The sequence below is a fragment of the Tachyglossus aculeatus genome, chromosome 11 (genome assembly GCF_015852505.1).
Source record: "Tachyglossus aculeatus isolate mTacAcu1 chromosome 11, mTacAcu1.pri, whole genome shotgun sequence".
Taxonomy (NCBI): domain Eukaryota; kingdom Metazoa; phylum Chordata; class Mammalia; order Monotremata; family Tachyglossidae; genus Tachyglossus; species Tachyglossus aculeatus.
In genome coordinates this window covers 29,797,001-29,933,849 of record NC_052076.1, presented here as the reverse complement: position 1 = coordinate 29,933,849, position 136,849 = coordinate 29,797,001, and the positions used below count along the sequence as shown (strand labels likewise).

Sequence of the window (136,849 nt, the reverse complement as noted above, 5' to 3'; positions counted from 1 at the left end):
GTCACACGGCTGACAGTTGGCGGAGCCGGGATTTGAACCCATGACCTCTGACTCCAAAGCCCGGGCTCTTTCCACTGAGCCACGCTGGGTAGGGAAGGGGTCTGCTAATTCGGCTGTATCGTCCTCTCCCTGGTGCTTCTTAGTACAGAGTTCTGCAGCTAGTAAGCGCTCAGTAAATACCGTCGATTGAGGGAAACAGAGTCCATTTTCCTGTTGGTTGTGATAAGGGTGGCAAAGGGCGTCTTTTCTTACCCCCAGAACTTGGGCCCTGGCAGCTGCCTAACGGCGGGGTGAGCGCCCTTCCTGAGCTCCTGCTGCCGCAGGGCACGACCCCCGCCCAGGGCCGGGGGCTGATCGAGGAGATCCCCACGGCGCCCCAGATCCCAGCCCACGAGCTGACGGTCGTCAAGGATCAGGACGGAAGGCCGCTCAGGATCGACGTCAAAGTGGAACTGGCCCAAGTCAGCTCGGCGTCCGAGTGCGACCTCAGCGTGTCCGAGGTGAGTCGGGCCGGCCGGGCCCCGCCACCCGCATCCCGCGGCCCAGGCGGGAGCCCCTCTTCGGACGCGCGTCTCTCCGCAGGACGACCTGGTGGTCGAGGTCCCGGACAGATACAGGCTGCAGCTGGACCTGCCCCAGCCCGTGGACAACGCCGCCGCCACGGCCACCTTCGTCCCGGGGAAAGCCACCTTGCTCGTCACCGTGCCCGTAGCTTAGGTAGGCGCTGCCCGCTGCCAGGGGGGCCCAGCTTGGGCGGGAGGGGGTTCGGTTCGTAAGCCCGAGCACGGCCGGAGAAATGACCACCCCCGGCCCCGTCTCCGTCTCCTCTTCCGTCGGCCAAGCCCCTTCCGTGGGCGATGGCTTAGAACGGTGGGGAAAACGAAGGGCCTTCCGAGGTTGCCCATCTCGCTGGGAACACCCCGGGCGAGTTAGAAACCGTCAGTCCTCGTGTCCTGCCGGGTGGCAGCAGCAGAGCTGGAGACCATGGGACCTCGGCCTCTGTGGGATAGTAGGAATGCCACCCTCTGCCCCGGGAAAGCAGGGCTGGAGGCGGAGGAAAGGACCTTTCCTGGAACTGCGCCAGACACATCCCAGAACCATCCTGAGCCACCCGCGCCAGCGGCGGTCCATTCCCCGGAGACCACAGGCCGCACGGAAAGTGGAGCCGGCGGGCCCGGGAACCACCGAGATTCCACGGCCGATAATACCGGCTCTGGCTCAGCTATCCCAACGTCGAGTCTGGAGACCTAAACAAATCAGAATGTAGCCTTGGGGAGCTTTAACCTTTGTCATCTTGCACCCCCCCCATTTAATCAGCTGCGCCCACAAACACACCCAACGCTCACATACCCATAAGATCAAAAACCGAACCGGACACACTGAAAATGGACAGCTGTCTTTAATCTTTAACAGGCCGATTCTAATCCAGAGGAGTGTCCCTACCTCCTTTTTTTTCAGCCCGGGGGTGGGAGGGGGAAGAGAACCATAAAGGGAGTATTCCTGGCCTGTCACCCAGGTGCAGACTAGATGAAAGCGGCCCCGTGGGCGGCTTGCTCTAGTCACACCGGTGAAAGGCCGGGGCAGGGCAGGGTGGAACTGGTCTCTTGCAGTAGCAACAGCAGAAACAAAAAAGCCAACTTAAATCTGCAAAACTTTCAGCCGCCTCTGCCCCTCTGCGATGGTCCCTTGTAACAGGCCGGAACCCCCCCGGGGTATGTGGGGGGCTTGGGGAGGAGGGAAGGGGATGACCTGTTTGACCTTGACAAGGTCAGACCGACTCAGTAACCTCGCCTTGGGGGGCTAGAAGAGGGCGGAGGGAGGGGCACCGGTTTCAGAGCTGTTAGTGGGCATCGCCTTCACTCCCAACTTGCCTTTGCGCAGGGTGTTTCCCAACAGGCCGAGGCCGGGGCGAGCGGGGCCGGGCCACGGAGGAAGAGGAGGCCGCGAGAAAGGACCCACCGCTCACGTTCATTTTCAAGTTGTGAACAATCCCGAAGATTTATTAAAATGCTGCCGTTCAACAGAAGGCCTGGAGTTGAGGCAGAACCCTTGGGAATTCATTCTACCATCCTGCAGGGGATGGGAGGGGCCCCGGGCAGATGCTTCCACAGCCCCCCTCCCCTCCACCATCCCCTCCTGCTGCCGGGCGGCCCAGTGACCAGTGTGTCACTGAGGTACCTGCTCAGCCCCGGGGGGGGGGCAGGGGGCGGTCAGTGCATTGTCCAAGTGGGGCCGGGAGTGCTTTTGGAGGGGCAATCTTGATCGTGAGAGCTTCCCCGTCTGCCTCTCTGCTTGTCTGGGGCCTCGGGAGCAGGGCTGGGCGGGGGCTCAGGGAGTCCGGGGGAGAGAGACAGGGAAAATACACAACTCCCAGGCAGGAGATGGAAGCCACACCTCGGGGGTGACCACTCAGATATGAACAAATGCCCGGCCCACCTCAGGCCAGCTGGACTCTGGATGGTGCCTAATAATAATAATTACTATCATTATAACTATTATTAGGTCTTCCCGCAGCCCGTGAGGCCTTGGTGCTCGCGGGAAGCTGGGAGAGCTTGTCTGTGGAACAAGTTTCCCGGACAAACCGGGGATGGGCCGGGTTGGGGGCAGGCGGAGGGTGCTACTTTGCCCACCCGGTTGAAACCGGTGGGGTGGCCGTGATCTAAGCTGAGCCCAATTCCAAAGCCAGGGTGGGATGGAGACGCTGCCCTTGCCCACCTTCCCTTGGCCAGCCTCCCGGTTTCCCGGGCGCCCACCCGTCCTCGCTCCCCCGCCGCCCCCACGGGTCTGGACAGCCGAAATAACACTGGTCTGGACAGCCAAAATAACAGGCGAGCTTTAAAATAAAAAAAGGGGCCCCCTCCGACAACTGAGACGAATAAATACCCGGCGCGGCCCCAAGGAGCCGCCGGCCCCCCCCCGACCCCCGGCTGGGGGGATCATAGCAGCATGGTGATGGGCTTCTCCAGAAACTTCCGGAACTCCGCCAGCCACTGGGCTCCCACGGCCCCGTCCACCACCCGATGGTCACAGCTCAGGGTGACGGACATCATGCTGGCCACGTCGAACCTGCAACGGGACCCAGCCCGTTAGGGGGTCCGGTCCCGCCCCTCATCGCCAGTGCCTCCGTCTCGAGCGCAGATCTGCCACCCGCCAGTCCCCGAGGAGCCCGGGCGGCTGGGGTTGGCACACGGGGGTGGGCCCGGGGGCTCCTTACCCCCTCTCGTTCTCTGCTGGCACCAGCCTGTCCTCGGACGCCCCGATCGCCAAGATGCAGGCCTGAGGCGGATTGATGATGGCGGAGAAGTTCTTTATCCCGAACATGCCTAAATTGGAGATGGTGAAGGTGCCGCCCTGCGCAGGGAGAGGTTGGGGAGGAGAGAGAGGCCCGGGGGGAGTGGGAGGGGTAGGGCATGAGGACAGAGACTGGGTCCTTCTGTCCAGCCTCCCAACCCCTAACAATAATAATAATAATGATGGCATTTATTAAGCGCTTACTATATGCAAAGCACTGTTCTAAGCGCTGGAGAGGTTACAAGGTGATCAGGTCGTCCCACGGGGGCTCACAGTCTTCAACCCCATTTTACAGATGAGGTAACTGAGGTCCAGAGAAGTGACTTGCCCAAAGTCACACAGCTGACAATTGGTGGAGTGGGGATTTGAACCCATGTCCTCTGACTCCAAATCAATCAATCAATCATATTTATTGAGCGCTTACTGTGTGCAGAGCACTGTACTAAGCGCTTGGGAAGTACAAGTTGGCAACATATAGAGACAGTCCCTACCCAACAGTGGGTTCACAGTCTAGAAGGGGGAGACAGAGAACAAAGCCAAACATACTAACAAAATAAAATAGACTAGATATGTACAAGTAAAATAGAGGAATAAATATGTACAAATATATATACATATATACAAAGCCCGTGCTCATTCCACTGAGCCATGCTGCTTCTCTGCTTCCCCTACTCAAATTACCAGGTGAAGCCGTACAAGCTGACCCTGAGAACGCAGGGTGGCTGCCTAATCCCAACCACCTTGTGGCCCATCTACTGCTGAATTCCTACCCCGTGCCCCATCAAATCCCCACCATCATCATCATCGATCGTATTTATTGAGCGCTTACTATGTGCAGAGCACTGTACTAAGCGCTTGGGAAGTACAAATTGGCAACATATAGAGACAGTCCCTACCCAACAGTGGGCTCACAGTCTAAAAGGGGTCCACAGCAACCCCATTAGCCCATGTTGCTAACCCCACCCCGCTAACCCCTGGCCCATCTACCCCATTACCGCCAGCTGCCCACGCCCCATCAGCCCCACTGACCAAGCCCTAACCCTCAGTGCCCGGGGGCCACATGCACAACTTGCTGTCCCCGGGGGGCTGTGGGGGGTACCTGGAACTCATGGGGCTGCAGCTTCCCCTCTCGAGCCTTGGCTGCCAACGAGACGACGTCGTTGGCGATGGATTCCAACCCTTTGATGTGTGCGTTGAACACTATGGGCGTGATGAGTCCCGCGGGGGTGCTCACGGCCACGCTCACGTCGACCACGTGGTTCCTGGAAGTCACGAGGGTGAGGGCGGACTGAGGGACGCACACAGGGCACAGGACGGTTCTTACCCCTCCTTGGCCCATGCCAGTCTCTTCCCGACCCCCTCTCTCACACACACTCACACCTCCTCTCAGTGTATTGAGCACTTAGACTGGTGTTTTGCACATAGTAAGTGCTTAACAAATGCCATCATTATTATAGTCACACCCTCTGCGTCAGCTACACCCACCAAGCAGCGTGGCTCAGTGGAAAGAGCCCGGGCTTGGGAGTCAGAGGTCTTGGGTTCTAATCCTGTCTGCTGTGTGACTCTGGGCAAGTCACAACTTCTCTGTGCCGGTTACCTCATCTGTAAAATGGGGATTAAGACTGGGAGCCCCCACGTGAGACAACCTGATCACCTTGTATTGACCCCAGAGCTTAGAAAAGTGCTTGGCACATAGTAAGCGCTTAGCAAATACCATCGTTATTATTGTCCACACACACACTTGCGGTCTCAGCCTCTCTCTCTCTATTTCCCTCTGAGAATGTTCCCCGTCCGCCCCCCAGTCAGACTCCATCTGCACCCCCAGGGAGAGGGAGGGCTCCTGCTTGGCAGGGGACCTTGTGCCACAGCTCTGTGGCAGTGCCCTGTGCCAGGGCTCCCCTCGGGGGTCGGCACTTACTGCCGGATGACGGTGTCCAGCCAAGAGGAATTTGCTTCGGGCACCTTCAGGCAGGCCAGGGCTGAGGCCTTGATGATGAAGTCGTTGACCGAAATCTTACTGCTCCCCGCCAGCATCTGGAGAGACACAGGCATGCGTGTCATTAGCTGCTTCAACCTCCCCCACAGCCTTGAAGCCCCTCAATCCCTGAACTAACTGGGAAGCAAAGCAGGGACACCCACAGGGAGGTGGAGACCCCGAGACCCCCAACTCTATCAGGAAGTCCACCCCTGCCCTCACCCAGCCCATTCATGGACGATTCCTTTCCAAGCTCCAGCTCAAATTCACGTTGGAGTCGCTTCTCCCGCCAGGAACAGAGCTCGGGGAGGCTCAGGCTGGGCCCGGGTCAGAGAGGAGGAGGGGACGGACACAATCTATCCCCCAGCTCGGGGTTAGAGCAATGGAGGAGAGATTGGGGGCAAGGATCAGCTACTGCGCTGTCCTCTTCTGGGTGGTCAGTACAGTGTTTTTTACACGGTATGAGCTCAGTAAGGGAGGCAGCTTGGCCTGGTAGAGAAAGCATGGTCCTGGGGGTCAAAAGGACCTAGGTTCCAATTCCGGCTTCACCACTAGTCTGCTCTGTGACCTTGGACAAGTCACTGCTCTGGGCCTCAGTTCCCTCATCTGCAAAATGGGAATTAAGACGGTGAGCCCCACGTGGGGCGTGGACTGGCCCCAACCTGATTTCTCTCTATCTACCCCAGCGCTCAGAACAGCGCCTGGCACATTGTAAGCACCTAAACGCCAAAAAAAAGTAAATAAATAAATACGCTGACTGCTCTCACTGTGCTCGCTGATGGCAGCGCCCGAGAGCTCCTGCCCTTCGAATGTGGCCGGCAGGGCCCGGCAAGTAGAGAACCCGCTCCGCCCACCCAACAGCGCCGACCCCCGTCACCTTGTTGAGCTCCTTCCGGACCAGCAAAACTTCTCCCATGTTCACGTCCACGGAGAGGTAGTAGTGAGGGATGGTCTGCTTGGACTGCATCAGCCGCTGAGCGATCACCTGCCGCCAGAGCCCGGGAACCCGTCTGACCCTCGGGCAGGGACCCCGGGACCCACATCCCCCCATCCCGCCTCCCAGATCGGGGGGCCCGAGTGCCCGATGGCAATGCAGGAGAGGAGGGGCTCCCCTCGCCCCCTACCCCGGCCCGGCCCGTGAGCCTCTGGCCAGGCCTGCCCTAATCCAGTCCCTCCCCTCCCCGCCTCCACCCCATCCACGGCTCCTCGACCCCACCAGGCAGTGACGGCCCTTACTCGGCGAATGTTGCTGACTGGGATGTCGGTGAAGACGCCGGCGGGCGCGGCCGCCACCTCGGGAGTCAGGCTGGGCACCGCCGCGGCCGGAGCCTGCGCCGAGGGAGGGAAGGAAGCCGTGACCCGGGTGGCAGGGAAAGGGGTGAGCTGCTGGCCGGCCACCCGGTCGGCCAGTGTGCCCACTCACGGACTCTCACCAGGCGGTCCCCGCCCCCAACTCACAGTCCAGGGTAGCGGGGTCCCCTGGATCGGGAATACACACTCCGTTAAGAGTTTCCACTGTGTCCCGATCCAGTGCATCCCACTTCCCGGCCTTCGCCCGGGAGGAGACGCCATCGTTTTCAATCCAAGGTCTGGACTTTCAATCCCCAGCTCTGGTGCTATCTCCACCCCCATCTTCCATCGCTCTGCCCTGGTCCGGCCTCTTGGGAAGACTGTGGTGGCCTCATGCTCAGCCCAAGGTGTTCCCCGGGCCCTCGGCATGGCAGGTCCACCTGAGAGACCGTGGGGCCCCCCGCCCCCACTGAGATGACGACGAGGGTGGAAACGCCAGCCCCATGTGCCCGCAGAAGCTAGCTGTACTCACGGGGGCGGCCCTGGAAGGCACGAATGAGTCGATGTCTTTCTTGGTGATCCTGCCATCCGGTCCAGTCCCTGGCGGCATGGGAGAGAGGGGGTCACTTGCAGTGCATCACCCAGATGGAAATGCCATCTTTGGGGGGGAAGGGCAGCTACGGCTGCAGCCTGGAAAAAAGGGCCTGCCCCATCCCACCCTGCTCCCACTGGCTGGGGGCCAGAGTCCCTCCCCTCCCATGGGAGCTCAGCCCTGGGTAGAGGGGCAGCGGGCACGCCGTCCAGGCGCTTACCTTTCACCTGGGCCAGGTCGATGCCCTTCTCGGTGGCCAGTTTCCTGGCCAGGGGGCTGACGTGGAGCCTCGCCTTTGAGCCAGCAGCGGCAGCGGGGCGGGCAGCCGGGGGTGCGGGGGAAGCGGGCTGCGGAGAAGCGGCGAAGGCTGCTGCCTGGAGAGGAGGCCCGGCAGAGAATCGGAGGCCTCGATAAAATGCCCAGTCGGATGGCGGCGGGCCCCAGTCTACCCCCGTCGAAAGCCCACATTGCCCCTCCGGGTGCTGGCAGCGGCCACGGCCACCTGCCGATCTCTTGTTGCCCCACAGGCCAAGCAGTTCGTTCGGCACTAGCCCCGAGGGGCCGGGAGCCCGAGGACGCAGGGCCGGGGTGGGAGGAAGCCCATCTTTTCCGAGGCCACTCAGCCCCCGTGGGTCGAACTCAGAGGGTCAAATTGGCCCCCTGGGCGGGACAAGACCAAACCTACGGTCTCAGACACCCCTCCCGAAGCCAAAGACTGCACGCACACCCCTGCCCCACCCAAGTGCCCAAGGGGGGTTGTACCGAAGCCAGGGTGGATGGTGCGGGCTGGGGTTTCATGTCTACCACCGCCGTCGGCTGGTAGTCCGCGAATGCAGGAATGTCCGCCTCCTTCTCCACGATGATACACAGCGGAGTGCCCAGGGGCACGTCCTTTGTGCCTTCTGCCACCAGGATCTTTGCCAGGTAACCTTCCTCCTGAACCTCAAAACCTCAAGCGGGAAGAGAGAGAACCTGTATATATGTATGTACATATTTTTTACTCTATTTATTTTATTTGTACATATCTATTCTATTTATTTTATTTTGTTAGTATGTTTGGTTTTGTTCTCTGTCTCCCCCTTTTAGACTGTGAGCCCACTGTTGGGTAGGGACTGTCTCTGTATGTTGCCAATTTGTACTTCCCAAGCGCTTAGCACAGTGCTCTGCACATAGTAAGCACTCAATAAATACGACTGATGATGATGATGATGAAGAGAACGGGGCAGGGTGGACAAGATGGGGGGAGGGACAGGAATTTCAGCAGCTGGGCCGTCAACGGAGCCAATCAACGAGACCCTCGACCGAGACGGCAGGTGCGGCAGGCACGGCAGAGCCACCGGGCTTGGGTTTCAGCTTCCCGGCCGGGGGCGGGCCCGGACTCCGGCCCCGGCCATCGGATACCCCGGGCCCCCCAGGGGCCTTTCGCCCCTGCCTGGCTTCCTTCAGTCCCCCACGCCAGTCGGGTTCAGGGTCCTGGATCGAGCCCAGCACCGGGCTGAAGCATCACAAACCTCAACGGTTTCAGGGAGTGGCCTCTGGCTGTCTTTTTTTTTTTTTTTAATGGTATTTGTTAAGCGCTTGCCATGTGCCAGGCACTGTACTAAGCGCCGGGGTCGATATGAGCTAATCAGGACGCATGTCCATGTCCCACGTGGGGCTCCTAGTCTTAATCCCCAGTTTGCAGATGAAGGAACTGAGGCACAGGGATGTGTCCTGTCCAAGGTCAAAGAGCAGACAAGGGGTGGAACCGGAACTAGAAACCAGGTCCTTCTGACTAGCCCGCTGTTGGGTAGGGACCGTCTCTATATGTTGCCAACTTGTACTTCCCAAGCGCTTAGTACAGTGCTCTGCACACAGTAAGCACTCAATAAATACGACTGAATGACTAGGCCAGATTGTGGCTGCCACAGCTTCTGACCCTGGTGTCGGCTGCAATAGCAGCAGCTGTGCCCTCTCTAAAGAAGAGCGATACAAATCCACCTCGTCCTCATCACTTTTCTTTTAACCATCATCATTACCACTGAGATACTAATAATAACAATAACAGTGATCGTGGCATTTGTTAAGAGCCTACTGTGTGCCGAGCACTGAGTAAACACTGTGGTACATGTATACATGACAATCAGCCTAGACACAGTCCCCGACCCACATGGGGAAGGGAGAATGAGCTTTGAATCCCATTTTACAGCTGCGGATACTGGGGCCCAGAGATGTGAAGCAACTTGGGTGATGTCACACAACAGGCTAGGTGGCAGAGCCAAGATGTGAGCCCACTGTTGGGTAGGGACTGTCTCTATATGTTGCCAATTTGGACTTCCCAAGCGCTTAGTACAGTGCTCTGCACACAGTAAGCGCTCAATAAATATGATTGATGATGATGATGAGACCTCCGGGCACACCCAGCTCCCAGGTCTGGGCTCAATCCACTAGGCCGTGCTGCTTCGTTAATGTGAGTCTGTATACTTATTTGACTGTTCAATTTTTCATTCGGCAATTTCATCCTTTTCATTCACTCAGTCGTATTTATTGAGCGCTTACTGTGTGCAGAGCCCTGTACTAAGCGCTTGGGAAGTCCAAGTTGGCACCATATAGAGACGGTCCCTACCCAACAATGGGCTCACAGTCGAGAAGGGGGAGACAGACAACAAAACATGTGGACAGGTGTCAAGTCATCAGAATAAATAGAAGTAAAGCTAGATGTACATCATTAGCAAAATAAATAGAATAGTAAATATGTACAAGGTATGTTTGCTTCTGATACAAGCAAACAGGTGTCAAGTCATCAGAATAAATAGAAGTAAAGCTAGATGTACATCATTAGCACTTAGTACAGTGCTCTGCACACAGTAAGCGCTCAATAAATACGATTGATGATGATTAGATAGAATAGATAGAATAAACAGAATAGTAAATATGTACAAGATATGTTTGCTTCTGATATGTCTGCTTCCGTTCTAATCTTGTTCTTCCTCCCACTCCCTCTGGGGTAAATCAGGTTTGTTTACCTTGTCTCCTCCGTCAGACAGTAAGCGCTTTAAACATTTATTTATATTAGTGGTACTCATTAAGCGCTCACTATGTGCCAGGCGCTGCACTAAGCACGGGGGTAGGTACAAAGTACTCAGGTTGGACACAGTCCCCGTCCCACACGGGGCTCACAGTCTTAATCTCCATTTAATGGATGGGGTCACTGAGGCACAGAGAAGTGAAACCACTCGCCCAAGGTCACGCAGCAGACTACTGGCAGAGCCAGGATTAGAACCCAGGTCCTTCCGACTCCCCAGCCCGGCTCTATCCACTAGGCCGCACTGCTTCTCTTGAGGGTAGGGAATGGGTGCCTGGCTTCGGTTGGACTTTCCCAAGTGCCCAGCACTCAGATGTTCAACAGACGTCGGCGACTGACCCATCGCCTGAGGTTTTTCCCTCCTCTCAGCAAAACGGAAGCCAAAGCCCAGGGAAACATAGGAGCTTTCCCCCTCCCTCCCGGGCTAGTAAGAGTGTCCCAATGGACTCGAGCAGCAGGAGGTCGGCAGAAGGCTGCCCGCGTCCTCCGGGCCTGGGTTCGGGACGCCTTCCCAGACTGAGCCCCTTCCTTCCTCTCCCCCTCGTCCCCCTCTCCATCCCATCTTACCTCCTTCCCTTCCCCACAGCACCTGTATATATGTATATATGTTTGTACATATTTATTACTCTATTTATTTATTTATTTTACTTGTACATATCTAGTCTATTTTATTTTGTTAGTATGTTTGGTTTTGTTCTCTGTCTCCCCCTTTTAGACTGTGAGCCCACTGCTGGGTAGGGACTGTCTTTATATGTTGCCAATTTGTACTTCCCAAGCGCTTAGTACAGTGCTCTGCACATAGTAAGCGCTCAATAAATACGATTGATGATGGGTCAAATCCGGGAGGGTGTACTCTTACCGATGGTGGCCTTGTCGGTCTCGATCTCGGCCAGCAGGTCCCCTTCGCTCAGCTTCTCGCCCACCTTCTTCTCCCACCTCTGCACGGTGCCCATGGTCATGGTGGGGGACAGGGCCGGGAGCTGGACCTGCCAAATTCACCAATCAATCAATCAATCGTATTTATTGAGCGCTTACTGTGTGCAGAGCACTGGACTAAGCGCTTGGGAAGGACAAGTTGGCACCAGTCTCGGGCCCGCCCTTCCGGCAGGCCCGCCTGTCCCTCTCACCTCCCCGGCAACCCCTGGGGAGGTAGGGGCTCCGCCAGGGACTCTCATGTGGGAGAAAGTGTCTCTTGCTGTTTGTTCTGTGCCCGCCATCCTCGTTTCCTCTTGCCCTTCAGCAGGGGGGATTTGGGGAACACCACCACCACTGTTCTTCACCCTGCCCACAGCCTTCAAGATTCTGTTCATGCCAATCAGGCCAAACCCACCTCTTGGCCTCCCCTCAGGCCCTGAATGCTACCACCACCTCTCCTGGGTCTTCCCCAGTCTGTCTGAGAATGGAGCGGCCTCGGGCCCCAACATTTCCAGCAAGACATCCCCCTTTTCCTCCAACAGGTTGCTCCTCTAAAGCCCACCAGAGAAGCCAGGGAAGCAGCACGGACGCCTCGGCCTTGCCCGCCCTGCTCGCTCCACCCTGGGCCGACGTGACAGTCGACATCTCTAAACTACCTCTAAACTGAGCTCATTATGGGGTGGGAATGTGCCTGTTGATTCTTTTGTACTGTGCTCCCTGCAGCGCTTAGTACAGTGCTCTGCACACAGTAAGCGCTCAATAAATACTACTGACTGAGAGATACTACCCGGAGGGTCCAGGTTGGTGCTGGATGAGACAAGGCCGGGTCCATCAGCTCCCCTGCCCGAACCCTGGGCCACAGCGAGCCCCACCCCGGCCTGGTGCCGGACTTTGGGAGCCGATCCGGCGCGGTCACAGATCCCTGGACAGGCGGGAGAGCCAGCAGGAGGAGCGGGACGGAATCGGGAAAGCTCCAGCTCCCGCTCACCGGGACGCCTCGGCAGTGGAGGAGCCTACTGACTGGGCTGACATGAGAGCAGAGCGGAGGGAGCGCTTAGAACAGTGTTGGACACACGGTAAGCGCTTCACAGACACTGTTAAAGAAAAAGGGGGTGGGGGAGTGGGCCTGCTGGAATACTGAACCCCAAAGGGCAGACCTCTCCGCCTGGGTCATGGGGCTCTACTTGTTTTGTTGTCTGTCTCTCCCCTTCTAGACTGTGAGCCTGTTGTGGGGCAGGGATCGTCTCTGTTGCTGAATTGTACTTTCAAGTGCTTAGTACAGTGCTCTGCACACAGTAAGCACTCGATAAATTCGACTGAATGAATGAATGAATTCCCGGGCCAGCAGCTGGGAGCTGGCCCACGGCTTCCTTGAGGGTCTTCCACCTCCCCAGCTAAACGAGTCAAGGCCCGCCACCCACCCCCCAACACCCCCACCCACCCCTTACGGTGTCTTCTCCTGTCGAGGCCTTCGGGGGATGAAGATGGTTTTACAAGAGAAATAAAAATACACCCCACAGTCTCCACATCCACAACACACCCCTAATGTATTTATGTGTATTAACCTCCGCCTCCCCCTCGGGACTGTGAGCTTGCTGTGTGCAGGAACTATATCTGCCAGCTCTGTTGTACCGGGCTCTCCCGAGCACTCAGTACAGTGCTCTGCGCAGAGGAAGCGCTCGATAAATACCAGTGACTGGCGAATCCACCCCACTGAAAGCCAGCTCTGCAGCCAGGGAACAAGGACCGTTCTGTTTTAGGACCGGACGGGACCCCCGACCTCCTCTCCCCACAGGTGCCAGCTGAGTCCCAGCAACAGGTGCTACTGCCGCTATTCCACAGGAAGACGGAGAAAGGGTGGGGGAGCCAACCAAGGTCACAGAAATCCCAGGAGTTCCTCCTTTCCCGCGCCATTCCTCAAACGGTCCCCCCGCCTCGGGGCGGTCCAGCCGGTCTGGGGGATCGGCTTCCGGATCATCCCTCCCCCAGCCCCGCCGCAAAGGGGACACCCCCGTCCCGGGGCACGGTGCCGGCCCTGGGCCCCAAGGGTAAACTCTTCATCATCAATCGTATTTATTGAGCGCTTACCGTGTGCAGAGCACTGTACTAAGCGCTTCGGGGGGCGAAGCTCCGCAGCTGGACCTTACCTGTAAATGAGGGGGGTAGGAGCTCCCTGGAGGCTGAGCGGAGGGTGCTGGGGCAGCTGCAGGGGGGGGAGGAGGGGCAGGAGGAGCCGCCGCTGCCGTCGGGGGCCCCGCCGAATCCAGGGTGTAGTTTTTAAAGGCTTCGATGTGCTCGGGCCTGAGGAACACAAAAAGTAGCCCGCACAGAGGGCTTCTCTGGGGCACTGGCACCCTACGCCTTCTTTTATGAATAATAGCAATAATGATAACGGTATCTGTTAAGCGCTCACTACGTGCCAAGCACTGGGGAAGATACGTGCTAATCAGGCTGAAATTTGTTAAGCGCTTACTATAATGATAATAATAATGCTGGTATTTGTTAAGCGCTTACTATTCTAAGCACTGCGGGGATACAAGGTGATCAGGTTGTCCCACGTGGGGCTCACAGTCTTAATCCCCCCCTTTCCAGATGAGGGAACTGAGGCCCAGAGAAGCGAAGTGACTCGCCCAAAGTCAACACAGCTGACAATTGGTGGAGCCGGGATTTGAACCCCTGACCTCGGACTCCAAAGCCCGGGCTCTTTCCACTGAGCCACGCTGCTTCTCTGGTGCTACTATTTGCAAGGCACTTGGGTAGATAAAAGCTAATCATCATCATCATCATCATCATCGATCGTATTTACTGAGCGCTTACTGTGTGCAGAGCACTGTACTAAGCGCTTGGGAAGTACAAGTTGGCAACATCTAGAGACAGTTGGACCCGGTCCCCTGTCCCACATGGGGGCCCAGGCTTAGTCCCCATTTTGCAGGTGAGGGAACTGCGGTCCAGAGACGCGAGGTGACTTGCCCAGGGTCACACAGCGGGCAAGTGGCGGAGGCGGGAATGGAAGGTTAGGTCCCTCTGCCTCCCGGGGCCCGTCATCATCATCATCATTCGTATTTATTGAGCGCTTACTGTGTGCAGAGCACTGTACTAAGCGCTTGGGAAGTACGAATTGGCAACATCTAGAGACAGTTGGACCCGGTCCCTTGTCCCACATGGGGGCCCAGGCTTCGTCCCCATTTTACAGGTGAGGGAACTGCGGTCCAGAGACGCGAGGTGACTTGCCCAGGGTCACACAGTGGGCAAGTGGCGGAGGCGGGAATGGAAGGTTAGGTCCCTCTGCCTCCCGGGGCCCGTCATCATCATCATCAATCGTATTTATTGAGCGCTTACTGTGTGCAGAGCACTGTACTAAGCGCTTGGGAAGTACGAATTGGCAACATCTAGAGACAGTTGGACCCGGTCCCTTGTCCCACATGGGGGCCCAGGCTTCGTCCCCATTTTGCAGGTGAGGGAACTGCGGTCCAGAGACGCGAGGTGACTTGCCCAGGGTCACACAGCTGGCAAGTGGCGGAGGCGGGAATGGGAGGTTAGGTCCCTCTGCCTCCCGGGGCCCGTCGCCGGGGAACTGACTTTTCCACGGTGATGCAGATGATGGCCCCGATGGGCACGTCCCTGGTTCCCTCGGCGACAAGGATCTTGGCTAGGTAACACTCCTCCAGGCTCTCAAACCCCACGGTGGCCTTGTCCGTCTCCACCTGGAAAGGTCATTCATTCGCTCATTCATTCATTCATTCATATCTGAATGAACAAGAGAAGCAGCATAGCTCAGCAGCAAGACCCCAGGCTTGGGAGTCACAGGTCCTGGGTTCTAATCCCGGCTCCGCCACTTGCGCTTAGTCCAGTGCTCTGCACACAGACAGCGCTCAATAAATACGACTGATGGATTGATTGTCGGCTGTGGGACTTTGGGTGAGTCGCTTCACTTCTCTGGGCCTCAGTTGCCTCATCTTAACGGAAAGAGCCCGGACTTGGGAGTCAGAGGTTGTGAGTTCTAATTCTGGCTCCGCCACTTGTCGGCTGTGGGACTTTGGGCGAGTCGCTTCACTTCTCTGGGCCTCAGTTACCTCATCTTAATGGAAAGAGCCCGCGTTTGGGAGTCAGAGGTCGTGAGTTCTAATCCCGGCTCCGCCACTTGTCAGCTGTGGGACTTTGGGCGAGTCACTTCACTTGGCCTCAGTTATCTCATCTTAATGGAAAGAGTCCGGGCTTGGGAGTCAGAGGTCGTGAGTTCTAATCTCGGCTCTGCCACTTGTCGGCTGTGGGACTTTGGGCAAGTCACTTCACTGGGCCTCAGTTATCTCATCTTAATGGAAAGATCCCAGGCTTGGGAGTCAGAGGTCGTGAGTTCCAATCCCGGCTCCGCCACTTGTCTGCTGTGTGGCTTTGGGCGAGTCACTTCACTTCTCTGGGCCTCAGTTACCTCACCATAATGGCAAGAGCCCGGGCTTGGGAGTCAGAGGTCGTGAGTTCTAATCCCGGCTCCGCCACTTGTCTGCTGTGTGACTTTGGGCGAGTCATTTCACTTCTCTGGGCCTCAGTTACCTCACCTTAATGGCAAGAGCCCGGGCTTGGGAGTCACAGGTCATGAGTTCTAATCCCGTCTCCGCCAATTATTGGCTGTGGGACTTTGGGTAAGTCACTTCACTTCTCTGGGCCTCAGTGACCTCATCAGGAAAATGGGGATGAAGACTGTGACCACCATGTGGGACAACCTGGTGACCTTGTATCTCCTCCAGCGCTTAGAACAGTGCTCGGCCGATAGTAAGCCCTTAACGAACACCATTATTCTTATCCATTCATTCAATCGTATTTATTGAGCGCTTACTGTGTGCAGCACACTGGATTAAGCATTTAGGAAGTCCAAGTCGGCAACATATAGAGATGGTCCCTACCCAACAACGGGCTCACAGCCTAGAAGGGGGAGACAGACAACAAAACAAAACATGTAGACAGGTGTCAAAACAATGGAGTGCTTGCTGTGTGCAGGGCACTGCGCTAAGCGTTTGGAAAGGACGATACGGCAATAAAGAGCAGCGGTGGCGAGCGGGGTTAAGGGGGCCACGACCCCCCCCCCACTCATTCATTCATTCAGTCGTATTTATTGAGCGCTTACTGTGTGCAGAGCAGTGGACTAAGCGCTTGGGAAGTCCAAGCTGGCAACATATAGAGACGGTCCCTACCCAACAACGGGCTTCCAGTCTAGAATTTATTGAGCACTGTACTGAGCACTTAGGAAGTGCAAGTCGGCAACATCTAGAGACGGTCCCTACCCAACAACGGGCTCCCAGTCTAGAATTTATTGAGCGCTTACTGTGTGAACAGCCCTGTACTAAGCGCTTAGGAAGTCGGCAACATCTAGAGACGGTCCCTACCCAACAACGGGCTCCCAGTCTAGAATTTATTGAGTGCTTACTGTGTGAACAGCCCTGTACTAAGCGCTTAGGAAGTCGGCAACATCTAGAGACGGTCCCTACCCAACAACAGGCTCCCGGTCTAGAATTGAGCGCTTACTGTGTGAACGGCACTGTACTAAGCGCTTAGGAAGTCGGCAACATCTAGAGATGGTCCCTACCCAACAATGGGCTCCCAGTTGTCTAGAAGCAGCGTGGCTCGGTGGAAAGAGCCCGGGCTTTGGAGTAAAAGGTCACGGGTTCAAATCCCAACTCCGCCACATATCTGCTATGTGACCTTGGGCAAGTCACTTAACTTCTCTGTGCCTCAGTTACCTCATCTGTAAAATGAGCCCCACAAAGGACCTGATCACCTTGTATCTCCCCAGCTCTTAGAACAGTGCTTTGCACATAGTAAGCGCTTAACAAATGCCATCATTATTATTATTATTATTTAGAAGGGGGGGGACACAGACACCAGAACAAAACATGGAGACGGGTATAGACAGGTCAGGCAAATCCCCCTGGTGAAGGGGAGTCCCCCGGCCGCCCCTCACCTCGGCAATGAGGTCGCCCTCGCGGATCTGCTCCCCTTCCTTCTTCTCCCAGCGGGCGATGGTGCCCGCCTGCATGGTGGGTGACAGCGAGGGCAGGGGCACCTGCAAGGGCCAGAGAGGGGAGGGAAGAAGGGGGGAGACTGAGGCAGGGGCCATTCATTCATTCATTCAATCGTATTTATTGAGTGCTTCCTGTGTGCACAGCACTGCACTGAGCGCTTGGGAAGTACAAGTTGGCAACATATAGAGACGGTCCCTACCCAACAGCGGGCGCACAGTCTAGAAGGGGGAGACAGACAACAAAACACATTAACAAAATAAAATAAATAGAATAAATATGTACAAATAAAATAGAGTAGGAAATACATACAAACGTATATACTGGTGCTGTAGGGAGGGGAAGGAGGTAAGGCGGAGGGGATGGGGAGGAGGGGGAGAGGGAGGAGGGGGCTCAGTCTGGGAGGGCCTCCTGGAGGAGGTGAGCTCTCAATGCACATCATTAATAAAATGAATAGAATGGTAAGTATGTATAAGTAAAATAGAGAGTAATAAATCTGTATAAACATATATACAGATGCTGTGGGGAGGGGAAGGAGGTAGGGCGGGGGATGGGGGGAGGAGAGGGAAAAGGGGGCTGAGTGTGGGAAGGCCTCCTGGAGGAGGTGAGCTCTCAGTCGGGCCTTGAAGGAAGGAAGAGAGCTAGCTTGGTGGATGTGGGGAGGGAGGGCATTCCAGGCCAGGGGGAGGACGTGGGCCAGGCGAGAAGGAGGCACAGGTAGGAGGTGAGTGATGGCAGAGGAGTGGAGGGTGCGGGCTGGGCTGGAGAAGGAGAGAAGGGAGGGGAGGTAGGAGGGGGCCAGGGGATGGATGGACAGCCTGGAAGCCCAGGGGGAGGAGTTTTTGCCTGATGTGTAGGAAGCAGCGTGGCTCAGTGGAAAGAGCCCGGGCTTTGGAGTCAGAGGTCATGGGTTCGAATCCCAACTCTGCCACGTCTGCTGTGTGACTTTGGGCATGTCACTTAACTTCTCTGAGCCTCAGTTAACTCATCTGTAAAATGGGGATTAGGACTTTGAGCCCCACGTGGGACAACCTGATCACCTTGTATCCCCCCCAGCGCTTAGAACAATGCTCTGCACATAGTAAGCGCTTAACAAATGCCATCACTATTATTGTGAGAAGCAGCATGGCTCAGTGGAAAGAAGAGCCCGGGCTTTGGAGTCAGACGTTATGGGTTCAAATCCCGGCTCTGCCGATTGTCAGCTGTGTGACTTTGGGCAAGTCACTTCACTGGGCCTCAATTACCTCATCTGTAAAATGGGGACTAGGGCTGTGAGCCCCACGAGGGACCACCTGATCACCTTGTATCCCCCCCAGCGCTTAGAACCATGCTTTGCACATAGCAATCGCTTAACAAATGCCATCATTATTATTGAGAGAAGCAACATGGCTCAGTGGAAAGAAGAGCCCGGGCTTTGGAGTCAGACGTCATGGGTTCAAATCCCGGCTCTGCCGATTGTCAGCTGTGTGACTTTGGGCAAGTCACTTCACTTCTCTGGGCCTCAGTTCCCTCATCTGTAAAATGGGGATGAAGACTGTGAGCCCCCTGTGGGACAACCTGATCACCTTGTATCCCCCCCCCAGCGCTTAGAACAGTGCTCTGCACATAGTAAGCGCTTAACAAATGCCATCACTATTATTGAGAGAAGCAGCCTGGCTCAGTGGAAAGAAGAGCCCGGGCTTTGGAGTCAGAGGTCATGGGTTCAAATCCAGGCTCGGCCGATTGTCAGCTGTGTGACTTTGGGCAAGTCACTTCACTGGGCCTCAGTTACCTCATCTGTAAAATGGGGAGTAGGCCTGTGAGCCTCGTGTGGGACCACCTGATGACCTTGTAACCTCCCCAGCGCTCGGAACAGTGTTTTGCACAGAGTAAGCGCTTAACAAATACCATCATCATTATTCATTCATTCCTTCATTTCATTCAATCGTCTTTATTGATCACTTACAGTGTGCAGAGCACTGGACTAAGCGCTTGGGAAGTCCAAGTTGGCAACATAGAGAGACGGTCCCTACCCAGCAGTGGGCTCACAGTCCAAAAGACAAATACCATTATTATTATGATTGATTGGAAGCCACGGGGGATTTTTGGGGTCCTCACCTTCTGGTGCGGGGGGAGGCTGTAGTGTCGCGGGGCGGGGGCGGGGGCGGGGGGGGGGCGGAGCAGCGGGGAGCGGGTCCTCGGTCCGGGCCCGGCCCCCGCCGCCCACGGGCCCGCGCCCCCCAGGGAGCGCGCGGGGACCATCCGGGCCGGACGCGGGAGCGCGCCTCCCCCCGGGCCCCCCCCCCGGGGCCCCCCCCCCGCCGGGCGCAGCCCCGCGGCCCCCGCCCGCCGCGCGCGCAGCCACAGGCGCCACATGGCGGCCGCCCCCCGACCCACGGCCCCGCCTGTCTCCTCGGTGACCTCCCCGGACCGGCCGCTCCGCCGCGTTGTCCCGCACGGCCGACAACCGCCGCCGCCGCGCACTGTCGCAAACGCGGCCGCGAAGCCCCGCCCCTCGCCGCCCCGTGTCCCCTCCCTGACCACGCGTTGCCCCGCACGGCCGCCAAGCGACGCCGCCGCCGCGCACTGTCACACCCGCCCCTCGCCGCCCCGGGCTCCCTCCCTGACCACGCCCCTCTCCTCCGTGACCACGCCTCTTCCCCCTCCCTGACCATGCCCCTCCCTGACCACGCGTTGCCTCGCAAGACCGCCAAGCGACGCCGCCGCACACTGTCGCAAACGCGGCCGCGAAGCCCCGCCCCTCGCCGCCCCGGGCTCCCTCCCTGGCCCCGCCCCTCTCCCCCATGACCACGCCCCTTTTCCCCTCCCTGACCACGCGTTGCCCCGCACGGCCGTCAAGCGACGCCGCCGCGCACTGTCGCAAACGCGGCGGCGAAGCCCCCGCCCCTCACCGCTCGCCCCGCCCCTCCGGGGGGCTCCCTCCCTGACCACGCCCACCCCACACATGGCCACGCCCTGTCCCGCCCTGACCACGCCCCTCTCCCTCCAAAGCCACGCCCATCGCCCGCGACCACACTCATTCATTCAGTCGCATTTATTGAGCGCTTACTATGTGCAGAGCACTGTACTAAGCGCTTGCGAAGTACAAGCTAGCTCTCTTCCTCCCTCCAAGGCCCTACTGAGAGCTCACCTCCTCCAGGAGGCCTTCCCACACTGAGCCCCCTCCTTCCTTTCCCCCTCCTTCCCCTCTCCATCCCCCCGGCCTTACCTCCTTCCCTTCCCCACAGCACCTGTATATATATATATATATATATATATTTGTACATATTTATTACTCTATTTATTTATTTTACTTGTACATATCTATTCTATTTATTTTATTTTGTTAATATGTTTGGTTTTGTTCTCTGTCTCCCCCTTCTAGACTGTGAGCCCACTGTTGGGTAGGGACCATCTCTAGATGTTGCCAACTTGGACTTCCCAAGCGCTTAGTACAGTGCTCTGCACACAGTAAGCACTCAATACATCCGATTAGTTGATTGATTGATACAAGTTGGCAACAGCTTGGCACTCCTCTCCTCTTCCCTGACCACGCCCCTTCCCCCTCAATCAATCAATCGATCATATTTCTTGAGCGCTTACTGTGTGCAGAGCACTGTACTAAGCTCTTGGGAAGTACAAGTTGGCAACATATAGAGACGGTCCCTTCTCCTCCCTGGCCACGTCTCCTCCATAACCACGCCCCTTCACACCTCCTTCCTGATCACACCCTTTCCCCTCCATAATAATAATAGTAATGTTGGTATTTGTTAAGCGCTTACTATGTGCACAGCACTGTTCTAAGCGCTGGGGTAGATACAGGGTAATCAGGTTGTCCCATGAGAGGCTCACGGTCTTCATCCCCATTTTACAGATGAGGGAACTGAGGGCCGGAGAAGTTAAGTGAGCTGCCCAAGGTCACACAGCAGACATGTGACGGAGGTGGGATTTGAACCCAAGACCTCTGACTCCAAAGCCCGTGCCCTTTCCACCGAGCCACGCTGCTTCTCATTGCTTCTCCATAACCACGCCCCATCTCCTCTTATAATAATAATAATGATGATGGTATTTGTTAAGCGCTTAGTATGTGCCAAGCACCTTTCTAAGCTCTGGGGGGATACAAGATGTTCAGGCTGTCCCACGTGGGGCTCACAGTCTTCATCCCCATTTTCCAGATGAGGGAGCTGAGGCCCAGAGAAGCGAAGTGTCTTGCCCAAAGTCACCCAGCTGACAAGTGGCGGGGCCGGGATTTGAACCCATGACCTCTGACTCCAAAGCCAGGACTCTTTCCACTGAGCCAAGCTGCTCTTCCCTGACCACTCCCCTTCTCCTCTATGACCCTGAATATGTCCCTGAATATGCCCCTCTCCTCGCTGATCATGCCCCCTCCTCCTCCTCCTTCCTCCCTCCTCCCTCCCCACCCCGCTCAGACCAGCGGGCCGCCTTTAAAGAGCCCGGATCTGGGTTAATTAATGATAATAATAATAATAATAGCTATGGTATTTGTTAAGCGCTTACCATGCACCAAGCACTATTCTAAGCACCGGGGTAAACAGTGTGGCTTAGTGGAAGGAGCCCAGGGCTTGGAAGTCAGAGGTCATGGGTTCTAATTGTTGTCCGCCAGCGAATTTGGCATGACTGCCCTTCCCAGACTGAGCCCCTTCCTTCCTCTCCCCCTCGTCCTCCTCTCCATCCCCCCACCTTACCTCCTTCCCTTCCCCACAGCACCTGTATATATGTATATATGTTTGTACATATTTATTACTCTATTTATTTATTTATTTATTTATTTAACTTGTACATATCTATTCTATTTATTTTATTTTGTTAGTATGTTTGGTTTTGTTCTCTTCCTCCCGCTTTTAGACTGTGAGCCCACTGTTGGGTAGGGACTGTCTCTATATGTTGCCAACTTGGACTTCCCAAGCTCTTAGTACAGTGCTCTGCACACAGTAAGCGCTCAATAAATACGATTGATGATGATGATGATGTTTGTACGTATTTATTACTTTATTTTATTTGTACATATTTATTCTATTTATTTTATTTTGTTAATATGTTTTGTTTTGTTGTCTGTCTCCCCCTTCTAGACTGTGAGCCCGCTGTTGGGTAGGGACCGTCTCTATAAGTTGCCAGCTTGTACTTCCCAAGCGCTTAGTACAGTGCTCTGCATACAGTAAGTGCTCAATAAATACGATTGAACTTCTCAAGCGCTTAGTAGTGCTCTGCACACAGTAAGTGCTCAATAAATACGATTGATTGATTGAATGAATGAATGAATGAATGTCCCCATCCTGTGCTGACCATTATCTCCTGATAACATCCTGATAACAGGGATTTTGATATTAACCAAACCATGACAAACAAAGGTTGTAATTTAACTCTGGAACTAGGAATGCCAAGGTTTCATGTGTGGCACTTATGCGGGAATCCTTTGTGTAGCTTGGATCGGGAACCAAATAAAAGGGGAAGAAGCGGCTGGGATCCGGGCTGCTTGCCCTCTTACCTCTCTCAGGAGGTGAACGGGCAGGTAGTCAACCTTCCTTCCAATCAATCAATCAATCAATCGTATTTATTGAGCGCTTACTGTGTGCAGAGCACTGTACTAAACGCTTGGGAAGTACAAGTGGGCAACATATAGAGACAGTCCCTACCCAACAGTGGGCTTACAGTCTAAAAGACTCACAGTCTTCCTTTCCTGTTCTATCTGAACTCATGCCTCCGAATCATTTTTCTTACCTGCATCACCACCTTGGGTTCTCGAACCCAGCAGCCGATTTACCCCACTTAACCTATTTTGCACCCTGCTTTTCTGTAACGCTAATCCCCGCAATGCCACTTGTCAGCTGTGTGACTTTGGGTTCATGATGATGATGATGATGATGGCATTTATTAAGCGCTTACTATGTGCAAAGCACTGTTCTAAGCGCTGGGGGGATACAAAGTGATGAGGTTGTCCCACGTGGGGCTCACAGTCTTCATCCCCATTTTCCAGATGAGGGAACCGAGGCCCAGAGAAGTGAAGTGACTTGCCCAAAGTCACACAGCTGACAAGTGGCGGAGCCAGGATTTGAACCCATGACCTCTGACTCCAAAGCCCGTGCTCTTTCCCACTGAGCCACGCTGCTTAGTTCATTCATTCAATCGTATTTATTGAGCGCTTACTGTGTGCTGAGCACTGTACTAAGTGCTTGGGAAGTACAAGTTGGCAACATATAGAGACGGTCCCTATCCAACAGCGGGCTCACAGTCTAGAAGGGGGAGACAGAGAATAAAACAAAACATATTAACAAAATAAAATAAATAGAATAAATATGTACAAGTAAAATGAATAAATACATACAAACATATATACATATATATACAGGTGCTGTGGGGAGGGGAAGGAGGTAAGGTGAGGGCGAGGAGGGGGAGAGGAAGGAGGGGGCTGCTCTCTGGGCCTCAGTGACCTCCTCTGGAAAATGGGGATCAAGACTGGGAGCCCCGCGTGGGACAACCTGATTACCTTGTATCTCCCCCCTGCGCTTACAACAGCGCTTGGCACTTAGTAAACGTTTAACAAATACTACCATCATTATTATTACAAGGTAAGCAGGTTGTCCCATGTGGAGCTCAGAGTATTAATCCCCATTTTACAGATGAGGTAACCGAGGCACAGAGTAGTTAAGTGGCTTGTCCAAGGTCACACAGCAGACAATTGGCGGAGCAGGGATTAGAACCCATGCCCTCTGACTCCCAAGCCCGTGCTCTATCCATTAAGCCACGCTGCTTCTCAGTTAACTAATGATGGCATGTGTTAAGCGCTTACTCTGTGCCGAGCACTGTTCTAAGCGCTGAGGTAGATACAAGGTCATCCGGTTGTCCTATGTGGGGCTCCCAGTCTCGATCCCCATTCTCCAGATGAGGGAACTGAGGCCCAGAGAAGTGTAGCGACTTGCCCAAAGTCACACAGCTGACAAGTGGCAGTGTGGGGATTAGAACCCACGACCGCTGACTCCCCCGGGCTCTTTCCACTAAGCCGCGGTTCGAATCCCAACGCCACCATTTGCCTGCTGGGAGACTTTGGGGAAGTCACTTCCCTTCTCTGGGCCTCGGTTATTTATTTTTTCATTGTGTCGTCGAGTCGTTTTCGATTCATAGCGACTCCGTGGATATACTTTCTCCAGAACGGCCTGTCCTCTGCCATAACCCGTAACCTTTCCAACGGTTCTTCCATTATGGTTATGGTCTCTATCCATCTTTCTGCTGATCTGCACGTTTCCACATTTTCCCTGGACCTTTTCTAGCACTAGTGTAGTGTAGTGCTGTGCTCCCCCTCGTCCCCCTCTCCATTCCCCCCATCTTACCTCCTTCCCTTCCCCACAGCACCTGTATATATGTATATATGTTTGTATATATTTTTTTACTCTATTTATTTATTTATTTATTTTATTAGTACATATCTATTCTATTTATTTTATTTTGTTAGTATGTTTGGTTTTTTTCTCTGTCTCCCCCTTTTAGACTGTGAGCCCACTGTTGGGTAAGGACTGTCTCTATATGTTGCCAATTTGTACTTCCCAAGCGCTTAGTACAGTGCTCTGCACATAGTAAGCGCTCAATAAATACGATTGATGATGATGATGATGATGATATATGTATATATGTTTGTACATATTTATTACTCTATTTATCTTACTTGTACATATCTATTCTATTTATTTTATTTTGCTTTATGATGATGATAATGATGATATATGTATATATGTTTGTACATATTTATTACTCTATCTTACTTGTACATATCTATTCTATTTATTTTATTTTATTTTACCTTGTTAGTATGTTTGGTTTTGTTCTCTGTCTCCCCCTCCTATCATCATCAATCGTATTTATTGAGCGCTTACTATGTGCAGAGCACTGGACTAAGCGCTTGGGAAGTACAAATTGGCAACATCTAGAGACAGTCCCTACGCAACAGTGGGCTCACAGTCTAAAAGGGGGAGACAGAGAACCAAACCAAACATACTAACAAAATAAAAGAAATAGAATAGATAGGTACAAATAAAATAAATAAATAGAGTAATAAATATGTACAAACATATATACATATATACAGGTGCTGTGGGGAAGGGAAGGAGGTAAGATGGCGGGGGACAGTCTTCTAGACTGTGAGCCCGCTGTTGGGTAGGGACTGTCTCTATGTGTTGCTGACTTGTACTTCCCAAGCGCTTAGTCCAGTGCTCTGCACACAGTAAGCCCTCAATACGATTGATTGATTGATAGTGTCTTCTCCAGAGAATCAGTCCTCCTGATTACTGTCCAAAATACGCTAATCTGCCACCTCACCCATAAAATGAGCCCCATAGGAGGTTCAGCCCCCCCCACCCCCCGACTGAAGCTCGTTGTGGGCAGGGAAATGTCACCGTTTATTGTTGTGTTGTACTTTTCAAGTGCTTACTACACGGCTGTACACGCAGTATGTGCTCAATAAATGTGATTGAATGAATGATTGACAGAAAGCGTGTCTGAGAGACTTTGGGCAAATCTCAGAGCAGCTGCTTGAGAAGCAGCGTGCCCTAATGGGTAGAGCACAGGCTTGGGAGTCAGAGGAACATTGGTTTTAATGGTTTAATGGTTTAATTGGTTTTTTGGTTTTGGCCCTGCTGAGAGCTCACCTCCTCCAGGAGGCCTTCCCAGACTGAGCCCCTTCCTTCCTCTCCCCCTCATCCCCCTCTCCATCCCCCCATCTTACCTCCTTCCCTTCCCCACAGCACCTGTATATATGTATATATGTTTGTACAGATTTATTACTCTATTTATTTATTTATTTATTTATTTTACTTGTACATATCTATCCTATTTATTTTATTTTGTTAGTATGTTTGGTTTTGTTCTCTGTCTCCCCCTTTTAGACTGTGAGCCCACTGTTGGGTAGGGACTGTCTCTATATGTTGCCAACTTGGACTTCCCAAGCGCTTAGTACAGTGCTCTGCACACAGTAAGCGCTCAATAAATACGATTGATGATGATGATGATGATATGTTTGTACATATTTATTACTCTATTTATTTTACTTGTACATATCTATCCTATTGATTTTATTTTGTTCGTATGTTTGGTTTTGTTCTCTGTCTCCCCCTTTTAGACTGTGAGCCCACTGTTGGGTAGGGACCATCTCTATATGTTGCCAACTTGTACTTCCCAAGAGCTTAGTACAGTGCTCTGCACATAGTAAGTGCTCAATAAATACGATTGATTGATTGATTGATTTAATCCTAGCTCCAGCACATCGCTGGTGTGTGACCTTGGGTAAGTCACTTCACTTCTCTGTGCCTCAGTTATCTCATCGGTACAATGGGGATTCAGCGTTTGCTCTCCCTCCCCCTTAGACTGGTGAGCCCTACGTGGGACAGAGGTTGTGTTGTTCTGATTCACTTGTACATACCTCAGCACTTAGGGTAGTACTTGACACCTTGAAAAGCTTTCCACATACCTATGATTATTTTATTACACGGTATTTGAGCTCTTACTATGTTCCAGGCACTATACTAAGCACTGGGGGAGACCCCAGCTCTGCTACTTGTCTGCTGTGTGACCTCAGGCAAGTCACTTCCCTTCTCTCCGCCTCAATTACCTCATCTGTAAAATAGGGATTGAGACTGTGGGCCCCATGTGGGACGGGCTGAGTTCCACCTAATCTGCTTAGTACAGTGCCTGGCACATAGTAAGCCCTTAATACCACAATTATTACTATTATACAATATAATCAGGTTGGACATGGTCCAAGTCCCACATGGGGCTCATTTTCCAGATGAGGTAACTGAGGCAGAGGAGCAAAGTGACTTGCCCAAGGTCACACAGCGGACAAGTGGCAGATCCAGGCTTAGATTCCAGGTCTTTCTGAATTCAATCAATCAATCAATCAATCGTATTTATTGAGCGCTGTGTGCAGAGAACTGTACTAAGCGCTTGGGAAGTACAAGTTGGCAACATATAGAGACAGTCCCTACCCAACAGTGGGCTCACCGTCTAGAAGAGGGAGACAGAGAACAAAACCAAACATATTAACAAAATAAAATAAATAGAATAGATATGTACAAGTAAAATAGAGTAATAAATGTGTACAAACATATATATATACACAGGTATTCGTGTATACAGAATTCCAGGCCTGTGCTCTAGCTACTAGGCCATGTTGCTTCTAGTACGTCTCACTGGTTGTTACTGTTATTATGGAGCTGTGCCTCAGTGCCGTGGATGAGTCTGTGCTACTCCCGCCATAGGTAAACTGATATTTCCGGCCCCAAATCCACCCCTATGACCATAAAACCCAGGCTAGAGTACAGTTGGGGGCCACTATGGTGTGGATAGTTGCAGGGAAAGGATGGCGTTTCAACGTCTGCTCCAGACCCACTGGTGGGTAGGGACCGTCTTTATATGTTGCCAACTTGGACTTCCCAAGCGCTTAGTACAGTGCTCTGCACACAGTAAGCGCTCAATAAATATGATTGAATGAATGACCCCACGCCCAGCAGCCTGGTCTTGGCTAAGTCCCCCGAGGGCCAGGAACCAGGCCTAATTCCCACCTGTCAGCTTTTGCGGAAATACAATTACCTCTACTCAGTCCTGAAGACTGCAGGCTTCTCCTGTAGATTGTTCCGTGTAGATGGGGATCGCACCTACCCACTCTACTGTACTATACTTTCCCAAGGGCTTAGTACAGCGCTTTGCACACAGTAAGCGCTCAATACCATTGACAGAGGTACTACCCGGAGAATCTAGGCCAGCGCTTCTGGATGCTGGATGAGAAAAAAAGGCCCGACGTAGGTTCCCGATTCCATTTTATTCAGGGTTACACAGGCAGAGGACCCCCATGATCTCATCAGGAATTCAATCGGAAGGCGGCCTCTGGCTTGGACAGAGCAGCCTCGGGCAGGAGGGTAGTGAACTTCCATTTCTGAAAAAATAAAACCTCACACGGTGGGGCAGCCAGCCCTTAAAAGGCCGCCCGCGCGGGCTGGCGCTGCCAGGGACAGGTGAACCGGAAGAATACTTGGTGAAACAACGTGGCACTGGGCTATGTGCTTCCTCGGGGCCAAAGTGGCCCCTGGCTCCTGGAGCAGAGTGGGGAGCTGTGATGGGGGCTGGACTCACCTCTAGAATCTAGGAGCCCCTGGGGCAGGGTAGTATCCTGTTGGAGGGAGTTTCCCGCTGACCCAGTGGCTCCTTAAAGCAATTTTTCTCATGGAGAAAATCTAGGGGAGGGGGGGCCCAGGGAGAGAGGGAGGGCAGCCAGTGTCCACTTTGACCCCCTAAACATGTCCCTGGCCAGAACCAGCTCCTTCTGGCCCAGGAACCCCATGACCCTGTGACCACCCAGCAACCCCCAAGGTAGTGTTGCCGCTTCCCTCTCCAGGCTTCTCCCACAGGGTCCACTAGACAGGCAGCCCCCACCCCAGAGGGGCGGGGTATGGGGCCTTACTAGACCGACTCTGAGGAAACTTCAAGCAACCTTCCTCCCACGCAGCTTGACTTTTCTGAACCCCCCGCCGCCCCCGGCTACCTGGGAGAGGTGCTCTAGGTACACTCAAGAGAGGGCGGAGGGAAACGCAGGCTTTTCCACTGACTTCCTGAACGGAGAAGGCCCAGTGCTACCTCCTCTAGCTTTCCCTGAGCAAAGAGCTGCCCCACTCACTTCTACCTGCCCCACTGTACATTTTGACAGCCGTCACTCCCACGCACCCCTTCTCTTCACACGCCAGGATTAGGGGATGGATGCTGGGAGCCACAGCATCTGGACCCCCACACACATAAGGCTAGATACGGGGAGGCGGCGTCCCACCACCCCTCACTTCAGCAATAAGGTCCCCCCCTGGCAGACCTGCTCCCCTTTCTTCTTCTACCAGCGGGTGATGGGGCCCGCCTGCATGGCCCTGCATGACCTTGGGACCCTGTGACCTCCCGGCGCCCCGCAAGTCAGTGATGCTGCATCCCTCTCCAGCTTCCCAGGGCCTCCCCCTCGGGGTCCAGCAGACAGGCGCCAAGAATCGGGCTGATTCCAGAGATAAAGCAGACGAGCGGGACCTTAGGTAGGTTTCTGAGCCCTCGTGTTTCCCGATGAAGTGGGGAGCGGCTCACCGGGAAGGCCCAGTGGCCCTGCCAGCTGGCAGGAGGGGTGGGGTTGAGGCCCCAGGACGGAGTGGCAATCGGGCAATGTGGTAACCAAACCTCGCGCACCTGAAACTCTTAGAAAAGTTGTCTGAATTCTCTAGAAAACGAGGCTGGTACGGAAGGGAGGAGAGAGGAAAGAACTCCCCGCCTGCCCGATTTTGGGGTTATAAAAATAGATGTGGACTGCAGCCAACGAAGCCAGCCCACACCCAGGGGAACGCGGTACAAAAGGGACAGACGACGATCAAACGGTAAAACGTCGGGCCCCGCTGCTGCCCGCGGTGGCACCGGATCGAGGCGGGCAGGTCTTCCGACTGGCAGTGGACGTTGGCAGTGGTGGCAGCCTGGGCTGGCAGGAGGGAAAGGTGCCCGGCGCCTGGCTGTGCGAGTCCAGTTCTCAGAGCCCGGCGGCTTGCCCAGCCCGGGTCCCGGCCTGCCGGGAGCGTGTGGCAGGAGGTAAGGGCGGGCCGGGATGTGCCGCCTCGGGCTGGGTCAGCGGCCTGGCCCTGTCCCGCCGGACAGGGAACCCCGGGAACCTGACGGCTGCTGGAGAAGCAAAGTCAAGGGAGGGTGGGGAGGGACCCCTCGCCGAGGCTTCTAGGAAGACTCACGGGACTAAGGAGCCACCCTAGCTCCTTCCTTATGCCAAGGCCACTGTCTGGGAGAGGAGAGTTGGCGGCCCCCGCCAGCAGCGAGCCATAGGGGCCTTGGGGAGCTGCACTCTGCTCCCCCGTCCGAAGGCGGGGGTGCAAGTCGGGGAGGAGAGGACAAGGGAGACCTGCCTTCCCTGGTCACTCAGCCCTACTGGGGGCCTCAGCACCGTGCCAGCTTGTCGCCAGCAGATAGACAAACCGTGGCCCTGCCAGGCGGTGCCAGGCAAGTCCCCGGCCCGGGCCGTGACTGTGTGCCAGCTGCTGGAGGGCAGGTGGAGGCGCCCAGGCCCAGGTCGCCGCCTTCAGAGAGGCCCCTTCAGGCGGCTGGAGCCGGACCCGCCGGGGCCTCGGGTCGGTCCTCGACGGCTAGGGGCGAGGGGAGGAGGCTTAGTTCTCTCCGTGGTCTTCTTCCACCCAAGCCACGATTTTCCCTTCCCAGCCGGGAATGAGGTCGTTGTCGTGAAAAACCTGGGTTGGGAGGGGTGGGCTGAGTTGTTGGGGGGCTGTGAGCGTCACCCCGGCAGCCCTTGTTGAAAGTATCGAGGGCGGGTGGGGAGACAGCCTCTGGGTGCTGAGGGAGAGAGGAAAGGCTGGGAGGGAGAAGAGGGTGAGGCGCTGGTTGGGGCCCAAGCCTGCAGGCTCACTGGCAAATCCAGACGCAGCAGTGATGACCGGCTAGCTGGCTGACCAGGCACCGGCCCCTCACGCTGACTCCGGCCCAGCTCCCCGACTGGGCCATTCCTGACCTGATTCTGGGCTGGCTGGTGGGGAGGGTGGGCAGGTTGGGAGATCCTCGAGGGTGGGCTCTAAGTGGGCAGGGATGTCGGGCCCAGGGACGCTCACCTCCTCCTTGACGGTGCCAAACTCAGGGTCCAAGGCCTTGAAGTGATAGCGGAGATTCCTGCCCCGGTCAATGGCCGTTCGGAAGTCCCGGAGGGTCACCTCCCCCAGCCTGCAGCCCGGGGAGGAAAGGGTGGGGTTCCAACCAGAGAGCGGATGGATGGGGGCGGACACATGGGCCCCTGTGCCCCAAATCCCACCGCAGCCGGAGCAGGACTGGCTCCTGCGGCTTCGGAACAACCCAAAGGCAACAATGTGACCCCTACGGGGGTAAGGGGGCTTCCGTTCCCTTGGCAAGGCGAGGATAACGATGAGGCCCAGAGGGGATTGGGTCAATCTATGGGGGAGGAGGCGGGCAGCTGTTGGCCATCCCCACGCGGTCGGCCCTGGCGCTGCCCACTGCTGTGGTCGCCCCGGCTGGACCCCTTCATTCTCGAACCTCCCTGAGCTTCAGTCCCGAAGCTCGCGCCCAGCGGGGTGGAGGGTGGGGTGGCGGGAGGGGGTCGGGGGTGAATGCTCCGGTCGCAAAGTTGCCTCCAGATTGGGTCCCACGGCTCCCCTCACCCCACTGCCCCACACCGCCAAAGGTATCCGGTCCCCCTTCCCCGCCTGGCAAGGGGAGTGTGAGTCATGTGTCACAGACACGTGACCGGCTCACCTCTTTGGTATGTTGACCGTGAAGGGCGTGAGTGAGTGGTCAGTGAAGTAGAGCACTTTGGTGCCGCTGCCGTTGGCCGGAGAGCTCAGCTCCGGGGGCAGGTCTGCGGACGGAGACCCCCCCGGGGGTCATCACCGACCTCGCGGTTCGCTCTCCGCCCGCCGTGGAGAGACAGAAAGTCAGCCCCCACCCCAGACAGGAACCCTGCCTCAAGGTCCCAATGGCCCACGGGGTCAGCAGTGGGAGTGACCCCTTTGGTGCCGCGAGGGGAAGGAGGCGAGGAGGACGGAAAAGCGGGACCCCCTATTGAGCTGCCACACGGAGCTGCAAGCCCAGAGAGCCGGGGTCCACCCACACCGTCAGCCGCCTCGGTGGGGCTGGGAGCAGGCCGAAGGGCTTGGCGGCTGTGGCGGGCGGCCGAGCGTGGTGGGCAAGGGGATCGCGAATAAGGCGGGCCCTGTGGGTGAGGCGGCCCCGGCGGGGCCGGATGGGACCCAAGGGGCACTCACCGGGACAGGGAGGCCGCGACTCCCGGGATTCGCCCGCTGCTCGCCCCGGTGACTTCCCGCGAACCTGGGGAGCGAGCCCGACGCCGTCAGCCTCTCCGAGCTGCCCTCCCCCGGTTGTGCAGTCGGCTCCTGTGGCCCCTGCGGGCCCGCCCTCCCCGCCCCCCCGCCTCCGGGACCGCGAGTCACCCGTCTCTCGGGGCGTATGGGCAGCATCTCGGCGAGGTGCAGCCGCTCGACGAGGCTGGAGATGCCCTGCTCCAGGCTGTCGATGGTGTGGTGCTGCGGGTCGTGGCCGCCGAAGCTGTCACGCAGGCTACGCAGGGCGTCGCGCACCAGCCGCAGGTCGCCACGCTGGCGCAGCGGGGGCGGGACCTGGGTGGGGCGGGGAGAAGCAGGGAGCCGGGCCTGAGAACGGGGTCAGACCCGCGGTCCCGGCCTGGATAGGGACGGAACGTGTCCACTACATTCTGTAGTGGGTATTCTCCCAGGAGTTTAGTACAGCATTCTGAACATAATTAGCACTCCAATACCACTGATTGATTGGTTGGTTGGGGACAGGGTGGGGGACAGAAGGGTAGCATCCTGGGGGGAACCCCACAGCACTTACGTACATACCTTCAAATAATATATTACAAATCACTCATTCATTCAATCGTATTTATTGAGCACTTACTGTGTTCAAAGCACTGTACTAAGCCCTTGGGAGAGTACACTATAACAATAAACAGGCACATTCCCTGCCCCCAGTTTATTTATATTAATGTCAGTCTCCACCTCTAGACTGTTGTGGGCAGGGAACGTGTGTGCCAACTCTGTTGTATTGGACTCTCCCAAGGGCTTAGTACACAGTGCTAAGTGCACACGGCAAGCACTCAATAAATACCGTTGATTTCTGGGGCTCAGGCCACCGGCCTCTGAGCCTGCACACGGGTAAGCACATGCGTGCGGTGCATATGTTCGCTAATGTCGGAGCCCAGGAAGGACTGGAGAACCCCAATCAATCAATCAATCAATCAATCGTATTTATTGAGTGCTTACTATGTGCAGAGCACTGTACTAAGCGCTTGGGAAGTACAAATTGGCAACATATAGAGACAGTCCCTAACCAACAGTGGGCTCCGTTCCCCACTCTGAGAAACGTCCCCCTGCACTTCCACCGTCCCCTGGCAGCTTGGTGTTGGGGTGAGGGATTAGGGGCCCTCCCCCCGGCACCCAAGACGCGGCCCAGACCGGCACCTACCCCATGGGCCGCCGCTGCAGTGGAGGGGGCGGGGAGACCGTTGCTCCGGAAACCGAGGTCGGGAGAGCGGGCGACCTGTGTGAGGAGGAGGCCGGTCCAGACGGGGATGGACAGGCGCAGCGGCAACTGCCCGTCCTCATCCCGGGAGGTCCGGCCTGAGGCTCGGTTTGGCCTGGTCCCTCCCTCGTGCCCCAAGGGGCGGCCCCCACCTCATCCGGGGCTCTCTTTATGCTCCGGGACAGGAGGGCGTCCTTGTGCTCCAATTCCCGCTTCAGCTCCACCTGCACGGTGGAAGGGCACAACTGGTCGGCGGAGGGGCTGCGGGGGGCCGCGGGAAGGTCCGCAGAGGGCCATCCGAGGGGGCGAGGGGGCCGAGGTCCCACCTGCTGGGTGTTGGCCTGGGCGAGCTTGCGCTGCAGGTGGTCCAGCCGGGCCTGGTGCTGCTGGAGGCAGCGATCCCGCTGACCCAAGTCTCTCTGCGACTCACAAAGGTGGACGGAGCCTCAGCCTCCGGGCCTGTGAGGAGGAGGAGGCGCTTCCCGACCAACCTCCCAACCTGCCCCGGCCCTCCCCCCAGCCACCTCCATGCCCCCACCTGACCAGGACAGGGCGACCCGGGGGGGCAGCTCCCCTTCCCCCAGCCACCTGGGCCCTCCTAAGCCAGGTCAGGCAATCACAGGTGACTGGAGAGGTTCCACACAATTCCTATCCCACCTGGGATATGTGTGGGTCTGTGTATTTGTGTATCTGTGCCAGGTGAGGCTGTGTAACAATAATCATGATCACAATAACTTAGATATTTGATATGCACTTACTCTGTGCCAGGCACTGTACTACGCATTGGAGCAGATAAAATATAAGCAGGTCGGACACAGTCCCTACCTCACAAGGACTCCCAGTCCAAGGGGGAAATGAGAACAAGTTTCTCATCGCCAATTTTTATAGATGAGGGGACTGAGGCTCGGAGAAGGGGAGTGACTTGCCCGGGGTCACACGGCAGGCAAATGGCAGAGCCGGAATTGGAACTTGGTTTTCCTGGCTCCCGGGCTGGTGCTTTCCACTGGGCCACACTGTTGCACAGTGTGTATCTATGCTGGGTGTGATGTATGTGAGTGCATGTGCGTGAGAGAGAGAGAGAGAGAGAGAGAGAGAGAGAGAAAGAAAAAGAGAGTACGATGGGGTGTGATAGTGTGTTTCCAGCACCCCACTGGGTCTCTCACAGGTGCAGGCTGCTTCTTCTAACATCCCAGTGCCCAGTGGGGAGCCAAGCTCAAAGCGACACTCGCTAAACCACACTGGATGGGCAGAAGGACCGTGCTGGGTCGGTCCAGTGAGCACGATTTCCTGACTGGAAGTGGCTATTTTGGGGGGTTGACTTGTTGAAAGCAGGGGCCGGATGGAGGGGGCAGAGGGAGGAGAGGGAGGGGGCTGAGGTCGGACAGGGGAGAGCAAGGAGGGGGCAGGAGGGACCGGGGCGGCCAGAACAGCTGGATGCCGGGTCTCCATGGCCCTGACTCTCACCTTGACCTCCCCCAAGAGCCGGTCCCTCTCGTCCACCTTCCTCTGTAGGTCCACCTGTGGGGAGGGAGTGGAGAGGGCAGGCTGGGCTGTTGATGTCTCCCTCTCCCCGACCCCGCTTCTCCCCATCTCTTCCGCCTCCATGGCCAGGCTGGCCCTGGGGACTGGCACCCACGCTGGGGACAGGGGGAACCCGGCTTATGCACACACGTGTGCTCTCTCTCTCTCTCTCTCTCTCTCTCACACACACACACACACACACACACGCACACACACACGCACTCACGTTCTGGTTTTGCAACTCATCCCTATCCATGCTGGTCCTGAGCAGCTCTTGCTTGAGCTGCAGAACTGAGGTGTCCTGCTGGGCCAGCCTCTGCTGCAAGGCATCCTAGGAAACAAATGTCAATAACTACCGCAGCAGAGCTAGCGACAGAGGCACGGCTCAGTGCATTGGGGGCCAAGAGGAAGGGACGGGGGGTGGAGGAGGCTGAGGAGGGTGGGGAAGGGGCACGGACCCCCTGAGACCAATTTGCCTTCCCTCCCACCTCAGGCCAGAGGGGTGGCTCCAGGCCACAGGATCCCTTGTCCCGTAAGGCCCAGCTGACACAGCATCCGCTGGCCCCCAGGAAGTGTCTCCACATCCTCAAGCCTGGAGCTGATGAAACGGCTCCTATCACACTGGCACGACTGAGTCACAGGCGCCAGGGATAAACCTTGTGTGAGCGGAGATTCTCCCCCGTCTGAGGTCCCCGTGACTTGAAGTCACCCAGCCAGCCAGTGGAGAAATACGCTCAGAATCCAGGGGTTCCCTATCCCCACCCTCACGGACACCCAAAGGGTCTCTGATGCCCAGGGCCTCGGGGAAGGGCTGGGGGGAGTCTCCTCTTTTTACCTTTATGCCTTGTAAAGTTCTGGCCTCCTGCTTGCACTTCAACAGCTCCTTCTGAAACCCAAAAACCCCCTGTCAGCCAGATGGGCAGTCAGGCACCCAGGGGAGGGGTAAGGGTGGGAGCAGGGGCATTCCCTGGCCGGTCCGAACCTCAGCCGGAAGATGTAGGATCAGAGAATTGCCGGCCGGGCTGCCAAAGGTCAACCTATCCCTCCCCCTGCCTCCAAGAAGGGCTGCACCCTCCTATTCAAATTGGGAGCCCCTTGTGGGACAAGGACTGGGTCCAACCCGATCTTTTTTTTTTAACCGTATTTAAGCTCCTACTATGTACCAAGTACTACACTAAGCGCTGCGGTAGATACGAACTGATCAGGTTGGACACAGTCCATGTCCCACGTGGGGGCTCACGGTCTTAATCTCCTTGTTACAGATGAGGTAACTGAGGCACAGAGAAGTGGCTTGCCCAGGGTCACACAGCAGACAACTTTGTATCTACTTCAGCGTTTGGTATAGTGTCTGGCGCAAAGTAAGCGTTTAACAAGTACCATGGCAATAATAATGATTAAGTTGAAGATAAGACTGTGAGCCCACTGTTGGGTAGGGACTGTCTCTATATGTTGCCAATTTGTACTTCCCAAGCGCTTAGTACAGTGCTCTGCACATAGTAAGCGCTCAATAAATACGATTGATGATGATGATAATAATAATAGTGATAACAACAACAAATGCCTGGTAGGACAGACAGGCTCTGCTGGTTCTTCGCTGCCCTCAGTCAGTGACCTGAGCTCTCCAGGGCCCCGTCACTTCTCCTGACCTGCTCCGGGTCAGCTGGCCGTCCAGTCCTCCCTACCGCCCCTGGGATTCAAGGGCACCCTAGCCTGGATGAACTGGCTTGGCCCGGAAGGGGCTACTTGGGGGATGGAGAAGGGAGCAAAGAACCAGAGACCAGGCCTGGTGCCAGCAGGGCCAGCTGCTCCAGAGCCCCTGGCTTTGTTCCCTGGACCGCAGGGAGATTCCACCTCTGAGCCAGCCACCGGCCCCAGCTCCCGGGCTTCCTAGGAGAGGCCGCGGGGCATCTCGGTGCAGGGATCGACCGGACTGGCCGGAGCGAGGACAGCCGGCGGCGCCAGGCTTCCTTCCTGCTGGCTGAGGGGCCGCACCCAGTGTGTCCAGGGGGCCGGAGGAGCTCCCTCCCTCCCTCCCCAGGTGGGTGCCTCCCCATATCGGCGGACACACCTTCAGTCCTTGATTTTCCTCCGTGCTGAGGTCCAGGCGGCTGCGGATGATGACCTGGAGGGACAGTGGACGGGCGGTTTTGCCCTGTGGCCAGGGCTGGGCCTCTAGACTGTCAGCTCGTTCATTCACTCATTACTCATATTTATTGAGCGCTTAATGGGTGCAGAGCACTGTACTAGGTACTTCGGAAAGTACAATACAACAGGGAACACGTACTCTCCCAAATGCTTAGTACAGTGCTCTGCACACGGTAAGTGCTCAATAAATAACATCGATTAATTGACTGGTTGGACCAAACGGGGGGCTGGGGCCAGGTGGAGGCGCAGAAATCCGCTCACCAGCTGCTCCTCGGGGTTAGCGCCATGGTCGGCGATGGCCAGCGACTTCTCCTGGTCGTCCTCTGGCAACGAGCCGTGGAGCAGCAGGGCCTGCCAGGGACAAAGGGGGGAAAGAGGCCCAGTTGGACAGGGGCCCAGGCTGCTGAGGCCATCGGGATCACCCAGACCCCTCCAGCAGTGACCCGGTCCCCCGGTATCCACTAGCCAGGGTAGAGTCTGGAAGCCCTTGAGGCGCCCTGGGATCAGCGGCTGAGGGAGACCGGGATGTTGCCTGCTCCTGGGGAGACGTTTTGGGAGTTGTGAGGAATGGGGCCGGGAGCACCCCCCAACCCCTCTTCATCATCATCATCATCAATCGTATTTATTGAGCGCTTACTATGTGCAGAGCACTGTACTAAGCGCTTGGGAAGTACAAATTGGCAACATATAGAGACAGTCCCTACCCAACATTGGGCTCACAGTCTTCCCATGCCCAAGGCTGGTTTTCCTGCCTGAGGGGACCTGGAGGAGAAAGCGAGGGCTAGATGGCAAGATCCTTGTTGGTAGAAGGCACGTCATCTTTGATTCTGCTCACCCAGGCACTTTGGTACAGTGCTCAGTATATACTATTAACTGATTAATTATAGTAACAATAATAGCAATAATAATTGGGGTATTTGTTAAGCACTTAAGCACTTACTCTGGGCTAAGCACTGAGTTAGATGCAAGACAATCAAGGAGGACAAAGAACCTGTCCCACATGGAGTCCACAGCCTGAAGGAGAGGGAGAACAGGCACTATATCCCCATTTGGTAGATGAGGAAATTGAGGCACAGCGAAATGAAGTGGCTTGCCCAAGGTCAGGTAGCAGATGAGTGGAGGAGTCGGGATTAGAATCTAGATCTCCTAACCCCCAGATCTGTGCTCTTTCCATTAGGCCACGCTGCTTCCAAACTGTAAGCTCGTTGTGGGCGGAGAATTTCTAGACTGTGAGCCCGTTGTTGGGAAGGGACTGTCTCTGTTGCCAAACTGTACTTTCCAAGTGCTTAGTACAGCTCGACTTCCGACTCCGCCACATGTCTGCTGTGTGATCTTGGGCAAGTCACTTAACTTCTCTGGCCTCAGTTACCTGTAAAATGGGGATTAAGACTGTGAGCCCTACGTGGGACAACCTGATCACCCTGTATCCTCCCCAGTGCTTAGAACAGTGCTTTGCACATAGTAAGCGCTTAACAAATGCCAATTATTATTATTATTAGTACTCTGCACACAGTAAACTCTCGATAAATACGATTGAATGAATGAATGCATCTGTTATATTGTTATATTGTCCTCACCCAATTGCTCAAAGTGCTCTGCACACAGTAAGCACTCAATGAACCCAGTTGACTGACTGATTAAGAAAGGAAACTGGGAGTTCCCTGCCCCGGCCCAGTTGAGATTCAGCCAATCGCTAGCTGGGCTCATAGCCAGGGACTTAGTGGATCTAACCCGGGGCTGGGCCGGGTAAGGTAAACTAAGGTAATGCTGACGGGGAGAGGTCAGCTCCGTGGCCACTGAGCTTGGCACATAGTAATAATAATAATAATAATAATAACTTCTCTGTGCCTGTTACCTCATCTGTAAAATGGGGATTAAGCCTGTGAGCCCCGTGTGGGACAACCTGATAACCCCGTATCTATCCCAGTGCTTAGAATAGTGCTTGACACATAGTAAGTGCTTAACTAATATAATTATCATCATTATTATTATTATTACAGTGCTTGGACACGTTTAGTAAACACTTAAATACCATAAAAAACTGGAGGGGAGGCTGAGATGAATATATTCTTCAGGTGTCCATCATTTGTCCTTTGGTTAATTTTAGCCCTTCAAGATTGGGATTAAAACAGGTTTGGGGGAACTGGGGAAACAGAAAGGCCAGAATGAGAAAGTCTCAGTGAAAATGCAGTTAGAGCTCATCTAACAGCAGGCATGAGCTGACACTTACTGAGCGCTTAGTATTTACTCAGAGTACAGCTCTGAGCACTGAGGTCGGGTGCAGGATCCAGGATTTGCAGTGACCCCCACTCTAAATAGCCTCAGTGGGCAGAAGGCCCCAGGGCTTGGGGCTTTCTGTCCCCACCTGAGGAGCTGGGAAGCTCTGGGGCGTCAAGAGCCTGCCTGGACTAACCTCCCTTTGCTGCCAGGCTGATGTGGCCTGGGGGATCTCAGCTCCCCACAGCCTTTGCCCTGGGCAGGAGGGGCTCTGGGGTCCTGAGGTTGGTGGCACACGGGTGGCCTCTGCCCAAGCCCCATACTCCATTTCCTTAAGTGACCTCCGTGCTGCGGGCTGGCAGAGCACCCTTGCCCGCCTGCCGCTCCCTAGGCCGGCCGGCTGCGAGTCGCCCCCACAATGGGGACTTTGTGCCGGTCCACGGACTCTTGGCCATTCACAGGCTGTCAGTTCCCGGAGAGCACAGAAAGGAAGACCAGGGGACAACTTCAGGGCCCTTGGAGCCCAGCTCGGGGACCCTCCTGGGCCAGGCCAACATACAAAAGCCAGGATGGGAGAAGGGGATGGGTCACATGGAGAGGATCAGAGAGAAGGAGGGGCTGAGCATGGGAAAAGCAGAATAATAATAATAATAATGGCATTTGTTAAGCGCTTACTATGTGCAGAGCACTGTTCCAAGCGCTGGGGAGGATACAAGGTGATCAGGTTGTCCCACAGGGGGCTCCCAGTCTTCATCCCCATTTTACAGATGAGATAACTGAGGCCCAGAGAAGTGACTTGCCCAAAGTCACACAGCTGACAGTCGGAGGAGCCGGGATTTGAACCCGTGACCTCTGACTCCAAAGCCCGGGCTCTTTCCACTGAGCCACGCTATGGGAACAGATGGAGGTGGGGTGGTTACCTGGCCTATGGCTAACATGGAGGCCTCTAAGTAGGGGCCCCCCTGAAACTGTGGGGGATCCGAGCTATGGTCCCCCAAAATCCCGTTTAGGGAGGAGTGAGGGAAGATGAGATGACAACATTGCACCTTGTTCCCACCAGAAGAAGGCAGTACTGTATAGGGCAGACACCAGAAGGAAGATGTGGGCACTGGGGAGGGGACCTCAGCCTGAAAAGTCCCTGGAAGAATTCCTGGCGTCAGTGGTTTCCTGGCATCTCCACTCTGTGCAGGTCTTGTGCCCTCCTCTCTCAATGCTGACCTCCCATACGGCCTCCCCGGAATGGGGGGAAGGAGGGACGCCCAGATGGATGGGGGAGGGCCCGGCAGGTGGGCCGGGGCGCCTTGAGAGGAAAAGCTACCTGTAGGCCGGAGATGAGAGATTTGGCCTCCTCCATCTCCTTCTCCAAGTGGTCCTGCTGCTCCAGCAGCTGCTCCTCCCACGTCCCCGAGCTCCCCACGTGCCAGTCCCGAGAAAATGGGGCGTCTGCCTCATCTGCAAAACGCAAACAGGGGTCACTGCCGGGGCTGGCAGAGGGGAGGGGCCGGGGCACTGGGAAGCCACCTCCTCCTCCTCCTCCTCTCCCCCACTTAGGCGCCAACTCTGCAGGGCAAACCAGGCCCTTCCCTGTGGGAGCAGTTGAGGGAAAAACCCCTTCCCTCTAGAGGAAGCGGCCCGGCCCAGGGCCCCCTCCCGGCTCCCCTGAACACCCAGAACTGGACCTCACAAGGTTTGTCCCGAGGAGCCTGGGGACCCTGTAGCCACCTTCTCCCAGAGAAAGTCTCAGCCCCCGCCCTTGAGGGGCACCTATCCCTAAGATGCCAGGGCCGGTTGCCCCCTGCACCGCCCAGGTTTGAATCAAGCACGTGAGTCTGCCCCTTTAGCCCGACGGCGGTGCCCTGGCCATGTCCCCACTACCTCCCCAGGTTCTTCTGAGGCCTTCTTGGGGCCCACTGAGGATCCTGGCTATGAGGGACGGTCCCAGAATCACTGTCCGGTTATTTGTTCATCCATCCATCCATCGATGGCAGGTACGGACGGATGACTGCGTCCCCCACCCCCTGCATTAAGTTAAGTTACCTGTCCTGTTCTCCGCTGCCTCACAGGGGACTATCACGAAGCTGGCTCGTTCCTCTGCCCGAGGGGAGGCTGACTCACTCTTCACACCATGGAGTGGACTGGAGGAGGTCAGGCTGCCGTGGAAGAGAGGTAATTACCATGCTGTGGGGAGACAAGACTCCTCTTTCCCAGGGAGTCTGAGGGAGGGGGCTGGCTGGAGCAGGGTGGTGGTGGCGGGGGTGTTGGGGGCTGTGGCCAGGAAGAGGGAATGGCTCATCCCTACTGAGGATCTGGGAGCCCCACTGGCTGGAGTCAGCCCCAGGCCATGGTCGGGTGGGAGCTGGGACACACCGCAGGAGACGTAGGGTAGGGGCAGGGACAGGTATCAACCTGGTTCTGGTCAGCCCTGATCTCTGCTGATGAAGGGGGCCGCTCGGGGGCCACAGATTGGGGAGAAGGGGGCCAAAAATTGAGGAGGAGGGGGTAGGAGATTGAGGAGAAGGGGGGCCAGAGGCTGGGGAGATGGGGCCCAGAATTTGAGAAGGGGCCAGAGAGCTCTCCCTCCTTCTGGAGAAACTGAGCAACAAGCCTGAGATGCCTGGGTGAGGGGCTGTCACCCCTGGGGCCTTCCTGGGGTCCACTGGTTGGGGTACCAGAGACCCCCCTCCCTCTCCCGGTGTTGCTGGAGCCTACAAACCCCAGCCCATCCTCCCCCACAGCTCCTTCCTCGGCTCTGCCTGCCCAGATGGGCACCTGGCCAGCCCAAGAAAATAACATCGGTGGTTCCTGGATTGAGAGAGTGGGGGCTGGGCAGGAGCAGCCCCAGGGCACGCACGGGGACAGGGGGTGAGTCCGAGGCGACCCAGGGGGGCCCGAGGGCAGTGCCGGGGCCAAGCCGTCCAGGCAGCCCTATACGCTGTGGACGCAGGCGTATCTAGGTCGGATAAACCGGCTCGATGCCCAACTGAACCACCCCTGGCCACGATCCCCAACGACCGGTCAAGAGTCAAGGGTCACGGTTCACCGCTGTCCCTTGTTTTCTTCCCCCAGGACTGGGAGGGGGTAAATTAGCCAGAGGTCTGCCCGGCCCCCCGAATTCCCTCCCGGCCCGGGATGGGGTCCGCCGCGAGAGGAAGATGGGGGAAGGGGCTCCGCGGGAGAGCTCTCCCCTCTTCCTCGCCCCCCTCAGCCGCGCCGGACCGACCGACGGAGCGACCGATCAGCCGGTCCTGCTCGGCTGTCGAGCCCCCCGGGGCCCCCTCCTCACCATTTGACCTGTCTGCCGCCCATGGTGTCCGGCAGGCCGGGGCCTCAGGGAGCCCGGGGGCAGGGGCGGGGGGTCCGGGGGGGCCCGGGCTGGGGGTCCGGGGGCCCGGCCCCGGTCGGGGCCCCGGCTCGCTGCGGCATCGCGCCGGATGGAGAGGCGGCTCGGACCCCCCGCAGCTGGGGGGGCGGGACCCCCACCCCCAGCCGTCACTCACAGGCGCGCCTGCGCACACACACACACACACACACACACTCCCGGGCCCGCCCCCTCGAATGGACAGGAGGAGGGGACAGGAGGAGGAGGAGGAGGAAGTAGGGCACGGCTGGCCCGCGGCCGGATGGCCAGACGACGGGCGAGGCGTCCCTAATAATAATAATAATAACGATGGTATTCGTTGAGGTTACAAGGTGATCAGGTTGTCCCACGGGGGGGGGGGGCTCACAGTTTTAATCCCCATTGGACAGGTGGGGTAACTGAGGCACAGAGAAGCAGCGTGGCTCAGTGGAAAGAGCCCGGGCTTCGGCGTCGGAGGTCATGGGTTCGAATCCCGGCTCCGCCACCTGTCTGCTGTGTGACCTTGGGCAAGTCACTTCACTTCTCTGAGCCTCAGTGACCTCATCTGGAAAATGGGGATTATGACTGTGAGCCCCACGTGGGACAACCTGATCACCTGTATCCCCCCCCCCCCAGCGCTTAGAACAGTGCTTTGCATATAGTAAGCGCTTAACAAATGCCATTATTATTATTATCTGCCCAAAGTCACACGGCTGACAGTTGGCACAGTCGGGATTTGAACCCATGACCCCTGAATCCAAAGCCCGGGCTCTTTCCACTGAGCCACGGTTTTTGTCCAAGCCGCTAGACCGGCCAGATGGCGATCCAAGGGCAGCCCCGGCCAGAGGCTGTCCACCCCCTTGCCCACCTCCCGTGCCTCAACCCGGCCCACTGGGCGACGACCCCCTGCCCTTGGGGCCCCGGGCTGGTCTTTTGTCAGGGCGGAATGGACAGTTCCTCTGAGGGGCATCACTTGGGTCAGGGGGGTTTGGGGGTCTCCTGGCTGACCCAGTGGGGGTGGGCAAGGCCCGTGGGGGACACCAGCAGGAGACTGACTGGGGCGAAGACAATCAGGGTGTCATAATAATAATAATAATAATAATAGTATTTGCTAAGCGCTTACTGTGTGCCAAGCACTGTTCTAAGCGTTGGGGTAGATACAAGGCAATCCAGCTGTCCCATGTGGGGCTCACATGCTTCATCCCCCTTTTCCAGATGAGGGAACTGAGGCCCAGAGAAGCGAAGTGACTCACCCGAAGTCACATAGCGGACAAGTGGCGGAGCCGGGATTGGAACCCATGACCTTTGACTCCGAAGCCCGGGCTCTTTTGGCTAAGCCACGCTGCTTCTCTGTCGTCGTGGACCACAGCAGAATGACCACTGGGTCCTGGGCTGGGGCAGGAAGCTGTTAAAGTGTGAGCCCGCTGTTGGGTAGGAACCGCTTCTATATGTTGCCGACTCGTACTTCCCAAGTGCTTAGTACAGTGCTCTGCACACCGTAAGCGCTCAATAAATACGACTGAATGAATGAATGAAATGTAAGCTCACTGTGGGCAGGGAATTGTTATACTGTACTCTCCCAAGTGCTTAGTACAGTGCTCTACACGATTGATTGGGAGAGGGGAGCCCAAAGGCCAAGGGGCGGGTGGGGAGAGATACTGGTGGTGCTGAGATGGGGTGCATGGCGGGATGGGGGGGTTCAGCTGTCAGCCAGGGCTGGGGAGGGACTGCGTTTACCTGGGGGTGCTTCCCTCGGGCGGGACCCCCTGCTGCCCCTCGTACTGCTGCACCAATGCCCGCACGCTCCAGCACGGGTTCTCGATCTCCTCATCCAGGCTACTGCTCCTGGGAAGGGGTGGGAGGAGTAAGGGTAATATTAATAATGATAATAATGATCGTGGTGTTTCGTAAGATCTGAGATAGATACAAGATAATAAGGTCAGACACAGTCCCGTGTGGGGCCCACAGCCTAAGGGGAAGGGAGAACGGGTATTTAAGCCCCATTCTGCAGTTGAGGCACAGCAAACTGAACATGCCCAAAGCCACATGAAAGGCAAGTAGGAGGAGTTGGAAATTTTTTTATGGTATTTGTTAGGCGTTTCTTATGTGCCAGGCACCTTACTAAGCGCTGGGGTTACAAGCTAATCGGGTGGGACATGGTTTCTGTCGCACATAGGGCTCACACTCTCAATCCCCATTTTAGATTGGGTAACTGAGGCACAACAGTGAAGCGGCTTTCCCAAGATCACACAGCTGACAAATGGCAGAGTCGGGATTGGAACCCAGGTCTCCTGGCTCCCAGGCCTGTGTTCATTCCACCAGACTATGCCAACCTTCTGGATTGACAGCCCCCATCCCCCAACCCAATTCCCCTTCCCCACCTCCCGTCCCCCCCTTCCCCCTCCGTTCTGACTTGAGCTGCCCCAGGGCCAAGGGCTAACAGGGAAAGGAGTCCCCACCAGGGCCCGGTCAGGTCGGTGACGACCCTTACCTCCGGCGGAAGCGGAAGACTTCTCGCCCGGACCGCGACACATCGTGACACACCTCGGCCAGGGCGGCGGCGGCAGTCTGGGCCACGGCGGCAGCGCAGGGGGGTCGATAGCCGGGCTGGGGGGCCGGACCGCGCACCGGCCCTTGGCCGGAGCTGGGCTTGAAGTGCGCCGCCAGGGCCAGGACCAGACGCATGATCGACTTGAGGTTCCCGTCCACGATGTCTGGGACAGAGCAGAGGACAGGCCGGGATAGGGGTGTGGGGCATTTGGGCTCCCCCAGCCCCAGCAGTGGCCAAGACAAAGAGTCAGGTGGGCTGGAGGAATGGCTCCCCAGATCCCCCTCTCCCCCGGCTCTGGGCAGCGAGACGGGGACAGGGAGAGGACTTTCAGGGAACCCTTGGTGGGGAAGGGGGTCCACCAGAGTGGGCAATGCAGAGGTCAAACTGGTCAGGGTCAACCGAGTCCAAGGGCTAGGGCCTCAAGGCACCCCCACACCAGCAAAGGAGCCCCAATTCCCCCAGCTCCACCCCCATGTTGGACTCAAGGTGGCCCCCGACTAAGCCGTCCTTTCCTCGTCTCCCTCTTCCTTCTGCGTCACCCTGACTTGCTCCCTTTCTTTATCCCCCCTCCCAGCCCCACAGCACTTATGTCCCTGTCATTTTATTTCTTTCTATTCCTGCCTGTCTGCCCCTCTAGTCTGTAAGCTCGTTGTGGGCAGGGAATGTGTCTTAGTACAGCGCTTAGTGTAGTGCCCTGCACACAGTAAGGGCTCATGTATGACGGACTGACTGAGCGGGGGCCTGGGCCAGAGCAGAGGCACCTGGGGAGACCCCCTCCCCAGCCCCAGCAGCCAAGGTCTGTCCCCACGGACCCCCGGAGGCCAGGCCAGACACCATCCTAAAGCCAGAACGATCCGTGCCCGGGCCCTGCCCTCCAGCTCCCCGCCGTCGGGGCTCGGAACACGCCTTCTTCAAGCCGCGAGATCTTGCGGCCGGACGTCTCCATCTGCCTTTATACCCCGCCCTATGCCCCCATAGCCGCCCCCGGCCAGGAGTCCCGCCGACCTTTGGCCGAGGTCTGGTGCATGCGGATCTTCCTGGAGGCCACAAATTGCAGCACCTTGTCCACATTGGCCCGCATCTCCTGCTGGCTGCTGGGGCTCGCCTGGATGCCACTCAGCTTCTCCCCGGCTGCGGGAAACACATCGCGGCTGGAGGCGGGGGTGGGGATGGGGGCGGGATCTGGGGGCCGGAGGGCAAGGGAGGGGGTTCTGGGGCGGGGTGTGATGGAGCAGTGGTCTTCCCCTCGGGCACCGACCCACAATCTCGACGAGACACGCCAGGACGACGCCATTGCGCAGGTCCTGCCGCAGGTCCTGCACGGGCCGCACCGCCGGCCTCTTCTTCAGCTGGCCGTTCACCCAGGCCACGTACGCCTGCAGCTGGTTCTGGAAAACGCCCAGAGGAGGGGTCAGCCAAATCTAGTCATTGAACCCTTACTCCGTGCGGGGCACTGTCCTAAGCGCTCGGGAGAGGACAATACAGCAATAAACGGATACGTTCCCAGCCCACGACGAACCTACGGTCTAGCGTCGGGGGAGGCTGGGAGGGCAGGAGTCCCCAAAGCTGGTATGGGCCCGGGGTCTACCGGGGTCTGGGTTCTTCCTGGTAGTGGTTGGGGGGGGCGGGAAAGCTCCTTAGTGGTCTTCCCTCCTCCCTCCCCCTTCCTATCGCCCTCAAGATCCCCTTCCTCCCTCTCAGACCAGACCCTCGCCCCGGCTGGCTGCCCGCCACGGTCTCTGTTAGTGATTCTCCCAGGCAGTGGATCTGATTTAGGCTCGGCACCCACTGGGCACAGGCTTTGTTCTTCATTAGCTCCTACTGACGACTCCTCCTCCTCCTCTTCTTCATAATCATTCAGTGTTTATTGAGCCCATAATGCATGGAGGACGCTGTACTGGCTGCCTACTGTGTGCAGACCGCTGTACTGGGCACCTACTGGGTGCAGAGTGCTGTGTGGAGAGTCCTGTACTAAGCACCTACTGGATGCAGAGTGCTGAACTGGGCATTTGGAATATAGAGCAGAAGCAGGAGACACAGACCCTGTCCCTGAAGAGCTTGCAATCCAATAGAGGAGAGGAGCAGACACAAACTGCCAACGCACAACAGATGAGAAGGAGTAAGCGTGCGGTGACACAATGCAAACTCTGAAGCGGTAGGCTAAGAGCATCCAGCTGGACAGTGTTCACAACATATTCAACCCATCACTAAATCCTGTCGGTTCATTCATTCACTCAATCGTATTTATTGAGCACTTACTGTGTGCAGAGCACTGTACTAAGCGTTTAGGAAGTATAAATTGGCAACAAATAGAGACGGTCCCTACCCAACAACAGGCTCTCAGTCTAGAAAGGGGGAGACAGACAACAAAACGAAACAAGCAGACAGTAAGAGAAGCAGCGTGGCTCAGTGGAAAGAGCTCGGGCTTGGGAGCCAGAGGTCATGGGTTCTAATCCCAGCTGTCCCGCTTGTCTGCTGTGTGACCTTGGGCAAGTCACTTAACTTCTCTGAGCCTCAGTTCCCTCATCTGTAAAATGGGGATTAAGACTGTGAGCCCCACGTGGGACAACCTGATCACCTCGTATGCCCCCAGCAGCTTAGAACAGTGCTTTGTGCATAGTAAGCGCTTAACAAATGCCATCGTTATTATTATAACCGTCAGAACAAATAGAATTATAGCTATATGGACATCATTAATAAAATAGAGTAGTAAATTTGTACAAGTAAAATAAAGTAATAAATATGTACAGATATATACAAGTGCTGTGGGGAGGGGAAGGGGGTGGGACAGAGGGAGGGAGGGAACCTTCACAACGTCGCTATAATCGGCCCTTTCCTCTCCATCCAAACTGCTACTAGGGTAATCCAAGTATTTCTCCTATCCCGCCTCGGTGACTGCATCAGCCGCCTTGCTGACCTCCCTGCTACTTGTCTCTCCCCACTCCAGTCCATGCCTCACTCCGCTGCCCAGATCATTTTTCTACAGAAACGTTCAGGCCGTGTTTCCCCACTCCTCAAGAACCTCCAGTGGTTGCCCATCCACTTCCGTATCAAACAGAAACTTCTCACCCTTGGCTTTAAAGTTCTCAATCACCTTGCCCCCTTCTACCTCACCTTGCTACTCTCCTAATAATAATAATAATAACAATGGCATTTATTAAGCGCTATGGGAAAAGCACTGTTCTAAGCGCCGGGGAGGTTACAAGGTGATCAGGTTGTCCCACTGGGGGCTCACAGTCTTAATCCCCATTTTACAGATAACTGAGGCGCAGAGAAGTGAAGTGTCTTGCCCAAAGTCACACAGCTGACAATTGGTGGAGCTGGGATTTGAATCCCTGATCTCTGATTTCAAAGCCCGTGCTCTTTCCACTGAGCCATGCTCTTACTACAACCTAGCCCCCACACACCTTGCTCCTCTAATGCCAACCTACTCACTTTACCTTGATCTCATCTATCTCACCACCGACTTCTCTGCCACACCTTGCCTCTGGCCTGAAACGCCCTCCCCTTTTATCCCACAGACAATTATCCTCCCCACCTTTGAAGCCTTATTGAAGACACAACTCCTCTAAGAGGCCTTTCCTGACTAAGCCCTCATTTCCTCGTTTCCCACCCTCTGTCACCCTGACTGGCTCCCTTTATTCACTCCACCCCCATCCACACGACACTTATGTACACATCCGTAATTTATTTATTTATCATAATGTCTGTCTCTCCCTCATTCATTCATTCAATCGTATTTATTGAGCACTTACTGTGTGCAGAGCACTGTACTAAGAGCTTGGGAAGTACAAGTTGGCAACATATAGACAACACAACAAGTTGACAACATATGGACAAGTGTACTAAGTGCTTGGGAAGTACAAGTTGGCAACGTATAGACAACACATTTTTAGACTGTGAGCCCACTGTTGGGTAGGGACTGTCTCTATATGTTGCCAGCTTGTACTTCCCAAGCGCTTAGCACAGTGCTCTGCACACAGTAAGCGCTCAATAAATACGATTGATGATGATGATGATATAGAGACGGTCCCTACCCAACAACGGGCTCACAGTCTAGAAGGGGGAGACAGACAACAAAACAAAACGTGTGGACAGGTGTCAAGTCATCAGAATAAATAGAAGTAAAGCTAGATGCACATCATCAGCAAAATAAATAGAAAAGTAAATATGTACAAGATATGTTTGCTTCCATTCTAATCTTGTTCTTCCTCCTGCTCCCTCTGGGAGTAAACCAGGTTTGTCTACCTTGTCCCCTCCGTCACACAGTAAGTGCTTTATACATTTATTTATACTAGTGGTACTCGTTAAGCTCTCACTGTGTGTCAGGAGCTGCATTAAGCATGGGGGTAGGTACAAAGTACTCAGATTGGACACAGTCCCTGTCCCACATGGGGCTCTAGACTGTAAGCTTGTTGTGGGCAGGGAATGTGTCTGTTATATTGTTGTGTTATCCTCTCCCAAGTGCTTAGTACAGTGCTCTGCGCATGTTGGGTAGGGACTGTCTCTACATGTTGCCGAACTGTATTTTCCAAGCATTTAATACGGTGCTCTGCACACAGTAAGCGCTCAATAAATATGACTGAATGAATGACTGGTAAGCGCTCCATAAATATGACGATTGACTGATTCGTGCTGTGGAGACTCGTGACTGGGCAGGGTGATACGGGGCCAGCTTTCTCTCCTTTGGATCTGAATGGGGTGGGGATTGGGCAGTCTAGGCAGAGTTTGACTGGGGAGAGACAGACAAGGAATGGCGAAGGCTGGGACAGGGGCTGGGCAGGCTGTGCCTGGCTCCTTTAGCATCATCATCATCATCAATCGTATTTATTGAGCGCTTACTATGTGCAGAGCACTGTACTAAGCGCTTGGGAAGTACAAATTGGCAACATATACAGTCCCTACCCAACAGTGGGCTCACAGTCTAAAAGGGGAAGACAGAGAACAAAACCAAACATACTAACAAAATAAAATAAATACCCGAGGCTGAGGGGCAGCACAGTGGATATCTGTGAAGAGCCCCCCAATACGGCCCCAGGGGACCCCTAATGGATCCAGTGACTGCCTCAAGGAAACCAGACACTCAGCAGAGTTCTCCAGAGCCCTCCGGGGAGGGACAGATGCCGTGTAAGGCACTCTGACCCCCAGGGTCACCTCTCTTGGTCCATCCCCAAGGAGGAGCGGAGGGATGGGAGTGGTGAGCGGGAAGAATTTCCTGCCTCCTGTTCGGTCCAGTGCCTGCAGCCCCTTGGGCTTGGTGGAGGTGACCAGGGGTCCCCCAGGGTCATGGTCCCACCTGCCGAGACACCTTGGCGCCCCACAGCTTCCTGGAGGCAGCGTGGGCTGTGTGTGGGGCCTTCTGGATGTAGTGAGGTTACCTGAATGTGCAGAAATGTGCTGGGTGTCGCAGTATTCACCATGTAGTTTCCTGTGTGCAATGCCCACTGTGGGCAGTTTACTATGTGAAGGGAACTGTTCCGTGTGCTGGGGTATATTCCTTGGGTGCGCGCAGGCTTAAGCTGTGTGCGGCAAGGGTAACATGAGCAGCTTACCATGAGCAATGAAGTTTACTGTGTGAATTGTTTGTTGTGTGTAGCAAAGTTGGCTGTGTACAGTTGATTGTGTGCAGCAGGATTTGCCGCGTGAAGTGTTGACTGTGTGCAGCGAAGTTGACCGTGTGCGGTTGATTGTGTACAGTGAAGTTTACTGTGTACAGCACAGTTTGCAGCGCAGGAGAAGCAGTACCTTCTTCATGATCGGAACCATGGTGTAATGGATAGCGCATGGGCCTAAGAGCTAGAAGGTCATGGGTTCTATTCCCAGCTCCGCCACTTGTCTACTGCTTGACCTTGGGCAAGTCACTTGACGTCTCTGTGCTTCAGTGACCTCGTCTGGAATATGGGGATTGAGACTGTGAGCCCCACATGGGACAGGGACTGTGTCCAACTCGATGGTTGTATCCACCCTAGAGCTTACTACGGTGCCTGACACATAGTAAACGCTTAAACACCATCATAATTATTATTATTATTATTACTACCGTGTGTAGCAATGCTGACTGTGACTGCGTGCAGCAAGATTTACCATGTGAAGTGTTTATTGCGTGCAGCAAAGCTGACAGTGTGCAGTTGACTGCATGGAGCGCGGTTAACCGTGTGAAGTGTTTCCTGTGGGCAGCAAAGTTGCCTGTGCGCAGCGAGCGAGGTTTACCGCGACGGGTTTGCTCTGACTAGCGATGTCCGCTGTGTGAAATGTTTTCTGCGTGCAGAGTCCGGCCCAGGAACTGAGCTCCATCCCCCTCACCGGTCTTGTGGATCAGCTGTCCAATCCAGGTCTGGATCCCAGGGCAATGAGTCAAGAAGCCAGGACTGAGCTCATGGGGAACCCCCGAGTCGGGGGGGCAGGGGAAAGAGAAGGGCCGGGGTGGCATCCGGTTGTCTGCGTCCACCTTCCTGTGTCTCCCCCCCCAAAGAAAGGCAGCCGCCGAGGGCGAGGCCACGGCGAGGCTGCTCGGGCTGTGGACCCCTCTGGGAAGTGGGACAGTTGAGCTCTTTGTGGGCAGGGATCGTCTATACCTGCTCTTTAGTGCTGTGCTTTCCCAAGTGCTCTGTTCATTCATTCAGGCGTATTTATCGAGTGCTTACTGTGTGCCAAGCACTGGACCGCTCTGCCCCGTCGTCCCCGCCCCAACGGAAGGCAGCGGCCGCCTGCCTGACAGCTTCCCTCCAGACCACCTGCTCTGCTGTTCTGGCCGCAGCCCCCCGGGCACGGAGCCAGCGAGGAGGAGTCTGCTGAGGCAGGCCGGCTGGGGAGGGGGAGGTCGGGCGGAGACCCTTTGTCCCCGCAGAAGCCTAAACCTGTTGTCTGGTTCATCGATGGCGGCGGCAGCAGCAGCAGTGTGGCCAGAGGGCAGAGCTGGGCCAGGGCTGGAAGACCCTCCCTGCTCCTCTCTATCTCCGAGAGAGGCCTGGGGATGGAAGGTGGGGGGGGGGGGGGGCCCAACTCAGTGTCCCCCTAATAACCACCAACGCCCCAGAACTGCTCCCTTTCCCCCTGCCCTGGCCTGCCTCTCACAGTCTGGGACTGCTTCCTAGAGGAAAGAGCTGGCCATGTTCATCAGGGTTGGACGGAGAGATTTAAGAGGCTGGTCAACCCATCAGATCAATCAATCATATTTACTGAGCACTTATTGTGGGCAGAGCACTGTACTAAGCCCTTGGAAAAGTAAGGTGTTTGTTGAGGGCCGGGAATGTGTCTGCTTATCGTTGCACTGTACTCTCCCAAGCGCTTAGTAAGTACTCAATAAATACGACTGAATGCATGAATACAGTACAACTGAGTTGGTAGGCACTTTCCCTGCCCACAGTGAGCTTAAAGTCTACAGGAGGAGTCTGTTCTACTCATTCCATTCATGCATTCATTCCATTCATTAGAGAAGCAGCGTGGCTCAGTGGAGAAGAGCACGGGCTTTGGAGTCAGAGGTCATGGGTTCGAATCCTCGCTCTGCCACATGTCTGCTGTGTGGCCTTGGGCAAGTCCCTTAACTTCTCTGAGCCTCAGTTACCTCATCTGTAAAATGGGGATTAAGACCGTGAGCCCCATGTGGGACAACTTGATCACCTTGTATCCACCCCTGGTGCTTAGAACAGTGCTTTGCACATAGTAAGCGCTTAACAAATGCCATCATTATTATTATTATTATTATTATTCATTCAATCATATTTATTGAGTGCTTACTGGGTACAGAGCACTGTACTAAGCACTTATAAATAATAATGCCAGTGTTTCTAGGTGCTGCTTTTATTACCAAAGCTCCTTACATTATTTAGTTATTTACTATCACCCCTCCCCCAGCCTCAGGGGCCCTTATGTCATCGCCATCTGCAATTTATTTTAATGTCTGTCTCCCCCTCTAGTCTGTTGAGCTCTTTGTGGGCAGGGATCGTCTATACCTACTCTTTTGTGCTGTGCTTTCCCAAGTGCTTAGTATGATGCTCTGTTCATTCATTGTCATATTTATTGAGCGCTTACTGTGTGCAAAGCACTGTACTAAGCGCTTGGGAAGTCCAAGTCGGCAACATATAGAGACGGTCCCTACCCAACAACGGGCTCACAGTCTGTGCACAGTAAGCGCTCGATAAATACAATTGATTGATTGATTGATTGAGACTTCAGGCCTCTCTCCATCCCATGGGCCTCCCCCATCCCCCCACCAACCACAGTTGGAGCCAGAGAACTTCCGACTTCCAATGCGACTGAGCTCACCTTGCCCCCTCCCACCTCACCTCCCTACTCTCCTACTATCAATCAATCAATCAATCGTATTTATTGAGCGCTTACTGTGTGCAGAGCACTGTACTAAGCGCTTGGGAAGCACAAGTCGGCAACATATAGAGACAGTCCCTACCCAACAGTGGGCTCACAGTCTAAAAGACTCCTACTACAACCCAGCCCACACACTTCACTCCTCTAACGCTAAATTTCTCACTGTACCTCGACCTCGTCTATCTCGCCGCCGACCTCTCGCTCACATCCTGCCTCTGGCCTGCAACACCCTCCTTCTTCGTAGCGGACTGATAGTTACTCTCTCCCTCCCTGCAAAGCCTTATTGAAGGCACATCTCCTCCAAGAGGACTTCCCTGATTAAGTCCTCTTATCCTTTTCTTCCACTCCCTTCTGCATCACTCTGCCTTGCTCCTTTTATTCATCCCCCCTTCCAGCCCCGCAGCAGTTATGTACGTAGCTGTCATTTTATTTATTTATACTATTGTCTGTCTTCCCTTCTAAACTATAAGCTTGCTGTGGGCAGAGAACGTGTTGTTATATTGTTTAGACTGTACTCTCCCAAGAGCTTAGTTCAGTGCTCTGCACACAGTAAGCGCTCAACAAATACGATTGACTACCCCTCTGTCCTCAGGGGACAAAATACCCTTGTGGCTGGTTACCAGGGGCCTGGAAAATTTTATAGGTCTGGGGTCTTTTTCCCAGCAGCGCCTCACAAGACAGGGATTGGGTCTGGTCTGATTGTCTTCCATCTACTCCAGGGCTTAGCAGAGCATTTGGCACACAGTAAGTGCTTAATAAAGACCCCAGTTATTATGATTATTATCAGGCCACTCCTTGACTGGGGCTAGGGGAGGTGGGCATGTTGGCTGATCAGCCCCTTGCCCTCCCCGGGGGGCAGGAGGGCTGTGTGGTTAAGACTGGCCCGAGGGAGGCCCAAACTGGAGAAACAGCCCAGGCTGACGGGGTGATGGCACAGCGTCCAGCGTTCTCAAGGTTGTCCTGGCGCGCCCCACGCACGTTGGTCAAGGCCGGCCGGCCTGCCTGCCCGCCTGCTGTTGGCTTTTCCCACGCTGGACACGGGGGAGAGAGGACAAATCTTATCTTCCTTGTCCCCCACCCCCGCTTCACCCATGGCACCGGCCACCAACGGGCCTGGGAGCAGATGGGAAGCCGGGCTGCCTGCCGCAGCCTTCGGGGAGGGGCCCTCTGGTCATCCTGGAAGGAAGGCCAGATCCTTTCGACCCCCTCCGTTCCAACACCCTCCACCCAGGGGGGCGGGGAGGGTTCTGCAGCCAGGCTGCACGGCCAAAGCCCGGAGGCTGGCTGATTCAACAGGCCCAAGATGGCCGGGATTATCTGCGTAATTCTCGCACTCGACGTCGCCCAATCCTGTCGGTTTTACCTGTACAACGGTCCTAGAATCCAGCCTTTCTTCTCGGTCCACCCTGATCCAAGCACTTATTCTATCCTGCTCAACTACCGCTTCAGCCTCCTCGCTGACCTCCCTGCCTCCTGTCTCTCTCCGCTCGGGTCCATACCTCACCCGGCTGCCCGGATCATTTTTCCGAAAAACCATTCGGTCCACAGCTCCTCTCGGCTCAAAAACCTCACCCACCCCGCAGCATCACACAAAAACTCCTCACCGCTGGCTTTAAGGCACTCAATCAGGTCACTCCCTCCTATATTATCTCACTGATCTCCTACTAAATCCAATCCTCACATTTCACTCCTCTAATGCCAATCTACTCTCTGTACCTCTATGTCATCTATCTCACCATGGACCCTTGCTCAAATCCTCCCTCAGGCCTGGAACTCCCTCCCCCTCCATATTTGATGACTAGCCCACTGCTCTCCCCACCTTCAAAGCCTTCCTAAGAAGCCTTCCCCTTCTAAGCCCTTATTTTCCCTCTCCTCCCTCCCTCCTGCATCGCTTATGCACTGGGATCTTTATCCCTTAAGCACTTGATATTCACCCCATCCTTAGTCCCACAGCGCTTATATACATTACCACACATTCCTCATCTGTAAAATGGACATTACATACGGGACAGGGACTGCTTCTGGTCCGATTACCGTATATCTACCCCAGCTCTTAGTAGATATAGCGGACGGTCCCAGATGCCCCCGGGCATCCCCGGGGCCGGAGAGTCTCATCCTCTCCTTCATGGCCTGCTACTCGCGGGCCACTGACCAGTGGGAACAGCAAACCGCCCCACAGAGGAGCTCATGCCCGACTAGCCTGACTGATTAGCAGCTCTGGTCGACTTGTCCAGAGTCGGGCTGGAAGGGACCTGAGGCTCTGCAGGCAGGAATCCTTAATTGGAAACAGGAATTAAGGGGTGGGGGGAGACAAGACCCGGGCGGAGGCCTGTCCCGCAGCAGTAGGGTGAGGGAAGGGGGTCTCAGAACGCCCTTTATTCATTCAATTCGTTCTGGGAGAGGGAAATCAGCGCGAAATCTCTCCCCTTCCCACACCGGTCCTGACTCTCGCGGAGCCCCCTCCCATCTGGGCTGGAATTTCGCAGCTCAGGGAGCCCCCTCCCCACAGCAACGTCCCTGAGGGCCGGGTCTGGGGTGGTTTGGAGGAAAGGGGCTTGAGACCCCGGGGGCTGGGGCGTGCACTGCCTTGGGGTGCACTGCCATCCCAAGCGCTTAGTCCAGTGCTCTGCACACAGTAAGCGCTCAACAAATACGACTGATTGATTGATTGATTGGGGTTGGAAGGAGCCGGTTTCCTCCCGCCCTTTGCCTCCTGCTGATGGCCCCCCCGGGCCGGGGGATCCCCGCCGGCGCCGGGGGCCCTGGCGGGCAGGGGTCGCCTCGTGGCGAGTTGAGCGGGGTCTGCAGGGCCCGGGTTCCCGCCGGGGGGGTCCGTCCGGGGGTTACCTCGGTGAAGCCCTCCTGTAGGCTGTCCGGGAAGCTCCCCCGGCTCAGGTAGGCCAGCATCGCTCCGGCTCCCCCAGCCCGGGCTGGCCCGGCCGCCGCCTCCTCCTCCTCCTCCTGCAGCCCTTCTCCCGGTGCTCCCGGTGCTCCCGGTGGGCTCAGAGACAAAGGCCGGGGCCTGGGTGGTCCGGCGGGGGGCCCCCGGCGCGCCGCCCTGCCCCTCCCCTCCCCGGGCCGGAGGCCGGGCCTGGGCGGGGCGAGCACTGGGCATGCCCACCGGACGGCCCCGCCGGACCCGCCGGCACCTGAGGGGGGGGGGGGGGGCACCGGCACGGGGACGGCCGCACGTTTCTATGGAAACAAGCCGGTTTAGGGCGGGAGGGAGGGCGGGGAGGAGGGAGGATGGAGGCGTGCGCGCGCACACACACTCTCTCTCTCTCACACACACACACTCACACATTCTCAACACTGTCACACACTCACACACCCATTCTCAACACTGTCACACACACTCTCTCTCTCTCTCACAGACACACACACACACACACACACACACACAGACACACACACACACCTTCTCTCACGCAGACTGAGGTCCAGACCAGCCCCCCGCTTCGGCCCTACAGACCTGTGGACCCACAACACGCGCACACATTCATTCACGGGTTCGAATCCCGACTCCGCCACATGTCTGCTGTGTGACCTTGGGCAAGTCACTTAACTCTCTGGGCTTCAGTTACCTCATCTGTAAAATGGGGACTGAGACTGGGAGCCCCATGTGGGACAACCTCATTACCTTGTATCCCCTCCGGCGCTTAGAACATTGCTTGGCACATAGTAAGCGGTTAACAAATGGTAGTAGTAGTGGTGGTGGTGGTAGTAGTAGTAGTAGTAGTGGTAGTAGTAGTAGTAGTGAGAATCGGGCTTAGAGGCTCCAGTTGGGTCCGGGGTTCGGGTCTGACTCAAGGCCAGGATCCCGCTCAAGCCCGTGGCAGAGGGGTCCAGTGGGGAGCCGGGGCCAGAAGGGCTGTGCGTTCCCCTGCCTGTATATATGTATATATGTTTGTACATATTTATTACTCTATTTATTTATTTATTTATTTATTTATTTTATTTGTACATATCTATTCTATTTATTTTATTTTGTTAGTATGTTTGGTTTTGTTCTCTGTCTCCCCCTTTTAGACTGTGAGCCCACTGTTGGGTAGGGACTGTCTCTATATGTTGCCAATTTGTACTTCCCAAGCGCTTAGTACAGTGCTCTGCACATAGTAAGCGCTCAATAAATACGATTGATGATGATGATGATGATGATGCCTGTCAGCCAAGCCCAGGGTCAGCCACTCAGTCTGTCCTTCAAGACACAGACAGTCCTCCTGAAGGTCGTCGTGGGCAGGGAATGTGCCTGTTTATTGTTACATTGTACTCTCTCAAGCGCTTAGCAGTGCTTTGCACACAGTTAAGTGCTTATTAACACTAATAATAATAACAGTATTTGTCAAGCACAGTACTAAGCAATGAATTAAATAATTTTAAAGTAATTTTAAATAATTAAATACGATTGACTGACTGACTGAATAAATGAATGAACGAAACGAACGAGACAAATTGCCAGCTGCCCTCTCTCCCCAGGGAGAGGCCGGGTCTGCTGGCTGGGAAACCGGCTGTTGGATCCTGATTCGGCGGGGCTGACGCGTTCACGTCTACCGACTGGGTTATTATATTTTCCAGGCCACAAATGAGCCGCCGGCCAGCCCGCCTGCCTGTTGGCCTGCAAGACTGCCAGGCTGCCAGGAGGTAGACTAGACTGTGCGCCTGCTGTTGGGTAGGGACCGCCTCTGTATGTTGCCAACTTGTACTTCCTAAGCGCTTAGTACAGTGTTCTGCACACAGTAAGCGCTCAATAAATACGATTGAATGAATGAATGAGGCCAGACTGCCGGGACCAGCGATATCTGCTGGATGACCTGGGACCCTGCACTCTGATCCTGCACTTGGGAGAGGATAATAATCCATCAATTAATCAATTGTATTTATTGAGCGCTTACTGTGTGCACAGCACTGTACTAAGCGCTTGGGAAGTACAAGCTGGCGACATATAGAGACAGTCCCTACCCAACAGTGGGCTCACTGGCGCATTGTAGCAGCAAGGAGTCCTCTCCCCCTCCCCCCCCGCCCTACATCCTCCCCTCCCCACAGCACCTGTATATATGCTTGTACAGATTTATTACTCTATTTTACTTGTACATATTTACGATTCTATTTATTTTATTTTGTTAATATGTTTTGTTGCCTGTCTCTCCCTTCTAGATTGTGAGCACGCTGTTGGGTAAGGACCGTCTCTATATGTTGCCAACTTGTACTTCCCAAGCGCTTAATACAGTGCTCTGCACACAGTAAGCGCTCAATAAATACGATTGAATGAATGAATGAGGCCAGACTGCCGGGACCAGCGACATCTGCTGGATGACCTGGGACCCTGCACTCTGATCCTGCACTTGGGAGAGGATAATACAACAATAGACTGGCGCATTGTAGGGCCCTTAGCTGCAAGGAGTCCTCTCAATCAATCAATCATATTTATTGAGCGCTTACTATGTGCAGAGCACTGTACTAAGCGCTTGAGAAGTACAAATTGGCAACATATAGAGACAGTCCCTACCCAACATTGGGCTCACAGTCCCCCTCCCCATCCTCCCCGCCCTACATCCTTCCCCTCCCCACAGCACCTGTATATATGCTTGTACAGATTTATTACTCTATTTTACTTGTACATATTTACGATTCTATTTATTTTATTTTGTTAATATGTTTTGTTGCCTGTCTCTCCCTTCTAGATTGTGAGCCCGCTGTTGGGTAAGGACCGTCTCTATATGTTGCCAACTTGTACTTCCCAAGCGCTTAATACAGTGCTCTGCACACAGTAAGTGCTCAATAAATACGATTTAATGAATGAATGAGGCCAGACTGCCGGGACCAGCGACATCTGCTGGATGACCTGGGACCCTGCACGCTGATCCTGCACTTGGGAGAGGATAATACAACAATAGACTGGCGCATTGTAGGGCCCTTAGCTGCAAGGAGTCCTCTCAATCAATCAATCATATTTACTGAGCGCTTACTATGTGCAGAGTACTGTACTAAGCGCTTGGGAAGTACAAATTGGCAACATATAGAGACAGTCCCTACCCAACATTGGGCTCACAGTCCCCCTCCCCATCCTCCCCGCCCTACATCCTTCCCCTCCCCACAGCACCTGTATATATGTTTGTGCAGATTTATTACTCTATTTTACTTGTACATATTTACGATTCTATTTATTTTGTTAATATGTTTTGTTTTGTTGCCTGTCTCCCCCTTCTAGACTGTGAGCCCGCTGTTGGGTAAGGACCGTCTCTATATGTTGCCAACTTGTACTTCCTAAGCGCTTAGTCCAGTGCTCTGCACACGGTAAGCGCTCAATAAATACCATTGAATGAATGAATGAATGAATGAATCCTGCCCGCAGCTGGGACCAGCGACATCTGCTGGGTGAGTTGGGTCCCTGCACTCCGATCCTGCCCTTCTCCGGGACTAGCGACATCTGCTGGGTGAGCTGGGGCCCTGCAGCCTGACCCTGTTCTCGGCCGGGCCCGCTCAGCGCCGCCTGGACTATGTAATAAACGCCTCAGGAATCTCTCTCGGAGACGCGGGGACTTTCCAGAAAACGATTTCCACCGAGGAATTCCCATTTTAGCTTCCTCCCTCCCCCCAAGAAGCCCATCTGCTCCCCTACATTGGAGATAAAACTTGGAACCAGGGAATTAGAGAAGCAGCCAGTGGAAAGAGCCCGGGCTTTGGAGTCACAGGTCAGGGGTTCGAATCCCGGCTCTGCCAATTGTCAGCTGTGTGACTTTGGTCAAGTCACTTCACTTCTCTGGGCCTCAGTTACCTCATCTGGAAAATGGGGGCTAAGACTGTGAGCCCCCCAGTGGGACAACCTGATCATCTTGTAACCTCCCCAGCGCTTAGAACAGTGCTTTGCACATAGTAAGTGCTTAATAAATGCCATTATTATTAATTAGCAGAGACCATGTCTACCATCCCTGTTATACTGTACTCTCCCAAGCACTTAGTCCAGTCCTCTACACACTGGAAAATGCTCAATAAACACCGCAGATTAATTGATTTCCCACAATTAGACTTAGCCTATACTTAACCACTGGGATCTATACAAGATAATCAGGTCGGCCCCTACCAGTCAATCAATCAATCGTATTTATTGAGCGCTTACTGTGTGCAGAGCACTGTACTAAGCGCTTGGGAAGTACAAGATGGCAACATATAGAGACAGTCCCTACCCAACAGTGGGCTCACAGTCTAAAAGACTACCCCCTATGAAGCCTCATATTAAGTATGAGAAGCAGTGTGGCTCAGTGGAAAGAGCACAGGCTTTGGCGTCAGAGGTCATGGGTTCAAGTCCCGACTCCGCCAACTGTCAGCTGTGTGACTTTGGGCAAGTCACTTAACTTCTCTGTGCCTCAGTTACCTCCTCTGTAAAATGGGGATTAAAACTGTGAGCCCCCCGTGGGACAACCTAATTACCTTGTAACCTCCCCAGCACTTAGAACAGTTCTGGCACATAGTATGTGCTTAACAAATATCATTATTATTATTATTATAAGTATAGTGTAAGGCACAGAGTGCTTAACAAATACCATTATTATATTATACCATACCACTATATTACCATTATACCATTATTATAATATTATACCATACCATTATATTACCATTATACCATTATTATAATAATGTTATACCATACCATTATATTACCATTACACCATTATTATAATAATATAATAATAATAATAAATGGACACTTTCTGTCTGTGGTTAAAGATATGGGACCTGAGGGGATGTTAGTGGGTGGGGAAACGAAGGAAGTAGCATGACCTAGTGGATGGAGCACAGGCCTGGGCTTCAGAAGGTCATGAGTTTTAATTCCGGCTCCACCATTTTTCTGTTGTGTGACCTTGGACAAGTCACTTTACTTCTCTGTGCCTCAGTTACCTCATCTGTAAAAGTGGGCATTGGGACTGTGAGCCCCACGTGGGACAGACCCCAAGACTGAACTCCTTATCTTCACTCCCAAACCCTGTCCTCTCCCTGACTTTCCCGTCACTGTAGACAGCACTATCATCCTTCCCATCTCACAAGCCCACAACCTTGGCGTCATCCTCGACTCCGCTCTCTCGTTCACCCCACACATCCAATCTGTCACCAAAACCTGCCGGTCTCACCTCCGCAACATTGCCAAGATCCGCTCTTTCCTCTCCATCCAAACCACAACCTTGCTGGTTCAATCTCTCACCCTATCCCAACAGGATTACTGCATCAGCCTCCTCTCTGATCTCCCATCCTCCTGTCTCTCCCCACTTCAGTCCGTACTTCACTCTGCTGCCTGGATTATCTTTGTACAGAAACACTCCGGGCATGTCACTCCCCTCCTCAAAGATCTCCAGTGGTTGCCTGTCAACCTTCGAATCAAGCAAAAACTCCTCACTCTCCGCTTCACCTCGCCCCCTCCTACCTCACCTCCCTTCACTCCTTCTCCAGCCCAGCCCACACCCTCCGCTCCTCTGACGCCACTAACCTCCTCACTGGGCCTCATTCTCACGTGTCCCACCATCGACCCCCGGCCCACGTCCTTCCCCTGGCCTGGAATGCCCTCCCTCCACACATCCGCCAAACTAGCTCTCTTCCTCCCTTCAAAGCCCTACTGAGAGCTCACCTCCTCCAGGAGGCCTTCCCAGACTGAGCCCCCTCTTTTTCCTCCCCGCCTTCCTCCCTACCTCCTTCCTCTCCCCCAGCACTTGTATATATTTCTACATATTTATTACTCTATGTTATTGATGATGTGTATATAGCTATAATTCTAATTCTGATAGTATTGACACCTGTCTACTTGTTTTGTTTTATTGTCTGTCTCCCCGTTCTAGACTGTGAGCCCATTGTTGGGTAGGGACCATCTCTATATGTTGCCGATTTGTACTTCCCAAACGCTTAGTACAGTGCTCTACACACAGTAAGTGCTCAATAAACACGATTGAATGAATGAATGAATGACTGACAGGGACTGTGTCCAGCTGATTTGCTTGTTTCCACCCCAGCGCTTAGCACAGTGCCTGGCCTATAGTAAGTGCTTAACAAATATTACTATTATCATGATCTGGAGGAGGAAGAATTCCTGGACCAAAGTGAAAGCAGGACCTCTCCCTGGTCCAGATCTGTCCAGTGCTGACCCCAGAGGCCCCACCTCTGCTGCTCCAGGGCTGGCCACACAAGCAGATCCCCCCATCTTACCTCCTTCCCTTCCCCACAGCACCTGTATATATGTATATATGTTTGTACATATTTATTACTCTATTTATTTATTTATTTTACTTGTACATATCTATTCTATTTATTTTATTAGTATGTTTGGTTTTGTCTCCCCCTTTTAGACTGTGAGCCCACTGTTGGGTAGGGACTGTCTCTATATGTTGCCAATTTGTACTTCCCAAGCGCTTAGTACAGTGCTCTGCACACAGTAAGCGCTCAATAAATATGATTGATGATGATGATGATGATGATGACTTACCAATGGTTGGCCTGGCCATGGAGGGCTACTGGGCCCCATGACCACAGGGGTGGCCATCCCCAGGGGACCAGACCCAGGAGGTCACTCTTGGGACCCAGAGCTGAAGGAGACCCAGGGCCTGTGGAGATAGGGGGAGGGGAGGAAGAAAAGAGGTAGGGGAGAAGAGAAGAGGGGAGGGAAAGGGAGAGATCCTTAGGAGAGAGACCAGGGACCCTTACCCTGCCACTGGAGTGGGGGATGGGAGTAGGACTGTTCCACCCCCCAGGCCTGCCAATTGATGGGCACAGGCCTCCACCAGTTGCCACCAGTCACAGAAGCAGTTCTGTGGCTCAGTGAAGGTCCCCAGGTGAATCAAGAAGCCACTCCAGGGCCCTGGCAGGCAGAGCTCCATCAGCTTCTCCCCCTCATTGGGCCTTCCAGTTTTAATTCAGGAAAGTGATTTCCATTGCCCCATAAATTGTAAGACCTTGCACCCTGCCCTTTCTCAGATATTGACCCACCAGTGCTCAGGGCTCGGTGGGGTATGGGACCACCATGACCCCTCCAGCCCCATCTGGGGGGAAAAGTTTCTGGGATGGCAGGGTGGGGCAGGGCCACTTCTTGAGATAGGCTAGGGTGACTTTACTAACTGGGTATGCTCAAGTCCATTTCACAAGGTCTTTGGGGGGGGGAGGGCAGGGCCCAGGTATGGGAATCAGAAAGGGAGCTGGGTTCTAGACCTGCTCCTGTTGTGTGACCTCAGGCAAGTGACTGAATGTGGGATTGTGTCTAAGGACTCCGCTGTATTGTGCTTTCCCAAGGGCTTAGTGCAGTGCTCTGCAACACAGTAAGCACTCAACAAATACCGCTGACTGACTGATTTACTCCTGACTGTAAAATGGGAATGATAATGCCTGGTGTCTCCCCTGCCTCCCCAGGGCAGCGGGAAGCAGTGTGGTCTACTGGAAAGAGCACAGATCTAGGAGACAGGTGCCCTGAGTCCTAATGCCGGCTCTGCCACTTGACTGCTATGTGATCTTGAGCAAGCCACTTAACTTCTCTGCGCCTCAGTTACCTTATGTATGAAAATGGGGATTCAATACATGTTCTCCCTCCTGCTTAGATTGTGAGTGTGGTGAGAGATCAGGGACTGCGTCTGACCTTTCTTATATCTTCCCCAATGCTTAGTGCAGCGCTTCATAGTAATGATAGTAATAACAGTATTTGTTATACGCTTACTATGTTCCAAGAACTGTTCTAAGCACTGGGGAGAATCCAAGGTAATCAGGTTGTCCCACTTGGGGCTCACAGTCTCAATCCCCATTTTACAGATGAGGGAACTGAGGCACAGAGAAGCGCCAAGTCACACAGCTGGCAAGTGGCGGAGCCGTGAATGGAACCCACGAACTCTGACTCCCAAGTCCGTGCTTTTTCCATTGAGCCACAATGCTCCTCTACATAGATACATAGAAAGCACTTAACAAATACCTCCATTAATGAAGTCCCTGGCCGGAAAATTGTGGGGTGCACTGAGGGGTGGCACAATGCACCCTGCTCTCAGCCCACAGAATGATATTCCCAGTCTGCTTTGCAATTTGGAGTTCACTGGGGCAGGGGACGGGGTGGGAAGTCAAAGGGGGGAGGGGTCTCCCCGGCCTGATGACTAAGACCCACCTTCTTCCCTGCCCACCCACCCAACCCCTCCCAAGTGAAGAGGGCCCGGTCTGCTCCCAGAACCCGCCTGGCAAAAGTAGCTATCAGGTGGTGGTGTGTGAAGCACTTCCTATGCGCTAGGCACTGTTCTAAGCGCTGAGGTGGAGCCTGGAGCTTAGGCTGGGCAGCACTGCCGGGCAAGAGGGTCGGGGCAGCCGCAGCCAGGATTGGTTTGAGAGCCCACAAGCTACCTGAGAAGCAGCGTGGCTTGGTGGAAAGAGCCCGGGCTGGGGAGTCGGAGATCATGGGTTCTAATCCCACACTGAGCCCCCTTTTTCCTCTCCCCCCCCCGACCTACCTCCTTCCCCTCCCCACAGCACCTGTATATATGTTTGTACAGATTAATTACTCTATTTATTTTACTTGGACATATTTACTATTCTATTTATTTTATTTTGTTAATATTTATTTATTAATAAATATTTATCTATTTATTTTACTTGGACATATCCATTCTATTTATTTTATTTTGTTAATATGTTTTGTTCTCTGTCTCCCCCTTCTAGACTGTGAGCCCACTGTTGGGTAGGGACCGTCTCTATATGTTGCCAACTTGGACTTCCCAAGCGCTTAGTCCAGTGCTCTGCACACAGTAAGCACTCAATAAATACGATTGATGGATTGAATATGTTTTGTTTTGTTGTCCGTCTCCCCCTTCTAGCCTGTGAGCCCGCTGTTGGGTAGGGACCGTCTCTAGATGTCGCCAACTTGTCCTTCCCAAGCGCTTAGTCCAGTGCTCTGCGCGCAGTAAGCGCTCAATAAATACGACTGAATGGATGAATGAATCCCGGCTCCGCCACTTGTCAGCTGTGTGACTTTGGGCAAGTCACTTTGCTTCTCTGAGCCTCAGTGACCTCATCTGGAAAATGGGGATGAAGACTGTGCGCCCCACATGGGATAACCAGATTACCTTGTGCCCCCCCCCCCCGCGCTCTTTCTGGAGGCATTCCAGAAGCAGCGTGCCTCAGTGGAAAGAGCCCGGGCTTTGGAGTCAGAGGTCAATGGTTTCGAATCCCGACTCCGCCACGTCTGCTGTGTGACCTTGGGCAAGTCACTTAACTTCTCTGAGCCTCAGTTACCTCATCTGCAAAATGGGGTTTAAGACTGTGAGCCCCAAGTGGGACAACCTGATTACCTTGGATCCTCCCCAGTGCTTAGAACAGTTCTTGGAACATAGTAAGCACATAACAAATACTGTTATTACTGTCATTACTATGAAGTGCTGCACTAAACATTGGGAAAGATATAAGATAGTCAGACAACTTGATCACCTGGCCCTACGTCCCCTCTCCATCCCCCCCATCTTACCTCCTTCCCTTCCCCACAGCATATGTATATATGTTTCTACATATTTATTACTCTACTTATTTGTGTATTTATTTTACTTGTACATATCTATTCTATCTATTCCTGGGGGACCTCTGAGGGGGGGGGGGCCCGCCCCCAGCCCCCCGCCCCACCAGGCCCGGGCTCCGGGGCCTCATTCCCCGGGGCCTCGTTCCCCGGGCCCCCGTTCCCCGGGCCCCGGCCCGGTCCCTGCGCCGTGCGCCGGCCCTCCCTCAGCCTCTCGGCCCCAAGCTCCTCGGGCCTCCTCAGCTCTCGTCAAGCCTCGGGCCTCCTCAGCTCTCGTCAAGCCTCGGCGCCGCCGCCGCCGCCGCGTTCCCGTTGCCATGGAGACGCCGAGACAGACTTCCGGTCCCGCCCCCTCCGGCCTCCAGCTCCGCCCCTGCCTCTTCACACCATGGCCACGCCCCCTTCTCCTCGCACTATGACCTCGCCCCCTCCCCCTATGCCCCCTTCCAATCACACTGTGACCACGCCCCCTTCTCCTCACACTGTGCCCCCCCTCACACTATGGCCACGCCCCTTCTCATCACACTATGGCCCCTCCCCCTCGCACCATGACCACGCCCCCTTCTCAACACACTATGGCCCCTCCCCCTCACACTATGACCACGCCCCCTTCTCCTCACACTATGGCCCCTCCCCCTCACACTATTACCACGCCCCCTCCTCACACTATAGCCACGCCCCTTCCCCCTCACACTTTGGCCCCGCCCCTTCTCCTCACACCGTGGCCCCGCCCCCTTCTCTTCACAGCGTGGCTCAGTGGAAAGAGCACGGGCTTGGGAGTCACGGGTCATGGGTTCGAATCCCCCCCCCACATGGCTGCTGTGCGACCTTGGGCAAGTCACTTCACTTCTCTGTGCCTCAGTTCCCTCATCTGTAAAATGGGGATTAAGACTGTGAGCCCCACATGGGACAACCTCATTTCCTTGTGTTCCCCCCAGCGCTTAGAACAGTGCTTTGCACATAGTAAGCGCTTAACAAATACCAACATTATTATTATTATTATTCACGTTATGGCCCCGCCCTTCTCCCCACACTATGACCCCGCCCCCTTTTCATTCGTTCATTCATTCGTATTGATTGAGCACTTACTGTGTGCAGAGCACTGCGCTAAGCACTTGGGAAGTACTAGTTGGCAACATATAGAGACGGTCCCTACCCCGCAGTGGGCCCTTCTCCTCACACCACGGCCCCGCCCCCTTCTCCTCACGCTATGGCCCCGCCCCCTTCTCCTCACACTTTGTACATATTTATTACTCTATTTATTTATTTATTTTACTTGCACATATCTATTCTATTTATTTTATTTTGTTAATATGTTGTGTTTTGTTGTCTGTCTCCCCCTTCTAGACTGTGAGCCCCCTGTTGGGTAGGGACCGTCTCTATATGTTGCCAACTTGTACTTCCCAAGCGCTTAGTACCGTGCTCTGCACACAGTAAGCGCTCAATAAATACGATTGATTGATTGATTGACTACGGTCCTGCCCCCATCCTGGCCCCGCGGCGTGGCTCAGTGGAAAGAGCCCGGGCTTTGGAGTCAGAGGTCGTGGGTTCTAATCCCGCCTCCGCCGCTTGTCAGCTGTGTGACTTTGGGCAAGTCACTTCATTTCTCTGAGCCTCAGTTACCTCATCTGTAAAATGGGGATTAAGACTGAGAGCCTCATGTGGGACAACCTGATCACCCTGTATCCCTCCGAGCGCTTAGAATAGTGCTTCGCACGCAGTGAGTGCTTAAAAGAAACATTATTATTATTAATTTCACACTACGGCCTTGCCCCCATCCTGGCCCCACCCCCTTCTCCTCACACTACAGCCCCATCGGGTGAGAGCTTAGAACAGTGCTTTGCACATAGTAAGCTCTCTCGACCCCATCCATCTTTCTGAGCGCCTCACACCCCACCTCGCCTCCCTTTCCTCCCTACCCAATCTTGATGACCAGATTACTGCTCTCAACTCTACCCTCTCTACTCAGCTCGACTCGCTCGTTCCCCTTACCCTTTGCCACTCTCGTACCACTAACCCCCAGCCCCGGATCACTGCCACTGTCCGCCTCCTTCGCTCTTATGCTCGAGCTGCTGAACGCTGCTGGCGAAAGTCTAAACACCAAATTTATCCTTTCCTGCCCTAACTCAGCCCTCTCCTCTGCCAGACAAAACTATTTCTCCTCCCTTATTGACACCCATGCCCATCATCCCCGTCAGCAATTCCGTACATTTAACTCCCTTCTCAGGCCCTCTGTTCCTCCCCCTCCTCCTTCCCTCACCCCCAACGATCTGGCCTCCTACTTCATTAGTAAAATTAACTCCATCAGGTCTGAGTTCCCCAAAATCACTCCTCCCCCTTCTCCAACCCCCTGCTCTCAACCCTCTCCGCTACTCTCCCATCCTTCCCAGCAGTATCCTCAGAGGAGCTCTCCTCCCTCCTCTCAAGTGCTACTCCGGCCACCTGTGCTTCTGACCCCATTCCCTCTCATCTTATGAAATATTTCGCCCTGTCCCTCCTCCCCTTCTTAACTCCCATCTTCAATCGCTCACTCTCCACTGGTTCCTTCCCCTCTGCCTTCAAACATGCCCACGTCTCCCCCATCCTAAAAAAACCCTCTAGACCCCACCTCCCCTTCTAGTTTTTGCCCTATCTCCCTATCATTCCTTTCCAAACTCCTTGAACGAGTCATCTACACCCGTTGCCTCGAATTCCTCAACGACAACTCTCTCCTCTACCCCCTCCAATCTGGCCCCCATCCCCTACATTCCACCAAAACTGCCCTCTCAGAGGTCACCGATGACCTCCTGCTTGCCAAATCCAACGGCTCATACTCTATCCTAATCCTTCTCGACCTCTCAGCTGCCTTCGACACTGTGGACCACTCCCTTCTCTTCAACATGCTATCCAACCTTGGCTTCACAGACTCCGTCCTCTCCTGGTTCTCCTCTTATCTCTCCGGCCGTTCATTCTCAGTCTCCTTTGTGGGTTCCTCCTCCCCCTCCCATCCCTTTACTGTAGGGATTCCTCAAGGGTCAGTTCTTGGTCCCCTTCTGTTCTCTGTCTACACTCACTCCCTTGGTGAACTCATTCGCTCCCACGGCTTCAACTATCATCTCTACGCTGATGACACCCAAATCTACATCTCCGCCCCTGCTCTCTCTCTCTCCCTTCAGGCTCGTGTCTCCTTCTGCCTTCAAGACATCTCCATCTGGATGTCTGCCTGCCATCTAAAACTCAATATGTCCAAGACTGAACTCCTTATCTTCCCTCCCAAACCCTGCCCTCTCCCTGACTTTCCCATCACTGTAGACGGCACTACCACCCTTCCCGCCTCACAAGCCCGCAACCTCGGTGTCATCCTCGACTCCGCTCTCTCATTCACCCCTCACATCCAATCAGTCACCAAAACCTGCAGGTCTCACCTCTGCAACATTGCCAAGATCCACCCTTTCCTCTCCATCCAAACTGCTACCCTGCTGGTTCAATCTCTCATCCTATCCCGACTGGATGACTGCATCAGCCTCCTCTCTGATCTCCCATCCTCCTGTCTCTCCCCACTTCAATCTATATGTCACGCTGCTGCCCGGATCATCTTTGTGCAGAAACGTTCTGGGCATGTTACTCCCCTCCTCAAAAATCTCCAGTGGCTACCAGTCAACCTACACATCAAGCAAAAACTCCTCACTCTCGGCTTCAAGGCTGTCCATCCCCTGGCCCCCTCCTACCTCACCTCCCTTCTCTCCTTCTCCAGCCCAGCCCGCACCCTCCGCTCCTCTGCCATCGCCCACCTCCTCACTGGGCCTCGTTCTCGCCTGTCCCACCATCGACCCCCGGCCCACGTCCTCCCCCTGGCCCGGAATGCCCTTCCTCCGCACATCCGCTAAGCTAGCTCTCTTCCTCCCTTCGAAGTCCTACTGAGAGCTCACCTCCTCCAGGAGGCCTTCCCAGACTGAGCCCCCTCTTTCCTCTCCCCCTCCCCATCCCCCCGCCCTACCTCCTTCCCCTCCCCACAGCACCTGTATATGTTTGTACAGATTTATTACTCTATTTTACTTGTACATATTTACTATTCTATTCATTTTATTTTGTTAATATGTTTCGTTTTGTCCTCCGTCTCCCCCTTTTAGAATGTGAGCCCACTGTTGGGTGGGGACTGTCTCTAGATGTTGCCAACTTGTACTTCCCAAGCGCTTAGTCCAGTGCTCTGCACATAGTAAGCGCTCAATAAATACGATTGAATAAATGAATGAATAGTAAGCGGTGAACAAATGCCATCCTTTTTTTTTTCCCACCTCCTCGCCGGCCCCGCTCCCATCCCAGCCCGGGCCGGACTCTCCGGGAGGCTGAGCTTCCAGCGGGCTGCTCCCGGGAAGTGCCGCGGCCCGGATGGCCGTCCCTCGGAGGGAGGGCTCGGGCTCCCGCTGTCCGTCTCCTCCGGTCGGGCTCACACCAGAGTCCCGGCGCTGCTGCTGACCGGCCGGTTGGGCCGGGACGTCCGGGGCGTCCGAGAGGTCCGGGGGGTCCGGGATGTCCGGGAGGTCCTGGGGTCCGGAGGGCAGCGGATGGCCGCGTACTCTGTCTGGTCGGGCCGGGCCGGGCGCGGGGGCTCCTTCAGGCCGGGGTTGGTGCGGGTCCGGGCCCCGGGGCCCAGCCGGATCTCCGCGTAGTGCAGCTCCTTGTCCGGGACCGGCTGCGGCCCCGGCTGCGGCCCCCGGGGCCCGGCCGCCTCCCCAACCACCTCATAGGTGTGATCCTGCGGACAGCCGGGCCGGGGGCGGGACGCTCAGCCGGACCCCGGGAGGGACCGACCCGGGCCACCGCCAACCCGGCCTCCCCGGGCTCCGGGGGCAGAGCCGCCGCCTCTTAAACGGGAATCTGAGCCCTGCCCAACGTGACTCGGTGGAAGGAGCCCGGGCTTTGGAGTCAGAGGTCATGGGTTCAAATCCCGACTCTGCCAACTGTCAGCTGTGTGACTGTGGGCAAGTCACTCAACCCCTCTGGGCCTCAGTGACCTCATCTGGAAAATGGGGATTAAAACTGTGAGCCCCCTGTGGGACAACCTGATCACCTTGTAACCTCCCCAGCGCTTAGAACAGTGCTTTGCACATACTAAGTGCTTAATAAATGCCATTCTTATTATCATTATTATTACTTAACTGCCAGCCGGCCCCATGAGGAACAGGGGCCGTGTCTGACCTGACTAAAACTGGTATCCAACCCAGCGCTTAGAACACTGCTTGACCCACAGTAAGCGCATAATAAATACAATGATAAATAATGATGGTATTTATGAAGTGCTTACTATGTGCCAGACGTTGTACTAAGCGCTGGAGACGATACAATCGAGTTGGCCGCAGTCCCTTGTCCCACATGGGGCTCAAGGGCTCAACCTCCCTTTTGCAGAGGTAACTGAGGCCCAGAGAGGAAAAAAAATATGGTATTTCTTAAGCACTTACTACATGCCAAGCACGGTTCTAATAACAAATAATGATGGCATTTATTAAGCACTTACTGTGTGCAAAGCACTGTTCTAAGTGCTGGCATAAATACAAGGTAATCAGTTGTCCCATGTGGGGCTCACAGTCTTAATCCCCACTTTACAGATGAGATAACTGAGGCCCAGAGAATAATAATAATAATGGCATTTGTTAAGTGCTTACTATGTGCGAAGCACTGTTCTAAGCGCTGGGGGGGATACAAGGTGATCAGGTTGTCCCACATGGGGCTCACAGTCTTATCCCCATTTTACCGATGAGGTAACTGAGGCACAAAGCAGTGAAGTGACTTGCCCACGGTCGCACAGCAGACAAGGAAAGCAGCGTGGCTCAGTGGAAAGAGCCCGGGCTTTGGAGTCAGAGGTCATGGGTTCAAATCCTGACTCCACCAGTTGTCAGCTGTGTGACTTTGGGCAAGTCACTTCACTTGTTCTGAGCCTCAGTCACCTCATCTGTAAAATGGGGATGAAGACTGTGAGCCCCCGTGGGACAACCTGATCACCTTGTAACCTCCCCAGAGTTTAGGACAGTGCTTTGCACATAGTAAGCGCTTAATAAATGCCATTAAAAAAAAAAGTGGTAGAGCTGGGATTAGACCCATGACCTTCTGACTCTACACCACATTGCTTCTCTAAAAAGTTATATTGTTATATATTGTTATATGTTGTTATTGATGCCCGTCTACTCAGACTGTGAGCCCGTTGTTGGGTAGGGAGTCTCTATCTATTGCCAAATTGTACTTTCCAGTGCTCAATAAATACGACTGAATGAATGAATACGGTTATATTGTTCTCCTGGTTATAGTGCATTCTCCCAGGCGCTTAGTACAGTGCCCTGCACCCAGTAAGCATAGGATCGATTGATTGATTGATGGCTGGATTGATAAGAGAAGCAGCATGGCTTAGTGGAAACGGCACGGGCTTGGAAGGCTGAGGAGGTGGGTTCTAATCCCACCTCCGCCAATTGTCTCCTGTGTGCCCTTGGGCAAGTCACTTCATTTCTCTGTGCCTCAGTTACCTCATCCGTAAAAGGGGGATTAACACTGTGAGCCCCATACGAGGGACAACCTGATTACCTTGTAGCTACCCCGGCGCTTAGAACAGTGCTCGGCACATAGTAAGCCCTTAACAAATACCTTTATTACTATTATCGAGAAACAACGTGGCTCAGTGGAAAGGGCCCGGGCTTGGGAGTCAAAGGTCGGGGGTTCTAATCCTGCCTCCGCCACTTTCATTCATTCAATCAAATTTATTGAGGGCTTACTGTGTGCCCAGCACTGTACTAAGCGCTTGGGAAGCCCAAGTCGGCAACCTATAGAGATGGTCCCTACCCAACAACAGGCTCACACTTGTCAGGTGAGTGACTTTGGGAGAACACTTCCCTTCTCTGGGCCTCAGTTCCCTCAGCTGTAAAACGGGGATGAAGGCCGTGAGACCTTGAATCTCGCCTCCGTGCTTAGAACAGTGCTCGGCACATAGTAAGCCCTGAACAAATACCTTTATTATTATTATCGAGAAGCAACGTGGCTCGGTGGAAAGAGCCCGGGCTTGGGAGTCAAAGGTCGTGGGTTCTAATCCCGCCTCCGCCACTTTCAGTCATTCAGTCGTATTTATTGAGGGCTTACTGTGTGCCGAGCACTGCACTAAGCGCTTGGGAAGTCCAAGTCGGCAACTTATAGAGATGGGTCCTATCCAACAACGGGCTGACACTTGTCAGCTGGGTGACTTTGGGAGAGCACTGCCCTTCTCTGGGCCTCAGTTCCCTCGCCTGCGAAATGGGGATGAAGACGGTGAGACCTTGAATCTGGCCCCCACGCTTGGAACAGTGCTCGGCACATAGTGAGCGCTTAGCAAATACCATTATCTTCGTCCTCATCACCGGCCCCGGTGTCCCGGGGTGGGCGGGGGTCAGCACGTACCGTGGCCGTTGTCCTGGGGGGCCGGGGCGGCGGCGGCGGCTGCTGGGCCGGGGTCCCCCGAGTTCGGGTCTCTGCTGGAGGGGAGGGGAGGGGGCGGGGCAGGGCGGGCCGTTGGCCGCTCCCCGGGGCGGCCGGGCCCCGGCCGGAGGTGGCCCCCCACCCGCGGAGCCCAGAAGCCTCCCCCGACCCCCGGCCCCCCATCCCCTCATCCCCCCATCCCCCCATCCCGCCGCCGCCCCGGTACCTGAGCTCCCCTTGTCCCTGACACAAGGAATCGCGCAGCTCCTGCGGACGGGGGACGGACGGGGAGAAGGACGGGACGGTCCCTGCTCAGCCCCGTCCCTCCCTCCGGCCCGGGGGCCGCATCCCGCCAGGAAGGACCCCCGCCTCCCCCGTCCCGGGGCCCGGGGCCCGCACTCACCGGCCGCCCCCGCGGCAGAGCCGGCTCCCCATGGCCCCCGGAACGCCGCCTCCCGCGGGAGCCGCCTTTCCTCGTTCCCGGGAGGGGCGGGGACGGGACGGGACGGGGCGGGACGGGGCGGGACGGGACGGGGCGGGACGGGACGGGGCGGGACGGGGCAGCTTTCGCCTCCGGCCACCGGCCCGCCCCTCCCGGGGAGCCCGCCCCCTGCTGGAGGAACCGGCCCGCCCCGGGGAGCCCGCCCGCCCCCTGCTGGAGGAACCGGCCCGGTCCGGCCCGGAGAGCCCGCCCCCTGCTGGGGGAACCGGCCCGCCCCGGAGGGCCCGCCCCCTGCTGGAGGAACCGCCCCGGGGAGCCCGCCCCCTGCTGGAGGAACCTACCGGCCCGCCCCGCCCCGGGGAGCCCGCCCCCTGCTGGGGGCGGGCTCTCCGGGCCGGGCCGGGTCAGGCTAGGCTCTCCGGGCCGGACCGGAGAGCCCGCCCCCTGCTGGGGGAACCGCCCCGCCCCGGAGGGCCCGCCCCCTGCTGGAGGAACCTACCTGCCCGCCCCTCCCCGGGGAGCCCGCCCCCTGCTGGAGGAGCCGCCCTGCCCGCCCCGCCCCGCCCCGGAGGGCCCGCCCCCTGCTGGGGGAACCGCCCTGCCCGCCCCGCCCCGGAGAGCCCGCCCCCTGCTGGAGGAACCGCCCTGCCCGCCCCGCCCCTCCTCGGGGAGCCCGCCCCCTGCTGGAGGAACCGCCCTGCCCGCTCCGGGGAGCCCGCCCACTGCTGGAAGAACTGGCCCGGGCCGGCCCGCCCCCTGCTGGAGGAACCGCCCTGCCCGCCCCGCCCCGCCTCGGGGAGCCCGCCCCCTGCTGGAGGAACCGCCCTGCCCGCTCCGGGGAGCCCGCCCACTGCTGGAAGAACTGGCCCGGGCCGGCCCGCCCCCTGCTGGAGGAATCGCCCTGCCCGCCTCGCCCCGCCCCGCCCCGGGGAGCCCGCCCGCCCGCCCCCTGCTGGAGGAACCGGCCCGGAGAGCCTAGCCTGACTCGGCCCGGCCCGGAGAGCCCGCCCCCTGTTGGGGGAACCGCCCTGCCCGCCCCGGAGGGCCCGCCCCCTGCTGGAGGAACCGCCCTGCCCGCCCCGCCCCGGGGAGCCCGTCCCCTGTTGGAGGAACAGGCCCGGCCCGGCCCGCCCCGGGAACCCCGCCCTCTGCTGGAGGAACCGGCCCGGGGAGCCCGCCCCCTGCTGGGGGAACCGCCTTGCCCGCTCCGGGGAGCCCGCCCCCTGCTGGAGGAACCGCCCCGGGCAGCCCGCCCCGGGCTGGAGGAATCGTCCAGGAGAGGCCCCACCCCCACCCCCTGCTGGGGGAACCGACCCGGCCCGGAGACCCCGCCCCGGAGAGCCCGCCCCCTGCTAGAGGAACCGGCCCGGCTCAGCACGGAGAACCCTCCCCCTGCTGGGAGAACCGTCCCGGAGAGCCCGCCCCCTGCTGGAGGAACCGCCCGGCCCGCCTCGGGAAGCCCGCCCCCTGCTGGAGGAACTGGCCCGGTCCGGCCCGGAGAGCCTAGCCTGGCCCGGCCCGGGGAACCCGCCCCCTGCTGGGGGAACCGGTCCGTCCCCTGTTGGGGGAACCGGTCCTCCCTCTGCTGGAGGAACCGGCCCGCAGAGTCCGCCCCCTGCTGGAGGAACCAGCCCGGAGAGTCCGCCCCCTGCTGGAGGAACCAGCCCGGAGAGTCCGCCCCCTGCAGGGGGAACCAGCCCGGAGAGTCCGCCCCCTGCTGGGGGAACAGGCCCGGCTCAGCACGCCCCCTGTTGGAGGAACCGGCCCGGCTCAGCCCGAGCCGGAGAGCCCTCCCCCTGCTGGGGGTAGCGGCCCGGCTCAGCACGCCCCCTGCTGGGGGTAGCGGCCCGGGTCAGCACGCCCCCTGCTGGGGGTAGCGGCCCGGGTCAGCACGCCCCCTGCTGGGGGAAGCGGCCCGGGTCAGCACGCCCCCTGCTGGGGGAAGCGGCCCGGGTCAGCACGCCCCCTGCTGGGGGAAGCGGCCCGGGTCAGCACGCCCCCTGCTGGGGGAAGCGGCCCGGGTCAGCACGCCCCCTGCTGGGGGAAGCGGCCCGGGTCAGCACGCCCCCTGCTGGGGGAAGCGGCCCGGGTCAGCACGCCCCCTGCTGGGGGAAGCGGCCCGGGTCAGCACGCCCCCTGCTGGGGGTAGCGGCCCGGGTCAGCACGCCCCCTGCTGGGGGTAGCGGCCCGGGTCAGCACGCCCCCTGCTGGGGGTAGCGGCCGGCTCGGCACGCCCCCTGCTGGGGGAAGAGGCCCGGCTCGCTCGGCTACGCCCCCTGCTGGGGGTAGCGGCCGGCTCGGCACGCCCCCTGCTGGGGGTAGCGGCCTGCTCGGCACGCCCCCTGCTGGGGGAACCGGCCCGGCTCGGCACGCCCCCTGCTGGGGGAACCGGCCCGGCCCTCCGGTCCGCACCCCCACTGCCGCGACTGCCCATTAAGTCCTATCAATCATAACAGTAATAATTGGAGTATGTGTTAAAGCGCTTACTAGGTGCCAGGCACTGTACTAAGCGCTGGCATTCATTCATTCGTATTTATTGAGCGCTTACTGGGTGCAGAGCACTGTACTAAGCGCTCGGGAAGTCCAAGTTGGCCACATATAGAGACAGTCCCTACCCAACAGGGGGCTCACAGCCTATCTGGAGTGGATGCATATCTATTCTATTTATTTTATTTTGTTAGTATGTTCGGTTTTGTTCTCTGTCTCCCCCTTTTAATAATAGTAATCATAATGATGGCATTTATTAAGCGCTTACTATGTGCAAAGCACTGTTCTAAGCGCTGGGGAGGTTACAAGGTGATCAGGTTGTCCCACGTGGGGCTCACAGTCTTAATCCCCATTTTACATTTTACCATTTTAGACTGTGAGCCCACTGTTGGGTAGGGACCGTCTCTAGATGTTGCCAACTTGGACTTCCCAAGCGCTTAGTACAGTGCTCTGCACACAGTAAGCGCTCAATAAATACGATTGATTGATTGATTGATACAAGCAAATCGTGTTGGACACAGTTCCTTTCCCCCATGGGGCTCGCTGTTGAGGGTCTGCGAGGCGGAGCAGGGGGAGCGAGCGGGATGGGTAGAGAGGGCCGAGCAGGCTGTGCCCACCTGACGGCTCGGATACACCCGATCTGGGATCTTTCCGGCCCAATTAGGAAGTTCTGGGTCCAGCCCGGACAGCTGTGGGCATCAATAATAATAATAATTATGGTATTTGTTAAGCGCTTACTATGTGCCAAGCACTTTTCTAAGCGCAGAGCAGTGTTATTCATCCCCACAGCTGGAACCAGGGGACCCCGGCCCCATAGCCCCCACAAAGCTAGCCACTGTGGCCATCCCTACCCCAGTGCCCCCCCTCACGACCCTCACGTCCCAGAGTGGGGGGTGTCACGGCCCAGGAGAAGGTCAGAGCTGAGGGCTCTGGGGTTTGGAAGAGGTGGTCACTGGCCATCTCTTCCAGGGAGCTTATTAAGAGTCAATTCTGAGAGGTTACTTAGTGCCCTCTTCATCCCCCGCCCTCCAGGAACCTCCTACCCTCTCACTGGAAAATGAGTTCTGTGTTTCAGTGCTCTCAGATCCCGGGAAGTTAGAAGCAGTGCGGCTTAGTGGAAAGAGCCCGGGCTTGGGAGTCAGAGGTTGTGGGTTCTATTCCCAGCTCCGCCACTTGTCAGCTGTGTGACTTTGGGCAAGTCTCTTAACGTCTCTGTGCCCTCAGTTACCTCATCTGTAAAGACTGTAGAGATTAAAGCAGTGAGCCTCACGTGGGACAACCCGATAACTTTGTATCTACCCCAGTGCTTGTCACCTAATAAGCACTTAAATACCATAACAATAATTAATATTATTGTTACTTTGGCCACTGACGACCAGATAGGCAGGGTCAGAGGATCTCCCCCTGCCCCCAGCAGGCCAGATTTCCCCAGGGGCTGAAACTCCAAGGCCTCCGCAGCCCCCTACCTCCCTCCAGACCCCAGCTTCGACCTTCTCCCAAGGCGAGGGGTCGGCGGGCGGCCTGGGCGGCCTCTCGGCGGTCAGGTGTCAGATCCGGCCGAACCCCCGGGCAGGCAGGCTGGGTGAGCCTTGCCCAGCCATCAGGGAGGGGGTGAGCTGACCTAGCGTCCGTAGCCTCGACCTTCCCTCCCAAAACAGAGAGCAGGGCAGGCGGGACCCTCAGAATGGGGCTTTATTGAGGCAGTCGGCCGGACGATGATCCCCCCGGCCCCTTCCCCCATCCCCCCGCAAATGTGAGCCCAGCTGAGGGTCAGCCCCCGTCCCCAGGAGCCAGTAGGCCCAGCTCAGGGCCCAGCCCCTTCCTCGTCCTGGTCCGAGTCGGGCGGGGCTGGCATCAGGGAGATGGGCACCTCGTTGACCTCGGTGTCCAGGGGCCGGCCGCCCCTCGGGGCCTCCAGGTGGAGGACGCCGTCGTGGGAGAGGGCGGCGCGGAGCCTCCAGGGGTCCACGTCGGGGGGCAGCACGTAGGTCCGGCACAGCTGGCGGGACACAAAGCCGTGGCGGTCCGGGCGCTGCGGGTGCTGGGCGGACACCTCCAGCAGGTTGTCCACCGTCCGCACGGACACCTCGTCCGGCGTGAAGTGGCTGACGTCCAGGAAGGCCTGGAACTTGCCCTCGCTGAGCCGCAGCTCCGAGACCCCGCCGCAGCCGCCCGCCCCGGCCTGGGCCGCCCGAGGCCGCACGTAGTAGCCGTGGAAGAGGGTGGGCGTTAGCAGCTCCTCCGGGAACAGGCCTGGACGGACAAGGCCGGGGCACCGGTCAGCTTGGGGTGGGGGGACAGGTGGGATCGGGGTGGGGAAGGTGGGAGAGAGTGGGGAGGGGTATCCTGGACGGGGAGAGATTTGGGAGGCGGACATTGGGGTGGGGCAGAAGGGAGGAGGAGGTTGTGGAGGAGCCAGGGAGGATATTAGGGAGGAACAGATGGGGGGAGGATTTGGGTCGGGGGGAAGCCAGGGAGGAAATTAAGATGAGGTAGAAGGGGGGAGATTGGGGAGGGGTATCCTGGAGGGAGAGATTGGGGAAGGGGACATGAGGGGGTGGGGAAGAAGGGAGGGGGAGGTTGCCAAGCAGCCAGGGAGAATATTATGGGGGGGACAGATGGGGGAGGATTTGGGGAGGTAGCCAGGGAGAGTATTAATAATAATAATTTTAATAATGATGGTATTTGTTAAGCGCTTACTATGTGCCAAGCACTGTTCTAAGCTCTGGAGTAGATACAAGATCATCAGGTTGTCCCACATGGGGCTCACAGTCTTCATCCACATTTTCCAGATGAGGGAACTGAGGCACAGAGAAGTGACTTGCTCCAAGTCACCCAGCAGAGAAGTGGTGGACGAGGGATTAGAACCCATGACCTCTGACTCCCAAGGCCCAGGCCCTTCCCTCTAACGGGGTAGACTGGGGAGGGGGGAGCTTGGGAAGGGATAGCCAGGCGGGATAACCGGTGAAGCCGGTTCTCTGTCTCCCCCTTCTAGACTGTGAGCCCACTGTTGGGTAGGGACTGTCTCTATATGTTGCCAGCTTGTACTTCCCAAGCGCTTAGTACAGTGCTCTGCACACAGTAAGCGCTCAATAAATACGATTGATTGATTGATTGATTGATTGAAGCCAATGGGAGAGGGAGATCGGGGCAGGGGAGAAGTTGGTGGGGGGGATCGGAGGGGAGGGTATTTGACAGTGTGGACACCGGTCTACTGGTTTTGTTCTGTTGTCTGTCTCCCCCTTCTAGACTGTGAACCCATTGTTGGGTAGGGACCGTCTCTATATGTTGCCGACTTGTACTTCCCGAGGGCTTAGTCCAGTGCTCTGCACATAGTAAGCGCTCAATAAAAATACGATGGACTAAATGAATGAATGAATAATAATGATGGTATTTGTTAAGCGCTTACTATGTGCGAAGCACTGTTCTAAGCGCTGGGGTAGATACAAGGTGATCAGGTTGTCCCACGTGGGGCTCAGTCCTCAATCCCATTTTCCAGATGAGGTCACTGAGACCCAGAGAAGCAAAGTGACTTGCCCAAAGTCCCATAGCAGACAATTGGGGGAGCCGGGATTAGAACCCACGACCTCTGACTCCCAAGCCCGGGCTCTTTCCACAGAGCCACGCCGCTTCTCTAATGAGGGGGATGTTGGGGGGCGCTGGGATTTGGGGGGAAGGGGGCAGGCGACCGGCCCAGATGAGGTCACTGAGGCCCTGAGAAGCAAAGTGACTTGCCCAAAGTCCCACAGCAGACAAGAGGGGGAGCCGGGATTAGAACCCACGACCTCTGACTCCCAAGTCCGGGCTCTTTCCACAGAGCCACGCCGCTTCTCTATGATGGGGATGTTGGGGGGCGCTGGGATTTGCGGGGAAGGGGGCAGGCGGCCGGCCCGTCCCGGGTCCGTTGGGGTTGGGGGGTCCGGGGGGTCTTTCCTTACCGTCCCCGAAGCGCTGCTCGCCCAGGCGACTGGGGTTGGCGAACTCGTACTCAGCGGCGGCGGGGTGGGCGTGGGGCACCGAGCGGCCCGACATGGTCCCTGCTCACCCTCCGGACCCTCCGGACCCTGCGGGCACTGTGGCCAGGCGCCGGGGCGGCGGAGGTCCAGGAGGCAGCCCCCTCCCCTCCTGTCCCGGCCTCCCGTGACAGTGACGCGAAGACCCCGATGGCCCAGTGCCCGGCACCGCCCCTGCCCGATATAGCTGCTGGCCCGAGGCCCTGGCACGTGGCCCTGGCACTCGAGAGCCGGCGGGGGGACCGGGCTCCTGGCTCCGCCCCAGCTGGGAGCCGGGGAGGGGGATGGTCATCTGGCCGGGGGAGCCCAGACGGACGGACAGACGGAGGGACAGCCTCCTCTCTTTTCTTAGCTCGGTGAGTCCCCAGGCCGGAATCACAGGCCGACCCAACCCCAGCTCGGCCCGCGGCCCCCGAGGCCCGGACTGACATCACCTTTCCAGAAACTTCACCGGGCACCGGTATATAAGGATCCCGTCGGGGCCACGGGCCGGACACGCCACCCGGCCAGCCAGAGCCCTCCGACCACCATGGACATCGCCATCCACCACCCCTGGATCCGCCGGCCCTTCTGGCCCTTCCCCACGTCCAGCCGCATCTTCGACCAGAGCTTCGGGGAGCACCTCCTGGACTCGGACCTGTTCCCCGCTTCCTTCCCCGGCTTCCCCGCCTTCCCCGCCTTCCCCACCTCCTTTCCGGCCCTGAGCTCCTACTACCTGCGGCCCTCCTTCCTCCGGCCGTCCAGCTGGATCGACACCGGACTCTCTGAGGTCAGAGCCCCCTCTCCCCCGAGCAGGGTCCGCCCTGGGTCGGGACCGGGGTGGGTGATAATAATAATAATGATGGCATTTATTAAGCACTTACTATGTTCCAAGCACTGTACTAAGCGCTGGGGAGGTTACAAGGTGATCAGGTTGTCCCACGGTGGGCTCACAGTCTTCATCCCCATTTTACAGATGAGGGAATGGAGGCACAGAGAAGTGAAGCGACTTGCCCAAAGTCACACAGCTGACAATTGGCGGAGCCGGGGTTTGAACCCATGACCTCTTGACTCCCATGCCCGGGCTCTTTCCACTGAGCCACGCTGCTTCTCTCCATCCGAGGAGAGATCCTGGTCAGACAGCAGGCCGGGCGGAGGGCGGTCAAAGGGTAGTTAGTGGACAGAGGGCGGTCAGACAGTAGACAGCGGACAGTGGAACGGCGGGGAGATTGTGCACTGACAAGGATCGGTCAGAAGAAAGACGATGGTCGGACTGCGGAGCGAACGGAGAGCGGTCAGACAGTAGTCGGTGGGCAGAGTAGACGGTGGGGATGGTGAGCTCGCCAGGGTCAGCCAGGCGAAGGATAATAATAATAATAATGGCATTTATTAAGCGCTTACTATGTGCAAAGCACTGTTCTAAGCACTGGGGAGGTTACAAGGTGATCAGGTTGTCCCATGGGGGCTCACACTCTTAATCCCCATTTTACAGATGAGGTAACTGAGGCCCGGAGAAGGGAAGTGACTTGCCCAAAGTCACACAGCTGACAATTGGCGGAGCCGGGACTAGAACCATGACCTCTGACTCCAAAGCCCGGCCTCTTTCCACTGAGCCACGCTGACTCTCTAATAGGCAGCAGAGTAAACAGAGTGATCAGACAGTAGTCAGTGGGCAGGGAGTAGGCAGCGGTGAGATGGTGGACAGCAAAGGATTGATTAAAGGGAAGATAACGGTCAGCAGAGCAGAGTGTGGTCAGTGGACAGTGGTGAAATAGTGGACTGACAAGGATCGGTTAGAAGAAAGAAGAAGATAGAAGCAGAGTGAACAGAGAGTGGTCAGACTAGTCAGTGGGCAGAGAGTGGACAGTGGGGAGACTGAGGACAGAGAGTGGACAGTGGGGAGACTGTGGACTGACAAGAATCAGAGGAAGGATAAGGACCAGCAGAGGGAACAGAGAGTGGTCAGGCACTCAGAGTGATTAGTAGCCAGAGAGGACAGTGGTGAGATAGTGACAGACCTGGATCAGTCAGAAGAGAGATAATGGTCAGCAGAATGAACAGAGAGCGGTCAGACAGTAGTCAGTGGACATAATGGAAGGGAGCCTGACAGGAAACATTCAGTGGTGAGTCGGTGGGACAGAGTAGGTACAGAGTGGTCAGTCAGTGGTTAGTGGTCAGTGACTGGTCAGACAGTAGACAGCCAGTGGTCAGAGACCCTCCGCCATCCTCTCCTCCGGCCTCTTCCTCTGGCCGCGGGGCTGGGAAGAGGGTGGAAGGTGGGAAACTCCCAGGTGGTGGAAGGCTGAGGCTGAGCGCTACCGTCCCCCAACTTCCCGGCCTTGGCCTCGACCAATCAGTGGTATGTATTGAGCGAGCACTCCCTGTGCGCAGAGCACTGGACTAAGCCCTCAGGAGAGTACAATACAACAGAATTGGTGGACATGGTCCACAAGGAGCAGATAAGTTTCTTTTGCTCGCCAACCCTGTCAGGCTGTTACCAGAATCCCTCCCGCCGGCCTTCCTGGCTCTTCGCTCTCCCTCTCGACTTCCCATTCTGCCCCTCCCCAGTTCTCCCACCTGGGGGGTTTCCTGGACTGGGAGGGGCTGGGCTGGAAGCCTCAAGGCCCAGAGGAGGTCTGTGGGGGTCTCTGCCCCTCCTCCTCCAACCCTCAGCCATGTCGGGGGTTGGGGCTGGCAGAGGAGCCAGGTTAAAAATATCCATGGAAGCAAACAGAGGGCCTGCAAGGGCGTTGGAAGGGCAGGCTGGGAAACTTGTTGGCTGAGAAGGGGAGGTGGCGGGGGGGTGGGTGGGGAGGGAGGGATGTCCCTTCCCTCTGGGGGTGGGGTAGTTATGATCATGTCATGGAGAAGTCTGGGCTCCCCCCACCCCACCCCAGCTGATCAGGACAGGTTGAGTCAGGGGCCCTGTACCATCCTCCACTCTCCCACCAGAGACCCCAAAAGTTATTTAAAGATTTTTGCAGCTGTAGTGGGGGATGACGGGTCCCGAGTGGGAGGGCCAGACTAGCTGATTTCAGGGGGCTCTGGGACCACCGCTCAGGCCTCGGGCTGGATAGGGACGGGGGCAGTGCCCCACGACCTTCCTCCTGACCCTGTGACACTCCTCTTTTCCCTCGGCTCCCACAAGATGCGACTGGAGAAGGACAAGTTCTCCGTGAACCTGGACGTGAAACACTTCTCCCCGGAGGACCTCAAAGTCAAGGTGCTGGGGGACGTGATTGAGGTGCACGGCCAGCACGAGGAGCGGCAGGTAACCGCCCGCTTTTGCCCCCCGCCTCTCTCCATCCCCTGACCCCCTTGGGGGTCCACTGGAAGCCGAGGGGACGACAGGGGAGAGGGAGGACGGGGCTGGGACAGGAAGCTGGACACGGGCGTTTGTGGTGAGAGGCTCTGTCTGAATTTTGGGGTCTCGCTTCCCCGGTGACCCTCCCTCAGGGCCGCAGGTGGGAGTGGGCAACATGGTCAGGCTCCTGGCTCTGCCCTGGGGCTGGACGCTGAGCAGCCCGGCCCCATGGAGCGGGGCTTCCTCGCCTCACCCCCTGCCTCCCTCCCTAGGACGAGCACGGCTTCATCTCCCGCGAGTTCCACCGAAAGTACCGGCTCCCGGCCGACGTGGACCCCCTCGCCATCACCTCGTCCCTGTCGTCCGACGGGGTGCTGAGCGTGACCGGCCCCCGGAAGCAGGCCGCCGGCCCCGAGCGCACCATCCCCATCAAGCGGGAGGAGAAGCCCGCCGTGACCGCGGCCCCCCGCAAGTAGGCTGACCCCCTCCAGCCCCGCCATCCCCACTCGGCCCAGGCCTGGCGGGAGGACACAGGCCCTGACCCGGCGGGTGCCGGTGCCGAGGGCGGGCCCAGGGGACCGAGCCAATAAAGCGTCAATCGTCAGCCGTGTCCGTGTCTGGTCTTTCTGGGGGTCCCGGGGGGGCTGCCGGCCTTTTGGAGATGGACGAGGGGTGGGTGGGAGGTAGAGGCCCTGGTGCGGGGTGGGGGGTTAGAGCAGATATCGCCCCATTCTCCTCCTTGACCACTCTCAGGCCAGAGAGGCCAGGGAGCAAGGCGGACAGAGATGGGGTCGATAGTAATAGTAATAAGCGCTTAGTACAGTGCTCTGCACACAGTAAGCGCTCAGTAAATACGATTGATGATGATAATAGTGGTATTTGTTAGTAATAATGGTATTTGTTAAGCACTCACTATGTGCAAAGCACTGTTCTGAGAGCTGGAGGAGGCAGAAGGCGATCAGGTTGTCCCATGTGGTGCTCACAGTCTTCATCCCCATTTTCAGACGAGGGAACTGAGGCCCAGATAAGTTAAACGACTTGCCCAAAGTCACACAGCTGACAAGTGGCGGAGCCGGGATTAGAACCCGTGTCCTCTGACTCCCAAGCCCGTGCTCTTTCCACTAAGCCATGCTGCTTCTAGGCACTTAGTATGTGCCAGGCACCGTACTAAGTGCTGGGATAGACACAAGCTAATCAGGTTGGACACAGTCCCTGTCTCATATAGGGCTCACAGCCTCAATATAAGCCTTAGTCTAGCAATGGAGGAGGGAGAGGGGTCGAGCCTGGACGTTGATATTTTTTTCTTAATAGTATTCGTTAAGCGCTCACTATGTTCCAGGTACTGTACTAAGCGCTGGGGTAGATACGAGTTAATCCGGTTGGACGCAGTCCCTGTCCCACATGGGGCTCAGGCTCTTAATCCCCATTTACAGATGAGGGAACTGAGGCACGGAGAAGTGAGGTGACTTACCCAAGATCACACAGCATTCAAATAGTGGAGCTGGTATTAGAACCCAGGTCCTTCTGACTCCTATCCCGCGAGACAGACTATTGTGTCTGCTGTGGGAGTGTGCGACAGGGGGTGTGTTTGTGGGTATGTGTGCATGCAAATGAGACTGTGAGCCCACTGTTGGGTAGGGACTGTCTCTACATGTTGCCAATTTGTACTTCCCAAGCGCTTAGTACAGTGCTCTGCACATAGTAAGCGCTCAATAAATACGATTGATGATGATGAGATGGGGAACAACACAACCACAGGCACACACAGTCACCGGCAGTTCGGGCAAGGCCTGTTCCGCAACTGTTTCCCACAAGGGTCAGGAATAAATAATTAATAAGTATGGTATTTGCTAAGCGCTTACTATGTGCCAAGTACTGCTGATGTAAATACAAGTTAATCAGGTTGGACACAGTCCCTGCCCCACACGGGGCTCACGCTCATAATCCCCGTTTTACAGATGAGGTAACCGAGGCCTGGAGAAGTTAAGTGACTGGCCCAAGGTCACACAGCAGACATGTGGTGGAGCTGGGATTAGAACCCAAGTCCTTCTGACCCCCAAGCCTGTGTACTATCCACTAAGCCACGCTGCCCAGCCCCAGGGTCCCTGTGGGGCAAGCGTGTGGCAGGGGGGCCCGCATGGAGAGCCCTCCTGAGCCGAGACCCCTCTCCCATTTCCAGGATCTCACTCTGCACCCCCTCGGCCCTGACTTCCTGGGCCCGGAGGGGGAGGAATGGCAGCTCAGAGGGTGGGAATGTCTGCCTTTATTTACCTCTGGGGACAGGGAGGGAGGAGACCGAAGGCGGCAATCACGTGCCCACTCTCATGCCCGCCAGACAGGAGCAGTCCCTCTGGGCCCTGGCACCCCGGGACTTGAGGGGCCCCAGATCCGGGCTGCTGGCCGTCCCCGAGGGTGGGCCGTCTTGGGGTCCCGCGTAGTCCAGCATGTAACACGAGCGCGCGGTGGCCTTGTAACGCGGGGGATCCAACTCGGGCTGGTGGGCCGGGAACCAGTGCGGCTCACGTTGAAACCCTGAAGGAGTTGGGGGACAGGCCCGCCGTGGGTCAGGGGCCTGCTGGGGCCGGTCTCGGGGAGTTCAGGGACACGGCCCCCTCAGGGCTGGCAGGTGGGGCTGGGGGAATGAGAGGCTCCATCCAAAACAGTTGAACCCCACCCACCCCCCAGGTCCTAATGGTGATGATGATGATGGTATTTGTTCAGCACTTCATATGTGCCAGGCACTGTACTAAGCGCTGGGGTGGATACAAGCAAATCTAGGTGGACGCAGACCCTGAGCCTTGTGGGGCTCACAGTCGCAATCCCCATTTTACAGACGAGGACACTGAGGAACAGAAAAGTGAATTAAAATGCTTGGGTCACATAGAAGATGAGTGGAGGAGCCAGGATTAGAACTCATGATGTCCTGATTACCAGGCCCATGCTCTATCCATTAGGCTGCACTGCGTCTCTATTATTATTATTAATAACAATAATATTAAAATAATATTATTAATATTGATTATTAATAATACAACATTATTGATAATAATATTAATGACGATTATGATGATAATGATAATAATAATTGTGGTATTTGTTAAGCTCTTACTATGTGCCAGGCACCATACAAAGCGTGGGGGGGGGGGAAAATACACATTTATCAGGTTGAACACAGTCCCTGTCCCACATGGGGCTCGGAGTCTCAATCCCCATTTTACAGATGAGAGAATTTGAGGCTCAGGGAACTGAAGTGACTTACCCAAGGTCACCCAGCAGACAAGTGGCAGAGCTGGGTTCAGGACCCATGACCCTCTGATGCCCATGCCCACGTTCTATCCACTTGGCCAGCTGCCCCCCAGGCCTGAGGGCTCCCTGGAAGGAACAGTGCCCCGTGTCCCGGCTAGTTAGCCCTCCCTGCGCCTCGCCCTGCCCCGGCACTTACTCCGCTGGCTGGAAGTGGGAGGTCTGGAGTAGCTGGCGGCGTAGGTTGTCTCGAAGTAGTGAGCGAACTAGGAGGGAAACAGACACAAAAGGTGGCAGTGAGGGTTGGAGCGGTGCCTGAACAGCCACGGGCCGGATGCCAGGACCCTTTGGGGGAAGAGCCGCTGTGGGTTTGGCCGGGCCGCCTGGATCTCACTGACCTCTGGCATGGCTGCCAGGGTGGGGAGGATGGCAGCGCTGGGGAGCGATGGCGGGGATGGCAAGCTCGGGGGGAGATCGCGGCTTGCAGGGAGATTCTTTTCCTCACTAGGAGATGGTCTGGGAGAGGAGCAGGAGAGCCCCAGCCACCGCCATCGACCCCCGGCCCATGTCATCCCCCGGGCCTGGAACGCCCTCCCTCTGCCCATCCGCCAAGCTAGCTCTCTTCCTCCCTTCAAGGCCCTATTGAGAGCTCACCTCCTCCAGGAGGCCTTCCCAGACTGAGCCCCTTCCTTCCTCTCCCCCTCGTCCCCCTCTCCATCCCCCCCCTTACCTCCTTCCCTTCCCCACAGCACCTGTATATATGTATATATGTTTGTACATATTTATTACTCTATTTATTTATTTTACTTGTACATATCTATTCTGTTTATTTTATTTTGTTAGTATGTTTGGTTTTGTTCTCTGTCTTCCCCTTTTAGACTGTGAGCCCACTGTTGGGTAGGGACTGTCTCTATATGTTGCCAATTTGTACTTCCCAAGCGCTTAGTACGGTGCTCTGCACATAGTAAGCGCTCAATAAATACGACTGATGATGATGGACATTCTGTTCTTTAGAGGGCCTCCTGGGAGAGATTGCCAGTCATACGGGCTGGGATGGGGAAAGGGGGCTGGGGCTGGGGCAGTCAGTCAAACATATTTATTGAGTGCTTACTGTGTGCACAGCACTGTACTAAGCACTTGGGAGAATGTGAGCCCCATGTGGGACAGGGACTGCGTCCAACCTCCTCCAGGAGGCCTTCCCAGACTGAGCCCCCTCCTTCCTCTTCCCCTCCTCCCCCTCTCCATCCCCCGTGCCTTACCTCCTTCCCTTCCCCACAGCACCTGTATATATGTTTGGACATATTTATTACTCTATTTATTTATTTTACTTGTACATATTTATTCTATTTATTTCATTTTGTTAATATGTTTTGTTTTGTTCTCTGTCTCCCCCTTCTAGACTGTGAGCCCACTGTTGGGTAGGGACCGTCTCTATATGTTGCCAACTTGGACTTCCCAAGTGCTTAGTACAGTGCTCTGCACACAGTAAGCACTCAATAAATACGATTGAATGAATGAATGAATGAACCTGATTAACTTGTATCTACCCCAGTGCTTAGAACAGTGCTAGGCACATGATAAGCACATAATAATGAGTAATGATATTTCTGAAGCGCTTACGATGTGTCAAGCACTGTTTTAAGCACTGGAGTGGATACAAGTTAATCAGGTTGGACGCAGTCCCTGTCCCACATGGGGCTCACACGTCTTATCCCCATTTTACAGATGAGGTAACTGAGGCACAGACAAGTGAAGTGACTTGTCCAAGGTCACCCAGCAGATGAGTGGTGGAGAGGGATTAGAACCCAGACTGAGCCCCCTCCTTCCTCTCCCCCTCCTCCCCCTCCCCATCCCCCCCGCCTTACCTCCTTCCCCTCCCCACAACACCTGTATATATGTATAAATGTTTGTACGTATTTATTACTCTATTTATTTTATTTGTACATTCTATTTATTTTATTTTGTTAATACGTTTTGTTTTGTTGTCTGTCTCCCCCTCCTAGACTGTGAGCCCGCTGTTGGGTAGGGACCGTCTCTATATGTTGCCAACTTGTACTTCCCAAGCGCTTAGTGCAGTGCTCTACACACAGTAAGCGCTCAATAAATACGATTGAATGAATGAATGAATGAATGAACCCAGGTCCTTCTGACTCCCGGGCCTCTAATCGATCCACTAGGCCATGTTTTTTCAATCAATCAATCAATCAATCGTATTTATTTATTTGTTTGTACGTATTTATTACTCCATTTTATTTGTACATTCTATTTATTTTATTTTGTTAATATGTTTTGTTTTGTTGTCTGTCTCCCCCTTCTAGACTGTGAGCCCGCTGTTGGGTAGGGACCGTCTCTATATGTTGCCAACTTGTACTTCCCAAGCGCTTAGTGCAGTGCTCTGCACACAGTAAGCGCTCAATAAATACGATTGAATGAATGAATGAATGAATGAACCCAGGTCCTTCTGACTCCCGGGCCTCTAATAGATCCACTAGGCCATGCTTTTTCAATCAATCAATCGTATTTATTGAGTGCTTACTGTGTGCAGAGCACTGTACTAAGCGCTTGGGAAGGACAAGTTGGCAACATATAGAGACAGTCCCTGCCCAACAGTTTCCCACAGATACCATAATTATTATTATTACAACAAAACAATATATAGGAGCAGGGATGGAAGCCGGGGCCAAGGTCTGGGAGAGGAGCCAGGATGGAGGTCGGGAATGGGGCGAGCGGGTGGCTACCTGGGAAGGGAGGGGCTGAGGCTTGACGATCTCCCGGAGGTCATAGCGCTCCTGGTTCCAGTTGCCCATCAGGGTGCGGAGGGAGTACGTGTCCTCGTTAGTGCCGCACCTCCATCCGTACTGAGAGAACTTGGACATGGCGTTCCAATCCGTCCACATCTCAGCGTGGCCATCCGCGTGAAGCAGGCCGCCGCCCCAGTGCGGGTTCAGGCGGAGGCAGGAGAGGGACATTGGCTGGTGGGGGAGAAAATCCCTTAAATGAGCATACAGACATCATCATCATCATCAATCGTATTTACTGAGCGCTTACTGTGTGCAGAGCACTGTACTAAGCGCTTGGGAAGTACAAATTGGCAACATCTAGAGACAGTCCCTACCCAACAGTGGGCTCACAGTCTAAAAGGGGGAGACAGAGAACAAAACCAAACATACAAACATACTAACAAATTAAATAGAATAGATATGTACAAGTAAAATAAATAGAGTAATAAATATGTACAAACATATACATACATACAGGAAGGTACAAACATATACACATATATATATACAGGTGCTGTGGGGAAGGGAAGGAGGTAAGAAGGGGGGGATGGAGAGGGGGACGAGGGGGAGAGGAAGGGAGGGGCTCAGTCTGGGAAGGCCTCCTGGAGGAGGTGAGCTCTCAGTAGGGACTCGAAAGGAGGAAGAGAGCTAGCTTGGCGGATGGGCAGAGGGGGGGCATTCCAGGCCCGGGGGATGACGTGGGCCGGGGGTCGATGGCGGGACAGACGAGAACGAGGTACGGTGAGAAGATTAGTGGCGGAGGAGCGGAGGGTGGGGGCTGGCTGGAGAAGGACAGAAGGGAGGTGAGGTAGGAGGGGGCGAGGGGATGGATGGACAGCCTTGAAGCCCAGGGTGAGGAGTTTCTGCCTGATATAGAGAAGCAGTGTGGCGTCGAGGATAGAGCACGGGCCGAGAGTCAGAAAGTCATGGGTTCTAATCCCAGCTCCACCACTTGTCTGCTGTGTGACCCTGGGCAAGTCATTTCACTTCTCTGGGTCTCAGTTCCCTCATCTGTAAAATGGGGATCGAGACTTTGAGCCCTACGTGGGACAGGGAAGGTCACTCGATTTGCTTGTATCCACCCCAGCGCTTAGTATAGTGCCTGGCACGTAGTAACTGCTTAACAAATACCATCGTTATTATACATCTGCTACCTCTCCTCCTCGACTCCCTCCATAGCCCTCTACAATTTGGTAGTTACCCCCTTAACTCCATTACCACTGCTTTCTTCTTTATTGCCAGTGGCTCCTTCTTGCCAAATCTAATGGACACTACTACTACTAATAATAATGATGGCATTTGTTAAGCGCTTACTATGTGCAAAGCACTGTTCTAAGTGCTGGGGAGGTAACAAGGTGATCAGGTTGTCCCACACAGGGCTTACAGTCTTAATTCCCATTTTACAGATGAGGGAACTGAGGCACAGAGAAATAAGTGACTTGCCCAAAGTCACACAGCTGACAGTTGGCGGAGCCAGGATTTGAACCCATGACCTCTGACTCTAAAGCCCGGGCTCTTTCCACTGAGCCACGCTGCCACTAATCTGTTCTAGTGGCCGCCTTTAACACGGTGGACCACTCCCTTCTCCTGAAAACGGCATCTAACCTTAGTTTTCCCAACTCAGTGCTCTCTCAAGTCTCCTCTTGCCTCTCCGGCCGAATCTTCTCAATCTCTTTTTGCGGCTGTTCCTCTGCCTCCCACCCCTAAGCTGGATATTCCTTAAGGCTCCGTTTTGGGACCTTTTTCCTCCTCACTTTACACTTATTCTCTTGGGGAGCTCACAGCTTCAACTACCACCTCTCTGAGAATGACTCCTAAATCTTTCTCCCACACTCTGACCTCACCCCTCCTTGGCGATCTCATGTTTCTGCTTCTCTCCCCTTTCTGTCAACCTGTCAATCTACCTTTCTCATCACGGTTGACAACGTTACCATCCTTCCTGTCTCTGAAGCCAGCAGCCTCTGTATTTTCCTCTACAGTTCCTTCTTTCAACGCTCACTTTCAGTCTGTCGTTCAATCCTGTCGCTTTTTCCTCCACATCTCTTGGATCCTTCCCATCCCTTCTAGACTGTGAGCCCACTGTTGGGTAGGGACCGTCTCTATATGTTGCCAACTTGTACTTCCCAAGCGCTTAGTACAGTGCTCTGCTCCCAGTAAGCGCTCAATAAATATGATTGAATGAATGAATGAATGAATGCATCGCAAGGGCCTGGTCCAGGCACTTATCATATCCTGGATAGACTACTTTATTAGCCCCTTCGCTGATCTCCCTACCTCCAGCCTCTCCCCTCTCCAGTTGATTCTTAGGTCAGTTGCCTGGACCATTTTTCTGAAGTGTTGTTTTGCATAAATTTCCCCCCATCCTCAGAAACCTCCAGTGGTTCCCCATTCCCCTCCACATCAAGCAGAAACTCTTGGTCATTGGCTTTAAGGTACTCCAACAACTCTCTCCCTCTTAGTTACCCACTCTCTTCTCCCATCGGAGCCCAGCTCACTTCTTGTTCCTGTCAAGCTAACCTAGTCGTTGGGCCTCATACTCCACCCTCCACGTACGACCGCTTACTCATATCTTTCCCTTGGCCTCGAATGTTGGGGGCAATTCTGTTGTACTATACTCTCCCAAGCGCTTAGTACAGTGCTCTGCACACAGTAAGCGCTCAATTAATACCATTAATGATGATGATGATGGAATTCGTTCCAGTCTTCCAGACATCTTCAAAGCCTCGATGAACTTCCACCTCCTCCAAGAGGCTTTCTCCAGTTGATTTTTCTTCTCCCCAAATCACACCTGCCGAACTACTTGCTCAGCACTTTTGCGCCTTCTCCCCACTTACATCCACCCGTAGCGTCTCTTTACAGAGACTTAACTCACTTTACTTAGTCACCTGCTTACTCATCTACATATCCAATTTTCCATTCTCACTTTCCTATGTGTAACTCTTTCGCGTCTATCTCTCCCACAAAATCGTAATTTACTAATTGGCCTACTTATTCTCTGGTGCTTTCCCCGAGTATGGTGTTTGGCACAGAGAGGGTGCTCCGCCACTTATCATCATCATCATCGATCGTATTTACTGAGCGCTTACTATGTGCAGAGCACTGTACTAAGCGCTTGGAAAGTACAAATTGGCAACATACAGAGACAGTCCCTACCCAACAGTGGGCTCACAGTCTTATCAGCTGTGTGACTTTGGGCAAGTCACTTCTCTGTGCCTGCGACTGTGACTCATTAAGACTGTGAGCACCACGGGGGGCAACCTGATTACCGTGTATCTACCCCAGTGCTTGGAACAGTGCTTGGGCACATAGTAAGCGCTTAACAAATACCATCATCATAATTATTATTATTAATAATAAATAGTATTAATTGAATGATTGAGATACCGTGTTTAAGGAGTCACTCTCCTCCTCCTCCATCCATTGGGGAGGGTCTTCTACTGGGGTGGCCTGGCAGGACTTAGTACGGAACTTGTCCTGTTCCACCATGGCCCTCTTGGCCTTCTGGCTTCTCAAACTCTGCTATCACGGGGGCCCTTGGGATTATGGCAAGGCTTCATTTGGGAGGCGGGGGACTTGCAGGGGAGGCCTCTGCTTTGTGATGTCGGTAGCCCCGCGGGGGGACTCGGGGTTTGGCTCGTAACTGGGGCAACAGCCCTGCCCTCCCTCTCGAGCTGAAGGAAAAGTCTGGGGGTGGCCAGTGGAAGGGGGTACCAGCACTGTGGCTCTTTAGCTGGAGAAACCTGCAACCTAAAAGGAAGCGCTTTTTTATGATATTTGTTAAGCACTTACTCTGTACTGGGCACTGTACAGAAACAGCACGGCTCAGTGGAAAGGGCCCGGGCTTGGGAGTCAGAAGACATGGGTTCTAATCCCAGCTCCGCCACATCAGCTATGTGACTTTGGGCAAGTCACTTCACCTCTCTGTGCCTCACTTCCCTCATCTGCAAAATGGGGAATAAGACTGCGAGCCCCCCGTGGGACCTTGTTAACCTCCCCAGCGCTTAGAACAGTGCTTTGCACATAGTAAGCGCTTAATAAATTTTATTTTATTCTGTTAGTATGTTTGGTTTTGTTCTCTGTGTCCCCCTTGTAGACTGTGAGCCCACTGTTAGGTAGGGACTGTCTCTATGTGTTGCCAATTTGTACTTCCCAAGCGCTTAGTACAGTGCTCTGCACATAGTAAGCGCTCAATAAATACGATTGATGATGATGATGAATAAATGCTATCATTATTATTATTATTGTAGCTACCTCGGTGCTTAAAGCAGTGCTTGGCACATAGTAAGCGCTTAACAAATGCCATCATTATCATCACACAGTTGTCAGGTTGGACACAGTCCCCGTCCCGCATGGGGCTCACAGTCTTAATCCCCCTTTTACAGATGAGGTAACTGAGGCCCAGGGGAGTGATATCACCTGCCCTAGGTCATAAAGTAGACAATTGGGGAAGTCGGGATTAGAACCCAGGTCCTTAATAAAAATAATAGTGATGGTATTTGTTAAGCACTTACTATGCGCCAAGCACTGGGGTTGATACAGGGTAGTCAGCTTGTCCCATGTGGGGCTCACAGTAATAATAATAATAATTTTGGTATTTGTTAAGCGCTGTGTGCCAAGCACTGTTCTAAGCACTGGGGGAGATACGAGGTGATCAGGTTGTTCCACATGGGGGCTCACAGTCTTAATCCCCATTTTACAGATGAGGGAACTGAGGCACAGATAAGTGAAGTGACTTGCCCAAAGTCACACAGCTGAAAAGTGGTGGAGCTGGGATTAGAACCCAGAAGCGTGGCTCAGTGGACAGAGCCTGGGCTTGGGAGTCGGAGGTCATGGGTTTGAATCCCGGCTCTGCCACTTGTCAGCTGTGTGACCTTGGGCAAGCCACTTCACTTCTCTGTGCTTCGGTTACCTCATCGGTAAAATGGGGATTAAAACTGTGAGCTCCACGTGGTACAATCTCATCACCTTGTATCCCCCAGTGCTCAGAACAGTGCTTATGCACATAGGAAGCACTTAAATACCATTATTATTATTATTATTATTTTGACCTCTGACTCCCAAGCCCATGCTTTTTCCTTCCTCTCCCCCTCGTCCCCCTCTCCATCCCCCCATCTTACCTCCTTCCCTTCCCCACAGCACTGTATATACGTATATATGTTTGTACATATTTATTACTCTATTTATTTATTTATTTATTTTACTTGTACATATCTATTCTATTTATTTTATTTTGTTAGTATGTTTGGTTTTGTCTCCCCCTTTTAGACTGTGAGCCCACTGTTGGGTAGGGACTGTCTCTATATGTTGCCAATTTGTACTTCCCAAGCACTTAGTACAGTGCTCTGCACACAGTAAGCGCTCAATAAATACGATTGATGATGATGATGATGATGATGATGATGATGATTGAGCCACGCTGCTTCTCCCATTTTCTCCCAGTATTATTCCCCATTTTCCAGATGAGGTCACTGAGGCCCAGAGGAGTGACGTCGCCTACCCTGGGTTATAAAGTAGACAAATGGGGGGAGTCAGGATTAGAACCCAGGTCCTTCAGATTCCCGGGCCCGGGCTTTACCCACTGGGCCCCAGTGCTTCTTCAGGGTGGACTTCAGCCAACGCTTCAAGGCGCCGCTTCATCCATCCATTAGGAGAAGCAGCATAATGCAAACACTTGGGAATAGTTTAAGCAACCTGATCACCTTGTAATCTCCCCAACGCTTAGAACAGTGCTTTGCATTCATTCATTCATTCATTCATTCATTCAATCGTATTTATTGAGCGCTTACTGTGTGCAGAGCACTGTATTAAGCGCTTGGGAAGTCCAAGTTGGGAACATATAGAGACAGCCCCTACCCAACAGTGGGCTCACAGTCTAGAAGGGGGAGACAGAGAGCAAAATAAAATAAATAGAATAAATAAGTACAAATAAATAGAGTAATAGCTATGTATAAACATATATACATATATACAGGTGCTGTGGGGAAGGGAAGGAGGTAAGGCTTGCACATAGTAAGTGCTTAATAAATGTCATTAAAAAAAAAATCCCAACTGTGGAAATTTGACTACATCTGAAGGTGAGTTTTCTAGGGCCTCCTTCGTAATGCAAACACTTGGGAATAGTTTAAGCAACCTGATCACCTTGTAACCTCCCCAGTGCTTAGAACAGTGCTTTGCACATAGTAAGCGCTTAATAAATGCCGTTAAAAAAAAAAGCAGCATGGCTCAGTGGAAAGAGCCTGGGCTTTGGAGTCAGAGGTCATGGGTTCAAATCCCAGCTCCGCCAATTGTCAGCTGTGTGACGTTGGGCCAGTCACTTCACTTCTCTGGGCCTCAGTTCCCTCATCTGTCAAATGGGGATGAAGACTGTGAGCCCCACGTGAGACAACCTGATCACCTTGTATCCCCCCAGCGCCTAGAACAGTGCTTTGCACATAGTAAGCCATTATTATTATTAAAATAATCAATCAATCAATCGTATTTATTGAGCGCTTACTGTGTGCAGAGCACTGTACTAAGCGCTTGGGAAGTACAAGTTGGCAACATATAGAGATAGTCCCTACCCAACAGTGGGCTCACAGTCTAAAAGGGGGAGACAGAGAACAAAACCAAACATACTAACAAAATAAAATAGACTAGATATGTACAAGTAAAATAAATAAATAAAGAGAGTAATAAATATGTACAAACATATATACATATATACAGGTGCTGTGGGGAAGGGAAGGAGGTAAGATGGGGGGATGAAGGGGGGATGAGGTGGAGTGGAAGGAAGGGGCTCAGTCTAGGAAGGCCTCCTGGAGGAGATGAGCTCTCAGTAGGGCCTTGAAGGGAGGAAGAGAGCTAGCTTGGCGGATGGGCAGAGGGATTGGGGGCATTCCGGGCCCGGGGGATGACATGGGCCGGGGGTCGATGGCGGGACAGGCGAGAACGAGGTACGGTGAGGAGATTAGCATCAGAGGGAGCAGAGGGTGTGGGCTGGGCTGGAGAAGGAGAGAAGGGAGGTGAGGTAGGAGGGGGCGAGGGGATGGACAGCCTTGAAGCCCAGGGTGAGGAGTTTCTGTCTAATGCGCAGATTGATTGGTAGCCATTGGAGATTTTTGAGGAGGGGAGTAACATGCCCAGAGCATTTCTGGACAAAGACAATCCGGGCAGCGGCATGAAGTATGGATTGAAGTGGGGAGAGACAGGAGGATGCGAGATCAGAGAGAAGGCTGATGCAGTAGTCCAGAGGGGATAGGATGAGAGCTTGAACGAGTAGGGTAGCGGTATGGATGGAGAGGAAAGGGCGGATCTTGGCAATGTTGCGGAGCTGAGACCAGCAGGTTTTGGTGATGGCTCGGATGTGAGGGGTGAACAAGAGAGCGGAGTCGAGGATGACACCAAGGTTGCGGGCTTGTGAGACGGGAAGGATGGTAGTGCCATCAACAGAGATGGGAAAGTCAGGGAGAGGGCAGGGTTTGGGAGGGAAGACAAGGAGTTCAGTCTTGGACATGTTGAGTTTTAGGTGGCGGGCAGCCAACCAGATGGAGATGTCCCGAAGGCAGGAGGAGATGCGAGCCTGGAGAGAGGGGGAGAGAGCAGGGGCAGAGATGGAGATCTGGGTGTCATCAGCGTAGAGATGATAGTTGAAGCCGTGGGAGCGAATGAGGTCACCAAGGGAGTGCGTGTAGATCGAGAAGGGGACCAAGCACTGAACCTTGGGGAACCCCCATAGTAAGGGGATGGGAGGGGGAGGAGGAGCCTGCAAAAGAGACTGAGAATGAACCACCGGAGAGATAAGAGGAGAACCAGGAGAGGACGGAGTCTGTGAAGCCAAGGTCAGATAGCGTATTGAGGAGAAGGGGGTGGTCCACAGTATCGAAGGCAGCTGAGAGGTCGAGGAGGATTAGGATAGAGTAGGAGCCGTTGGATTTGGCAAGCAGGAGGTCACTGGTGACCTTTGAGAGGGCAGTTTCCGTGGAATGTAGGGGACGGAAGCCAGACTGGAGGGGGTCGAGGAGAGAGTTGGTGCTGAGGAATTCGAGGCAGCGCGTGTAGACAACTCGTTCAACGAGTTTGGAGAAGAATGGTAGGAGGGATATGGGGCGATAACTAGAAGCTGAGGTGGGGTCAAGAGAGGGTTTTTTTAGGATGGGAGAGACATGGGCATGTTCGAAGGCAGAGGGGAAGGAACCAGTGGAGAGTGAGCAGTTGAAGATGGAAGTTAAGGAGGGGAGAAGGGATGGAGCGAGAGATTTCATGAGATGAGAGGAAATGGGGTCAGAAGCACAAGTGGCCGGAGTAGCACTTGAGAGGAGTGAGGAGAGCTCCTCTGAGGATACTGCTGGGAAGGATGGGAGAGTAGCAGAGAGTGTTGAGAGCCAGGGGGTTGGAGAAGGGGGGGAAGTGACTTTGGGGAGGTCGGACCTGATGGATTTAATTTTGTTAATGAAGTAGGAGGCCAGATCGTTGGGGGTGAGAGAAGGAGAAGGGGGAGGAACCGGGGGTCTGAGAAGGGGGTTGAATGTATGGAAGAGCTGGCGGGGGTGATGGGCGTGGGTGGCAATGAGGGAGGAGAAATAGTTTTGTCTGGCAGAGGAGAGGGCTGAATTAAGACAGGAAAGGATAAACTTGAAGTGAACGAGGTTAGCATGGTGTTTAGACTTTCGTCAGCAGCGTTCAGCAACTTGAGCATAAGAGCGAAGGAGGCGGACGGTGGCAGTGATCCAGGGCTGTGGGTTAGTGGTACGAGAGCGGCGAAGGGAAAGGGGAGCGAGCGAGTCGAGCTGAGTAGAGAGGGTAGAGTTGAGAGCAGTAATCTGATCGTCAAGACTGGGTAGAGAGGAGAGGGCGGCGAGGTGGGGTGTGAGGCGCTCAGAAAGATGGATGGGGTCGAGAGAGCGGAGATCTCTGTGAGGGCGTAATATGGATTTACAGGGGAAAGGAGTGTGAGTGAGGAGGCAGGTGAGAAGATTATGATCAGAGAGAGGGATTTCAGAGTTGGTGAGGGTGGACACTGTGAGCCCCCCGTGGGACAATCTGATCACCTTGTATCCCCCCAGTGCTTCTTATTATTATCCCTCAGGGCCTCTCTCCAGGCCCCTGGTTCCTTATCATCATCATCATCATCAATCGTATTTATTGAGCGCTTACTACGTGCACAGCACTGTACTAAGCGCTTGGGAAGTACAAATTGGCAACACATAGAGACGGTCCCTACCCAACAGTGGGCTCACAGTCTAAAAGGGGGAGACAGAGAACAAAACCAAACATACCAACAAAATAAAATAAATAGGATAGATATGTACAAGTAAAATAAATAAATAAATAAATAGAGTAATAAATATGTACAACCATATATACATATATACAGGTGCTGCGGGGAAGGGAAGGAGGTAAGATGACGTCAGGGGGCCCCGGTGACGACATCAGCGTGCGCCCGACAGAAAGACCTTTCGCCGGGCCACCACCCTGAGGAGATTTTTTTTTTTTTTTTTTTTTTACCTTGTTGGGGCCGTGACTCAGCGCGGGGAAAGCGCTTCGCTGGTTGCCAAGGAGACCGGGAGCTTTCGACGTCATCACCGCGCGACCCTGTGAGGAGGCGCACGCGACGACGGGAAGGGACTTATTTAACCACCAGCATGGGAGAGGGGGAGGTCGGGCTTATGGCTTCGCGGCGCCTCCTGCTGGTCGGGGAGGGAAACTTCTCTTTCGCCGCCGCTTTGGGCGCGCGCTGCGGCCCCGAGGTTCACCTTACCGCCACCTGCCGGCAGGAGCCGGAAGCGTTAGCCGACGACCCGCTCGCGCAGGAGAACTTACGGCGCCTGCGCGAAAGAGGTGCTCACAGCCCCCCCCTTCCCATCACACGTTCTCCCCTTTCATTCATCCATTCAGTCGTATTTATTGAGCGCTTACTACGTGCTCAATACTATTTATTTATTTTGTTAGTATGTTTGGTTTTGTTCTCTGTCTCCCCCTTTTAGACTGTGAGCCCACTGTTGGGCAGGGACTGTCTCTATATGTTGCCAATTTGGACTTCCCAAGCGCTTAGTACAGTGCTCTGCACACAGTAAGCGCTCAATAAATACGATTGATGATGATGATACTATGGGCCTTCCCAGACTGAGCCCCTTCCTTCCTCTCCCCCTCGTCCCCCTCTCCATCCCCCCCATCTTACCTCCTTCCCTTCCCCACAGCACCTGTATATATGTATATATGTTTGTACATATTTATTACTCTATTTTACCTGTACATATCTATTCTATTTATTTTATTTTGTTAGTATGTTTGGTTTTGTTCTCCGTCTCCCCCTTTTAGACTGTGAGCCCACTGTTGGGTAGGGACTGTCTCTATATGTTGCCAACTTGGATTTACCAAGCGCTTAGTACAGGGCTCTGCACATAGTAAGCGCTCAATAAATACGATTGAAGATGATGATGATGATTGAGCACGTACTGCGTGCAGAGCACTGTACTGAGCGCTTGGGAGAGGATAGAAGCAGTGTGGTTTAGTGTCAAGAACACGAGCGTGGGAGTCGGAGGTCGTGGGTTCTAATCCCGACTCCACCACTTATCAGCTGTGTGACTTTGGGCAAGTGATTTAACTTCGACTACTGTCTCCGTTGTATTGTACTCTCCCCAAAGCTTAGTCCAATGCTCTGCACGCAGTAGGTTAGTAATTATGATTGATTGATTGTCTTTGCCAGGGGCAGATGTGCGCTTTTCCGTGGACTGTACCCGCCTGGCTGACATCCTGGACCCGGATGGTTCCCCTCCTTTCGATCACATCTATTTCAACTTCCCCCACTGTGGGCGCAAGGCTGGCGTGGCCAGGAACCGGGAGCTGCTGGCTGGGTTTTTCCGGAGGTGAGGACGCACCCAGCCCTGCCTCCCGTCACCCCTGCCCCTCCCCGACACCACCCCTCAGCCCCTTGGTTCAGGAACTACATGGCTAGATTTGTTTTGCTTTTTTTAATGGTACTTACTAAGTGCTTCCTATGTGCCAGGCCCTGTTCTACGTGCTGGGGTAGATACAAGCTAATTTGGTTGGACACAATCCATGTCCCACATGGGGCTTACGGTCTTCATCCCCATTTTACAGATGAGGGAACAGAGGCCCAGAGAAAGGAAGCGACTTGCCCAAGGTCACACAGAAACAGGCAAGTGGCAGAGCTGGGATTAGAACCCAGATCCTTCTGGGTCCCCGGCCCAGGCTCTATCCACCAGGCCTCGTTGCTTCTTACTGGCCAGTCACACAGTTCCTGGTGCACAGCGCCGTTTGATTTCCCCGATCAAAGGCCCTCCGGTCCCTGAGCCATCTTACACACGATCAGTCAGTCAATCGTATTTATTGAGTGCTTACTGTGTGCAGAGCACCGTACTAAGCGCTTGAGAGAGGACAGTATAATAGAGTTGGTAGACAAGGTGCCGATTATTGCCATCACTTTGGATGATAATGATAATTGCTAGACCGTGAGTCCCTTGTTGGGTAGGGACCGTCTCTATATGTTCCCAACTTGTACTTCAACAAGTGCTTAGTAAGGTGCTCTGCACACAGTAAGCACTCCATAAATAGGATTGAATGAACTGTGGCTATACTAAGCCCTAGAGAATCAATCAATCAATCGTATTTATTGAGCACTTACTGTGTGCAGAGCACTGTACTAAGCGCTTGGGAAGTACAAGTTGGCAACATCTAGAGACAGTCCCTACCCAACAGTGGGCTCACAGTCTAAAAGGGGGAGACGGAGAACAAAACCAAACATACTAACAAAATAAAATAAATAGAATAGATATGTACAAGTAAAATAAGATATCAGATAGAGAAGATATCAGATAATCAGATCAGACACAGTCCCCATCCCACATGAGGCCCACAGCCGAAATAGGAGGGGGAACAGGTTTCAAATCCCCATTTTACAGTTGAGGATGTTGAGAAGTTAAGTGATTCTAGACTGGGAGCCCGTTGTTGGGTAGCTCAATAAATACGATTGATTGAATGAATGAATGAATGAATGATTCAGCCAAGGCCCCATGGCAGAGCCAGGATTAGAACCTAAGCCCTCTGACCCTCCAGAGGTCTGAGTCGGGGCAGGGGGTATCTGATCTCTTCCCCAGCTGTGTCGATGTCCTCGCCGAGCAAGGGGACGTACACGTGGCGCTGTGCAGGGGGCAGGGCGGGACGCCCGCCGACCAGCCCCGGAGAGAGTGGCACAACAGCTGGCAGGTCGTGGCCATGGCGGCCGGAGCGGGACTCATCCTCAGCCAAGTTCAGCCCTTTCGTCCCGAGGCCGTGCCTGGGTACAAGTGCACGGGCTACAGGTAAACACACACACCCTCCTTCCTCCTGGGCACCCTTCCTCTCCCCCCTCCGATGCTGCTGAGAATAATAATAATTATGGTATTTGTTAAGCGTTAGAAGACTACGAAGTGCTGGGGTGGATACAAGCAAATCGGGTTGGACACAGTCCCTGCTCCACGTGGGGCTCAGAGTCCCAATCCCCATTTTCCAGGTGAGGTAACTGAGGCCCAGAGAAGTGAAGTGACTTGTCCAAAGTCACACAGAAGACACGTGGCGGAGCCAGGATTAGAACCCATGACATCCCGACTCCCAGGCGCCCTGTGCCTAGGGTTTTGCTCAGTGAGGGCCCTGTCTGGTGTGTTTTTTCCAGGAGTCAGGACAAGTCGTTTGTCATCGAAGGGGCTTTGAACCACATCTTCACTTTAAGCCCAGCCTTCCGGAGTCCCCGGCCTACCTTCCTCAGAGCCAAAGTGGGCGGGCAGTGGTTTGTCTTCCCCGTGCCAGAGGCTCTGGTGGACAAGATGGACAGGTAACCGGCCCGTGGTCGTCATGGCGACAGCCTCCAGACCGAGGGATGGGGGAGGGGCGTGGACTGACCGGCTCCTGTGGTCACTTCATGAGGGTTTGGTGATGATCCCAGAATGAAGAGGAATCCCAGACCGGGGGAACGGGTGAGAGAGTCGGGAATGAGAAGAGACAGTTGGATGGTCCGTGCTCGGTCACGGGAGGGAGAGGTGGTGATGTCTGGTGGTCCGTCTCTCAGCGTGGTGTGTCCGGGACAGTAACCAATCTCCCGCTCCTTCAAGTATCCTGGGCCCCCTCTCAGAAATCCATCAATCTATTTGCATCAAGCACGTAACCTATAAAGACAGCTGCACTGAGCTCTGGGGAGAATATAAGAGAGCTAGTTGACACGATCCCTGCCCTCAAGGAGTTTGCAGTCTACCCCCGGGGAGAGAAGCACTGTAAGGTAGGCGGAAGCAGCAGAGTGTGAAAGTAGGGACGTAAGCGCAACGGGACGGGGAGTAGAGCGGGTAGATTGAGGGGAGACCAGCGACCCCAGACGAGGTGGATTCAGCAGTTGGTGGGCTGCTTCCTGAGCTACCAGGTTTCTTCTCCCTGAAGGACCCCAAGGCCGGCAGGGGTGGAGCTCTGTGGAATATGTTCACTTTTCTTTCCAGGAGCAAGTGTGGGCAGGGCGAGTTAATAATAATAATAATACTTGTGGTATTTGTTAAGCGCTTACTATGAGCCAGGCACTGTATTAAGCGCTGGGGTGGAAACAAGCAAACTGGGTTGGCCACAGTCCCTGTTCCATATGGGGCTTCCGGTCTCAATCCCCTTCTTACAAATCAGGTAACTGAGGCCCAAAGAAGTGAAGTGACTTGCCCTAGGCCACACAGCAGACAAGTGGCAGAGCCGGGATTAGAACCCATGACCTTATCATCATCATCATCATCAATCGTGTTTATTGAGCGCTTACTATGTGCAGAGCACTGTACTAAGCGCTTGGGAAGTACAAATTGGCAACATATAGAGACAGTCCCTACCCAACAGTGGGCTCACAGTCTAAAAGGGGGAGACAGAGAACAAAACCAAACATACTAACAAAATAAAATAAATAGGAGAGAAATGTACAAGTAAAATAAATAAATAGAGTAATAAATATGTACAAACATATATACATATATACAGGTGCTGTGGGGAAGGGAAGGAGGTAAGATGTGGGGGATGGAGAGAGGGACGAGGGGGAGAGGAAGGAAGGGGCTCAGTCTGGGAAGGCCTCCTGGAGGAGGTGAGCTCTCAGCAGGGCCTTGAAGGGAGGAAGAGAGCTAGCTTGGTGGATGGGCAGAGGGAGGGCATTCCAGGCCCGGGGGAGGACATGGGCCGGGGGTCGATGGCGGGACAGGCGAGAGCGAGGTACGGTGAGGAGATTAGCGGCGGAGGAGCGGACGGTGTGGGCTGGGCTGGAGAAGGAGAGAAACGAGGTGAGGTAGGAGGGGGCGAGGTGATGGACAGCCTTGAAGCCCAGGGTGAGGAGTTTCTGCCTGATGCGCAGATTGATTGGTAGCCACTGGAGATTTTTGAGGAGGAGAGTAATATGCCCAGAGCGTTTCTGGACAAAGATAATCCGGGCAGCAGCATGAAGTATGGATTGAAGTGGAGAGAGACACGAGGATGGGAGATCAGAGAGAAGGCTGATGCAGTAGTCCAGACGGGATAGGATGAGAGGTTGAATGAGTAGGGTAGCGGTTGGGATGGAGAGGAAAGGGCGGATCTTGGCAATGTTGTGGAGCTGAGACCGGCAGCTTTTGGTGACGGCTTGGATGTGAGGGGTGAATGAGAGAGCGGAGTCGAGGATGACACCAAGGTTGCGGGCTTGTGAGATGGGAAGGATGGTAGTGCCGTCAACAGTGATGGGAAAGTCAGGGAGAGGGCAGGGTTTGGGAGGGAAGACAAGGAGTTCAGTCTTCGACATGTTGAGCTTTAGGTGGCGGGCAGACATCCAGATGGAGATGTCCTGAAGGCAGGAGGAGATGCGAGCCTGGAGAGAGGGGGAGAGAGCAGGGGCAGAGATGTAGATCTGGGTGTCATTAGCGTAGAGATGATAGTTGAAGCCGTGGGAGCGAATGAGGTCACCAAGGGAGTGCGTGTAGATCGAGAACAGAAGGGGACCAAGCCCTGAACCTTGGGGAACCCCCACAGTAAGGGGATGGGAGGGGGAGGAGGAGCCTGCAAAAGAGATTGAGAAAGAACGACCGGGCTCTACCCAGCCGGGCTGGGTGGGTGGGATTCAAGGCCCAGCGGGACGAGCAGGCTGGGAGCCGGTTCTGAGCCGGGTTTGTGTTGGGCAGGGGTTTCCTGGCCGAGGATTCGAGCCATCCCATCAAGTCCATGAAGGAGCGGCTCATCGCCGAGCTGGGCCGGTCCTTCCCCCTGCGCCAAGTGGAGTGCCCCGCTCCGGTCACCTTGGGGGAGCCTCCCATCTGGAACACCGACACCCCCTCGGCCGCTTTCTGGCTCAGGCCCGTCCAGGGGAGAAGTTCCAGCCCTGAGCTGGAGGAGTTCCCGGCTTCCAGCCTTCCCCTCCCTTCCCAGGAAGGGGGCGGGAAGCCGGAGCAGTTCCTCTTGAGACCTTCCCTCACGATCCATGTCCAGGACGTCGTCCGCAGGCCGGGGTTCCTCCCCGGGGTCCTGCACGAACTCAGCGGGCCCGTCTTCAGGAAGTGCCTCGTGGCTCCTCTCTCACCGCCGGCGTTTCACCAAACTCTGCTCATACTTGGCTTCCCCTGGGAGGAGAGGGACGCCCGGCTCCGGGCCCTCAGGGCCCACCTGAGCGACTCCCTCGACCGCCTCCTCGGCTCCAGCGGGCCGGGGGACGGCAGGGCGGGCAGCTCGGTGATGTGGCAGCCCCAGCCCGAGGCCCGGGAGGCGGCGGTCTGTGTGGCGTCGCCGGCCGACGACCCGGGGGGCACCAGGAGCGTCGTTATCGGGACCATGGGTGTGGCTGCAGGGGACCTCAGGCCCGGGGGTCTGGGTTTGGCGTTGGTGACTCTGAATGTGGACCTGATGGTCATGCAGGCGTGGGGTGTCCCCGACTGGCGGGCGCTGTGGGCCTGGGATGGCGGCCCCGGCCAGGCAGACCCCTTCAGGAGCCCCTCCCTCTACCCACCGTCCTACGACCACGATGTCAGCTTCTGGCTGGACGGGGAGCGGGGGTTCGACGAACTGGAGTTCCACACGCTCGCCCGGGCCGTGTCCCGGGACACGGTCACGTCCATCCGGCTCCTTGAGCGTTTCCAGCCCCCTGGGAGCAGCCGGGTCAGCCTGTGCTACAGAGTCACCTACCAGGCCTGGGACAGAGCCCTCTCCCCTCAGCACGCGGCCGAGATGCAGGCCCGGTTGCGAGAGGAGATCGGGCTACACCTGCATGTGAAGGTACGCTAGGGCACCGGAGTGTGTGAGTATGTGTGTGTGTGTGACTTTTTGGGGGAACGCTTTCCCATATATATTGATGTCTGTCTCCCCCCTCTAGGCTGTGAGCTCGTTGTGGGCAGGGAACGTCACCGTTTATGGTTGTATTGTCCTCTCCCAAGCGTTTAGTAGTAATAATAATAATAATGATAATATTTGTTAAGCGCTTACTATGTGCGAAGCACTTTTCTAATTCCTGGACGGCATACAAGGTAATCAGGTTGTCCCATGGGGGGGCTCACAGTCTTAATCCCCATTTTACAGATGAGGAGAAGTTGACTTGCCCAAAATCACACAGCTGACATGTGGCCGAGCCAGGATTGGAACCCATGACCGCTGACTCCAAAGCCCGGGCTCTTTCCAGTGAGCCACGCTGCTTCTCGTACAGTGCTCTGCACACAGTAAGCGTTTAATAAATATGACTGACTGAATGAGCTTCAGGGATCCCAACAGCTCCTGAGCCCCAAGAAGCGGCCAGGTCTGGAAGCACAGAGCATGATTCTGGTTGGCACGAGAGCCGGGTTCAAAAATAATAGTTGTAGTATTCGTTAAGAGCTTACTATGTGGCAGGCACTGTTCTAAGCGCTGGGGTAGATGCAAACAAATCGGATTGGGCACGGTCCCTGTCTCACATGGGGCTCAGTCTCGATCCCCATTTTACAGATGATGTAACTGAGTCACAGAGAAGTGAAGTGATTTAATAGTAATATTTATTTCATTTGTTAATCAATCAATCGTATTTATTGAGCGCTTACTGTGTGCAGAGCACTGTACTAAGCGCTTGGGAAGTACAAGTTGGCAACATATAGAGACAGTCCCTACCCAACAGTGGGCTCACAGTCTAGAAGATCATATTATGTGCCTGGCACTGTACTAAGCGCCGGGGGGGATTCAAGCAAATTGGATTGGACACAGTCCCTCTCCCGCATAGGGCTTACAGTCCTATCCATCAGTCACTCAATCAGTAGTAGTTATTAACCTCTTCCTGTGGGCAGAGACTGTACTGAGCACCGAGGAGAGGATGCTAGAGCAAGTAGACCCAAACTCTGCCCTTAAGGAGCCTCTTCCTATCTCACGGAAAGTGGGAGGAAAAAATGAAACAGCTCACAGGACCTGGGTTCTAATCCTGGCTCTGCCACTCGTCTGCTGTGTGACCCTGGGGAAGCCACTTCATTTCTCTGGGCCTCAGTTTCCTCATTTATAAAGTGGGGATTAAGACTGAGCTCCATGTGGGACAGGGACTGTGTCCAACCTGATGATCTTGTATCTACCCCAGTGCTTAGTACAGTGCCTGCCACATAATAAGCTTTTAACAAATGCCATAAAAAAGGGCTATGGAAGTGGTTTGGTAAGATAAAGCACACTATTAGAAATCCCAGGTGCTCTGATTAGTGTTATCATCAGTCGATCAGTGATATTTATTGACTACTTTACTGCTTGCTGGTTTGGGCAATGGAAAGAAATTCAGTAAGTGCCTGGTTGAGACCCAAACCCCAGCTATTCTGCCAGGCGAACTTTTTTTTCATATTGTGTTATATATTAAAACCTCTTTTATATTGTATTTTTATACTGTACTTTTGCTCTGCACACAGTTAGCGCTCAATAAATACGATTGATTGATTGATTGATATTGTTATATTGTACTTTTCCAAGTGCTTAATAAAGAGCTCTGCACACAGTAAGTGCTCAATAAATATGATTGATTGATTAATACTTGCTCCCCCGCTTGCCTACTGGGAGACCTTGGGCAAGTCACTTTTAGACTGTGAGCCCACTGTTGGGTAGGGACTGTCTCTATGTGTTGCCAATTTGTACTTCCCAAGCGCTTAGTACAGTGCTCTGCACATAGTAAGCGCTCAATAAATACGATTGATGATGATGAAGTCACTTCACTTCTCTAGGCCTCAGTTTCCACATCTGTAAAATGGGGATGGAATATCTGTTCACCCTCCCCCTTAGACTGTGGAGCTCCATGTGGAACCGGGTCTGTGTCCAAGCTAATGATGATGATAATAATAATAATGGCATTTGTTAAGCACTTACTATGTGCAAAGCGCTGTTCTAAGCACTGGGGAGGATACAAGGTGATCAGATTGTCCCACTTGGGGCTCACAGTCTTAGTCCCCATTTTCCAGATGAGGTAACTGAAGCCCGGAGAAGTGAAGTGACTTGCCCAAAGTCACACAGCTGACAAGTGGCAGAGCCGGAATTTGAACCCACGACCTCTGACTTCCAAGCCCAGGCTCTTTCCACTGAGCCACGCTGCTTCTCATTTCATCTACGCCAGGGCTTACTAGAGGGCTTGACACCCAATAAGTGCTTAATCAATAATAATAATAATAATGATGGGATTTGTTAGGCGCTTACTATGTGTCAAGCACTGTTCTAAGTGCTGGGGTAGATACAAGCTAATCAGGCTGGACACAGTCCCTGCCCACATGGGGCTCACAGTCTTAATCTACATTTTACAGATGAGGTCACAGAGGCACGGAGAAGTTAAGTGATTTGCTCAAGGACACACAGCAGTCATTCATTCATTCAATTGTATTTGTTGAGCACTTACTGTGTGCAGAGCACTGTACTAAGCGCTTGGGAAGTACAAGTTGGCAACATATAGAGATGGTCCCTACCCAACAGCGGGCTCACGCAGACGAGTGGTGGAGCTGGGATTAGAACCCAGGTCCTTCGGACTCCTAGGCCAGGGCTCTAGTCACTGGGTAAAACTGCTTCTTATAATAATAATAATAATAATATTTTAGTATTTGTTAAGCGCTTACTATGTGCAAAGCACTGTTCTAAGCGCTGGGGAGGATACAAAGTGATCTCACCACCACTGTCGTAACTACTATTATGATTAGGTGAGATAATAAAAAGGGTGAGATGGGGTGGGCCGCCTCAATCAATCAATCGTATTTATTGAGTGCTTACTGTGTGCAGAGCACTGTACTAAGCGCTTGGGAAGTACAAGTTGGCAACATAGAGAGACAGTCCCTACCCAACAGTGGGATCACAGTCTAAAAGGGGGAGACAGAGAACAAAACCAAACATACTGACAAAATAAAATAAATAGAATAGATATGTACAAGTAAGATAAATAGAGAAATATGTACAAACATATATACATATATACAGGTGCTGTGGGGAAGGGAAGGAGGTAAGATGGGGGATGGAGAGGGGGACGAGGGGGAGAGGAAGGAAGGGGCTGAGTGTGGGAAGGCCTCCTGGAGGAGGTGAGCTCTCAGTAGGGCCTTGGAGGAAGAGAGCTAGCTTGGCGGATGGGCAGAGGGAGGGCATGCCGGGGGGATGACGTGGGCTGGGGGTCGATGGTGGGACAGACTGGATTAGAACCCAGGTCCTTCGGACTGCTACGCCCGGGCTCTAGCCACTGGGCAAAACTGCTTATCTCACCACCACTGTCGTAACTACTATTATGATTAAGTGAGATAACAAAAAGGGTGAGATGGGGTGGGCCGCCTCCCACGACCTGTTCCTTTTTCTTTCCCCTTGGTCAGAAACTTGAGGCTGGTGCAGCAAAAATCCCAGCACGGGCCGCCCGCGTGTCCAGATAACAGCCACGCTCAGCTGATAAAGCTCGGCTTCTCCGGCCACAGGTGCTTGTGTCTCCCTCCTGCGTGTCCCGAGCTGGGCCAGAAATGCTCTGGGCATATCACTCCCCTCCTCAAAAATCTCCAGTGGCTACCAATCAATCTACGCATCAGGCAGAAACTCCTCACCCTGGGCTTCAAGGCTGTCCATCCATCCCCTCGCCCCCTCCTACCTCACCTCCCTTCTGTCCTTGTCCAGCCCAGCCTGCACCCTCCGCTCCTCCGCCGCTAATCTCCTCACCGTACCTCGTTCTTGCCTGTCCCGCCATCGACCCCCAGCCCACGTCATCCCCCGGGCCCGGAATGCCCTCCCTCTGCCCCTCCGCCAAGCTAGCTCTCTTCCTCCCTTCAAGGCCCTGCTGAGAGCTCACCTCCTCCAGGAGGCCTTCCCAGACTGAGCCCCTTCCTTCCTCTCCCCCTCGGGCCCCTCTCCATCCCCCCATCTTACCTCCTTCCCTTCCCCACAGCACCTGTATATATGTATATATGTTTGTACATATTTTTTACTCTATTTATTTATTTTATTTGTACATATCTATTCTATTTATTTTATTTTGTTAGTATGTTTGGTTTTGTTCTCTGTCTCCCCCTTTTAGACTGTGAGCCCACTGTTGGGTAGGGACTGTCTCTATATGTTGCCAATTTGTACTTCCCAAGGGCTTAGTACAGTGCTCTGCACATAGTAAGCGCTCAATAAATACAATTGATGATGATGATGATGATGATGATGGGCCTGAAACCCAGCAGGAATGCCAGGCTCCCAAAGGAGGAAGCGGCAGACGGAGTGCGGCCCATCCTGGAGGATCTGCAAAGCAGAGCTCCGTCCCCCCGAGTGGCGTGCTTATGGGTGGGCCCGTGGTCGGTCTTTCTGGCCACCTGTGGCCGGGACATTTCCCAGCCCGGGGCCCCCTTTCCTGCCCCCGTCCCCGGTGGAGGGGGGACCAGTAATCCCCAGCACGCACATGGGACGTCCGGCTGTGGGGATCACATGGTCTGTTCTCGGGACTGGCCTTTTTTTTTTTTTAATGGCATTTATTAAGCGCTTACTATGTGCAAAGCACTGTTCTAAGCGCTGGGGAGGTGACAAGGTGATCGGGTTGTCCCTCGGGGGGCTCACAGTCTTCATCCCCATTTTCCAGATGGGGTAACTGAGGCCCAGAGAAGTTAAGTGACTTGCCCAAAGTCACACAGCTGACAGTTGGCGGAGCGGGGATATGAACCCACGACCTCTGACTCCAAAGCCCGGGCTCTTTCCACTGAGCCACACTGCTTCTCTGCTTCCCAGCCTTGGTCTGGGGCCTGAGAGCAGTCATTAGAGAAGCAGCGTGGCTCAATGGAAAGGGCACGGGCTTTGGAGTCAGAGGTCATGGGTTCGAATCCCGGCTCTGCCACATCAATCAATCAATCGTATTTATTGAGTGCTTACTGTGTGCAGAGCACCGTACTAAGCGCTTGGGATGTACAAGCTGGCAACATCTAGAGACAGTCCGTACCCAACAGTGGGCTCACAGTCTAGAAGGGGGAGAAAGAGAACAAAACCAAACATACTAACAAAATAAAATAAATAGAATAGATAGGTACAAGTAAAATAAATAAATAAATAGAGTAATAAATATGTACAAACATATACAGGTGCTGTGGGTAAGGGAAGGAGGTAAGATGTGGGGGAGGAAGAGGGGGTCGAGGGGGAGAGGAAGGAAGGGGCTCAGTCTGGGAAGGCCTCCTGGAGGAGGTGAGCTCTCAGCAGGGTATTGAAGGGAGGAAGAGAGCTAGCTCTCACACACATGTGTGCTGTGTGACCTTGGGCAAGTCACTTAACTTCTCTGAGCCTCAGTTCCCTCATCTGTAAAATGGGGATTGACCGTGAGCCCCACGTGGGACAACCTGATCACGTTGTATCCCCCCCAGCGCTTAGAACAGTGTGTTGCACATAGTAAGCACTTAACAAATGCTATTATTATTATTTTTTGCTCCAGAGAGACGCTCGCATCCTGGTTTCCGTGTCCAGCCCACAGTAAGCCCAGGCCTGAGGGAAACAGCAGGTCACCCATCCAGGTCACCTTCTATACTGTAGGCTCAATCACCTCGCTACTCTCCTACCACAACCAAGCCCCACCCTCGCGCCAATATGTTGCCAACTTGTACTTCCCAAGCGCTTAGTACAGTGCTCTGCACACAGTAAGCGCTCAATAAATACGATTGATTGATTAATGACAACCTTCTCACTGCACCTCGATGTCATCTATCTCACCGCCAACCCCTCACCCTCGTCCTGTCTCTGGCCTGGAACAGCCTCCCTCTTCACTGCTGACAGACAATTATACTCGCCACCTTCAAAGCCTTAGTACAGTGCTCTGCACACAGTAAGCGCTCAATAAATACGATTGATTGATTACTGAAGGCCCATCCTTTCCAAGCAGCCTTCCCTGACTAAGCCTTTCTTTCCTTTTAGACTGTGAGCCCACTGTTGGGTAGGGACTGTCTCTATATGTTGCCAATTTGTACTTCCCAAGCACTTAGTACAGTGCTCTGCACATAGTAAGCGCTCAATAAATACAATTGATTACTGAAGGCCCATCCTTTCCAAGCAGCCTTCCCTGACTAAGCCTTTCTTTCCTTTTACACTGTGAGCCCACTGTTGGGTAGGGACTGTCTCTATATGTTGCCAATTTGTACTTCCCAAGCGCTTAGTACAGTGCTCTGCACATAGTAAGCGCTCAATAAATACGATTGATTACTGAAGGCCCATCCTTTCCAAGCAGCCTTCCCTGACTAAGCCTTTCTTTCCTTTTACACTGTGAGCCCACTGTTGGGTAGGGACTGTCTCTATATGTTGCCAATTTGTACTTCCCAAGCGCTTAGTACAGTGCTGTGCACATAGTAAGCGCTCAATAAATACGATTGATTGATTGATTGATTCCTTCTCTCATACCCCCTTCTGCCTTGTCCTGATTTGCTCCCTTTATTCACCTCCGGCCGCAAAGTACTTATGTCCATATCTGTAATATACTTCTTTTGAGGTCTGTCTCCCCATCTAGACTGTAAACTCGTTGTGGACAGGGAATGTATCTGTTAAATTGTTATACTGAACTCTCCCAAGCACCTAGTACAGGGGTCAACACACAGTTAGCGCTCAATAAATAATAATAATGGTATTCGTTAAGCGCTTACTATGTGCCAAGCACCGTTCTATACCACTGCACGGAGCATGGGCCTGAGATAATAAAAGTGATGGTATTTGTTGAGCGCTTACTACGTGCCAAGCACTATTCTAAGGATGGGGGCAGATACAAGGTTATCAGGTTATCCACATGAGGCTCACAGTCTTAATTCCCATTTTACAGATGAGGTCATTGAGGCACAGAGAAATTAAGTGATTTGCCCAAACTCCCAAGCCCGTGCTCCTTCCACTAAGCCATTCTGCTTCTCATGCTGTTGCTGAGAATCAGAAGGTCAGGGGTTCTAATCCTGACTTCACTTGTCTGCTGTGTGACCTTGGGCAATTCACTTCTCTTGTGGCTCAGTTCCCTCATCTGTAAAATGGGGTTTGAGATTGTGAGCCCCATGTGGGACAGGGACTGTGTCCAACCCTATTTGCTTGTATCCAACCACCGGTGCTTAGTGCACTGCCCTGCACATAGTGAGTGCTTAACAAAAACACCATAGTAATAATAAATAATAATTGATACTAAGCACTTTAAAAACACCATCAAAAGGGGGGTATTTATTAACAATAAATAATAATAATTGATACTAAGCACTTAAGAAATACCATTAAAAGGGGGGTATTTATTAACAATGATCAATAATAATAATTGATACTAAGCACTTAATACCATTTAAAAGGTATTTATTAACAATGAATAATAATAATAATTGATAGTAAGTGCTTAACAAATGCCATTACAAAGGGAGGTATTTATTAACAATAAATAATAATTGATGCTAAGCACTTAACAAATACCATTAAAAGGGGGCGCTTATTAACAATAAATAATAATAACTGAAACCAAGTGCTCAACAAATACCATTAAAAGGGGGGTATTTATTAATTAATAATAATAATAATTGATACTAAGCACTTAATACCATTAAGGGGGGTATTTATTAACAATAAATAATAATGATACTAAGTGCTTAAAAACCATTACTAAGGGAGGCATTTATTAATAAACAATAATAACAATAATAATTTATACTAAGCACTTAATACCATTAAGGGGGGTATTTCTTAACAATAAATAATAATAATAATTGATACTAAGTGCTTAACAAATACCATTACAAAGGAAGGTATTTATTAACAATAAATAATAATTGATACTAAGCAATTAACAAATACCATTAAGAAGGGGAGTATTCATTAACAAATAATAACTCATTCATTCATTCAATCGTATTTATTGAGCGCTTACTGTGTGCAGAGCACTGTACTAAGCGCTTGGGAAGTACAAGTTTGCAACAATTGATAATTGATACTAAGCGCTTAACAAATACCATTAAGAGGGGGTATTTATTAATAGTAATAGTAATAATAATGATACCATTAAGAAGCGCTCAGAACAGTGCTTCGCACATAGTAAGTGCTTAATAAATGCCATCATCATTATTATTATAAGGGGGGTATTTATTAACAACACCAATAATAATAATAATTGATACTAATAGCTTAACAAATACCATTCAAAAGGGGGGCATTTATTAACAATAAATAATAATAATAATTGATACTAAGCGCGTGGCTCAGTGGAAAGTGTACGGGCTCTGGAGTCAGAGGTCATGGGTTCAAATCCCGGCTCTGCCACTTGTCAGCTGGGTGACTCTGGGCAAGTCACTTCACTTCTCTGGGCCTCAGTTCCCTCATCTGGAAAATGGGGATTAAGATTGTGACATCCTCATCACCTTGTAGCCTCTCGGCGCTTAGAGCGGTGCTTTGCACAGAGTCAGCGCTTACTAAAATGCCGTCATTATTAAATAGCACTAGAAGGGAGCGGGGACCGGCTGCGCACGGCGGGCCGCGACAAGGGCGGGCCGGGTGGCGGAGCGGCCGGCGCCTCTAGGGGGCGCTGCCCCGCCTCTCCTCTCCGGCCCCGGCCCGGCCCGGCCCGGCCCGGCCCGGCCCGGCTGTCCGCGCGTGCGCAGGCGCGCCGGTGTGGGCGTGGTCCGCCGGAGGAGGTTTGTCCTTGGGCGGCCGCCGTAACGGCCTCCTCCTCCTCCTCCCGGGCCTCCCTCCCTCCGTCCCTCCGTCCCTCCGTCCCTCCCCCCCCGTCCCCCCCCTCCGCTCCGCGTGCCGTCGGCGGCCATGTCTCTGCGGGGTTTCCGGCAGCGGCCCCGGCCCGGCGGGGAGGCGGGCAGGCCAAGGGAGGAGGAGCCCCCCCCGCGACCGCCCGAGCCGGGGCCTGAGTACGGCCGGGGCCGCCCCCTCCCCTAAGCCCTTTCCCCTCCTCCCCAGGGCGGCCCCCTCCCTTGGCCTCCCCTGCCCTCAGAGCAGCCCCCTCCCCTGTCCTCAGAGCAGCCTCCTTCCCCTGTCCTCAGGTCAGCCAGCCTCCCTCCCCTGTCCTCAGGTCAGCCCCCTTCCCCTCTTCTCAGAGCAGCCCCCTCCCCTGTCCTCAGAGCAGCCCCCCTCCCCTGTCCTCAGAGCAGCCTCCTTCCCCTTCCTCAGGTCAGCCTCCCTCCCCTGTCCTCAGGGCAGCCCCCTCTCCTCTCCTCAGGTCAGCCCCCTCCCCCTGTCCTCAGAGCAGCCCCCTCCCCTGTCCTCAGGTCGGCCTCCTTCCCCTCCCTCAGGTCAGCCTCCTTCCCCTGCCCTCAGAGAAGCCCCCTCTCCTCTCCTCAGGTCAGCCCCCTTCCCCTGTCCTTAGAACAGCCCTCTCCCCTGGCCTCAGAGCAGCCCCCTCTCCTCTCCTCAGAGCAGCCCCCTCCCCTGTCCTCAGGTCAGCCTCCCTCCCCTGTCCTCAGGTCAGCCTCCCTCCCCTGTCCTCAGGTCAGCCTCCTTCCCCTGCCCTCAGGTCAGCCTCCTTCCCCTCCCTCAGAGCAGCCCCCTTCCCCTGCCCTCAGAGAAGCCCCCTCTCCTCTCCTCAGGTCAGCCCCCTTCCCCTGTCCTCAGAGCAGCCCCCCTCCCCTGTCCTCAGGTCAGCCTCCTTCCCCTTCCTCAGGTCAGCCTCCCTCCCCTGTCCTCAGAGCAGCCCCCCCCCCCCCCGTCCTCAGAGCAGCCCCCCTCCTCTCCTCAGAGCAGCCCCCCTTCCCTGTCCTCAGAGCAGCCTCCCTCCCCTGTCCTCAGAGCAGCCCCCCCCCCCGTCCTCAGAGCAGCCCCCCTCCTCTCCTCAGAGCAGCCCCCCTTCCGTGTCCTCAGGTCAGCCTCCCTCCCCCATCCTCAGAGCAGCCCCCTCCCCCGTCCTCAGAGCAGGCCCCCTCCCCCCTCCTCAGGACATGTGTCCCTCCCGTTCCCCGCCCCCTCCCCTGCCCTCCCCCCCGGGGGTGCTCCTCTCCATCTCCCACCCATGCCCGACTCCCGACCCCCATCCCACCCATCCCACCCCGGGGCCTGGGGCCGAGCCGCCGAGCCGCCTCTCTGGGGAGGAAGGGGCTGCGGGCTGCCCTGGCCCTGGAGGTCCGGGGGCCTAGGCGGCCGGGGTCCCTCCCCGGGTGCCAAGCGCCCTCAGCGCCGGAGGCCTCCCCTAGACTCTCCCGCCATCCCTGCCACCTCCATCCCCTGCCCAGATCCACTTGGGCCCCAAACCCATGGCACAGCGAGCACCGCTGGCTCTTTCCCGAGGCCTAGAGCGCCTTGGTGCTATAATCCTCAGACACTGGAGGGTGGGGGGGCGGGGGGTGCTCCAACCCTTATTTCCCTGCTGGCAAGGTGGGTGGTGCCCTCCCTGCCCAGCCCGTTAGTTCCACTCCCCAGCAGTTGGCAGAATAAACTCCATCCCACCTAGGAGAAACATCACCCGGGGACAGCAGCCGGTGGGGTCCCAGAGGGCAGAGGCTCCGGCTGCCACGGGGCTTTCAGGGTGGAGGTCGAGGCAGAGGAAGGACCGGGGGTCCCACCACTCTGACAAGGAGAGGGGAGCAGGCTGGGGCGGAGAGGGCCAGGGTCAAGACAGACAGTCCACATAGGGTGATCGGATCTCGTGGCCTGGTGGAAAGAACAGGCCTGAGTGCAACACAACCCTCTAGGCTATAAGCTCATTGTGGGCAGGGAATGGGTCTGTTTATTGTTCTATTGTACTCTACCAAGCGCTAAGTGTAGTGCTCTGTGCACAGTAAGTGCTCAATAAACTGGGTTCTGATTATATTAGTACCTGGGTCCTAATGCCAGCTCTGCCACGTGTCCATTGTGTGGCCTTGGCCAAGTCATTTTCACTTCTCTATGCCTCAGTTACCTCTTCTGCAAAATGGACATTCAGTATCTGCTCCCTTTCCTACTTTAGACTGTAAGTTCTGTGCGGGACAGGGACTGTGTCTGACCTGGTAATCGTGTATTTTTCCCAGTCCTTAGAACAGTGCTCGGCACATAGTAAGTGCTTAATAAATACCACAATTATCATTATTATTGTTATGAGTGTTTCGAGCTTCATTTCACCAGGGTCTTCAGGTGATAAATTTGGGGGTGAATTCCTCGGTATTTCTTGGTGCGGCCAGCTGGCTCACCCCCTTGACCCGTTAAAGGACACCCCGAAACCAGGAAGTGAAAGAGCTTTGGGGCTCCAGATGTCTGCTTTACCTTTTCGTTTCTCGTTATAAGAGCCGACTTTTCGTTCTTGCTTAACTGGGGAGCGTTCTTACCCATTTCTTCTCTTGCTTTTTGTCTTAGCAACAGTGGTCCTTCATTACACGCACCCTTCTCCGCTCCCACCCCTCTCCCCCCTCCTCCACCTTGCTAGACAGATCCTCCCTAAAACCCGCTCCTTCTTCCCGGCAGGATTCCTGGAAATAAAGCGGGACAGGTCTGGGCCCCTGAGGGCTCCACCGCTTTCAAATGTCTGATCTCGGCCAGATTCTGTGCTGCCCTCTTAAGTAACATCTCCGACTGCGATGAAACCTTCAACTACTGGGAACCGGTGAGTGACTTGGTGGCTCTGTCCTGGGAGGGTGGGGGGCCGCTTCTCGTAGAGAAGCAGCGTGGCCTAGTGGATAGATCGCAAGCCTGGGAGTCAGAAGGACCTGGGTTCTAATCCCGGCTCCTCCGTGTATCTGCTGCGTGACCTCCTAGGGCAAGTCACTTCACTTCTCTGGGCCTCAGCTCCCTCATGATGGCATCTGTCAAGCGCTTACTATGTGCCAAGCACTGTTCTAAACACTGGGGTAGATACGAGGTAACCAACTTGTCCCATTTGGGGCTCACCGTCTTAATCCCCATTTTACAAATGAGGTAACTGGGGCACAGAGAAGTTAAGTGACTTGTCCAAAGTCACACAGCTGATAAGTGGCGGAGCCGGGATTAGAACCCACAACCTCTGACTCCCAAGCCTGTGCTCTTACCACTAAACCACAGTGGGGATTAAGACTTTGAGCCCCATGTGGGGCATGGCCTGGGTCCAACCTGATTAACTTGTATCTAAACTAGCGCTTAGTACGGTGCTTGGCACATAGTAAGAGCTTAACAAATGCCATTAAAAAAAAAAATACCACTGATTGATTCTTCACCTGACTGGTTCAAGTGCCAGCCCGGATGTGGGTGTTACTCAGACAACTTCATTGTCTCTGCTGTGTTTTCTGACCGTTGGGTTCTTGCCAGTGGGAGAGGTGGCTTGGTGTGGCAGATGTCTCCAGAGGTGCAATTTCTGCCCAGACGGGCACGGTGTCTTGGATGGGGGGAAATGGCAGAGGGTCGAAACCCAGGAGGGTCAGATTGGAGTTTCTTGGAGGAGTCTTGCCAGGGCGGGCCAGTCCCACAGAGGGGAGGGAGGGGGCCTAGCTGGGCCCGGGTGAAGAAGGGACTGGCTTTTGGCAGGGTCATGCCAAGGCTGGTGTGGGTCCCGGGCCGTAGGAGCCAGCAAGTTCCAGAGCATGGTTCGCCACACCCTTCAGTCCCTCGTGAAACCATCTGGGCCTTGTCGCTCTGCCCTGCCCCTCCTGCTCTGTCCCCAGCCCCGCTCTTCCCACCCCTGCCCCGCTCTTCCTGCCCCAGTCCTGCCAGGCTCTTTTAACCCGGGACCGGTGGCCGAGGATCGTAGGGAGGGGCAAAGCCCTCAGTTGCCCCCTGACAACCACTGGGGACCCCCGACTCTCTATGGGGCGTTGGAAGCTGGGGGTCCCAGAGGGCAGCAGGTCCCCAAAACTCGCCTATGCCGCACCTCAGACTTCCCTGCGGGGCCAAATGGCCCCAGAGGAGTACAAGTGTGGGTGAGACGTGGGACTTCCGCAGGCCCCGAGGACCAAAAACGGGGTTACTTGAACTGAGAGTAACTGCTGCCCCCTGCCCCGGCCGAGTCCCGCCCAGAGCCAATTCCCTTTCCCATTGGTTCCATCTCTGGTACCTCTCCTTCTCCCCTCTGTGTCCACCCACCCAAAACCCATCATTGTTCAAAGGCAGAGCTGAATTTGTTTCTTCCCTGTGGCTCTGGGCCCGTCAGGTGCACTACCTCGTCTACGGGAAGGGGTTCCAGACGTGGGAGTACTCTCCAGCCTACGCCATCCGCTCTTACGCTTACCTGTGGCTTCATGCCTTGCCCGGCGCCTTTCATGCCAAAGTCTTACAAACCAACAAGGTAAGGAGTGGGCCCAGCCCGCCAACTCTCTCCTGGGAGAAATGCTGAGCTTGGGGGGTGCGTGGGGACCGGTGGGTGACACCTCCTAGTCGTGGAGGGAAAGGTGGAGTCAAGGCTGATGGGAATCAATCAGTCAATCAGTTATGGGTCTAGGGGAAGAAGTCCAGTGTAGGGGGGAAGGGGAGGGGAGTGTTTGTTAGAGTTTACAAACTGTGGCTCCCCCCCAAGCCTGGGGGCAGTTTCCATTATCTTCTTAGATCCGAAGAGGGGGCGGGAGAAGATGGGGTGGAGATTTGTGGGGAGGGGGGCTCCCCTGCCCTCCTCAGCCTTGGAATCCTGGGGCGATGGGAGCGGGCCGGGCAGCAGCGGGGAAAATCCGTATTCAGACTCTTGTCTTGGGACCAACATGCCAAACTGGTCCGGAAAGGAGCCCTAGGGGAGGGGAGATGGGGCCAGGCTGTGGGGGCAGCGAGGTGGGGGGAACCCTTTCCCACCTCCATCATCCCGATCCGTGTCCCGCCTGCCCGGCCAAACAAAAACCAAAGGCATTCCCGGCCTGTTCATCCCAGCCCACGGTAGCCCCCGGTAATACTAGCCAGAGCCCTCAGTGGTTCAGCACCTTGACTAACTCCCCCGCATTGCTCTTAACCCCAAGTGTCCTCTGGGTTTCCACGGTTTCTTTCCTGCAATTTGAGCTCGTATTTCTCACTCTGATCTCTTGGGTTTGGGTGGGGGTTTATTTGGTTTTTGTTTTTTGGTTTTATTTCTTTCAGGTGCTTGTCTTTTACTTTTTGCGCTGCCTCCTGGCTTTTGTGAGCTGTGTCTGTGAACTTTACTTTTATAAGTGAGTACCCAAAGAGCTCGGCCTCTAGGGCTACCCCGAATAGACAATAGCGGCCTATAACAGCCCCCATTTGCCTGGTCCCCCTCCCCCCGGGGATCGCCACGCCCTGGATAGAGACCCCTCAAGGGTCCCGGCTGCATGCAGCCTGAGCAGGTTGTTGATCCTGGATCTCTCTGGGTCTTTCCTGGGTGGGATCTCTTCCCCCTTATTTGGGTCCCCAGGGTTCCCCCTGTGGGAGTCTTCTCCTGCCCCAGGGCTCAGCAGGGAAACAGTCTCAGGATGGTGCTTTCTTCTCCTCCTCTTGCCACTTGTCTGCTGTGTGGCCTTGGGCGAGTCACCTCACTTCTCTGGGCCTCAGTTCCCTCATCTGTAAAATGGAGATGGAGGCTGTGAGCCCCACATGTGTCCAGCCCGATTTGCTTGTATCCACCCCAGTGCTCAAGTACAGTGTCTGGCACATAGTAAGCGCTTAACAAAGGCCTCAATTATTATTGTTATTTTTTGCTTCCCCTTCTGTCCCCGCCCATCCCCTTCTTTCTCATCATTGTCCCTCTGCTTCTCTCCTCTCTCCTCTTCTGCTCTCTCCTTCCTTTACTTTCCCCTTTGGCCCCCCATCTCTCCCCTCCCCTCTCCTCTCCCCTTCTCCCCCCCTCTCCCTTTCATCCTTTCCCCTCTCTTTCTCTCACTTTCTCTCCTTTTCCGCCCTTCCCCACCCCATCCATCCCATGTAGAGTCCTGGCTGATACGAAAAAGGCCTCTTTTGGGCCACTTTCCATGTAGCCCCTACTCTAGGCCACTGGATTGACCAGGCCACAATCCTAGGGCATTCCTTGCTGCTGCTAGACTATAAGCTCCTTGAGGGCAGGGGTTAGTCAGTCAGTTGCATATATTGAAAGCTTACTGTGTGCAGAACACTGCACTAAGTCCTTGGGAGAGTACAACACACAGTGTGACAGACACACTCCCTGCCTGTTGGTCCCAAGGAGAGAACGCTAGAGAGATCGTATTTACTGAATGCATTTCCCCCCAGTGCTTTACACAGTGCTTGGCACCTAGAGAAGCAGTGCGGCTCAGTGGAGAGAGCACGGGCTTGGGAGTCAGAGGTCATGGGTTCTAATCCCAGCTCCGCTTGTCGCTGTGTGACTTTGGGCAAGTCACTTAACTTCTCTGTGCCTCAGTTACCTCCTTTGTAAAATGGGGATTAAGACTGTGAGCCCCATGTGGGACAGCCTGATCACCTTGTATCCCCCTCAGCGGTTAGAACAGTGCTTCGCACATAGTAAGCGCTGAACAAATACCATCATAATAATAGTGATGGTATTTGTTCAGCGCTTACTATGTGCGAAGCACTGTTCTAAGCGCTGAGCACTGTTCTAATCATTATTATTATTATTATTAGTAAGCACTTCACCACCATTGTCAGTATTAGAGAAAGAAGGCGGGCAGAAATTAGTCAGTCAATAACAGTGGGAGGAAGAGGAGGCAGCTCCATTTCCCTGAGGCTCGGCGGGAGGGGGAGGTCAGGGGAAGCCCATCCAGGCTGGCGAGTGGCCGACACCTGTTGGTCTGGGGGTCCCAGCTGGCAGGTGGCCGACCCCCGTTGGTCTGGGGGTCCCAGCTGACGTTTTCTGCCCCTCTCTCCTAGGGCCGTGTGCAAGAAGTTTGGGCTGCACGTGAGTCGGCTGATGTTGGCTTTCTTAGTGCTCAGCACCGGGATGTTCTGCTCAGCAGCGGGTAGGCAGAGGCTGGGCAGGAATCCAGGCTATGGGGGAAGCCATGGGTGCCCACTGAGGCTCTGGTCTAGTCGGGGATATGAGGGAAGAGAGAGAGAGAGAGAGAGATGGAGAGTGGTGAGCCCCTCTGCCTGGGTTTGGGTTTGGAAGTAGCCCCTGTTTATCTGCACCCTGAAAGGGTGCCCCCCTCCAGTCCCTTCTCTGCACCCCCAATTACTGTGCCGTGGGCCAGCCTGAAGCTACCCTTTGCTCCCTAAAATCCTTGCCCCCGGCTGGATTCCTGGGCCTGACTCCAAGTCCCCGGTACTTCACGTCTGCCTGGTCAGGTTGGGCTGGACCCTTTCTTCTCTCAGAACCAGGGAGAGGGGATATGTTGCCAATTTGTACTTCCCAAGCGCTTAGTGCAGTGCTCTGCACATAGTAAGCGCTCAATAAATACGATTGATTGATTGATTGATTGATATAGGGAGCAGTGCCCAGCCAGCCAACTCAGCTAAGGGGCCCAGAGAACTTTCCCACCCTCCTCAGAGTGTCTGGTAAAATCCATCTCTGACAGAAGTGTCTGTCTCCCCCACTGTGTTGTTGACCTCCCCCGAGGGCAGGGATCCCGCGTGTCAATTCCAAGTGGTCGGCCAAGCATTCCACACAGAGTAGGCACGCAGTTCATGCTCTGGGTGCTGATGGCGATGACCCCCTGCTCACGGCTGGGGTCCGGGGAGCGTCTCATACCGGCCTCTGCTCATCGCCTCGTCTGCTCCTCCTTGCCTCCGCAGCCTTCCTGCCCAGCAGCTTCTGTATGTACACCACACTGGTGGCGATGGCCGGCTGGTTCATGGACAAGACCCCCGTGGCCGTGTTGGCCGTGGCGGCCGGGGCCATCCTGGGTTGGCCGTTCAGCGCGGCTCTCGGGTGAGGAGTCGCGTCCGGGTCCCTCCCGCTCCTGTCTGCCCGGGAGAGCTGAGGGGCCGGGGGGATTGGATGCCCGTGGTGGTAGGGCGAGGGCTAGGATGGGCAGCCGCTTACAGAGGGCCTGAGGTGGTAGAATATCTCAGGGCACTTCTAGTTGGGGGTACACTGTGGTGGGTGGGCTGATTGGGGAGGGCAGCTGGGTGGGTGGCAGGGAATGTGGGGGGCTGGGAGGGAAGCACCTTACCTCCGCCTCACTTCAAGCGCCCGTTGCAAGGTGCGAGGAGCATTGACCCGAATCCAAAAGCCACCCTTGCCCGCGTTCCACCCCATCTCTTCCTGGCTCCACCCTCCTAGTTTGGGGCGAGGTCCCCGCTGGAGACCCCGGCTCCTCCCATCCAAGGCTGGCAGGGTCCGGGACCCCGCCGGCCATTCTCTGTCTCCCTGGCCCGGTTTCCCAGGATACCCATTGCCTTTGATCTGCTGATCCTGAAACGTGAGTGGAAGAGTTTCCTTTACTGGTCGGTGACAGCCCTCGTACTCTTCCTGGTGAGTTTTCCGTAGGCGAACCGGGGGGGCGTGAAGCTGGTCGGGGGTGGGGTGGAGGGGTGGGTTGCTCCAAGGCTGTCAGTACAGTGTTCTGCCCACAGTCAGGGCTCGGAGGTGGTGGTCACGGAGGTGGAGGGGAGGCGGAAGAAGGCAGGCAGAGGAGCACCTTCTTTTGGCCGGCGGGGCGCAGAGTGGGTTCCTGAGGGTCGGGCCATCTCCTAGGTCCCTATGGTGATCGTGGACAGCTATTACTACGGGAAGCTGGTCATCGCGCCTCTGAACATCATCCTGTATAACGTCTTCACGCCCCACGGGCCGGACCTTTACGGTAAAGCAGCTTCAGGGGCTCGGGGGCAGCTCCGGCATCGTTTTCGGGCCCTGTGGGGACGGGGGCGGTCTTCGGAATGGCATCTTCCCGGTGGGCGCCAGCTGCTGGTTCCCTTACCGGCTCTGCCCCTTCCCGGCACCCACCTCGGGAAAGAGCTTGGCCAAACCTGCTTCCCTCCCACCCCCTGCCCTGTCCCACCCTCTTGTCAAGCTGGAGGCCTTGCATCCGTTTCCATCCTGCAAGTTGGGGGATGAGTAAGGAAAGTCCTTTGCGTCACCGGTGCCTGGCAGCGGTGCCCCGGCCCGGAAGAGACGGGCACGTTCTGGGTGGAGGGGTGTATGCGCGCGCGTCCTTGGAGGCTTGGGACCCCCATCAGATCGATCGATCCCAGGAGTCCCCAGGCCTTTCTTGGAGAGGGGACTTCTCCCCGACAATCCAGACCACCTTCCTCTAGCCTGTAAGCTCACTGTGGGCAGGGAATGTGCCTGCCCTTAGACTTTTCTGAGTCCTGATAGCCGAACCCTGCCCCTTTCTGGGTTCCGCGTTTGGTTTGCCCCTGCGCACTGTGGACCAACAGTCTAGTCCGGCAGTGGGGCGGGAACATGGGAAGCAGCGTGGCCTAATGGATAGAGCACAGCCCTGGGAGTCAGAAGGACACGAGTTCTAATCCCTACTCCATCATTTGTCTGCTGGATAGCCTTGGGCAAGTCACTTCACTTCTCTGGGCCTCAGTGACCTTTTCTGCAAAATGGGGATTAAGACTGTGAACCCCATGTGGGGCAGGGACTGTGTCCAGCCGAATTTGCTTGTATCCACTTCAGTGCTTAGTACAGGGCCTGGCACATAGTAAGCGCTTAACAAATACCATCATTATTATATCTTGGGCACCCCACCCTGGGCAGGGCAGGGTCCTGAGGCTGTGAGCTGGCCCATTGGCTTTATACAGAGCAGTATCCTAGGGTCATCAGCTGTGCCCGGCACTGTGGACAGAGCAGTGCGCCGAAGGCTTTTCAGGCTGTGCCCGGCCCTTGAAGTACGTCCCCTAATTTCCACTTGCTTCCCTCTGTCCCACAGGCACCGAGCCCTGGTACTTCTATCTAATTAACGGGTTTCTGAATTTCAACGTGGCCTTTGTATTGGCCCTTCTGGCCCTGCCCCTGACCTCTCTCATGGAGTTCCTGCTGCAGAGGTTTCACGGTGAGGGGCCCCACCGGGAACGAGGGGCTTGCCTCCTGACGGCAGGGGGGCTGGGTCCCAGGGCTGAGGTGGGAGGTGGTAAGCAGTGCAGTCCAGGGGGAAGAGCTCGGCCCTGGGAGTCAGGGGACCTGGGTTTTCATCCCGGGTCCGCCACTTGCCCGCTGTGGGACCTTAGACGAGTCATTTCACTTCTCTGGGCCTCATCTGTCAAATAGCCCAGGGGACTCCGCAGCTCCATTGGGCTGGATGTGGGGGGGATGGGGTGGGGGGCCCCGACCCAGCGGGCCAACAGGTGCATGCGTGCCCCTTGACCTTTCAGCCAGTTTGGGCGTCTGCGGAGGCTTGGGACCCCCACGGGACCGATTCCAGGAGTCCCCAGGCCTCGCCTGGGGAGGGGACTTCTCCCTAACCATCCGGACCACCTTCCTCTAGACTGTAAGCTTGTCCTGGGCAGGGAATGTGCCTGTTCATTGTTGTAGTTTCCCAAGTGCTTAGTACAGTGCTGTGTACACAGTAAGCGCTCATTAAGTATCACTGACTGACTGGCTTCCGGGCCTTCGGTCCTCCACCCCTGGTGCCTCTGATGCTGGAAAGGATGCGGCATGGGTCAGGGGAGCCGGTGGGGTCCGTGGTCCCGCAGGACCCTCCCCGCCCCATCCCCCGCCAGTCCGGCTGTGGGTGGCACCTGCCTGATGTCGACCGTCTTCCCGGATCTTTCAGTCCAGAATTTGGGCCGTCCCTACTGGCTGACCCTGGCCCCCATGTACATCTGGATGGCGGTTTTCGTGGCTCAGCCTCACAAAGAGGAGAGGTTCCTGTTCCCCGTCTACCCCCTCATCTGCCTCGGCGGTGCCCTGGCTCTCTCAGCGCTTCAGGTGAGCGGCAGGGCCACAGCCGGCCCAGCTGGTCCACCTGCCCTCTGCCTGCCTGTGCGTGAGTGAGTGAGAAAGAGAGAGAGAGTGTGTGTGTGCACGCATGCTCGTTGAGACTGTATGTGTCCATCCGTGATTGCCTCTGACTCTGTGTATGTGTTCAGTCCTACTGAGCTCTCACTGTGTGCAGAGCACTGTACTAATCGGTTGGGAGAGGACATTGGAACAATAAACAAGCGCTTAGTACAGTGCCCTGCACATAGTAAGCGCTCAATAAATACGGTTGATGATGATAAACAGATACATTTCCTGCCCACAATGAGCTTACAGTCTAGAGGAAGAGACAGGCATTAATAGAAATAAATAAATGATGGATATGGACATAAGTGCTGTGGGGCTGGGAGGAGGGGTGAATAAAGGGAGCAAGTCAGGGTGACGCAGAAAGGAGTGTGTGTGTGAGAGTGTGTGCGCACGTGTGAATGGGGGGGGTTCTCAGCGGGATTGCCACCTTCAGAGCAGAGGCCCTTCCTCCTCTCTCATCTCGCTCTTCTTCCCTCCCCTCCTCCTGCCAGGCACCGAGTCTGAACAGATGAGCAGGTGGAGCACGGCGGGGTGCCCCTAGCCCACCTGGGTGCCGGGGGTGGTCACAGGGCCAGCAGAACCCAGTTGGGTGCGTCTGTCGGATTCTCGGAAGCCCCGTTACCTAGAGTGCCCTGGGGATTTGCTTGTCAGGGAGCCGAGAGCCCGGCCTTGGGTCTGGTCAGAAGTCTCTCGGTCCTGCTGGGGGCCATCAAGGGGTCTTGTGGCCCGGGCTTCATCCCGGCCGGCGGTCACCTGGGTCGCTCTTCCGTTCTGTCTCCGCAGAAATGTTACCACTTTGCGTTTCGGCGCTACCGCCTGGAGCATTACACCGTGTCCTCCAATTGGCTGGCCCTGGGGACCGTGCTCCTCTTCGGGCTCCTGTCCTTGTCTCGCTCGGTGGCACTCTTCAGAGGTGGGTCAGCCGGGGCCGAGGAGGGGGCTCGGTGCGTTCCGCCCTCACCCACCCTCCCGCCATAAGGCCAGAGGCCCAGGCCCGTGGTGTCTGGATCCTCCCAGGGGCCTTGGCTTCCCCTGTAATCGGAGGGAGAATTGGGAATTCCTTCTAAGGCCCAGCGGTAAATGGTTTCCCTCCCTCATGCCATTATCTGTAAACGGAAAGTGCTAATGAGGTCAGGAATCCCTCCCTCGGGGCCGCCAGTTTGGGCTCGGAGAACTCTGGAGGCCTTTCCCGAAATCCCGTCTGGAACAGGGGCGGGCTCTGAAGCAAGGCCAGAGGGGCGGGAGCTCGGGGTGGTCACTGAGCGAGTCGGGGTCGAGGCTGGTGAGACCCCTGGGCGGTAGTGAAGCGGGGATGGGATCGAAGGCTGGCGGGACTGAGGGGTGGGAGCTTGGGGAGGGCCTAGAGCAGGATGGGGTCGAGGCTGGCCGGAGCCGAGGGCGAGGGTGGAGTAGGATGGGGTCAAGCCTGGTGGGGGTCCCAGGGCAGGAGCCCGGGGTGGGCGTGAGGCCCCGGGGCTCAGGTTCTCGGTCTCCGCCAGGTTACCACGGGCCCCTGGATCTGTACCCCGAGTTCCACCACATTGCGACGGACCCGGCCGTCCACACGGTCCCCGAGGGCAGGCCGGTGAATGTCTGCGTGGGGAAAGAGTGGTACCGCTTTCCCAGCAGCTTCCTCTTGCCCGAGAAGTGAGTGACCCCTGCCCACCCTGGGCTGCGTGTGTGTGGGCGGGGGGGCTGCCTTCTTGGGTCAGGTGGGTCTGTGACGGCCAAGTCCCTGGCCGGCCGGTGGCTGGGGTCCCAGGTCCCCACCGGGGCCAGCCAGGGGTGTCCTGCCCTTAAATGTGGCTCTGGGCTGGGGCCGAGCCTCGGAGCCTGGGAGGGGGCGATCAGCGCCTGGGCACTTGTGCTCAGGAATGGGCAGGGCAGCACAGCCTGTGTCTGTGGCTGGCAGAAGGGCTGGATCAGGGGCTGGTTGCCAGTGGTGCTGGCCTGGGTAAGCATTTTGGGGTGAAGCTGGAGGTCTGGGCCTTTGGCAGTGCCCTGTGTTGAACACCCCTGTGCCCTACTCCTTCTCGGATCGCCCTCAGACCCCGGCCCAGATCAGACTCATTGCCCAGAACCCTCCCCAAAGGAGCCGCCACCTTGGGCCCTCCTGCTAGGCTCCCCCTGCCAGGCCTCCCTGCCCTCCCCACCATCCCCCAAAGCAGCCTGAATTTGCTGTGTGGAATTCCCAGCAGGTTCCTGGAATGACCAGTTGGTCTTTTCAGCCGGCCGTGGTGCCCCAGAGGGGAGGAAACCACACAGTCAATTCATAAGCCAATCAGTCCATCAATAGTATTAATAATTATAATAATAATAATGACGATATTTGTTAAGCGCTTACTATGTGCCAAGCACTGTTCTAAGCAACTGGGGTAGATACAAGATAATCAGGTTATCCCACATGGGGCTTACAGTCTTAATCCCCATTTTCTAGATGAGGGAACTGAGGCACAGAAAAGTTAAGTGACTTGCCCAAAGTCACACAGGTGACAGGTGGCAGAGCCAGGATTAGAACCCACGACCTCTGACTTCCAAGCTCATGCTCTTTCCACTAAGGCACACTGCTTTTCAACTGAATGCCTGTTAGGCGCTTGGGAGACTACAATAGAATTAGTAGACACAATCCCTGTCCTAGAGGACCTTCCAAAATCCCCTCGCCTCGGGGTGTTCTTCCCCAAATAATCTCCCTGCTTTCTCTTCCCAACGCTCCAACTGACACTTTAGCACTTCTGGGGTCCCAAAGGATTAGGGATTTCACCCCTCCTTACCCCCCCGCCCCATGGCACTAATGTCCATGTCCTGACGTTCAGTTGTATCTCTTGTCTGTCATTTATTTTAGTGTCCGTCTCCCCTGCCAAATCATAATCATCATCATCATCATCAATCGTATTTATTGAGCGCTTACTGTGTGCAGAGCACTGGACTAAGCACTTGGGAAGTACAAGTTGGCAACATATAGAGACGGTCCCTACCCAATAGTGGGCTCACAGTCTAAAAGGTATCCTTGGAGCATTTACTCTGTGCAGAGCACTGTACTAAGCACTTGGGAGAGTACACTACAATCAAGTATATCCCTGCCCGCTTGGGAAGTCCAAGTTGGCAACATATAGAGACAGTCCCTACCCAATAGTGGGCTCACAGTCTAAAAGGTATCCTTGGAGCATTTACTCTGTGCAGAGCACTGTACTAAGCACTTGGGAGAGTACACTACAATCAAGTATATCCCTGCCCACAAGGCACTTCCAGTCTAGCGAGGGAGAGAGACAGTGAACTGAATGACAGGCCGGGGGAAGGTGCCAGAGGGTAAGGCGAGGTACGATGTTTTTTTTGTTCCCATCCGTGCTCCCCGCAGTTGGCACCTGCAGTTCATCCCCTCGGAGTTCAGGGGCCAGCTACCAAAACCGTTCGCCGAGGGGCCCCTGGCCACGCGAAATGTCCCCGCCGACATGAACGACCAGAACCGAGAAGAGCCATCCCGATACGTAAGGGCCGCGCTGTTAGGGGGTGGCGGGGGGGGAGAGGAGGGCCCTCGGGGTTGGGGTGGGGGAGATTGTCGACCTTCAGCTAGAGATGCTTTCGGTCTGGTTTCCAGCCACCTTGCGGGGTTCAGCCTATGGATTTCCCCGAGCCCTCTTGGGGCGAGGCCTGCCCCGCGGGGACCGCTCACCGGAGAGTTCTGGGACTCCGGCCTGCCCCTTCCACCTCCGGCGCTGCCTTTCCTTGCCCTCTCTGCCATCGTTCCTCCCCTCAGACCCCGAAGAGGGGCCTGTGGGCTCTTGCTCCCTGGGGAGGATCGGTGGGTGTCGCTGGGACCCCCAGGGTGGGCCTGACAGGCTCGTCCTGAGGATGATGAGATGTTGACGCCAAGGCCGAGTAGCCCAAGAGCTTGTTGGAACCGCCACCAGCAATTGGAGCAGCCTTTCAGCCTTGCTCTTGTTGATGGGCAACTGAAAGGTCCATTTCTCGTAATAATAATGATTGCGGTATCTAATTTAAACTGTGAGCCCCATGTGGGACAGGAACGCTGTCTGACCCGATCAACTTGTGGTTAGAGCGGTGCTTGATACATAGCACTTAAGAAAGACCATATTATTAATCAATCAATCAATCGTATTTATTGAGCGCTTACTGTGTGCAGAGCACTGTACTACGCGCTTGGGAAGTACAAGGTAAGCCCTTACTCTGTGCCAAGCTTCTAAGCACTGGGGTAGATACAAGATGATCAGGTTGGATACTGAGCCTGTCATTCATTCATTCAGTCAGTCGTATTTATTGAGCGCTGACTGTGTGCAGAGCACTGGACTAAGCGCTTGGGCAACGTATAGAGATGGTCCCTACCCAACAGCGGGCTCACAGTCTAGAAGGGGGAGACAGACGACAAAACAAAACATGTAGACAGGGGTCAAAACCTGTCTTCGGGCTATGGCAGGGACTGAGCATATAAAGTGTGCAGAGCTCTGTGCTCATTGAATTCAGGTTGGACACAAAGTCTGAACCCCTCCTCCTCCTCCTCCTCCTCTTCCTCCTGGAAGGTAGATGGGGGAAAAGGAGAGGGAGAAGGACAAGGAGAAGTGCGGGGAGTTGGGTCATCTCAGAAAGTCTAAAGCAGTGTGGCCTAGTGGAAAGAAGCCGGGCATGGGAGTCAGGCAACATGGGTCTAATCCTGATTCTGCCTCTTTTTTTTTTTTTTTAAATGGCATTTATTAAGCGCTTACTATGTGCAAAGCACTGTTCTAAGCGCTGGGGGGATACAAGGTAATCAGGTTGTCCCACGGGGGGCTCCCAGGCTTCATCCCCATTTTACAGATGAGGGAACTGAGGCCTGGAGAAGTGAAGTGAGTTGCCCAAAGTCACACAGCGGACAAGTGGCGGAGTCGGGATTTGAACCCATGACCTCTGACTCCAAAGCCCGGGCTCTTTCCACTGAGCCACGCTGCTGCTTCTGAGCCTCTTGCCTGATGGGTGACCTCGGGTATGTCACTTCACTTCTCTGGACCTCAGGTTTCCCGCTTTGCGGTGGTAAAATCCCGGGAGCTGGGGGGCTCAGGCGGCAGTGGCTGCCCCTGGGGATATCGTACCCCTTGGCCGTTCTTTGAGAGTCAGTTTTTCAGACCTTTCCGGTGGGCTGCCCTCCCTCCCCGGGCCCCACCTCCTCCCCTGGCCCGTGGCCCTCTTCCTTTGCGGCGCCTCTGCGGGGCAGGGGCCTCCCGAACCTCGGCCCCCCAGGCACCCATCGGGCCGGGCCCGGGGGCCTGTTAGGAACCGGCGGGACCATCGCTTCCCTAGGCCGCGAATGCCAACCCCCGGCCCACCCCCGACGAGGCCTCTCACCTCGGCCCTCCAGGTTGACCTGAGCAAGTGCCACTACGTGGTGGATCTGGACGGGGTCACGGAGACGGCCCGCGAGCCCAGGTTCTCGGCCCACAGGGAGGACTGGCTCAGCCTCGCCCACAGACCGTTCCTGGACGCTTCCAGGTAAGGAGGACCCCCACCCTCCCCCCACCCGACTCGTCCAGGAGCCCCCGCACCCCACCTGTTTGGACCTGCCCCTCCCTTCCCCTCCTCATCCCCCTCCCACTTGGAGCTCTGGGGCTACCGCGCGGGTAGCCAGGCCCTGCCCCCATCCAGCCGGCCTTAAGAGAAGCAGCCTGACTCAGTGGAAAGAGCATGGGCTTGAGAGTCAGAGGTCATGGGTTCTAATCCCGGCTCCGCCACTGGGCAAGTCACTTCTCTGTGCCTCAGTTCCCTCATCTGGGAAATGGGGATTAAGACTGCGAGCCCCACGTGGGACAATCAGATCACCTTGTATCTCCCCCAGCACTTAGAACAGTGCTTGGCGCATAGTAAGCGCTTAACAAATACCAAAATTATTATTAACAAATACCAACACTCCCTCTAAAAACAAACTAAAAAGAATCTGCCTCAGGGATGGGGAGCCAGGGGTCCCAGAGATGGGGACGTGGGATGGCGTCCTGCTGCTCTGAGCTACTGGACAGCCAGATCTAACTTTGCTCAGCTGCGTAGCTGATCTCCGCCCGGGCCCGGGCCGGGGTGCCCTCCTTGGCCTAAACTTCCTGCCCCTCCACCCAGGGTGACTCTGCCCCGCGGGTTTGGTGGCTGGACTCCGTGGAGCGAGCCAGCGGCCTTGCCAAGCTGGATGGTTACCAGCTCCTCTCCCCTGTCCTGCCTCAGTGGGTCACGGCCGGCCCCCAGCGCCTGGCCCTTGTCTGGGGGGTGGGGAGTGAGGGGCTCGAGGCCAGGCGGGTGGCACTCTAGTGGGGCCTGTCAGCCCTTCTGTTGGTCAGCGCTTAGAACAGTGTACATAGTAAGCGCTTAACAAATGCCATCATTATTAGTATTCGCAGCAGCGACTCCACCGTTAACCTGTTCCTATCCCCAAGCACTCGATCCACGAAGGGTCTCGGACCTGGGGGACGGGACGAGTGCTGACATTGTGCTGCTCCCCATGACCCTGATCTGGGGGCCCCCCCTTGTCCTCGGCCGGGGAGTAAGGGGCTGGGCATCGCTGCAGCGTCCTATCGGGAATGGTCCACCTGTTAGAGGCTCCTTGGCGTGGCGGCTGTGGAGCTGTGGGCAGAGGGGCTCTCCTAGAGGTCGGGCAGCCCTCTTATAACCAACGGGCAGCGGGTTTCCACGGCTCTTGCCCGCCTGGGGTACCGGCCAGCTGCCCCACGGTCTTCCGGGGCCTGAGGGAGAAGCTTGGGGCGGCCTCTTGGTTCTAGAAACCCGTCTCCCTCTTTGGCCGTCAGGTCTTCCAGGTTCCTGCGGGCGTTCTACGTACCCTTCCTGTCGGAGCAGCACACGGTGTTCGCCAACTACACCATCTTCAAGCCACGCCGGGCCAAGCAGGCCCGCAGGAGAGTCTCAGGGTAGCCACCCCGGGCCCCAGGGGATCAGCTCCCGGGCCGTGGGGCCCCGTCGGCCTCCGCCCGGCACTTTCCTCCCTGGTGCCCAACTACCCCGGCTGTCAGGAAGCCCATTCCCCACTTGGTTTTCGTGGGCCGGCTCCTCCTCTGACGGAAGAGTGGGGTGGTCCGGGCAGGAAGGGGGATGGGGAGCTGGTCTTTGGAAGAAGGAAGAAGAGGAAGAGGGAATAAGGGACTGTCCTTGGGCCAGACATCGCTCTCTCCCAGCTGGGCCCCGGAAAACGGCCAGGTTCCCCAAGGCTGCCCCTCCTGCCGCCTCCTTCCAGATGGGGCCGAAGGGGCCGGCGGGGCAGTCCACCCTCTCATCCACCGCTGCCCGAGGGACCAAGACCGGACCCGGCCTGCAGTGGCATTGTGGCTTCCAGTTCCGCTTTCTCTCACCCTGGCATTACCTCCCCTTCCTCCCCAACAACAGACACACCGGCCTGGGAATCTCACGCTCTCCAAGTTCCAGATGGACGTTTCCCCGGAGTCTGGGCCTGGCCGCTTCTGGAGCAGCGGTGGGGCCCCTCGAGGGCCGGATTTGCTCCGCGCCCCCAGGGAGCGTCGGAGGACGTCAGGGTAGCACTACCATTCTCGTGGACTAAAGCAGCCTCTTGCCAACCTGAACGATTGTTGGGGCAGGGGAAGCACGGCAAGCCCACCTGCTGCCCGCCCGCCTCCCGTCTCCAGCCCTCCCGCTCGAGCGTGGAGGGCTCCGACACCGAGGTTGGTCCCCACCCCGGCTATAGCCTTGGAAAACACAAGGCGACTTTTGCCCCAAGGGGTCCAATGCCCTATTGACACCTGTGCTGGATGGGCTCCAGGGCAGGTGATCCAAAACCCAGGGTCCCTCATTCCCGCTCTCAAAAAGGAACTAGGACCGCTTGGAATGGCCAGGCACCCTCTGGGCCCACCTTAGACTCCCCATAAGGCAGCCTGGGCCTCCCCTCAGATGCCCGCCTTGTCTGCCGGGAATATCTGCTCCGTCTGTTGCAGGAGGCTGAGACTCTTTAGGCAGGCCTTCAGCCTCTGGGAATGGGAATGGGAATCCTCCTCCTGAGAGAAAGGCTCAAGCTTCTGCCGTGCACCCGTCTGTGTGCAAGTGAGCGCCGTTGCATGTGTGTCTGGGCCCTGCCCGCCTTCACGGCCCGGGCCGGGGGATGCCGGAGGGAAGGGGAGACCCACTCGCGGCTGCCTCAGTTGTGTTTTGTGGACCCACTTGGAGGTGGCCAACGGGGAACTGCCTCAGGCCCGGCAGCGAGTCTCGCCAGCCTCCTCTGGGTGAGGCGGGCCACGCCGCCGGGCAAGAGCCGGGGGCCGGCTCTGGGCTGTTGTGCCCAGCCTGCCCCCCACCTCAGCATGGTATTTACATTCCCGGGTGTTTCCCGTGCAGGGAAGCCCAATAAAAGCCATTTGGTTTTAGACGTGACTCCACCGTGTTCACGATCTTAGGCTCCCCCCGGCCCCTCTCAGCCGGCTGCCTGGCACACCGTGAGCCTGGCATGCGGGGGCCTCGTGGTGGCAGGACGGATCTGCTGGGCACTCTGAGTGAAAAGACGCAGCAATTGCTGCCACAGCCACCAGCGTCAGGGCCTGAGAGGGCTTTTTTGGAGTGTGGTATTGGTTAAGCACTTATTAGGCGTCATACACTATTTTTTCTTATGGTATTTGTCAAGCGCTTACTATGTGCCATGCACTGTTCTAAGCACTGGGGCAGGTACAAGTTTATCAGGTTGGACCCAGTCCCTGTCCCACCATGGGGTTCACAGTCTCAGATGAAGGAAGTAGGATTTAATGCCCATTTTGAGGAAACTGAGGCACATAGAAGTTAATCAATCAATCAATCGTAATTATTGAGCGCTTACTATGTGCAGAGCACTGTACTAAGCGCTTGGGAAGTACAAATTGGCAACATATAGAGACAGTCCTTACCCAACAGTGGGCTCACAGTCTAAAAGGGGGAGACAGAGAACAAAACAAAACCAAACATACTAACAAAATAAAATAAAATAAATAGAATAGATATGTACAAGTAAAATAGAGTAATAAATATGTACAAACATATATACATATATACAGGGGCTGTGGGGAAGGGAAGGAGGTAAGATGGGGATGGAGAGGGGGACGAGGGGGAGAGGAAGGAAGGGGGTCAGTCTGGGAAGGCCTCCTGGAGGAGGTGAGCTCTCAGCAGGGCCTTGAAGGGAGGAAGAGAGCTAACTTGGCGGATGGGTAGCGGGAGGGCATTCCAGGCCCGGGGGATGACGTGGGCCGGGGGTCGATGGCGGGACAGGCGAGAACGAGGTACGGTGAGGAGATTAGTCGCGGAGGAGTGGAGGGTGCGGGGTGGGCTGGAGAAGGAGAGAAGGGAGGTGAGGTAGGAGGGGGCGAGGGGATGGATGGACAGCCTTGAAGCCCAGGGTGAGGAGTTTCTGCCTGATGCGCAGATTGATTGGTAGCCACTGGAGATTTTTGAGGAGTGACTTGCCCAAGGTGTCACAGCAAGCAATTTGGCAGGGTCAAGATTAAAATCCAGGTCCTCTGATTTAGGCCTAGGCTCTTTCACCAGGCCACACTGCTTCCCCCAGCTTCAGGGGATTATCCTGGGCTGCTGTGCCCTGCCCTGCCTTGCCCTGCCAGCTGGCCCAGAACCCCAATTTGGATTGTGCCCCATGGCAAAGAGCAAGTCTCCGGTCCCACTGTGGGTACGGTGTTCCCTGGGCCCCCAAGATGGGACCAGAGAGTTTCTGCCACCTTGCCACCTGAGCACGGTGCTCGTGAGCGATGGTACTTGTGAAGAGCTACTATCTGCCAAGCACTGAACTAGGAGCTGGGGGGCACCCCCACCATCCCTCCTTAGAGAAGCAGCACGGCGTAGTAGATAGAGCACGGCCTAGGAAGTCAGAAGATCATGGGTTCTATTCCCAGCTCCACCACCTATCTGCTGTGTGACCTTGGGCAAGTCACTTAACATCAGGCAGAAACTCCTCACCCTGGGCTTCAAGGCTGTCCATCACCTCGCCCCCTCCTACCTCACCTCCCTTCTGTCCTTCTCCAGCCCAGCCCGCACCCTCCGCTCCTCCGCCACCGCTCTCCTCCTCACCGTACCTCGCTCTCGCCTGTCCCGCCATCGACCCCCGGCCCACGTCCTCCCCCGGGCCTGGAATGCCCTCCCTCTGCCCCTCTGCCAAGCTAGCTCTCTTCCTCCCTTCAAGGCCCTGCTGAGAGCTCACCTCCTCCAGGAGGCCTTCCCAGACTGAGCCCCTTCCTTCCTCTCCCCCTCGTCCCCCTCTCCATCCCCCCATCTTACCTCCTTCCCTTCCCCACAGCACCTGTATATATGTATATATGGTTGTACATATTTATTACTCTATTTATTTATTTATTTATTTATTTATTTATTTATTTTACTTGTGCATTTCTATCCTATTTATTTTATTTTGTTGGTATGTTTGGTTCTGTTCTCTGTCTCCCCCTTTTAGACTGTGAGCCCACTGTTGGGTAGGGACTGTCTCTATGTGTTGCCAATTTGTACTTCCCAAGCGCTTAGCACAGTGCTCTGCACATAGTAAGCACTCAATAAATACGATTGATTGATTAACTTCCATGTGCCTCAGTTTCCTCAACCGTAAAATGGGGATTAAGACTGTGAGCCCTATGCGGGACGGGCACCGTGTCCAACCTGATTAACTTGTAGCTACCCTGGCACAGTGCTTGGCACATAGTAAGCACTTAACAAGTACCGTAATTATTATTACTGCCCAGCAGCCCTCTTGGCTCTGACTTGGGTCTTCGGCTTGTTGGAGAGCCGACGGGCTCCGGGGCAGGATGGAGGCGGTCAGCCATCCCGGGGCTTCTTGTGAGAGCATGGGGGTGGGGGACCCTTCACTTCTCGCTGGTTCTGAGCGATATCCCAACCACAAGGGCCGGAGGAAGGGATTCGGAGAGCCGACCAGATCCCGTTCCAGCTCACGTGGTCCCAACAGCATCAGGAGAAGCAGTGTGGCGGAGTGGAAAGAGCTTGGGAGTCCGAGGTTGTGGGTTCTAATCCCAGCTCCACCACTTCATCATCATCAATCGTATTTATTGAGCGCTTACTATGTGCAGAGCACTGTACTAAGCGCTTGGGAAGTACAAGTTGGCAACATCTAGAGACAGTCCCTACCCAACAGGGGGCTCACAGTCTAAAAGGGGGAGACAGAGAACAAAACCAAACATACTAACAAAATAAAATAATTAGGATAGATATGTACAAGTAAAATAAATAAATAGAGTAATAAATCTGTACAAACATATATAGAGGTGCTGTGGGGAAGGGAAGGAGGTAAGATGGGGGGGAT

The 136,849-nt window shown here is 55.2% G+C and overlaps 9 protein-coding genes and 1 long non-coding RNA gene across 18 annotated transcripts in view; 5 read left to right on the top strand and 5 right to left on the bottom strand.

Annotated features, from left to right (window-relative positions):
• The window catches only part of PIH1D2 (PIH1 domain containing 2), a 16,662-nt gene extending 14,636 nt beyond the window's left edge, over nt 1-2,026 (top strand). Inside the window, exons 4-7 of one of the 4 annotated variants that reach the window (XM_038753733.1) lie at nt 259-500; nt 583-717; nt 1,660-1,712; nt 1,882-2,026. In XM_038753733.1, coding sequence (XP_038609661.1) covers nt 259-500; nt 583-717 — 377 coding nt within the window. In that variant the 3' untranslated portion in view covers nt 1,660-1,712; nt 1,882-2,026. Of the gene's footprint in view, nt 1-258; nt 501-582; nt 718-1,042; nt 1,713-1,881 lie in introns of all 4 variants that reach the window. The other 3 variants (XM_038753735.1, XM_038753734.1, XM_038753732.1) reach the window with 3 other exon arrangements.
• DLAT (dihydrolipoamide S-acetyltransferase) lies at nt 1,378-19,496 on the bottom strand. The gene is made up of 14 exons (XM_038754289.1): nt 19,239-19,496; nt 17,084-17,185; nt 14,707-14,831; nt 13,275-13,428; nt 11,072-11,198; nt 7,911-8,098; nt 7,369-7,522; nt 7,089-7,156; nt 6,503-6,595; nt 6,144-6,251; nt 5,210-5,325; nt 4,391-4,553; nt 3,215-3,351; nt 1,378-3,066 (listed from the first exon to the last, which is right to left on the bottom strand). The coding sequence occupies exons 1-14, from the start codon at nt 19,494-19,496 to the stop codon at nt 2,937-2,939; spliced, it is 1,923 nt and encodes a 640-aa protein (XP_038610217.1). The 3' UTR covers nt 1,378-2,936.
• An 8,430-nt stretch (nt 19,497-27,926) lies between these two features.
• DIXDC1 (DIX domain containing 1) lies at nt 27,927-62,903 on the bottom strand. Of its 4 annotated transcripts, none has more exons than XM_038753609.1 (20): nt 62,796-62,903; nt 46,260-46,389; nt 46,007-46,132; nt 44,942-45,164; nt 44,188-44,295; nt 41,151-41,266; nt 40,432-40,565; nt 37,158-37,247; nt 36,820-36,873; nt 35,587-35,637; nt 34,978-35,082; nt 34,695-34,748; nt 33,557-33,649; nt 33,383-33,454; nt 33,174-33,248; nt 32,120-32,305; nt 31,934-31,997; nt 31,425-31,527; nt 30,770-30,878; nt 27,927-30,394 (listed from the first exon to the last, which is right to left on the bottom strand). In XM_038753609.1, the coding sequence occupies exons 1-20, from the start codon at nt 62,850-62,852 to the stop codon at nt 30,314-30,316; spliced, it is 2,031 nt and encodes a 676-aa protein (XP_038609537.1). In that variant the 5' UTR covers nt 62,853-62,903; the 3' UTR covers nt 27,927-30,313. The 4 variants fall into 4 exon arrangements, with proteins under 4 accessions (XP_038609537.1, XP_038609535.1, XP_038609536.1 ...); XM_038753607.1 differs by lacking the exon at nt 62,796-62,903 and adding an exon at nt 56,174-56,292; XM_038753608.1 differs by lacking the exon at nt 62,796-62,903 and adding an exon at nt 56,174-56,291 and having other exon boundaries at nt 41,151-41,263.
• On the top strand, nt 29,644-43,705 carry LOC119934194. The gene is made up of 3 exons (XR_005452876.1): nt 29,644-29,729; nt 41,177-41,279; nt 43,666-43,705. It is a non-coding gene; the product is annotated as an uncharacterized LOC119934194 (long non-coding RNA).
• Nucleotides 62,904-70,085: 7,182 nt separating the features above from the next.
• Nucleotides 70,086-73,739, bottom strand: C11H11orf52 (chromosome 11 C11orf52 homolog). Of its 2 annotated transcripts, none has more exons than XM_038754533.1 (4): nt 73,657-73,739; nt 73,480-73,520; nt 73,236-73,309; nt 70,086-70,575 (listed from the first exon to the last, which is right to left on the bottom strand). In XM_038754533.1, exons 1-4 carry the CDS (start codon nt 73,686-73,688, stop codon nt 70,267-70,269), a joined length of 456 nt encoding a protein of 151 aa, XP_038610461.1. In that variant the 5' UTR covers nt 73,689-73,739; the 3' UTR covers nt 70,086-70,266. The 2 variants fall into 2 exon arrangements, with proteins under 2 accessions (XP_038610461.1, XP_038610462.1); XM_038754534.1 differs by having other exon boundaries at nt 73,236-73,306.
• Nucleotides 73,687-75,912, top strand: LOC119934742 (proline-rich protein 2-like). Its single transcript, XM_038754288.1, has 4 exons — nt 73,687-73,729; nt 73,856-74,098; nt 74,758-75,534; nt 75,620-75,912. The coding sequence occupies exons 1-4, from the start codon at nt 73,687-73,689 to the stop codon at nt 75,910-75,912; spliced, it is 1,356 nt and encodes a 451-aa protein (XP_038610216.1).
• A 2,017-nt stretch (nt 75,913-77,929) lies between these two features.
• On the bottom strand, nt 77,930-80,287 carry HSPB2 (heat shock protein family B (small) member 2). The gene is made up of 2 exons (XM_038754607.1): nt 80,121-80,287; nt 77,930-78,435 (listed from the first exon to the last, which is right to left on the bottom strand). Exons 1-2 carry the CDS (start codon nt 80,212-80,214, stop codon nt 77,987-77,989), a joined length of 543 nt encoding a protein of 180 aa, XP_038610535.1. The 5' UTR covers nt 80,215-80,287; the 3' UTR covers nt 77,930-77,986.
• A 233-nt stretch (nt 80,288-80,520) lies between these two features.
• CRYAB (crystallin alpha B) lies at nt 80,521-84,082 on the top strand. The gene is made up of 3 exons (XM_038753934.1): nt 80,521-80,964; nt 83,323-83,445; nt 83,751-84,082. Exons 1-3 carry the CDS (start codon nt 80,725-80,727, stop codon nt 83,952-83,954), a joined length of 567 nt encoding a protein of 188 aa, XP_038609862.1. The 5' UTR covers nt 80,521-80,724; the 3' UTR covers nt 83,955-84,082.
• Nucleotides 84,083-85,723: 1,641 nt separating this feature from the next.
• On the bottom strand, nt 85,724-99,225 carry C11H11orf1 (chromosome 11 C11orf1 homolog). Of its 2 annotated transcripts, none has more exons than XM_038753728.1 (4): nt 98,985-99,225; nt 89,460-89,693; nt 86,921-86,987; nt 85,724-86,010 (listed from the first exon to the last, which is right to left on the bottom strand). In XM_038753728.1, the coding sequence occupies exons 1-4, from the start codon at nt 99,057-99,059 to the stop codon at nt 85,787-85,789; spliced, it is 600 nt and encodes a 199-aa protein (XP_038609656.1). In that variant the 5' UTR covers nt 99,060-99,225; the 3' UTR covers nt 85,724-85,786. The 2 variants fall into 2 exon arrangements, with proteins under 2 accessions (XP_038609656.1, XP_038609655.1); XM_038753727.1 differs by lacking the exon at nt 98,985-99,225 and adding an exon at nt 92,886-93,020.
• Nucleotides 99,137-133,933, top strand: LOC119934283 (alpha-1,2-mannosyltransferase ALG9-like). The gene is made up of 18 exons (XM_038753729.1): nt 99,137-99,317; nt 100,186-100,345; nt 101,597-101,800; nt 102,151-102,309; nt 117,282-117,420; nt 118,936-119,070; nt 119,844-119,914; nt 121,560-121,648; nt 122,421-122,556; nt 123,015-123,102; nt 123,325-123,430; nt 124,505-124,627; nt 125,348-125,502; nt 126,364-126,493; nt 127,080-127,227; nt 128,936-129,065; nt 130,928-131,058; nt 132,354-133,933. The coding sequence occupies exons 1-18, from the start codon at nt 99,146-99,148 to the stop codon at nt 132,475-132,477; spliced, it is 2,400 nt and encodes a 799-aa protein (XP_038609657.1). The 5' UTR covers nt 99,137-99,145; the 3' UTR covers nt 132,478-133,933.
• The last annotated feature ends 2,916 nt before the right edge of the window (nt 133,934-136,849 follow it).

Excerpts from the sequence above, each read along its gene's own strand:
- LOC119934742 (XM_038754288.1), top strand. The coding sequence starts at position 73,687 with ATGGCCCCCGGAACGCCGCCTCCCGCGGGAGCCGCCTTTCCTC. Across the intron at positions 74,099-74,757 it reads GGCTCTCCGGGCCGGGCCGG|GAACCGCCCTGCCCGCCCCG; the intron begins GTCAGGCTAGGC and ends CCCCTGCTGGAG. Across the intron at positions 75,535-75,619 it reads CAGCACGCCCCCTGCTGGGG|CACGCCCCCTGCTGGGGGAA; the intron begins GTAGCGGCCCGG and ends GGCCCGGGTCAG.
- DIXDC1 (XM_038753607.1), bottom strand. The coding sequence starts at position 56,233 with ATGCTGGCCTACCTGAGCCGGGGGAGCTTCCCGGACAGCCTACAGGAG. Across the intron at positions 33,455-33,556 it reads CCCAGGCCAACACCCAGCAG|GTGGAGCTGAAGCGGGAATT; the intron begins GTGGGACCTCGG and ends TCCACCGTGCAG. Across the intron at positions 30,879-31,424 it reads ACGGTCAACATACCAAAGAG|GCTGGGGGAGGTGACCCTCC; the intron begins GTGAGCCGGTCA and ends CCCGGGCTGCAG.
- C11H11orf52 (XM_038754533.1), bottom strand. The coding sequence starts at position 73,688 with ATGGGGAGCCGGCTCTGCCGCGGGGGCGGCCG. Across the intron at positions 73,521-73,656 it reads CTCTGCCGCGGGGGCGGCCG|GAGCTGCGCGATTCCTTGTG; the intron begins GTGAGTGCGGGC and ends CCCCGTCCGCAG. Across the intron at positions 73,310-73,479 it reads CAGGGACAAGGGGAGCTCAG|CAGAGACCCGAACTCGGGGG; the intron begins GTACCGGGGCGG and ends CCTCCCCTCCAG.
- CRYAB (XM_038753934.1), top strand. The coding sequence starts at position 80,725 with ATGGACATCGCCATCCACCACCCCTGGATCCGCCGGCCCTTCTGGCCC. Across the intron at positions 80,965-83,322 it reads TCGACACCGGACTCTCTGAG|ATGCGACTGGAGAAGGACAA; the intron begins GTCAGAGCCCCC and ends GGCTCCCACAAG. Across the intron at positions 83,446-83,750 it reads GCCAGCACGAGGAGCGGCAG|GACGAGCACGGCTTCATCTC; the intron begins GTAACCGCCCGC and ends CTCCCTCCCTAG.
- C11H11orf1 (XM_038753727.1), bottom strand. The coding sequence starts at position 92,987 with ATGGTGGAACAGGACAAGTTCCGTACTAAGTCCTGCCAGGCCACCCCA. Across the intron at positions 89,694-92,885 it reads AGAGTGACTCCTTAAACACG|CCAATGTCCCTCTCCTGCCT; the intron begins GTATCTCAATCA and ends CTCCCCCACCAG. Across the intron at positions 86,011-86,920 it reads TCCCACTTCCAGCCAGCGGA|GGTTTCAACGTGAGCCGCAC; the intron begins GTAAGTGCCGGG and ends CAACTCCTTCAG.
- LOC119934283 (XM_038753729.1), top strand. The coding sequence starts at position 99,146 with ATGGCTTCGCGGCGCCTCCTGCTGGTCGGGGAGGGAAACTTCTCTTTC. Across the intron at positions 123,103-123,324 it reads CAGCCCTCGTACTCTTCCTG|GTCCCTATGGTGATCGTGGA; the intron begins GTGAGTTTTCCG and ends GCCATCTCCTAG. Across the intron at positions 123,431-124,504 it reads CCACGGGCCGGACCTTTACG|GCACCGAGCCCTGGTACTTC; the intron begins GTAAAGCAGCTT and ends TCTGTCCCACAG.
- HSPB2 (XM_038754607.1), bottom strand. The coding sequence starts at position 80,214 with ATGTCGGGCCGCTCGGTGCCCCACGCCCACCCCGCCGCCGCTGAGTAC. Across the intron at positions 78,436-80,120 it reads CGAGCAGCGCTTCGGGGACG|GCCTGTTCCCGGAGGAGCTG; the intron begins GTAAGGAAAGAC and ends TTGTCCGTCCAG.
- DLAT (XM_038754289.1), bottom strand. The coding sequence starts at position 19,496 with ATGTGGCGCCTGTGGCTGCGCGCGCGGCGGGCGGGGGCCGCGGGGCTG. Across the intron at positions 13,429-14,706 it reads ATCTGCATCACCGTGGAAAA|GCCCGAGCACATCGAAGCCT; the intron begins GTCAGTTCCCCG and ends TGTGTTCCTCAG. Across the intron at positions 7,523-7,910 it reads CACCATCCACCCTGGCTTCG|GCAGCAGCCTTCGCCGCTTC; the intron begins GTACAACCCCCC and ends CCTCCTCTCCAG.